This window comes from Lactuca sativa, chromosome 4 (genome assembly GCF_002870075.4).
Source record: "Lactuca sativa cultivar Salinas chromosome 4, Lsat_Salinas_v11, whole genome shotgun sequence".
NCBI classification, from domain to species: domain Eukaryota; kingdom Viridiplantae; phylum Streptophyta; class Magnoliopsida; order Asterales; family Asteraceae; genus Lactuca; species Lactuca sativa.
This window is the reverse complement of record NC_056626.2, coordinates 28,007,107-28,151,285: the sequence shown is the minus strand read 5'-3', so window position 1 is coordinate 28,151,285 and position 144,179 is coordinate 28,007,107. Positions and strand designations below refer to the sequence as shown.

General features: G+C 37.4%; 3 protein-coding genes, 1 long non-coding RNA gene and 2 other non-coding genes across 6 annotated transcripts; 3 read left to right on the top strand and 3 right to left on the bottom strand.

Annotated features, from left to right (window-relative positions):
- Positions 1-51,449: 51,449 nt before the first annotated feature.
- On the top strand, positions 51,450-51,556 carry LOC111894507 (small nucleolar RNA R71). The gene has a single exon (XR_002851259.1). It is a non-coding gene; the product is annotated as a small nucleolar RNA R71 (small nucleolar RNA).
- Positions 51,557-52,039: 483 nt separating this feature from the next.
- On the bottom strand, positions 52,040-86,910 carry LOC128133395 (zinc finger BED domain-containing protein RICESLEEPER 2-like). The gene is made up of 9 exons (XM_052770799.1): positions 86,692-86,910; positions 56,052-56,112; positions 54,232-55,998; positions 53,813-54,136; positions 53,702-53,739; positions 53,446-53,498; positions 53,285-53,347; positions 52,335-52,344; positions 52,040-52,249 (listed from the first exon to the last, which is right to left on the bottom strand). Exons 1-9 carry the CDS (start codon positions 86,908-86,910, stop codon positions 52,040-52,042), a joined length of 2,745 nt encoding a protein of 914 aa, XP_052626759.1.
- Positions 86,911-88,873: 1,963 nt separating this feature from the next.
- Positions 88,874-89,410, bottom strand: LOC128133394 (uncharacterized). The gene has a single exon (XM_052770798.1). It carries the CDS (start codon positions 89,408-89,410, stop codon positions 88,874-88,876), a length of 537 nt encoding a protein of 178 aa, XP_052626758.1.
- Positions 89,411-90,467: 1,057 nt separating this feature from the next.
- On the top strand, positions 90,468-90,574 carry LOC111894506 (small nucleolar RNA R71). Its single transcript, XR_002851258.1, has one exon. It is a non-coding gene; the product is annotated as a small nucleolar RNA R71 (small nucleolar RNA).
- Positions 90,575-104,485: 13,911 nt separating this feature from the next.
- On the top strand, positions 104,486-106,816 carry LOC111894473 (ethylene-responsive transcription factor ERF118). The gene is made up of 3 exons (XM_023890547.3): positions 104,486-104,655; positions 104,993-105,204; positions 105,293-106,816. Exon 3 carries the CDS (start codon positions 105,483-105,485, stop codon positions 106,524-106,526), a length of 1,044 nt encoding a protein of 347 aa, XP_023746315.1. The 5' UTR covers positions 104,486-104,655; positions 104,993-105,204; positions 105,293-105,482; the 3' UTR covers positions 106,527-106,816.
- A 16,124-nt stretch (positions 106,817-122,940) lies between these two features.
- LOC111894481 (uncharacterized) lies at positions 122,941-124,802 on the bottom strand. The gene is made up of 2 exons (XR_002851238.3): positions 123,640-124,802; positions 122,941-123,410 (listed from the first exon to the last, which is right to left on the bottom strand). It is a non-coding gene; the product is annotated as an uncharacterized LOC111894481 (long non-coding RNA).
- Positions 124,803-144,179: the final 19,377 nt, after the last annotated feature.

Sequence of the window (144,179 nt, the reverse complement as noted above, 5' to 3'; positions counted from 1 at the left end):
AGGATACTTATACTTTATTTCAAATCTAAAAGTTTAGATAGAAGTATTAATCAAACTTAGTCATGGATATATGAATACCATGTTAAAATATTTCAACATTGGAAATTCTATATATGGAAATTGATGGGTTTTAGTATACTACAACATCCTATGGTGCACATACAACCTTAAATGCTTTGGATCTATGTTTTCTCTAATTATACATGCAATATTGTTTTCAAAGAATTAAGCCTACAACTATCATGCAAAATGATATAAACAACATAAAATTGAGTTATGGAGTTACCTATTGGTTGTGGCTTGTAGAACTTGTTGTGTTTGGCCTTTATGAACTTAGTGCCCCAAGTGTTGCACCTCAAATGGAATCGCAACACACCTTTAGACAAATGATGAATTTTGAGAAATATTCTTGCAACCAGAATCGGCTCATGGAACTCCAAGGATCACTAGTGTCTCCTTTTGGATGTTAAAGGGCTTCTTATATAGTGTGGCTAGGGTTAGGGTCACACCATGTAAACCCTAATGTGTATGACCTTCCACATTCCTTAGGCTCCATGGATTTAAACCCCCATGGATCATCCATGGGTTGTAACATTGGTTTAGCCCAACCTAAAGAATCATGGATCATTGGCCCACACCATAAGAATGAATAATGTACCAAATCAATCCCCATATATTTAATTAGTCTCTTTTGATCACAAAATTAATTTTTGATCAATACTAATTAAATCATATGATTTCATATTAATATATTAGAGCCTACAATATATTAACAAATCATAAATAACCTCTTCTCAAAAGTCCATCCTATCAAATTGTCCTGGTGATATGCAAACCAAATAGACCATGCTACTCTCGGGTCAAGTACATACTAATTATAGCTATGGGCTTAGACACCTAATCCAATAGAAATATTATAGCAAAAGACTGGTCATGTATCATGTCTTTATGTAAGACATTATGAATCGTGTCCCATATGCTTCAGATATAGGATCGATTGCATATGCAATAATATTTACGTGTTCTAATTTTCCAAATGCCTAGGGCATTAAGAGGGAAAAAGGAATGGAATCGGATATGACTAAAGTGGTTAAACAACTTTCAAGGACAATCTAAGGTTCATTAAGGATTGGTTGCTTAAGGACAGTTTGAATTTGAGACTTCACTTCCTTGGAATTGCTTTGTTATCAATCTCCAAAGGAATACTTTATAATATCGTTGGCATTGTCGCTGTGAGTTTTGTACCTCGCCATTACAAAAGGATCATTGCATGATAGTGGTAAGAATTAGGTATTTTTATACTAAGGATTTGGAATTGTGAAATGAGCATCATTGAAGTGTTTTCAACTAATCTATTTCACAAAGTAAGGACCATAGGTAAACATAGTGTGTATGCTAGGAGCATGGGATTACTATTGTTTTATTTCAAGTATTAAGTTGATTAATCGAAACATTATACAATGAATAAAGTGTAATCAATATGGTGATTAAATAAAAGGTGTTTTATTTATATTCAAAAGTTTTGAGACCATATTGGATTCGATTATTCTTGTGTTTCAATTCGCATCTTTTGAATTCTCGAATAATAAGATTATTTAAACCATCCACAGTCGATCACACTTTGGAAGTAAGTATTGAGGCGAGAATTTCATGAATCTGACTGTAGATTGTCTAAAGTGTTTAGACATAGCACAAGTTTGATGTAGTGTTCATGAGTACTCCTGTAATAAGATTTTAGTATTGGATTAAACCCACGCTCATCTGAATCACTTCATGGATTTTATCTCGAGTGATTAGTGAGACGATAATATCTTGTATTCTTGAAACGGAGACATATAGTTGCAGTTTACAAGTCGGTTGCACATTGATGATATTTAAACGCATCAGGAACTTGGTGTTATAAAATGTATTGTTTTGTGTGATTTGATGAGTAAATAGAGCAAGCATATGAGTCATAGTTTATCCGTTCCTTTTACCCAAAGAGGGATAAAAGCGATATATGTGGGCCCCTCGATGATTTAATGATGACAACCCTAAGTGTTTGGCCAAGCCTAGACTGATTTGATTTGTTCAATTAGTAAGTCGTCATAAATCGGAAATTGGGAAACAACACATGGACAGAGAGAATGATTATAATCCATGTCTCATGTCCATACGATATCTTGAATGGACGAATATATGATCCCTTCTCTAAAGGATGCGTTGCTGATAAGATTAGAGTTCAAGAACGACTTTTGAGAGCTACAATTGCTAATTGGATTTTGGAGTCGTACTTGCAATAATAGTTATTAGACTTATCCAAGTGGGAGACTATTGGATTAAGTGTCTAAGCCCATAACTATAATTGGTATGTACTTGACCCAATAATAGCATGGTCCTTTTGGGTTGCATTCACCAGGGCAATTTGATAGGATGGATATTTGAGAAAGAGATTATTTGCGATTTATTAATATATTATAAGTATAATATATCAATTGAGAAATAATATTATTTAATTATTATTGATCAAGATTTAATTTGGAATTAATTTAGTGATCAAAAGAGACTAATTAAATTAACGGGGACTGATTAAGTAAATTAGTGATACTTATAGTTTGGGCTAATGACCCATGTTGATTATGTGGACTAAATGTTTGTGGGGTCCATGAAGATTTAGTCCAAAGGGCTTATCATATGGATTACTGGATTAAAGGCCTAAGGAAGTGGATTAGGGTTTACAACTTTAAACTCTAGGAATTCTACACTATAAGAGAAACCCCTTAGCTCCAAAATTGGCACCCAAGAGTTCCAAGTAGAACCCTAGCCGATTTTGGCGTGTTCATGACCTCTATCTCATTATCATCCATTTGTTCATGGTGTGTTGTGATTCCATTAGAGGCATCACACTTGAGGTGCTAAGCTCTTGAAAGGCCAAATTCTAGAAGCTACAATAAAAGGTATTCTTCTAACTAGTATTATGATTCAAATATCAAATTGTATGCTAGTTGTAGGCTTCATGCTTTGGATAATTTTTATTGCATGTATAACTAGAGAAAACTTCGATCCAAAGCATTAGGGTTGTATGTGCACCATAGGAGTGTTATATTACTTAAAACCTAACATATATATCAAGCTTATGTGAACTTAAGTATATTCTAACTAAGATACACTATCACCTAGATTCTTCTTAAGATGACCAGAAAGATCAAAATAACTAACAAATGACTTTTCATTATTGTGTCCAAACTTCTTTAATATACTTTCAATATAATGGGATTGTGTAAGAGAATTAATGGGTTTTATACAAAAGAACATCCTATGTGCTCATGCAAACCCTAAATCTTGGATCTAGGTTTCTCTATTGTACATGCAATTCATCCAAGACTTGTGAACCCTATATCTAGCATACATATTTCGAAATTATCATATAAAATCATATCTAGATGATTACATCTTCAAGAATGGGTTGAATCTTCTTCCCTTGGAGCTTAGAGTCACAAATGTCACTCTTCTAATGGCTTACCGACACCACAAGCAAGAGGATGATATTGGAGAGAGGGGAGGAGGCACAATTTCGGCTATGAACTCTTCTCGGGTTTCCAATGGCCGAAAACCGATGCCCTAGGGGTCTATTTATACTTGTGTTGCTAGGGTTTTAGTCAAAACCCTAATGAACAGCTTAGGCCTTAAGCAGTCCTAGGAACCTTTTGGAATAAGGCCTCCTTGGACGAATTCAAGATGGGCTTCATCTTAATTTCGTCCATCACTTAGTCCATAAGGATTCTCAGCCCAAAACTCAATTATCTTATAATTGCAGCCCAGTCCCCTATAATCAATCTCTTTTAGCCACCAAATTAATTCTTAATTAATTCATGACTAATATTAATTAAATAATATGATTTCTCTTTTAATATATTATTCTCATAATATATTAATAAACCATAATATCCTCTCTCTCCATAAATCACCCTGTCAAGTTGCTTTGGTGAAGGCAACCCAAAAGGACCATGCTCAACCGGGTCAAGTACATAACAAATATAGTTATGGACTTAGACACTAATCCAACAAGAATATCCATATGGACTTATTCGAACTCTTGCACCAAGAATTGCGTCTTCTATTCCCATGTCCTTCATGGAAAAGGAGGAGTGACCATGGTATAGTACATTTTTATTTTAATTCAAACCATGTATCGTACATGTAATGAACCGAATTTTCCTAAACTAATACTTCAGGGATTTATCAAATTTTTCTATAAACATGCAGAATTTTAACGTCAATAAAACATTGTTAGATACCAGGATATCATCAAGTTTACAATATATCATAACCATAATTCAAAGCAACAAGGAAGTACCAAATATAAAAAGATACAACTAGTGCAAGTCCTTTGTGCTACTATCTCTTCTCATACAACGACTTCTACTTGAACCTACAACATCATACCATAGGTCTGGTGAGTTATATCGTACTTTGTTTTCATTTCATTATACTCTACTTCTATTCTTTCTTCCTTTGTGTACTCTAACATTTTGTTCTCTTCTTCTCATACTCTAATCTTCAATTATACTCTTTCCATACTCTTCTACTCTATTGTCATATACTATTTTTTTTATCACTTCTCGTACTCTTATTCTATCTTATCACATTCCTTCCGATCTCTTCTCATACTCATCTTATAGTCTACCTTCACCCCTTCTCATACTCTTCTCATCTCATCTCTTTACTCTTATTATATTATTCTCTCTTTTACTCTATCCTCATCTCATCTCATCTCATTATTTTCTCATCGACTATTTTCATTTTTTTCTCTTTACCCTTCTCATACTCTTCTCAATATCATCTATTTACTTTTCTAATCCCCCTCTCTCATCTCATCTCTTTATCGTTCTCATACTCTTCTCATCTGCTCTCAAACTCTACCTCTCCATTCTCATCTTCTCATGCTTTGTCATTTTATTCTCATTTAGATAGGTCTAATCCCATAACATACTACATATTCATATAGGGGGACAACATAACTCTTTCTTACTAGAGTACATTCATCTGACTTAGTTCCTACACTTTGATCATTCATGGATCCTTTGTTAGCATCTCTTTTCATGCATCTCTCTTGGATTACATTGATCCCTTACAGACCCTCTACACTTAATCCCTCATAGATTATATATCAAGCTTCTATAAAAGAACTCTCTTACTTTGTTCCATTCATGGAACCCCTTTCTCAACCTTTTCTAATAATACATAATATTATTCCTATAGGAATCATCTATCTACACTCCCAAAGGAATCATAATCTCATTCATGTAGGAATCATAATGTCATTCCTGAAGGAGTCATAATCTCATTCTCAAACGAATCATAATCTCATTCTCGAAAGAATCAAAATCTTGTTCCCGTAGGAATCATAATCTCATTCCTGACCATCTTTCTACATTCTCATAATCTTTCATGTGAATGTTATGGTCTACCCATAATCCTACACATCTCTTTTCACATTACATTTTATGACATTATTTTCTTTATAAATCTTCTACTATCAATCTAGTACTTAACTCATTAAGCACTTCGTTTAAATTTTCATCTAATTACATGTAGGTATACAACATAATACCATTAACATTTAACCATGCATACATACTCATTCCATATATTATAATTCATATAATCATACTTTATCTTCATCTAACATCTTTTAAGTATTTAACATAATACAATTTTCATCTAATATTGCATTCATGGTCTGTCTTTGTCTAATGTTTTATTGGTATTTAACACAATCCAACTAATATTAAAACCTACACACATATTAATACATAAGATTATAATACATATAATCATAATCTAGTGTGTGTGTGAGAGAGAAATAAAGAGAGAGAGAGAGAGAGAGAGAGAGAGTTAAAACTCACATTTTTATATAGAGAAAACTAACTACCCTTGGCTTCAAATCTTCAATTGATGCAACTTGTGAAGGATCCTTATTCCCAAGAGTCATTATAGAATGGTATTTGCTAATGGCATATGATCTTATATGGTCACACCTTATAGCAAGTTACTACTAACTGATTATTTATTAGAGTAATTTTGATTATTAATAAATATAAACACTTGTATTTTATTGGAAAAACATTATTTTATGAATATAATATTTTACCAACATATTGAGAATTATTATTTCAAGGAAATAATAATAACGAGAACAAAAACTAGTAAATATCATATGGTACGTATATAAATGTTATGTATAACATTTTAGGCACTTAGAGTATCCACTTGGTTGGAACATAACTAGCTAGTTATGAAATTGTGTGAAAGATACTTCTTCGTTTTAACTTTGAAGTCCAAAATCATAGACACACACAAGTGAATTGAGATTTCTTATGGTCTTTCATTTAAATCCGACACAAGTCATAAGATGAAGCCATACTTTCCTTTAATGTTTCCCTCTACTTTTTAAATAAGTGTATGTATAAAATGAGGGCATTACTAGTAATAATGGTTGGTTCTTTTGATTGTTTTTCTCCCATTTTGGGAATGCCAAAATCCGATTTTATAAGCCTCCCTGCTTATCTTCTTTCTTGCAATTTGGTGCTTGATTTCAAGGCTCATAAGTTAGTTATCCTTAAGGTTTATTTGTATAATTCTTAATTGATTAACAACAACTTAATAAAAGTGAACATTATCATATTGAAGTGGTTTATACTTGTTTGGTGGATACTTCTAGAGAAGCTCTTTTTTGAGTCTTATGACATCTTCATCAACTTCCAACCTCTCGAGAGGAATCAAAGTTTTCAAAGGTCGTATCACTTTTTCCTTGTATGGTTGTTCTTAATCTTTCCAAGCTTTGCAAAATGATCATTGGTGGGTTAAAAAGAGTTTTAAGTTTATTATAATATTAAAGGTTTTGTTGCAGTTATTAGCGTTTTTGGGAAAAGGATTTTGAATAAAACCTAACAACTTGATCCATATTCTTTGCTCAAGGCCTATTCATACAACATGTTAAGATATTTAGAACTTGTCTTAGCCCATTAAGAGCTTAATCAATCTCAATATCAAAATGATCACTTAGTTGATCATAATTCTAACATTTCTTTTTCTACCTCTAAATATATTATACCGTAATGAATTAAGCGTACCATACTACCTAATTCTTTACAATCTTAACTCTATTGCATCAATTCATCATCCTCACTATTTAGGTCTTAAAACCCTAACTTATACATATATGGATTTCACCTTGGAAATCACATACAATGCTTGTTCAAAGCTTCTAAACACTCTCAGTAACATATGGATCGAGCTACAAGTCTATTAAATCAAACAATATAACAATTACATTATTGAAGCTCAAAGCTTAACAAAAGGAAGAAATCACTCCCTTAAGAGGGAAATGATGTAAATCCTTACAATTCTCTATCTCTAGCTCATATTGTCTCCTTCTTGGCCTTAAAATCTCCCTATGATCCTGAGAAGAGGCTAAGAGAGAGTAAGAAATGAGAAGAAAACATTAGTGGAAAATGGAGTATGATAATTGAAGAAGAGAATGCTAAAGCGTGAGAAGAGATATAAGAAAATAGATAGATGATATGAGAAATAAAGAAGATAAGAGATGAGAAAAGATAAGATATGAGGAGAAGTAAAAAAGAAAAAGAGTAAAATAGATAGATGTGATGAAATGAGAAAGAATAGCAGTGTATGATTTGAAAGAAAGAGATTAGATTGTAGAGTAAGAGAAAGAAGAAAAAAGAAAGAAAGAATATATGAAACATGTAAATATAATAAAATATAACTCGCCAGACATGTGGTCTGATGTAGTAGATATGTTTCATGTTTTGCACGTCCAGGTAGCAACTGTGGTATGGAGAAGACCGGAGCACAAGGACTTAGTATAAAAGAATAAATTTATTTCCTTGTAATTTCCTTCTTGCTCTATTTAGGTAATAGATTTTATTGTAAATCGATGATTAACTCTAGGATGCAAAGTGTTTTAATTTTAGCAGAATTATGCATTTTGTAGATAAAACTTTAATAATTCCCATAGATATTATGTTAGAAAATCAGGGTCGTTACATACATGCATATATTTACAATTCAAGAATGTAATTTTCACATCCATTGGGTGAAATTCCAAATTGTAAATGGTTGTTACCGCTATTAAATGTTGTTATTGATTTTTTTCTTGTTACAAGTGAGTGGGTGTTAAAGAAGTCTTGACGCTCCTTTTGATGATACCCTTTAACAACTAAACAAGTTTTATACTTCTCAAAAGTAAAATTATGTTTGAATTTATTTTTGAATACCATTTGTGCCAAAAAAACATTCTGACTATGAGGAAAATCTATCAGTTCACCTTTGATTGTGTAACGTCCCAAAAACCATGATAAAATTTTTCATTTTTATGAAGCATTTTCACAAAAACAACAAGATAGTTAGGTACCTTTTTTTCAAGTCAGATCCATAGAATCAGAGTAACAAATAGTCTCTAAAAATGGAAATCAGCAGGAGGATGTGTACGATCATGCATTTGCCATGCCACGATCATATGATGTACCAAAAAACATTGAAATCAAAAACTATAAGCCAAAGCTTAGTGAGTCCCCCAAAATACCCCACACAACAGTATATATACAATACATTCATGTCGGGCCTACAACATAAGGCTAGATTGCCCATGAGCCCACATCATTAGATTGGAATGCCTTCCCAGCCCTCTTCTTATGACTATATTACTCTTGAGTCCACAATATAAGACTTGAATGCCCTCTTGTTCCTCAGCTTATGACAAGATTGCTCCCGAGCCCACAACATAAGACTGGAATGCCCTCCCGGCGCTCAACTTATGATTGGATTGCTCCAGGGTTTGTTGGCTTACAATGCAGAGTAGTATTACCTTAACCCAACCGCACTATGTCAACATATGCAAACAAATAAACAATAACCAACAATACATGTAGCCATATAGATCTACAAATCTAACATACCAATATAGCATAGAAACATCCTATAGACAAGGATACATAGCATAAACTAATGGGCCGACATTGGTGCCTTCATCTTACGAGTATAGTAAGAAACTGACCTCAACCCTAAAGACAAGATAAACCACCCATTCAAGCTGACGATATCAAGTCTCCTCTTGCTAAACATATACATAATAAAACCCTAATTAACAATTAAGGCAATAACTACCTCACGAAAGGTCTAGGCTCACAATTAAACCGCATTTGGGCAATATAAAATTTTTCCCTTCCAATCCTAAGTCCCAACATGGTTGACCAAATGTAAAACCGGTCAAAACGTCAATGGCCAACCCTCAGTTGACTTACACTCAATGTAGCATAACCTATGCCCAACGTACAGCTACGATTAGCGTACATAAATCTACGCCCAACGTACAGCTACACCCATCGTACAGAGGCTGCGCCTAGCAAAGTACCCATGTTTCCCAATACTTCTATTAAGCTCTTAATCCAGCAAGCCAAAATCTTAAACACCCAGATATGATCTAAATGAACGTCTTAATGGATCAAACCTCTAACTTTATCCTTTTTCATGGTCTCAAAGAGCACAAAACCAAAACCTAGGTCCATTAATTTATCTATTGCTCAAGAAATCATGCGTGGATGGATGAGAGTGACCAATCTCTCATTTTTATGACTTAAAAACCTCAAAAACGTCTGGTAATGATACTCAAATTAGGGGTTAGCATGGTGCGGTTTTCAGCCAAAAGCGAACCGAAAACCGCAACTTCATTTTTTTGAAGTTTAGAAACCGAACCGTTGAGTTTTTATGTGGTTCGGTTTTTGCGGTTTTCTATCGGGTTGTTTTTGTTTTCATTTTGGCTTTTTACTAAAACTCAGGTAACTCAACGAGTTACTTTGACTTGGATGAGGAGTGTTAATCTTTTCTTGAAAAACTTTATATAGAGATTAGGAGCTCAAGATTTTTCATCCCTAACAATGTAAGACTCCTCAAGAATGTGGGTTAAAATCCATAGACTTAACTCACTTATATAAAAGGTGAGAGTGGTGAAGCTTTTATCTGAAAGGAGATGTAGGATGCTCTTATAAAGCAGGCAAAATTAAAACCCAAATGATATTTTGGAGATGAATCGATACCGCCACCTCTTGGTTTCAAATCAAATGACATAACCACTCATCCAACATACTTCTAATGTTTGAATATAATATGAATTAAATATAGTAGTTTTTTCATAGATACATATGATAATATCAATTAATGTATTCATAAAAATTATACTATCATCACTGGTACTCTTCATATTTAAATGTTAAAAAATGTCATAACCGTTATTTGTTTTTGTAAATATCACGGAATGTATGCTTAAAAATATACAATCATCCTTTGATAAGACAAATATTTATATTTATAAATAATTCAACTATCACAGGTTCTTCATTCTTACAAATATCAACACTTAATATATATATATATATATATATATATATATATATATATATGTGTGTGTGTGTGTGTGTGTATGCGGTGTCGTTCGTTTTTTTCCAGTTTATAGCAAGATTAAAAACCGCAACGCACCGAACATTTTCGGTTTTTGAAAAACTAAAAACCACTGGTTTTTATTTCAGTTTCGGTTTTTTGGTTTCCGTTTATGGGTTTTTTCGGTTTGTAGTTCAGTGTTTACTCACCCCTAACTTAAGTGGTATGGAGTATCTCATACTTAGAGAGACCAAGGTTATAGGTACAAAAGCATAAAACTCACAACCATGCTAAATCTAACGTGTACAAGCATCAAGATGAAACCTTTATACCTTCCAGAGATAGATGTTGGTTTGCAAATCCTAGATATACACACCTTGAAGCTTCCTACTTGGTCCTACAAATACCTTCTTCCTTCAAAGAGCACACAAAACTATCTAAAAGCTCTAAAACACACAAATAGTGGCTAGGGCTTCAAAGGAATGATATGAGGTGATGGAGGTTGGTCATGGGAAGGATTCCAAGAAGTTAGAGACCTTAAATATGGCTCAAACCTTAGGGTTAGGGTTTTGGTTTGCAGAGGTTACACCCTGCATAGTATAACCTATGGCCAACGTATGTTATCAAATTCACGTCCATAATTTAGCACCTACACCTATCGTAGGGCAAAATTCCAATTTACAATTCAACTTCAAATAGCCATAACTTCTTCGTTTTAAATCCGTTTTTGGCATTCTTTATATACATGGAAAGGTATTGATGAGCCCACAATATTATATCTTTTGAATAAAAACATATCGAACTAAAATCCTTAATTCATGCAAGAAGCTCAATATATCACCTTTCCAATTTCACCCTTTTGCTTCAAGGCAAAAATCATTGGCTTTAATCACTTAATAGAACATTATCAACTCCTAAAGGGTTTAAACTCTATTCCTTTGAAGCCCAAAACCATTACTTGATCAAATTTTGTCCTGACATCCTGAAATTAGAACATCACTAAAACTAGGTGTTACAGATTGCCACTTTATAGTAAGGAGTTTCAGATAAATTCATGGCATCCTTATATATTTATGCTTCATTATTGATTATAAAGGTAGTATATTTAGGTCCAAATTCTTGGCAATTTTTCCCTGTTTGCATCTTTCTCACAACTAGGAATTCTATACCATGTAACAACAACAAGGATAACATTTGTGAACCAAAAATGTGAAAGCATGTATTATGCTTATTCAATAACAACAAATGGTCCATCAAACACTTTATACAAGCACTGCAAATAGTCAACAAAGAACTGGAAACCCTAGAAACCCCGGTTTAAGTCCATTATGGACTAGGATTTCCTTATTGGGCCTAATGGGCCAATAAGCTTCCAATTTGACTATTCTGGGCTTAGAAATCTTATATGGGCTCTAATTGGACCCACTTTCATTTATTTTAACATTTTGGGCCATAATGGGCCTAGAATGAAATAAAATATCCTAATGGACCTTATTGGGCCATAAAATTTTTAATTAGCCCTAAAGGGGCCATAAAACTCATACCTTGATTGTTTTGGGCCGTGAGCCATCTCCTAAGGCCAATTGGGCTAAAAATCATTTAAATGGGCCATATTATGGACTTAAGCACAAAAAGGCCCAACTTCTCTTCTTCCTTCTACCTCTCTCAGCCCAACTACAAAGCATAGGAAGGGAAGAGTTGACTTTTGCTTGCCACCTCACATTTATACATGGGATATCCATGCACTCTTCCCATTTCTCCATGCATGTCAACTCAATTATCTCTCTTCTCCCTCTCCTTTCTACTCTCGGCCAAAGACACCCACACACACACCCATTTCCTTCATCTTTTGCAAACAAAACTCTCTCTAGAAAAGTTCTTTCTTCTTCATCAAAAATTTCAAGATTTAGGAGCTTTCAAGTGGGATTTTCCCTAAGAGTCATCATCTAAGGTAAGTTGATGCTTAAATCTATGATCTAACTACTTCATTTCATCAAAAATCTCCTCTTAATCTATTCAAATTCGCGATCTTGCCTCTTAGAACTCATCTAAGCCAAAGATCCTCCAAGAAGCTTAGTAGGCCAAGAATAGCATCAAACTTCTTCCATTTTTCTTCAAAACCGTGATCAACTAGAAAAGGTGAGTTCATACCCCTCTCTTTTCAGTTTTTACAAGTTTTATGGGGGAGAATACAAGTAAAATGTGTAGATCTATGTGTATGTGTATGCTATGTATGATTTCATGTATGTATGTATGAATTTATGTGCTTATGTGTTGAATATGTAATAAAAAAAGGAAAGAAATATCGAGATCTATGACATAGGAAGGAAAAAAAAACATGATCTAAGGTATACTACACTAAAAAAGTCAAGAAAAATACCCTCTAAATTAAAATCAACATATTGTAACACAAAACCAATTTTTGGACTTAAATTGTCAAATAAACAAAAGTTGGGTTAAAACTGCCATTCACGGTTTTTCTTAAGAACCAAAAGAGTCAAAACAGTTACAATAAATGTTTTTATGAACATTATGCTCTTCAAAGGACTTGAAATGTAAATTGTAGCTTACAGGGCCAATTTTTGGGCTTTTCAGCCCACTAAGCCGAAAATTGCGAAAAACATGATTTTCATGGGGCTGAAATGATAAATTTCTCAAAAAAGGGGATAAAAAGTTAAACAAGACTATTTCAAGGGTTAAAATGCTTTTCTTTTCCAAAAAGGATAAAAAATGTAAAGTTTTTGGATTTTGGGCCAAAATTGTAAAAGTTGCAAAAGTTTGAGCTTTAATAGAAAAACACTTTTGTGGAAGGACTGAAACTGCCAAAGAATAAGTTTTGAGCTAAAAATATCAATTGAGTAAGTCTATAGGTCAAATGTGCCAAGAAAATGATTTAAGGGATTAAAATGTCTTTTTTTTGTATAAAGGACTAAAATTGTTATTTTTATTAAAGAAGGGCTAAAAAGGGGTCAAACCAACATTTTGAACCAATTATTTTATTTTTAAGATATTTGAGTCAAAAATACCAAAAGTTACAACTCATAAAAATAGAGAGATGAACATACGTATAATCCAAATATCGTTATAAACAAATCGACCGGTCTCGTGTCGATACAAAAATAACAATCGTCCAATCAAACCTTCCAACAATTATACAATTCCTAAAACAAGTAAACAATCAAAACTTTGGGCTTGAAAGTCCAATCATGCGTGTTGGGCCTTTGTGACCCATTAACATGATTTTGGGCCCAAGGAATAATAATAAATGTTATTGGGCTTCTATGACCCAATTTCATATTTAAGGGACCCTGGCTTTTAAGTGCTATTGGGCCTTAGTGGCCCATTAGTCCTGCTAGTAAGGTCCAAGTAAACAAATACATGTCGATAATCAATAGTAATCAAAGTCAATTAGGATTTAGTGAGTAATAACGGGTGGCACCAACGTGTGTCGGTCGTAGTCTGTAGTTATAATCAAAGTCTCCTGGAGGGAGAGCGAGAGTTTGTGTATAGATCTATACGGGGGTGACTCCCTCACACTGCAGCCGTTCGCTACAGTTAGACTCGGCCAGTCTAGGGTGACAAAATCTTAAGATCAATTCCGGCGTTCACCAGAGTGCTAAGACAGACGAACTAGTCATTATCATGCATGGTTATAACGACTCATATAAATAAATCCAATATAAATCAAGTAATCAAGGTACGTCAAAATCATTCACGTGATGGGATAACAATTCGAACCGTTATATGATATTTGTATTTTCAGAAAACATCAGGTTTTCCGGGGAAGTTCAACATTTTTCACTGGTACTTTTAATACAAAGTTTTTCAATTATACGTGTTTTGAAATCATCATGCATATATTTACGGATCTTCACACTTTCTATAAACAATGGTCTTTTCAGAAAATATCGGATTTTCTGGGTTGTTTTCGTTCAAACTACACAAAACATGTTCATATCAAACCTGCTTATAATCTCACCAACATTCCATAGGTTGACCGTTTTCAAAATAACTTGTATTCTCAGGTAACATGTAAGCTGAGGAGCAGTACCAAGTATGTTAGTGTGTTGTGCTTTTGAAAACTATCAAACATTTTATGTATGGATTTGTAATGTTAAAACAATGTACTTGATGTGAACAACGTCAGTTGTAATATATTGATGCATGGTGATGTTTATGTTATGATTCATGTATATTCATTGTGATGATATTCAATTTAAGTCACGTGAGCCCACGGAAGTTTCCTCCGTCTGGTTTGGGGTGTGACAATCTTCCACGATTATGTTTTCTTATTAAACCATTGAATACGTCTCTCCATTTAATGTTAAACTATTTTCAATAATGTTTTCATTTTGTCCCTCATCCAAATGTTTTTCCTTGAGTAGGATACATTTTTCCCTTTATTCTTATAAGGAAATATGTTTTCATAGAACTCAAGTTTTATTGATTCAATTATGGTCTTATTATAGATATCATCAACATGTGATTTATATATTAAGAACCTATCGAATGCATTATTGATGGTAGGACCAAGATTGATGTAATTTATGTTTTTGGTCTAAGTTTAGTCGTATTAGGAAGTGGTAGTTTTACCATAGCAAGGCAACCCTGCATTTTCATCCTTTTGTAAGAGGGTAATCCCCTTTTCCACATACGACGAGTTGATTTATCACTCTCTTCATGATGAGTTCTATTAAGTATTGCATTTATAGTAAGACATGCTTTTCCCCCAAAAATTATATGGCGCTCCGTAAGTGATCAACATTAAATTAATCATTTTTTCATTGTTCATTTTTTCCTTTAATCCACTCCATTATGTTGAGGAGTGTATGGATCAGTTATTTGATGTATAATAATACCATGTTAAGAGAAAATTTAGCAAAGTCTTTGATCTCTTATTCTCCTCCTCAGTACGACCTTGAAATTTTGATCTTCTTTTTTCAAGTTGGTTTTCAACTTGAACCTTATAACTCTTAAAAAAACCAAGGCTTCATCTTTGGTATGTAACAAATAAATATTGCAATACTTAATGCAATCATCGATAAAAGATATATAATATTTCTTTCATCCTCTTGTAGGTATTGCTCTAAAATCACATAAATAATAGTAGATTATACCTAAATTTTCATTAGTTTTTTTCTACGGATTTGTTAGTATGTTGAGAGAATTTTGATTCTACAGAAACGTCACATTTTTTTTAGTTTTATCTAATGAAAATGTTGGTGTCATGCTAAGTTTTATCATTCTTTGAATAGAATGAAAATTGACATGCCCCAATCGAGAATTTCACAAAAAGGCTCAAGCATGTATATAATAGCAATGCTAGTGCCCAGTATTGCATCATCATTATTTGGTGTTCCAACACCATAGTTTAAAGGTAAGACACTAACATTGAATATCCTCTCACTAAGATAACCCTATATTGATGGGGTTTGAGCATTACAACAATTCTTATGTGTGCATGCAATCCTAATACTTTGGATCTAAGTTTTCTTTTAATTGAACATGCAAACTTGAACACAAAAGGAGAAACCTTAGGTAGTGTCTATAATTTTCGAAATTCATATGAAACTAGGGTTAGGTTACATACCTTGATTTTTATATTGTAATAAAAATGATTCTCTTGTAGATCTTGAAGCTTGAGAGCTTAGTGTAACAAGTGTAACACCTCTAATGACTCACAAACACACAATGCAAGAGAATGATATGAGAAAAGAGGAATGTATCGAAATTTCGGTTATGGCTTCTTCCAAAGAGTGGCTGATAATCAAAGGGTTAGAGAGCCTATTTATAGTGCACCAAGGATGTTATGGATAACCCAAATCTCAATAAAATATCATTATCTCAAATATGGTAATTATCCACATCCTTTGATTATCCATATATGATAAGATATTCTAGAAACTCTAGAATAATCTTATATATACCCATCAATTTTCGTCCACCACCTTCCCTAGGAAGGTTATGGACTCTTTTGCTCAACTATTGAATAATCGCAGTTTTAGTCCGTACTCTTTCAATTAATTCATTTAATCCCAAAATTAAATCCAAATTAATTTCTAATTAAATATTAATTAACAATATGATTACTAACTAATATATTATTTCCATAACATATTAATAAATCACTTATTTTGATTTCTAATTAATTTATTAACCAAGTAATAAATTAATAAATCATCCATTCCAATTTATTAATAAAATTAATAAATTATTCCTTTTCCTCAATAATCATCCTATCTAGTTGCACGTGTGAAGGCAACCCAAAAGGACCATGTGACTGTCAATTGAAGTACAAAGCAATTATAGTTATGGACTTAGACACCTAATCCAACATTTATAAGATAGACCCCATCCTAGGTGATAAAAAATTTATCATACTCAAATACAAGTTTCAATCCCTTATTACTAAATATTGGACTAGAAATTAGATTCTTAATAATTTTGGAAACATTCGATGCATCACTAAGTATAAGTTCTTTATCGAAATTCAGTTAATTTCACCTTTACTTTTCCATTTCCTTCGATTTTGCGTAGCATCGTTCCCCATTTACATTGGTTCAACATCATATATTTTTTGGTATGTAGAGAACATGGATCAAAAGTCACAAATATGTCTTATTGCTCCTGTATTAATCTACCAATCCATACAATTGTTAACAATGTTGGTTTGAATCTATACAACAAACTGATTTCATGATTCGACAACATTGTCTTTACTAGAATTTCCTCAACCATGTCCTCATTGACCCTTCTTGTGCCTATAATTCTTGGCTTTCTGTCCAGTTTTGCCACAAACGTAGCAAACACCATTTTTTTATTTTGAAGTTTTTCTTGTTTGGGCCTTGGTTTTTGCCATCCTTTGAAGAGTTTTTGGAGACTCCATGCTTCCCTTACTTGTTGTTCTACATTGAATCTGATGTACTCGCTTCACCAACAAAGTTGTACTCGGTTATAAGGAGTTTGTATCAGCCGTCTAATTCAATACGTTGTCTTCTTTAACTCGGTTTCTCGATACAAGTTTCTCAAAACTTATATCGTTAATCAAGTGTTTAAGATACAACTTGAAATTTTTCAAGGAAGTAAGAAGTTTTTTCAATAAATTAACCAACAAAGAAAGTTAGAGTTTATTCTCACACCTTAAACTTCAGGATCATGAGAGATTATTTAAAGTTTCTCCTCTTTTTTAATGACAACTTCAGTTTTTACTATTTTGAAATTCAGAAATTTGTCAACCATAAATTTCTTGGAACATGTCATATTTGTCTTGTAGTTCTTTTCGAGTGATTATCCTATCTCTCTTGTAGTAGAAAAAATATATATCATAGAGGGAATAATCTAAGGCATTTTAATAAAAGTACTTCAATTACATTCATTCAATTTTGAATATTCCACAACTCTATTATGTCCAGTCATTTAAACAACAATTGGTGGATTATGTCCTCCGAATTTCATCAATGAGTATATTGGAAACATGAACAATTGTTAGATAGAAAAACATTTTTATTGCCATCTCTAAAAGTTCAAACCTTTGAATTTCATAGGTTTTGCCACATGTGATTTTATGATGAATTGTTGATCCATTTTTCACTTTTTGATCTATGTCTTATATTGTTATTACGTATGTATACAATCAATGAAAAACTAAAAAAAAAAACAAAAACAAACAAAATTGAAATTTGTATTACAATAATCAATTTACAAGAAAATGTAATTGGAATCAGGTTACACTCATGAATTGTGTACAGACAGAGGCATGTGGTTATCTTGAATCTAACAAAATTTTCCTTGCTCTCAGGTATGTGAATGACGGATTGTATGATTATAGGCCTTGAAATCTTGTCATTATGCATCTATATATAACATTATGCTGGAGGTTATCAACCCATAACTAAATTAAATGTTGAAAAACTACCAAACAGTTGATTCCATAATTAACACAATTTAGTAATTAAAAGTTCAAATTTTGGATTGACAATAAAATTATATTAGTTAGTCAAGAAAAACCCAAAATGATTGTGATTATAGTGTGCTAAGACAATTAATATATATTAAATCCAAGTCTCATTCTAACTCTAGATGACTAGTCCTATACTATAATTCAAACTCAAATTGTTTGATTTTATCCATTTAATAACTTTAACAGGGAAGACCTTATAAGATAGGGAAATATATTTCTCTTTCTTATGTGGGAAGAGTCCCACATTCTATATTCTCATAATACACTTCCAACAAGTTATAATAAAACATGGTGAGTATAATATTTTTTCTATGTATCATTGTTTGATGTTGTCATAAGCATAAACATCATATTTATATAGTATTTGGGGAAGCTTAAGAAAGAGTTTTTTTTTTCTTTTATAATTTATTATCGGTTTTATACCGTTATAAGTTAAAAGATATATATGGATAAATATCTTTTAAAAATGGCTTATAGGTGTCTTACACTTCTAATAATCATTTTTCATAAGTTATTCGTCCATAATTTATCAAAAATTAGTTATAAATTTTTAGTTGTCCCACACTTTTAGAAATATTTTTTTTTGTTATTTTGCTAAATGCTAAAAACTTTTTATTAACTTATAACGTTTTTACACGGTCTAAGCTAATTCTAACATTTTATTAAAAACTTTGTGTTATATATAAACTAATAAAATAATAAGTTAAAAAAACGCTTATCTTTTAAATAAACATTCCCAAACACCTTCTTAGTTTGACAAATCATGTTTGTTCAAAACCACTTGGGTTGTGGTGACTTGGTAAGGCATGTGGAAGATATGGCGGATAACCTATTGACCCATGTTCAAATCCTGGCACCACTCAGCCCTTGTGGCCATGGAGGTTCGCCTGCAGTGACTCCAGGGCATGAGGCAAAGCCTCATGTTTGCAGTAGAGGACTACTCGGTGCGCGAAAGCTGGCCCAGAAACCTTCGTTAGGGAAGTTCCCTTTCCAAAAAAATCATGCTTATTCAATGAATTAATTGATAAAATGTTAAAAATATATGTGTTAAATTTGCCCAAGTATTTGTTTTTCTATATAATGCTTTTGTAAATTTTTTATACATGTTATGTTATTATAAAGAGAAGCTTATTACATGTAATTTCAACAATTATCTTTACTCACAACGGGAAACATGTGTGAAAACTTTATAAAATAGGATAACAACTTAATAAGAATCGTAAGGAGGCAATTTTAGTTTTTTTTTTTTTTTTTTTTTTTTTTTTTTTTTTTTTTTCTAAAATAATAATTTCTATTGTAATGGTGTGTAATGCAAAAGCCTCTAAACACCATAAAAATAAAAATTCTGAGCATTTATTGTTTTAATAGAGAAAAAGATAAAATAATATTAAAACGGGAGGTTATGATGTATAAAACGATAACGCCATAACGGTTGTGGTGTGTGGAATTTGGCGACTCACTAGTAGCTTCTGAGATGGGTTTTCCCATTCCAAAGGAGAAATGAGAAATCCTGATCAACCTTTCTCACATCTGTAAATTGACTTTCAATAAGTGGACTTTCGATTATATTTTTATAACTGTAGATATGAATGAAAAAACAAATAAAAAGACTTTAGAGAAAATTATAAAATATTAGTATGAAAAAAGAGAAACAACACTAAACATTTGAATTTAAAAGATTAAGAATGACATAATGTTTGAAAATTTTGTAAAAAATAAGTTTAATTATATTGCTCATCTAAAATGAAGAGCATCTTTATTATTATTATTTTTACTTTTTAAAACAAGAACATTTCGAGCTTTCTACATCATGCATATGACCGTGTAAATAAACCAAGTTTCAACTTCTTAAATTTCGTTCTCAACCCATTACAAGGCTGTATCGGATCTATTTCACATCCACATATATATAATAAACATGCATAGAGGCATACAACACATAAAACATGAGTCACAAAGACTAAAAGCACATACAATTCCTAGTGTCCTACAGTATAGTAGTTGGGGTATACTTGTAGAGTTTCGTCTGACTGATGACTCGCCATTGTTGGTAGCTGACGGAAAGCCTCCTTTAAGTGGGTGGGTGGGTGTGGGTGGGTGTGTGTGTGTGTGGGGGGGGGGGGGGATAAGAGGCCCGACCACTGGGGGTTCCTATTACAACACCATTGCCTAGCTACTCCAAAATTTTGAATTCTATTCATGACTTTATAATTTTTTTGAGATTCAATCTTGTAAAGCTCCGAAAAAACGTCTTTTAAAGATGTATTCTCATACCAAACATCCTTCTAGAAGTATGAATTATCTCATGACCCTATATTTATTTCAAAAAGATTATCAATCAAAATCCAAGCTAATTTTAGAAATTTGTTACCATGTTGTGGGAAACCCATATTTCGCTAAAGGCTTGCTATCAATGCAGGAAATATGATGCAAAGTTATAATACAAGACGACCAAAAACATTTAGCTTCACATTCTAAACGTCGCAACCATTTAGCAAGAATTGTCACATTCATTGTCTTAGGTCGCCAAATACGAATGACATCTTTGTCTTTAGGCCGAACCAAACTTCTCTAAGGAATCCCATGAATTTTTTTATTATTGTCTTTACCTCCTCAGAGAAGTAGAAAATAATGATACTAACTAAGATGTATTTGAGAAATGTAAGTCTCCCTTGAAATGAAAGAGTGCTTGTTTTCCAATTGGATACTTTGAATTTGAAATTGTCGAGAATAGTTATCTAGTTTTTAGTTAATTTCATGTTGGCTCTGTAACATCCCAAAAAATTTAAGGTAATGATTTCATTTTTAATTCAACCATAAAATCCATTTAATTATTTTAATCATTCAAAAGTATATAAGAGTAAAAATAGTTATCAGGGTACAATTCCAAAATCAAAAAGTGCGGAAACATGGGTGGATGCGTTGCAATCAAGTCGCGCTCTTCCCTTTCGAACCGGAAGTATCTGAAAACATTTTAAACATAAACTATAAGCTCAAAGCTTAATGAGTTTGTGACATCCCCAATTTCACGGCCAGAAAAGACCGATTTGTTTATGCTTTGTTTTTAAAATCAGAGTAATCTTTTAAAGAAAACAGTTGCAAAATTTGTTCCCAAAACAGAATATGATAAAAATTATCAAAGCATTTCTTTAAAGAAATGTATTTTCACTTTATAACAAAATCTCGGGATGTCATGTTCAATACAGACCAAAAGCATAAACAGAACAAAATAGACCTTACAACAGTTATTCATAACTACTGGCCTATAATCCAAAATCTCTCGTTAAGTCCACCAACTTATATTCTTGTGCCATTACCTGTAATGCAAAGAAAACTGAGTGGGTCAGGCTTGGGAGCCTGGTAAGCATATAGGATTTTCAACCCACAATAATATAATTGTTATATTTAATTATCAAACAACCAATCCAATTACCCACCCCCATTATCTTCCTCTATTTCATAAAGATTTACCCTAAGAACCAATTACCCTTCTCCTATATATTCCTAAGAATTGCCCTAAGGAACTGGCACAAAGTCTAGTGCTGCCATGGTTCTTAGATTACCTCTGGTGAACACGCGGTTCAAAATAATTAATAAACATCTAGTTCAAGAACACCCATTGAACACACTCCGTTCAATAATACCTAATGAATACCTAGTTCAAAACACCTAATGAACACTTAGTTCCAATATCCCTGGTGAACTCAATCACCTAAGGAACACAGAGTACGAAAACTCTTAGTTTAAACCACGTGATAATAATATATATCTCGATCCTACGAAACCACTAATATTATTAATACATATTAATCATATTTCTAAAACAATCTATCCCATCCCGTCAATCCCCACATACTGACCCTATACAATGATCTTACGAGATCTAGCCTAAGGAAATCGATATGAGCAACAACTGACGAAGCTGCTTCGGAAATTCCCTAGCAGCAAACGAGGATCAATAAAGACATCGAATGAGGGGAATGGAATAAGTTTCACCACAAGACATTTTAAGTCAGGAGTAGTTATCAATGCCTAGGCTGTGGTCTGAATATCGTGAGGTATATAACCCCCGACGCACCCTATCCGGCAATGGAAACACTGACTAATGCCTAGGCTGTGGTCTGAACCCCCAGACTCACCCTATCCGGCATTGGAAACGCTGACTAATGCCTAGGCTATGGTCTGAACCCCCAGACTCACCCTATCCAGCATTGGAAACGCTGACTAATGCCTAGGCTATGGTCTGAACCCCCAGACTCACCCTATCCAGCATTGGAAATGGAAACACCGACTAATGCCTAGGCTATGGTCTGAATACATGAGGTATTTCACCTCCAAACGCACCCTATCCAGCAATATAACACCAGACATACCTAGCAGTGGTCTATTACCGACACACTTTATTAGGCAGTCTACGAAGTTCCCTTAATTACTTCGTGAAAGAAAACGCTGACATATGAAGCTCGGTCGATCACTTCATAAAAGAAACACTGACTCCAAAGCTCTCTCAAAATAGAAGTATGGGGAAATACTACTAGAGTACTCGTGTACGCTCCCGTAACCGACACAAAAATCTGTCAAAAAAGATTTTGTACATGATAGTACTTCTGGCACATTATAGTACTCTGGTATGCGAAAGACTCGTACCCGAGAACATAATAGTACCCTAGCACAAGCAGCACCCAAGACACAGAGCTTTGAAAAATACTTCGTACATAAAATGTACTTCTGTACGTAGGACGTACTCCACCGATCATCAATCTCACAACACACGTACTCTTAATATGAGGCTACCCAATGTCCAAACTTAATGGAACTAAACATCCCTATTTAAGTCTTAACCCATCACTAGGCAATCCTACAATACTTATAATTAATTTCCGATACTATCTCCGTTTAGGAAAAAGCTAACTAATGTATACTTAACACAAAGTTTTAAGTAATAATATCATATATATACATCTTAACACATATTGAACCATATCCGATTCGCACGTTGTATATCATCAAATATATCTAACACGTATTTCGGTCAATAACAAATACTTCACATACATATGTATATTTCATACTTTAATCAATTCTTGTATTAAAATCACATTCCTAAAAGGGACTATACACATGATACCTTATCGAATGAACACGTAATTCAAAAATACATAATCCGTACTCCCGGATCTAAAATTAACCTCTTGATCTGATCCCTACTCTCGGATCTAAAACTAATCTCTTGATCTGATCCATACTCTCGGATCTAAAACTAATCTCTTGATCTGATCCATACTCTCGGATCTAAAACTAACCTCCTGATCTGATCCATACATCCAGATCTAAAACAAGTTTATCTCTTTTTCCTTTTATCTCATGGTCCAACCCATATTTTATCACCTCCATCAACCTCATCTACTCATGTTCTACCCAACATATTTTTAGATACAAATTACATATATAGTTTAACTCATTAAAACTTATATAATTCATCTATTCCACAATCATCTCAAATAAACAACAATATATTATACACATAGCACGTATTTCATTGCAAATACTTAGTATTTATGTGTTAGAAGAAAGTGACCACACACTCACACATATAAACAACAATATACTTAATACATTCAAACAATACTTGTATTATTATCGTGTTTATGAAAGGGACTATACACTCACTTGATCAGAAGATGATTAGACAGCACTATGGCTTGTAGAAGTAGTATGTCTCCGCAGATCTGGAAGATCTTCACAAAAATCGAACTTCTCGCGGGCAGAGCATCGGCTCGGAAATCACGCTCTTCGGGATTCTCGGGGCTTCGGATCTTTCTTCGGAACTCGGGAATGATACCGGGGCTTCGGGGTACTTCGGGCACGCAAATCGAGGTAAAACGGGAGAGAGAAGAGAGAAAATAGCAACCCTAAACGGCTGGCCCTTCAAATCTATTTATAGGGCAAATTTGGCCCTTGCCACGTCGTGATAACCTTTTTCCATGTCGTGGGCTTGGTCGTCACTGCATGCGTCATCCCTAGTTGCATCTGGGGTCCTCCCGGAGGTGTCAGGAGACTTGCCACGTCGTGGTCTCTGACAGTTTTGGGGTTTCGCGCTCCAAACTTCAGAAATTCATAACTTTCGCATACGAACTCCGTTTTCTACGTTCTTTATATCGACGCGAAGGTGAGATTATGCTCTACAACTCTCGTTTAGACTCCATTGACTAATTTTGACTTTATTTTTAATATATTATAATTATATTACTTATATATTATTTTTAGTATGCCGGGACAGGAAAACTCCGTTATAAACTCATAACTCCTTCATCTGAACTCTGTTTTCGTCTGTCTTTTTATCGTTGGACTACTATCGATGAGATATTAAATTCTCATTTAGATTGTTTTTGATAAATATCGCTCTAACGTAAATTCACTATTTACGTCACGTTGTGTCGCGCCGGTTTTGTTGCGAAACTTCGACATGTCATAACTTCTTCGTTATAACTCGGATTTTGGCGTTCTTTATATGCACGGAAACCTTGTGAAATATACTACAACTTGGTTAAGATTAATCCTTCTAAATAATCTTCCATAAAAAAGTCATTTTTGATGCTTATCGTCTCTAAATTGACTAGCCCGGATCTACGGGCGTTACAGAGTTTCCCAAAATACCGCATACCAAACATATATGCCAAATCAAGGCTATGTCGGATCTATTTCACCCTCGGGTCTATTTCACCCCCGAGTCTATTTCACCTCATATTCCAGCTCAAGGTTATGTCGGATCTATTTCACCCCCGAGTGTATTTCAACTCCTATCTTAGCACAGGGTTGTATCGGGTCTATTTCACACCCACATACATATAGCAAACATGCATACATGCATGCAACACATAAAACAGGAGTCACAAAGACTAAAAGCACATACAATCCCTAGTGTCCTACAATATAGTAATTGGGGTATACTTGTAGAGTTTCTCTTGGCAGAGGACTCGCCATTGTTAGTAGCTGACGGAGAGCCTCCTTTAGGCGTTGGAGGGCCGTGTCAGCCTATTTTGTCCATTTGAAGTAGTTTTTTTTTCAACACTGTAACATCCCGAAATTTCAAGTAAGCTCTAAAACCCTTAGTCTTTTCCAAGATGTCGCATTTAGCCCTTAAAAGGAATAATGTAGCAAATGAGTATGTTGGGCGTACTGAAGAGTACGCTGCATGTACTCATGCACCTTATTTGTATGCGAACTTGATCGAGTACGCTGGGCGTATAGTGGACTACGCTGGGCATAATCGGCCCAAACTCAAAACCCGAATTAATTGTTGTGCACTATAAATGGGATGCTATAGTCTTATCCTCAGCCTCCATTGTCACAGAGAGAAACCCTAAGAGAGTGTTCCTACGTCCTAAAGCTTGTGAGTGTGTGATTTGAGCTATCTTGCTTTTGTGTGTTAGAGAAGAAGAAGGAGAAGTGCTTGTGGAGATCAAGGCTTGGAATCAGGACTTGGATCTGAGATCTACAGAGAGAGGAGTTTCATTTAAAGGTAGAATGATCAAAAATTTCCCTTGATAATTGATTTGGTGTTAATGAGTCATTTCTAGGGTTTAAGTCCCAAAGGTGGAGACTTTATGAGCAAAAAGGGTTCCAAGGACCTAGATCTGTCCCATTTCAGTATTTTGAGGTAGTTGATCCATAAAAATCCTATCTTGGTCGTTACTTTGGAGTCATGCTAGAAGTAGGAGCCCAAAAGTGTTGTTTATGGAATGGTTTGGGTGATGGTAACTCTTTCAGCCATGTAAAGTCTTAAAGTCAACAACTTTATGCATTAAGAGACTTAGAAGTGGTCAGATCTATGATTTGGACGTGTGGGTTAACCAATTAAGACCAGATTGTAAAGGAGGAGAAAGCTGGGAGTTATACTGGGCGTACTCCCAGTACGAGCGACATAAGGGACCGCGTACCCCGATTCTGTGAAGCCACCGGGTACGCTCAGCGTACAGATCTGGTACACGCCGCGTACCCCAGAAGGTTGACTTTTGTTGACTTTTAGGGTTTAAGTCAAAGTTTGGACCTTTGGGCCATTGGGGGGGGGTAAAATGGTCTTTTACCCTCCTAAGAGATCTTGGGAAGAGATTTATGCTGATTTTAGAAGTTGTACTGATTAGAGAAACCACCTTATATGATTAGGAGGAGGTTAGAGCAGGATTCCTGAGTTCGAGATTTATCGAGATATCCGAGGTGAGTCTTCTCACTATAATGTACCCGGAAACGTACCTATGTGTGACCGAAAGGTCCTGTATGCTATGAGATGTATGTATTGTATGCTATGTGTTGCATGTTCTGTATGCGTTATGTATGTTATGTATGATATGGGCCAGAAGGCATTATGATGTGGACCGGAAGGTCAGGGAGTCATGGACCGGAAGGTCGATATGAGTAGGACCGGAAGGTCTACTGGGACTGGGACGGAAGTCCCCTGAGACACTTGGACCAGAAGGTCATGTAGAGTATGGCCTGGAAAGGCGTATGTGTGTAAGTGGTATATTGGGGAACTCACTAAGCTTTTATGCTTAAAGTGTTATGTGTAATGTGTTTCAGGTACTAGTGACGATCGCGGGAAGGCGCCGGCTTGACTCGTACACACACCGATGGATTTGGATATGATTTGATCTTGGGATTTGATTCATTTGTTATGACGATATTGATACATTGGATTTATGTTTTTATTTACGGATGAAAGTACATTTTTGAAATGAAAAAAAATGTTTTGAAAATTTACGTTGTTACAAACACACCCTTTCAGGGTATGGAAAAGTGGTAGGGCCTGTTTAGTTGATCTGGCTATAAATTTGCCTAGGATTGTCAGCCTTCCGTTGATTTCTTGGACCCCTTTTATGTTGTGTGGGGCCCTAGAGTCGAGAAATTTCTGGATCTTGGCCTAGTTTGGTGCAGTCCCCTCTTTGGTTATCTGGTAACCCAGGAACTGGCCCTTCTCCACCCCGAAAGTACATTTTCTCAGGCTGAGTTTCATATGTGCCTACGCTAGGTTCTGGAGGGTCTCCTCGATGTCTTGGAGCAACTTTGTTTCATTGTGGCTTTTAATGACCATGTCATCGACATAGACCTCCATATTTTTCTCAATCTGTTCAGTGAAGACTTTGTCCATCAGGCGTTGGTATGTCGCACCAACATTTTTAAGGCCGAATGGCATTTTCTGGTAACAGATCATGCCCCGAACGATGTGGAAAGTTGTATTTTCCTCGTCTTCCCGGCGCATCCGGACTTGACGATAGCCTTTGTAGGTGTCAAGGAAACATTTAAGTTGGAAGCCTTTCAAGGATTCGACCTTCTGGTCTATCTTCAGGAGGGGATGGTGGTCTTTTGGGCATGCATTGTTCAGATTGGAATAGTCGATGCACATTCGCAACGAGCCATCGTGTTTCTTTACCATTGCCCGGTTTTCTATCCATGTAGGGAATATTGATTTCCAAAGGATGCCCGCGTCCACGTGCTTTGCAACCTCGTCATTAATTTCCTTGTTTGTATCGCTTGCCTGCCCCCTATTCTTTTGCTTTATCGGGACACTACCTGGTATTATGTTTAGATTGTGCTCGATGATCTTTCGGTCCACTCTAGTCATATCTGCTGCCTGTCACGCGAAAACCCCGGAGAATCGTGTTAGGAGTGCAACCGAGTACACACTTCTAATCTTCTTAGATCCTCCTTCTAGGATTTCTCTTTCGAAAAAACTCACACCAGCGCGTTCCAACATTCCTCCTAGGCTTTCCTAGGGTTCCCTTCACACCAATCTTCGCCATCAGCTGCAGAAGAGACTCCCTCTAATACCTTCTAACTATCTTCCAAATACAATTGCATGCCACATACACTAGATAATTCTTCGACTGCATGGTCTCACAATATAATGGTTAGACTCAAGCAAGAGTTATGCAATAAAGTTAAACCTAACCTTCTAAAACTATCTATACCCTAGAACATGTAACCTAATGTATTCACTTAATAGTTAGCTGATATTAATGGAGGTCTTTGAAAGCACAAAGCAAGCAACATTCGAGCATCGAGTTATCCAAACTAGAGCATAACCTAATTAGGCAATTCTATCCAATATCTGAATCCATACTAACATGTTGTTCCAAAAGCTCAATCAATAGGTGTATAAAGCATCTCTCCTAGAAGACTATCTTGAAATTCTGAGTAGACCCTTAGCCTAATCTAGCATGCATTTCTCATATACTCACATCGAACATCAAACATAAAAAATGTATGGGTATTTTAGGAAATACTTACTTGAGCTCGACTGATTGCACGCACCACCCCTTTCTTTTATTAGAAAATTAAAAAAAACATTTCCTTTTTATAAACAAAAAATCTACCTAACCCTCAGCTTGAGTTCATACACACCCAAGAGTATGCTTGAATCCCTCAAACCAAGGCTCTGATACCAAATTGTAACGTCCCAAAAATTTTAAGATAAAGATTTCATTTTTAATTCAACCATAAACACCATTAAATCATTTCAATCATTCAAAAGTATACCATAGTAAAAATAGTTATCAGAGTACAATTGCAAAATCATAAAGTGTGGAAACATGGGTGGATGCATTGTGATCAAGCCAGACCCTTCCCTCTTGAACCGGAAGTACCAGAAAACATTTTAAACATAAATCGTAAGCACAAAGCTTAGTGAGTTCCCCAAAATACCGCATACCATACATATATGCCATCTCAAGGCTGTGTTGGGTCTATTTCACCTCGGGTCTATTTTGCCTCCGAGTCTATTTCAACTCATATGCCATCTCAAGGCTGTACCAGAACTATTTCACCCTCGAGTCTATTTCAACTCATATGTCATCACAAGGTTGTACCCGATCTATTTCACACCTGGGTATATTTCACCCCACATACATATAGCAAACAGGAATTCAGGCAAACAACACATAAAACAGAAGTGTAACATCCCATTTAAAATAGAATAATTAAATAATTAACCGGAAGCTAAATGGCGATGTTTGATTCTCTGCGGGCTTAAAATAAAAGAAATTATGGAAATAGGGGTTAAAAAGTAAATATCAGATTTATTTTGTAAGGATTTTAGGAGACAGGGTGGGAATGGTAATTTCTAGATTGAAAAAAATGGACAAGGAGGGACTAAATGCGTCAATATGGGATAATATTTAAATGAAGTCGGTATTTAACGTCCACCACTCTGTAACCCTAACCCTAACCGGACACACCAGCCGCCATCTTCACCTCATCTCTCTCTAGTCGCCGCCACCTCCATCGTAGAGGTCGGGAACCACCAAGCCGCTGCAACCTCTGCCGACATCGCATACACCGAAGACCACAAAAGCCATCACCGTGGCGGATAGCAGCAGCCGACAAAGACGATCACTGCAAGCTGGCGTCGTTCCGCTGCCATTGGAGATGTGAGTCACCGCCCATGTTTCCTCCATCTGTCGCTGTTCCTGTTGTGTTTGGGATCGAAGGCCACCGTGAGGGCGTCATTTTATATTGGATGTAGCCATTCATGCCGCCGCTGCTGTTGCTCGCGAGCCGCCCGCTGCCTTGCCCTGAAGTGCCAACCCTAGCCGTCGGTGACAATGTCAGCGATCGGAAGAGACGCAATGATCGATGCCAAGGACGTTGTCAAGGCCGTGTGCCGCCATTCTACTCCTACTCTTCTCCGACTGCCATCTTAGAGCCTCAAAGTGCCGCTGCCTCCGTCGAGACCATTTCTGTCGCCGCCGTGAGCCACCTGGTGGGTGGTTGGGGTGTTTTCTACAAATCTGATGAGTGTGTGTGTTTGTCTTGTCCGAAATCGCAAAAGGTCCATCACCACCACCATGAGGTGGTGGCTGCCGCCATGAGCAACCATTGTGTGTGTATGTGTTTAGCCTAGTGTGTGTGTGTGTGTGGTTTGGTTATTTCATTGTAATTTTGTATTAATTGGAATAGTGAAGAAAATTCGTCACCACCACCGTTAGGTGGTGGTTGCCGCCGTGTCGGGTGGCGGTGTGCTTGCCTCGTTGAGTTCGATTCGTTTAGGGTGCTTGAAACCCTAATGGAGCTTGTAAGCCCTAATGGACCCTAATGGACCCAATAAAACCCTAATGGGCTTAAGGATATTCTAGTGGGCCTAATAAATCCCTAAATGACCTAAAAACCCAACAAATCGATAAATAGGCTAGTATTTGGGTTGGAAACCCTAATTAGGGTTTGGAAAACCCTAATGCCAATAAAACCCTAATTTTGAGAATTTATCGGGACATACACGGGAATTATTTAATAACTTAATATATTAAATAATAATCATCGGCAAAGATTAATCTAAGCAATATTTGACTTAATGGATTAAGTCCTTAGAGGATTAAGTCTTTAATACTTAACCTAATTGTCATTTTATGTGAAACCCTAATTTCACTTGGGTTTATTGTTGGGCCTTTCTATTAAGCCTTGATGATTGGGTTATTAATGGGCCAACCAAATTCAAGCAATTGGATTAGAATAATTTAATGGGCCTAGGGTAAGGCCCATGTAAGGGGTTTGGGCACAATTTGGAAAATTGGGTCGTAGATGGACCACAATTTGGCCCTTAATGATTATATGATGGTGGGCTTTGATTCCAAATTGACTTTAGTCCTATGGATTGGGCCTTGGGCTTGAATAAGCCAAACTTGGGGTAATGTAGTAATTATCCAAAGAAAGCACTTATGGTTATGTAGTGAACCCAATTATTAATTGGGTGTTATTTGGTGTTGATAGCTCGGGAATCTATCATCCAACAGTGTGGGATTGAGTTTGCGGGACTTTAGCAGTGTGGGATTGTGTCTGCGTGACTTCAGCAGTTCCAAGTGAGTTCTCCTCACTTTACCAATAGGGTTTACGACACTAGGCCGGTCCCTTGGGATTTTATCCTAGAGTTAGTATGTGTTTCATATTCGTGATCAGTTAGATTGGTACCCTGGTACCTAGGGTGTTATGCGGTTATGATCTGTTAGATTGGTACCTTGATAAATAGAATGGTGCTATGCTTAGCAGTTAGTATGATCTGTACTTATTGCTTGACTATGTTTTATTTATATATCGACATACATGGATGGGTTGGGTTGAGGCGGTGTCCTGCTTTGTGCGGTTGAAGCCAACATACCTGGGGCGGTCCGGATAGGCTGTAGGCCCGTTAGAGGCGGTCTAGTCATGTTCAAGTCCCGACGAGCGGTCTGGATAGGCTGTAGGCCCGTAGGAGGTGGTCCAGTCATGCCGAAGGCTCGGGAGCGGTCCAGATAAGCTGTAGGCCCGTAGGAGGCGGTCCAGTCATACTGAAGGCTCATTATGCATGTTGTTTTGTATTTGTATTGATATGATATTTGTTCTGGTTAGTATGGGTTGGTATTTTGGGGGTAACTCACTAAGCCTTTGATGTGCACGAAAGTACCCACTAATTTTAATATTTATAACCTAACAAACTTAGACTATCTATGCACTTATAGGCAGTGTACCTAGTCAGATTACAGTATAGCTTAGGTAAGTCGGGTGTCGATCACAGGGAACGGTGGATTAATTTAATATATTTGGTTATAGGTTATATGTCACACGAAAAGAATAAAGAAATAAATATCAAACAATTAATTAACTAATCTCAATAAACTGACAGGAAAGCAAATCTCTTCAGGTACTTTGGTTTAGACAAATTACACCTTAAAAACATAGACAATCGCATACACAAATTCATTTATTCATGTTCACCGATTCCTAAAATGATTAGATTCACGTTCACTATAACTAATCCTTTAGCAAACAAGTCAATTCAAACAGTGATCAATTGATTAAACTAACATGCTTCCTAGTGTTCAGTTCGTATCAAGCAAGACTTGTAAATATAGTTAATCAATGTAGACATTTAATTAACCTCTTGTTGATGGTCATCAAACAAGGCTCACACATTAACTTACTTATTTTCGAATTAATCCTAGTTTCACATTCGTTATTCCTAGTCTTATAATCTTGATGGTCATCAAAAATCATAAGAGACAAGCAATCGAGCAGATGTTCAAGCAACTCAATTCACTTAACAATTAACAGAAAATAATCATCATTAACACATGAGGATCTTTAAACAAGCTTGGCCAGATAAATTAAACACAAATAAACTATTTATTATAGCAATTAGTCTAACAATCAAAGCTTCATTCAATCATAAACACAAAGTAAAAGGTTTTTACACCTAAATCAGAAACTAAATACAGAAAAGTACCACAATGGAATGCTAAACAGGGTCACGTCAGCAATCCATATGATAACCGACATGTATCCGCTCTCCAATCCTTCCGATCTCCGCTCCCGTTAGCTTAACGGCCTTCCGGCCGCCTTCTAGACCCTCAAAACGGCTTAACAGAAGTTAATTGTCGACTAAATTAGGTTAGAAGTCGAATCCTCCCTCCTGGTTAGCTAAAAATCGACATTTATAATCTTTGTAGCCGACCTAAGTACGCTGGGCGTACTTAGGATTACGCAGCGCGTACATAGGATTTACTCGCGATCAAGTCTATCCGGTGCAAAGGTGTACGCGGGGCGTAACCTTAAGGTACGCGGGGCGTACTCGCTACCTCAGCATTCTTTTCTTTCTTTTAGCTTCTAAGCCTGGTTTCCGCTTCAGTCTTTTCTTTTGTGCTTTATCGACAACAAATAGCTGCAAAACATAATTCAAAGTATTATGAGTACTTTTTAGTTCTAAAATAGAATAAATAAGGCCAAAATATTAAGATAAAGTGCATAAAAATATATATAAAAATACACATATCAAAATACCCCACACTTAGCCTTTGCTTGCCCCCAAGCAAATTTACTTTTATTTTACCAATATCGCACTAAACAATCCATTTAAAACTCAGCCATTATGCTAAGACCTCAACGCGTACATTTATGTCTAATATTTTCCTAAAGTACCCCCACCCCCATATTTTAAATACTCACAATCTTCATAAACACTCGCCCACTTTTTCCGAACAATGCTCATTTTATGCAACCCTCCGAATCCATCCGCAGAAAACCTCCTAACCTCAAGGTATTTTTAGTTGAGCAACCTAAGCATACATAATCTAGAATTACAATTTTCCGATACCACTATGGAGCTTTATTTGAATTCTTCATTTCTTTGACATTTTGATCTTTGATTCCTTTGAATTCACCACCTTATTTGATTTGATTTCTGGTATCTTCAAATTTTTGGATTTCTTCAGAATTTTGATCTTTTGATCTTCACTTTATTTGCTCCAAAATTCTTCAAACTTTTTTTTCGTAATACTCTCTCTCTCTCTCTCTCTCTCTCTCTCTCTCTCTCTCTCTTTTTCACATGTAACTCACTTTTTTTTTCACTCAAATCCCTACATGCTTAAGTAGAGGCGCTCAACCTCAACCTTTATTGGTTAATGATAATAATTTTCCTGGATACATTTCAGGTTTAGGCTGCTAAACATATTGCATCCCTCAAACCAAGCGGGGTTGTGTTTTTGTTCCATGATTTCACTAAAATAAGGGAGGCCACAAATGCACTATAACGTGTATTGGCTCAACTAAACATTTGAGTTCTCATCGGATCATTCCATACAATATTAGCAAAATTTAAATTATAACTAGATTTTCTAAATTAAACTATTATTTCAAGTTTTTTTTTTCAACTATTATTTCATTTTTATAATTTACTTTTACCGACCCCCTACCCCACACTTATTTCATACAATGCCCTCATTGTATGCTAAAACAAATTAAGAACATAAAAAAGGAGAAAAAGGAACAGACTCCCCTGGGTAGTTGTGGTGAGATCGAATGGGGCTGCTACAGGTTGCTTCAAATATTGCTGAAAAACTGGAAACTGGAACTGCTGCTTCTGAATTTGCCGAAAAAAAAATAAAATCAAGACCGCCATCTTCAAAAATGTGGTGCAAAATATTGCAAATAAATGCAATGTATAGCAACCATGACGTGGGAAAGTGTCGACCACGTCGTCTCGTCGAGAATGACATCCTCTACTTGCGATGAAAAATCCCCCAAAACATAGGAAAGTGTCAACCATGTCGTGGCAGCCGGGACGATACTTCTTCCTCGCGTCGAAATAAAACTCTATGGTATTTATATTTATAACCTAACAAACTTAGACTATCTATGCACTTATAGGCAGTGTACCTAGTCAGATTACAGTATAGCTTAGGTAAGTCGGGTGTCGATCACAGGGAACGGTGAATTAATTTAATATATTTGGTTATAGGTTATATGTCACACGAAAAGAATAAAGAAATAAATATCAAACAATTAATTAACTATTCTCAATAAACTGACAGGAAAGCAAATCTCTTCAGGTACTTTGGTTTAGACAAATTACACCTTAAAAACATAGACAATCGCATACACAAATTCATTTATTCATGTTCACCGATTCCTAAAATGATTAGATTCACGTTCACTATAACTAATCCTTTAGCAAACAAGTCAATTCAAACAATGATCAGTTGATTAAACTAACATGCTTCCTAGTGTTTAGTTCGTATCAAGCAAGACTTGTAAATATAGTTAATCAATGTAGACATTTAATTAACCTCTTGTTGATGGTCATCAAACAAGGCTCACACATTAACTTACTTATTTTCGAATTAATCCTAGTTTCACATTCGTTATTCCTAGTCTTATAATCTTGATGGTCATCAAAAATCATAAGAAACAAGCAATCGAGCAGATGTTCAAGCAACTCAATTCACTTAACAATTAACAGAAAATAATCATCATTAACACATGAGGATCTTTAAACAAGCTTGGCCAGATAAATTAAACACAAATAAACTATTTATTATAGCAATTAGTCTAACAATCAAAGCTTCATTCAATCATAAACACAAAGTAAAAGGTTTTTACACCTAAATCAGAAACTAAATACAGAAAAGTACCACAATGGAATGCTAAACATGGTCACGTCAGCAATCCATATGATAACTGACATGTATCCGCTCTCCAATCCTTCCGATCTCCGCTCCCGTTAGCTTAACGGCCTTCCGGCCGCCTTCTAGACCCTCAAAACGGCTTAAAAGAAGTTAATTGTCGACTAAATTAGGTTAGAAGTCGAATCCTCCCTCCTGGTTAGCTAAAAATCGACATTTATAATCTTTGTAGCCGACCTAAGTACGCTGGGCGTACTTAGGATTACGCAGCGCGTACATAGGATTTACTCGCGATCAAGTCTATCCGGTGCAAAGGTGTACGCGGGGCGTAACCTTAAGGTACGCGGGGCGTACTCGCTACCTCAGCATTCTTTTCTTTCTTTTAGCTTCTAAGCCCGGTTTCCGCTTCAGTCTTTTCTTTTGTGCTTTATCGACAACAAATAGCTGCAAAACATAATTCAAAGTATTATGAGTACTTTTTAGTTCTAAAATAGAATAAATAAGGCCAAAATATTAAGATAAAGTGCATAAAAATATATATAAAAATACACATATCAGCCTTCGAGCTTACATTTATCGAATATTGTTTCAGGTACTTCTGATGATCGCGGAAGGCAAAGGCGTGATCGTACAGCTCCTCATATTTCATGGTTTTATGATTTGATTCTGGGGATACTCTGATGTTTAAACTATTTTGAAAACAAACTGTAATCATTTAATGGTTTTTAAATGTATTAAAAAAGTTTTAAATTGGCTTGAATTTTACGGGTGTTACAAGAAGCACGAAGACTACAAGCACATATAATGCCTAGTGTCCTACAGTATAGTAAGCAAAATCACCTCAGTCTATTGTCAATCCAACAGATGGTCGAGCTGCTGAATTAGAGAATCCCCGTGCTAACCAATCAAATAAAACCCCAATTAATAATTGGTCCATAAACCGTAACCTGGAATCTAGTTTATTTTTCCAACACCCATAGCAAAAGACCATTTTACCCTTCCCATATCTGACCCAACAACTCATGGCCTAAGTCCCAAAAGACTCGGGACCCAAAAGGACCAAAAGAGGGTTTCACAAGTACGTTCCGCGTACTACACACTGATGCCAAACGTATAATCCGCGAGAGCATGAGATCTGGGAAAATATGCATTACAATGAGCGTACACATATGTACGCCTAGTGTACACCCTTGGTGACCATTTTCTCATTTTATGACTTAATGCTTAAGACCAAAACGTCCAAACTCAGATCTAATATCATAACATCGACTTAATTCATAAAGTTTCCACCTTTATGACTTCCCATGGTTAGAAAAGGTCCAAAAGCTAAAACACTAACTTATTTATCCATTAAGACATCTTAACTCTTATATGGAAGGGATAAGAGGTCCAAGATCACATTTTTATGGTTGTTAATAACTCCATAATGGATAAAGTTTCCAATTTTATCCATTAGAATGGTCTAAACAACCAAGATCTAGTCTTTCAGTCTCCAAGGGACCAAAAGTGCATCTTTTTCAACATAATCCATTAAGTCCAAGTCTCCAACCGTCAGATCTGGATCAAAATGACGTTTAGATGGATAAAGTTTCCAACTTTATCCATAAAAAGGTCACAAACTTTCAAGATCTAAACTTTATGCACTAAAGTGAACAAAATCTCAAAACACCCAAAACTAGCTAGATCTAACAAATGCATCATCAAGATTCAAGCTTTATACCTCTGGAAGAAAGATCAAGGTGAACATAGTCTGGATCTACAAGCTCCAATGTGAACAACACTTCTCCAATGAGCTCCTTCTTCTCTAAGATGCAACAAGAACACTCCAAAGCACTTAAAAAAAACCTTCTTTTTTCTCACAAGGCTCAAACTAGGGTTAATTTTTTAATGGAGGGTGTTGCAGATGTGGAGGCTGAGAATGGAATGAGTTTGGGGAAGTTAAGGAGCTTAAATAGGGATCAAACCACAAAAATAGGGTTTGGGCACTGATCGCGTACACCCAACATACTTATGGTACACCCAACGTACTCAGGGATACCCTAGTATGCCTAGCGTACCTCCTCATACGCCCAACATACGGTGCTTAACCCAAAACCATCCTAACTTCAAACGGTCATAAATTCTTCGTTTTAACTCCAATTTCGACGATCTTTATATCCACATAAAGGTAATGAGAATCTCTACAATCCTATCAAATCTCCTTTTCCTTATCACCTTCCGAACTTAAATCCTAAACTCATAAAAGAAGTCTGAAACATCACTTTTCTCTTTTTACCCTTTGACTCCTAAATGTAATCAAGGGCTTGGATCGCACAACCAATACTATCACCATCCAATAATGTCTAAACGTTATTCCGTTGAAGCCCAATGCCTTTACTTGATCCATTTTATCGACCATAATCCCGAAATAAGAAACTTTTCGAAACAAGATGTTACAAATCTTCGCCACTTAAATTAGATTTCGTCCTCAAAATCATTCATTGCAACTTCCTCTCTCATGTTAGTCGATCCTGCCCGAATTTCCTGAATTCTGATTAAGACTGAAGATTCATCCTATACCGGCGACCGTCCTCCAATCTTGCCGTCCAAACTTCATTTTAGCATGAAACACTTATCCCTCCAAAAGAATGAACCTTAACACTCTGCCCTTAGCAAATGAAAGAAACACAATTGTTCTGCTTGAGAACAGAAACAACTACCTTACTCTTCCTAATTGGAAGACCTCAAATCACGTCACCCACTCAAAGCAGGAACTTCTTGAAAGATGAAACCCATCAATTTAAAACCCCAGAAATTATTCCATAAGATGTACCCGTCCCTAATTCCTGGCTAGGAACACCACTCAACCATGTAGAAGGAATACTTAGAATATATCGATCATGAATTTCAACCAACCCAAAATATAGAAATTGTGCCCAAAAAATTAAATATACACTTGACTTCCTGACAAGTCATCACCAACCCACTGCTCCCACATGCTTAATGATGGTCAATCCAAGAATCTCACATTGCATCCGAATTCCGCATCAACTCAGGTGTACATCCACCTGATAACTAATTCGAGACTTTTACCCCGAACTTCATGACCCGAAGTTCAGAACCAATACCTAACATTGGTATCCAAATTTCCTAATAAATAGCCCACCAATAAACGGGGTTCATAATACAACCACTTAGCAAGAGGCTTATGTTGCACCACTAATACCCCCAACAAGCTCTTACTGTCCATATGATCCAAACCAGTTGGTCACCGAGTCTCCCAACTCTCAAAAATGTACTAACACAACCATGCCAACAACACTAACGATATGATACCTAAGAGTCTCAATCAAATGACTACCAGGTTCCACCCATGTGAGTCATGCAACCCCTGGTTCGCAATACACCGTGACACCATCTAACTACTAGAATGATAAGCTCACAGTACCAATCTGATCTTATCATCATTCCACCATTGTCTCGAAGACTCACGACCAGCACCATAGGGGCGTAAAGGTACTCAACTATCAACCCAACAACCACCACCACAGGTTCCACCCATGTGAGTCATGCAACCCCTGGTTCGCAATACATCGTGACACCATCTAACTACTAGAATGATAATCTCATGATACCAATCTGATCTTGCCGTCATTCCACCATTGTCCCGAAGACTCACAACCAGCACCATAGGGGGATAAAGGTACTCAAGCATCAACCCAACGACTTGCGAGAGCCCAATAAACACCCCTCTCAATAACTATCTAAACACATTACGAGCCAAACCCTTCTATAACACACAATTCCTTGCACAACATAGGTTGCTACCAACGCAACATCAGACGAAAACATGGTTGCACCCAACCAATGAATGAGATAGGCGGTTGTACTCTTGCTCCAACTCAAGGGCTACAAACCAATTAAGAATTGTACTAATGAGACTAGGTGCTCTCATGTTATTTTACTCAGTCCATATACATCTCCTCATGACCATATTTATCCACAAAGGGGAACACATAACCATTCCTAGATCTACTGCATTCCTTCTGCCTCACAACATTAACCAAAGGGTGAAATGTCATTAGATCTAATGAAATGTTGATCCTCAAGTGTTATAAGAAACTTCCTTATTAATGACTGAAAGCAGATCCCACACCATGATTGAAACTGAACAGATTCCACCGATACGTAACTATCTTAAGAAAACTTCCAAGGTGATCTAGAAATGCTGCCAATGAGGGGATTATGGAGATTATGGAAGAACGTTTGGGCATCTTTTGCGTTGAGATTATGGTTATTGTTGGAGATCGCACTCTTTCCTTCCGCGAGTTTTGTGCTTGTGGAGCTCCCAAGTTCTTTGGGAAGAAGGACCCCATTGCTATAATAAGGTGGTTGGCGGACATGGTGAATGCTTTCTGGATGAGTTTTTGTCCCGAGAGGTCGAGGGTCAGATGTGCATCTTGTCTTCTGAAAGACAGAGCTCGTAAGTGGTCGGAGAAGCTAGATTTCGCTTTGGGAGGCGAGGTCGTTTTGACAATTTCGTGGGATGAGTTCGTGACCCGGTTCAGGACAGAGTTTACACCAGCTATTAAGGTGAAAAGGTTGGCTAGAGAGATTTAGAACCTTTGCCACACGACTAATACGGTGGCAGAGATCACCACCAAATTTGGGGAGAGGGCCTTATTGGTTCTGCATTACACTGCGGATAAGGAGATGAAGAAGACAAGGTACCATGATATGTTAGGAGATGATATCAGGGAGTTTTTAAGCTTTTCAGCTTGTCAGACTTTGGAGGAGATGATAGCTAGAGCCCGAGAGTGGGATATTGATTTGGAGCACATCGAGAAGAGGAAGAGAGATCAGGTTCAAACAGTTGGGGGTTCTACGAAGAGACCCAAGACTTCTAATCAGCGGGTGAAAGGCCAGCAGGGTTGAGGTCAGTGCAACATGTGTGGGAAACAACATGATGTGGTATGTCAATCTAGGGGGTACATGTTGATATAAGTCTGGTAGGATTGGTCATGTCCCCAGGGAACGAGTCTGTTGTGTTTCCAATGCAACCAAGTGGACCACAAGAAGGCTGATTGTCCATGATTGTTAGGTGGAGCAATGAGGGGACCTGCTCCAGCCACCCTAAGGAATACTCATGGTTGTGAGGGTAGAGTAGAGGCTCATGTGGTGAGGAGTCGAGCATTGCAGTATCAGGCAGAGGAGGTCCGAGCTCCATCAGTGGACACCGCAGGTATGTGCTGTATTCATTTCCTTCATGCTCTTATTATTATTTGTGCTTATGATTGTATAATTTTGTGTGAGAAGCTGTGTTTGGTTTATCAAAGTCACCACCTAGAAATCATAATTTTCCTCATAATGGTCTAGGCATTATATTTTGAGAATCTTCTTATGCCATTTTTATACCAAGATCCATGCTTAGAGGATTTTTGGGTGAGTCGATTTTACGAATTCGATGTGGGAGACATTGACCAATGACAGAACAAGCCTTTAGCGGAGGAAAACCAGCAGCCGGTTTGATTTTGGTAGTTTCAACAAGGAATCCAAGGAATCCACAAAGTAGGCATGCTGGATTTGAATGCAGGATCCATATGGATCTTTCTTAGTTGCGAGGGTGTTGTGAATCTATGATTTTCCTCGTACCTTTCTCAAGGTAAGATTATGCTATAGCAGGAATGGTTGTGAGACTGTGGTAGGACCACAGCATCCATGGGATTGAGGAAGGTTGTTGGCTGATTTGGGTCCCGTTGTGACGTAAGACTACAGTTGGGCGGGTATCCTTCACTAAGATCAAAGTGGGCTATTTTTCATCCTGTGATGGTTGGTTATGGTGTCCCTGGTTGGGGCAGGAGGGTTGTTGGAGCCTTATATGCAAGCAAGCTAGGGTAGCTTTTTCAAGATAGACTCTTTGATAAAGTATTATGGTATATTTGTGTGAGTGGAACTCAAGAGCACTCGGTTAGACCGAAAATGGTAGAATAGTTCGGAAATCAAGAGCTCTCAGGTAGACCGAAAATGTGTATGTTTAGTTAGCAGTATGTGATTGTGTGTTGGTTTGGAACCAATGATTGAGACTCGTGTTGTGAGTCGCCTTTTTGTTTTCGGGTGCGAGGTTATAGGCATCGAGGAATGCTCAAGGTTTTTTCTCCGGTATCAGTGGGATAATTCAGGGTCAGACGGGTTTTGTTCAGTTTTTTGTTGCAAAGTTGAGGCGTATTGACTATGTTTCAGAGTGGTTTTGTATGTCAGGAAGTTAGACAAGGTATTGGATTTTTGGATTTTGGGCAGAGAAGTAATGGTTATTATTTATTAGTTAAGTTAGCGAGGAAAGGATTTGTTCGTCGTCAGGGTATGTGAGTCCTGCTAAGGTTGGGTTCGTTTGTAGTATTGGAAGTCCGTCGTATGTATGGGTCGACTTTTAATTCGAATCAGGGTTCTGGAAATATTGTCTGAATCGTCTAGAGTGCCTGGAATGTAGTAATAGGTGATTTCGAGGATGAAATCTAAATTAAGTGAAGGAGAGTTGTAACACCTACGTTCCAGATTGGTTAAGCTTACTTATATCAGGGACTAAAGATGAAGTTTTGGATGAAATTTCGTGCCATGACATGGTGCAAGGATGCTGACAACGTGATAATTTTTTAATGGATTGTCTGTTTTATTGGACCGACACAGAGTAGCTAGGGAAGGCTACGGCGTGGTAGCTGTTATGGCCCAAGCCCATGTCTTTTTTAGGGTTCCCTTTGTATTTAAAGCCATCTAAGTCATTTTTAGGGTTCCTTATCACCCTCCATCACCCTCAAGTTTTAGAAACCCTAACCCTAATTCCTTCTTGTGAGTTATGAGTCCATTTTGGTGACTTTGGTTGCTTGTGAAGAAAGCAAAGGCATTGGAAAGGATTGTGGTGCTTCTTGGCTGAAGTGAACATCTCTCTTGGGCATCTCTAGACCTTTGTAAGTGTCCAAGTTCCTTGCTTTTTGGCTTAAAGTCGTTAAATCTTGAATATTGTCCCATGTTCTTCATGTTTGAGCAAGTTTAGAAGGAAGGAACTCATAAAGTTGGCAACTTTATTACTCCCCTGAGTCCCAAGTGCATCATATGTAGTAGATCTAGTCATTGGTAGAAGTTCTTGTCATTTGCTTGAGTTTTGGTCTTTATATCTCATTTTGACCTAAAATGTATTCTAGACGTGTATTAGACATACATGTTAATAAAGTTTCCATCTTTATGATGGATCTAGTATCATAAAACCCTTATGGAGTGGTTGGGATAAGGAATTTTTAGATTAAGGGCTTAATGGTTAAGATATGGTGGTATTTGGCTTTATTTGGACGTAGTATTAGAGATCTTGATATCCTTGGGTGTCTAAATGTATAAAGTTGGAAACTCTATCCATTTAGACCATAGAATGGACCAGATCTGAGCTTTGGAGCTCTTGAAATCGAGGAAAGTGGCTTAATCCATTAAGTTGCTAGAAACCCCGTGCCTACTGCCTGGCAACTGGGAATTTCCTATATGTTTGGATGTATGAAGGCCACGACGTGGCGTTTGACTAAAGTCAAATGTAACATCCATAAAAATCACCAAAAATTTAAACTTTTAAAATCAACCTAATTCTTAAATTGTTTACAAATCATAGATTTCAAAACATTTCTCCAACATCAGAGTCTCCCAAAATCATAATGTAACACCTGTTCTAGATATCATTTAATTATTTAATTTTAGGGTTTTGTGCTTGAACTCGGCGAGTTGGGGAACTCCAACTCGTCGAGTAGAGATCATTTATGAGGATGCGAGATCCAGATCCTACTCGATGAGTCGGAAGTCCCCGACTCGACGAGTAGGAGTTGTAAAGAAAAACCTAATTTTTAGGGTTTGCACCCTATTTAATAGACTTAATCCGCCTCTTGTGGCTTCCCTTACCACTTCACTACCCATAGAAGAAACCCTAAGCCATTCTTTGCTGTTTCCTAGTGTTTGTGAGGCTAAGAGAGCATTTTTGGTGCATTAGTTGAAGGAGTTTGAATATTGAGGAGCTTAGAGCGGGAAGGAGATTGTAGATCCTACATTTACAACGTTTGGACACCCATTTGAAGGTAAGAAGTTGTTACCTTGATCATTCTAGCATTAGATCCTCTTCTTCTTGAGTTTTAGGTTATTTCCAGTGCATTTGTGAAGCATTTCGGGTGTTGCGTAAGATCTGGAGTTGAAACTTCAGATCTGGACTCCTCTAGGTCCTTAGAGTTATAAAGTTACTGAATTTAGCAAGCTTGGTCCTTCTCTTTGGCTAAAACCCCTCCCTTGACTTGGTGCTGGCAACCAAGGGCTTGCATGCACGTAAAGTTTGCAATTTTACGTGGAAGCCATGCCTTAGGAAGCTAGATCTGCAATTCGGAGCTTTGGAGTAGCTTAAAAATGTCTGAACACAAAAAGGAAAGAAGGAACTCATCGATCCCCTTAGCTAACTCGACGAGTCGAGTAGGGTTTACCCGTTTTTGAGATTTCGAGTGATTTATGTGAAGGATGGGGGTTTTCGGTTTGCATGGGTTTTTGGTCTTCTGTAAATTTGGGAACTCGACGAGTTACACAGGTGACTCATCGAGTTGAAGAGTTATTTGGGAAACTCGACGAGTTGTTGGATGTACTCGAAGAATTGAGGTAAACATGGACTGGTAACCTTGACTGTTGACCTTGACTTTGACTAGAGTTAATCAGGGTTGACTTTGAGGATATTCATGGTTGGGAGCTTCATATAGAGGTATAAAGCTCCAAGATTTCTCACTCTTTTGATTTATGCATTGATGTGCATGGAAGTACCCACTAACTTTAATATTTATAACCTAACAAACTTAGACTAATTATGCACTTGTAGGCAGTGTACCTAGTCATATTACGATATAGCTTAGGTAAGTCGGGTGTCGGTCACAGGGAACTATTAATAAGCTAAAAAGGGGTTTTATCTGATTTTGCAAGATCAGACTAACTTAATTCTTTAACAAAAACTAAATCAATAAACAATACACTTCTGTTAGTTCGAATCCGCATTCACTCAATGGTCATACATTAGCTAGGACTATTACTTTTGGTTACCAATTAAAGAAGTATTAGCAATTTAGTTATAAATCTACTAATTATTAATCAATTCATGTAAATCTATGTATGGTCACACAAAAGTTAACAAAGAATCAATTATTAAATAAGATTGTAGCCATGAAAGATTGATTAATCAAAACACAATTACAGTCATAATATGAGTTGTCTAACACGGCTTAATTCAATGATTCAATTACTTATCTAAGATTGGTTTGATCTTAGCTCTAATAAACTAGTGTTCACTATATTATCAGGTATTCAAATTCATGCAGATTTTTGTTCACTAACTACACAGAACAAGAATTTAAAGCAATCAAATAATTAATAAAAGCATGCTATGTAAAATCAATCAACACAAGTGTATCACCAACAAGTAAAGTCAAATCTAATGCATTAAAACCATGAGTTCCAGCTTCATCTAGCTAACATAAGCAACTAGATTTAGCTGGACATACTAACAGCGAAACAAACAAAAACTATAATCAAATACATATTTAAGTGTACCAATCTATAAACCAAATTATGAACTTCTTCTTCCTTGGTGTTAAAACCAGCTTCCAGATCTTCTTTTCTTCTGAATTTCGTCTCCAGGAACCCTCCTAAGCCAGCCAAAAGTCCTTCCAATCGTTATGGGAAAAGATACTTATATTCTCTTCAAATTCACCGTTCACGTCGTGAGAATTTAAAACTCACGTCGTGAACTCAAGGTAATCGTGATGGGCAAGGATTCCTTCACCCGGATGCTTATCTTTTATCTCTCTTTACTCACGTCGTGAACCATCACCTGTTCACGTCGTGAGTACGTCTTTTTTGGGTGTTTTTCTTGTCTTTCAAGCCTTCAACCTCCAAAGTTCCATTCTTTAACGCTTTTAGTCCCTTTTCTTCAAAATGTCTTCTTTTTGGCTGCAAAATATAATTTAACCTCATAAGTACCATTATTCTATGCAAATGACCAAAATATATAAAAATGTACTTAAATATTGCCTAAAAGTATGTATAAATGTGGCAATATCAAAATACCCCACACTTAGGCATTGCTTTTCCTCAAGCAAATCTACTTATTTAAACTCAAAGCTTCATCACTAGCATTACATAGAACAATCCAATTCCAGCTCTGCCATTATGCAAAGATCTCAACGCATGCATTTGTGTCTAAACTTTTTTTCCTAAATGACCCCCCATACTTTAAATACTCACAATCTTCATAAATAATTACCCACTTCTTTCGAACAATGCTCATTTTTTGCAACCCTCCGAATCCATCCTCAAAAAGCTTTCTAACCTCAAGATATTTTTGTAAAGCTACCCAAGCATACATAAACTAGAGAATTACAACTTTTTAGAAAATACCACAATGGAGCTCTCTTGGAATTCTTCACTTCTTTCATGATTTTTGGCATCTCAAATTTAGATTCCTTAGAACTTTGATCTTTGATCTCCATAATTTGATAGCTCCAAAATTCTTCAAGAATTTTTTCGGTAATTTCTCTTTTTTTTTTCATGTATAACTCACTTTTTTTTCACTCAAACCTACATGCTTAAGCAGGGGCGCTTAACTTCAACCTTTATTGGTTAAGACATATCTTTCCTGGATACATTTCAGGTTCAGACTGCTAAACATTTTGCATTCCTCAAATTAAGCAGGGTCATGTTTTTGTTCCATGATTTTACTAAAATAAGGGAGGCCACAAATGCACTATAACGTGTATCGGCTCAACTAAACATTTGAGCTCTTATCGGATCATCCCATATAACACTAGCAACTACAGTTCAAATTATTATTACTAGATTTGATTATTAAAAATTTCACAATTTACCAAATTATCTAGCAATTTACTTTTTGTACCCTTACCCCACGCTTATTTCATACAATACCCTCATTGTATGCCTAAATTAATATAAAAATTAAGAGAAAGGAGAAAAAAGGAATAAACTCCCCTGGGATAGTGGCGTGATTATCTCCAAAAGTGCAGATAGAATGTGTATCTTGAATACAGACTTTGAGAAATAGAAACTTGGATCTTGAACACGCGAGATAAGTAATGTAACGACAAAATATGGAATCGAGTCTTCAATCTTCAACAAATGTGGTGCTGAAAAATGTGCAAAATGGACAGAACAATGTGGGAAAGCATACGCCACATTGCATGGTAGAGAAAATGATCCATGATTATCTTCATAATAATCCCAAAAAGAATGGTGGTGAACCACATAATGAATATGAAAAAATAAGACTCCTTTTGTGAAAAATACAAAGTCACGACGTGAGTGTATTAAGATTCACGACGTGAATTCGATGTGGAGCGGGTTCTAGAAAGTCACCATATACTGACTCACGAGGTGAATAACAAAAGAGTCACGATGTGAAAACTGGAATCCCAGAAATATATTTCTTCCATCCTTTCTTTCAATTCTTATATTCAACCACATGTCTAAATGGATTAAGACTCTTCTAACCCTATTAATTTCGACTCTTCTCTCTAACTTTCTTCTCGCTTGACTCACCCCACACTTAATTTAAATTATGGGTCTCGACTCTCGACTTTAAACACTCCCGGCTAAACACATATGCACTCATATCTCGACATCCTTTGTATGCGCTCCTAGCGATTCTGAAAAATAACTACCAAAGAAGAGAAAAGTAACATAATATCCTAATAGTTTTACAATCCCAAACATATAAAAAAACAAAATAAAACCAAACCAAACAAAACTAAAATAAACGATCAATCATCCTCATCATCCTCGTTCACCCCGCTAGTGCCCGCTCCGTCTCCTCCATGTCCTCGATACTCCATCCACCTCGGGCAAATTGGGTAATGATACCCCAAATGAGGCGGCTGCTCCATCCCAAGGTGTCGAACCACGTTCTCCATGGTACCCCCAACCCAATTGACACTCAAAGATAACTGGTCAAAATAACCAGCCATATCACCCCCCCCCCCCCAAAGGTGCTCCTACCATGGATGTGGGTGGATGCATTGGTTGCCCTCTTTCTCCTCTTCCTCTCACGTTTTTGCGCCTCGGCCTCGGTTGTGGTTCAGGTTGGTCAGTCGTTTGCTCATCACCATCATCATTATCATCAAGAATCCCTCAATGTGTTCCATAATTCTTGACCACCTTCATTGTCTCTAAATTCCCCATAGTAAACTTGTTCCCCTCCATGCATGTCAAAGAATGAGTGATGCCAGGAACAATGAGGCCATAAGACCGGGCCAAACGCGTAACAAAGTGCCCTCCACAAATAGGGCTCCCGGGACGGGCACTCGTTACATACTTCGCCAAGTAGCGGGCCAAGAAATACGGAATGTTACAGCACACGCCCGGCTGTAAAATGCACCACAAAAAGAACAAATTAACTTTAGTAACCTTATCACCATGGCATTTGTGGTGAATAGAAAATGTGATAAGGCGATGGATAAGGCGATGTATTGGTGATTTGATGCTGCTTTCAGGGGATACACCGGAATTGAACACACCGGCCGCAATATTGCTCCAAAACTCCGGTCCTGAGACCCCATTCGCATAACCACGTGTGGCCTCCCTCAAAAATAAAATAAACTCGTGAGTTATGGTCTCATAAGCCTCGTACAACCCCATTCTTCATGAAAACACCACCAAACTGTACTCCCTATATTCCCCTCCTAGACGAAAAACCAAAGCTTGCGGGAAAGTAGGATCTTGGACATTCTCATGGAATGTCACCATTGAAAAGAATTCCACGCATAGCTCTTTATAGACCTGCTCTTGGATTCCAAACAAATTGTACCACCCCTTGCATGTGAACGAAAATCCATTCCCGAAAAATATCTTAGTAAGATATTAGGACATCTGATCCACCAGCCCAACCTCCCTCAACCATGCCCACTGAATAGTGGGGGCAATAGCAAACTCCCGGTTGTAAAGCCATCCCAACCGATTGTTCCATCACGTATATATATATATATATATATATATATATATATATATATATATATATATATATATATATATATATATATATATATATCATGGGGCGTAGTTGTTGGAAAGTTGTAAAATGGATGTAAACCCGCTACTCCAGTTGGAATCTCTCTTCTAGGAGGCATTTCTGCAAAAACAAACAACAAACATAAAAGAAACAACCCAACAAATTAGAAATTAACAGAACTGAAGTTGTCCAGTCCCAGTATTCACGTCGTGAGTCCTTTAGGATTCACGTCGTGAGTTCGTAACGCAGCAACAAGAATCGCTAAGATCAGGATGCAAATCAGGTCACAATGTTAATGGGGTTTACTCCTATACTAATCCCAAGCGCAAAGCATAAACATTCCAAGGCTATTACGAGAGTTTTAAGAAATAAATTCTACATTTCATCTAACTAACAAACCCTAACCCTAAGTTCAACTATTAAAAAGAATTAAACTTAATAATTAAGAATCATTACCTTATATTGAAGTATTAGGTAAGCAAAAACGAAATTGGAGTGTTTGTCGGCCAAAATCGAAGCAAGGGGGACCAGATCTCTTGTTTCACTTCGTGAGGAATAAACAAAGGGAGTCAAACTGATTCTTTATCCTTTAATCTGTGGTCCCGAGAAGTTTACTGCTCACGTCGTGAGTCCTGTCTGGGCTTAATGTTGGGCCATGCATTCCTCATCAAAAATGGATTAGTCTTGGGCCAATTAGTTTAATAGAAAATGGGCTGATATGCATCAATGATATATTATCCGGTTTATTCAGAACTCACGTCGTGAGTCATCAACTGTTCACGTCGTGAATTCTGCATTTTTTATTAAGTCAAGTTTGTCTTTTAACTAAATTCTTAATTATCACCACTTCATGTTTAGGGACCCCACAATCAGTGTTTAATTATGAATAAAGCGATTTGGATGATATGATCTATGTTTCTAAGACTAAAATGCAAAAACTAAAAAGAAAATAAAAAATTGCAAACCAAACTCGGGTTGCCTCCCGAGAAACGCTTCTTTTTCTTGGAGTCATGAGCCGGACTCCGTGCCTCCTACGTCGACTCTTCATAAGAATCCACCACTAGGATCTTTCGTTCCTTGAAACGCCTCTTGTAAGCTTGAACTCGACGAATATATGCCTTTTTAGAATTCTCCTTTTTAGCTTTGCCCTCGTCTCCATCAAGCTTGTGTTTGGTTCCTTTAGTCTCTACATTACACTCCATAGCATCCTTCTCTTCTTTCACCACTGGATTTGTTACTTTCGAAGTAACCTCCTCTTCATCAGTCGTCATCTCATTATCTTCCTTGCTCACCCAAGAAGTTGGACTCGTGTAGGCAATGACTTCAACTAAAAATAGAACAGATGCTCTTGGTTTTGTTCTTTTAACTTCTTGAATTGTTTTGATTTCTTCTTCCATGAGCTTCTCTAATTCTTCAAGTTCATTGTTTTCATCAATGTTGAAAACCACTTCTTGAGCATGATTCCCTTGAAAGCCATCTTCTATCCCAAAAATTTCCTTTTCATTACCAACCCTCAAGGTGAGCTTTCTCGAATATCAACAAGATCTCCAGCAGTGTTTAGTAGCGGGCGACCAAGAATAATTGGTACATTGAGATCTTCTTTCATATCCAGTACCACAAAGTCTATTGGAAAAACAAATTTCCTAATTTTTACTAAAATATCTTCCACAATGCCCCAGGGCTGTGTCACTGAACGGTTCGCCATGTGAATAGTCATATTTATAGCCGTCAACTTCTGAATATTTAATTTTCCATAGAACGAGTAAGGCATCAAATTTATGCTAGCCCCAGAATCGGCTAAAGCATAAACCTTCGTGTTATTCCCAAACTCACATGGAAGAGTGAGTCGTCTAGGATCCCCCATCTTCTTAGGTATTTCCCCCAACACAGCCTTTGAGCTTTGCTCACTTAGGATCACTTTCGAATTCTCCTTTAATTGCTGACGAGTGTCTAATAAATCTTGTAAGAACTTAGCATATTCTGGAACTTTTGCAAGTGAATCAATAAAAGGAGTATTAATAGGAATACCCTTCAACTGCTTGATAAAGTCCAAATGTTCTCTCTCCAGTGGACTGAGATTAGCTCTAGACGGGAATGGCAAAGGTGGTTCATAAGGTGGAACAAATACGGAATTCTTCTGTTCGGACTGAGCCCCGACGCGAGCATAGCGGGCTCACGACATGAAGTGGGTGTTCCAGCAGCTTCTTCATTTACGAGCTTTGGCTTCTTTGGCTTTGGATCGGGCTGTTGTGGCTCCACTTCTAAGGCTTTTAGGAACTCAGAAATTTCCTCTTCTTCAATATATATGGCCATCACATGAGATTGAGTTTTGTTTTCAGGATTTTTTGGGAACATCTTCTCATTAACCAAAGTGGTAAGTTGACCAAGTTGTACTTCAAGATTATTGATGGAGGCTTGCTGATTCTTTATTAATGTTTGTTGATCTATCATCATTGGATGATGATTCTTCATTATACTTCTTTGTTCTTCCATTCCAGTGTCAGTAGCATCATGTCTTTTTTCTGAATCTTCCATGAATTTCATCAACATGGTCTTTAATTCTGATTTCTTCTCAAATGGTGGTTGCTCTCTTTGGTAGAAGCCCCGACCAGTTTGCCTAAATTTCTCTTCTTTTTGCTTCTTGTATTCTTCATAAGGCAGCCACTCCTTCTTTGGTTTTTGCCAGTCTTCTTCATACTTGTCCCCACTTGAGTAGCATACTTGAGCCTTCATGTTTCCATATTCATCCATATTGCAATCTTTTGTCAAGTGTGGGCCACTACATCTCTCGCAACCAACTCGAATTGCATGAATTGATTGGTCCAATTAAGTCAATCTCCTATCCATAGTGCTAAGGATTGTCATCACAACAGCCATCTCTTCAGCTTGTGTACCTCCACCGCCTTTTATTCCATCACGCCCTGGGTTGTGATACTCACGATAGTGCCTTGAAAACTCTTTAATCGGCTCCTTGGCCTGATTTGGGTTCTTCTTCATTAGTGGTCCTTGCGAATCAAGGAGTTGTCTAGTCATGACATTCACCCCATCATAGAATATCGACATCTCCTGCTGAATATTGAGGTCATGTTGAGGACATTTCCTTAACAACCCCTTGTAACATTCCTAGGCCTCGTATAATGACTCCCCCGGATTTTGCTCAAAGTTGGCAATTGCCTTCTTGAGTTTAGAGATTTTGGAGGGTGGACAAAACTGATCTAGGAATCTCTCATGCAACTGGGCCCATGTGGTGATCGTACCAGGTGGGAGTGCCTTTAACCAGTCTTTTGTTGTTCCCTTGAAAGTGACTGGAAGCATGCTTAGCAAAGCTGTCTCCCTTGGGATATTGGGAGTATTAAAATAATCCTCAATATCATTCACATCGTCTAAGTATTTGAAAGCATCTTCGTGATCTTTCCCGTAAAATGGGATATCCTTAAGTGCAATAAGGATATGTCCCTTCAACTCGAACGTGGAATTGGCAGGAATTGTAGGATGTACTAAACCCGACCCCACATCATCTCGAATGCGCTTCTTGTAGTCCCCCATGGCCATCTCATCAATGTTTGCCATCTCGTTCTCCAGCTCGTTCTCGGGCTCACTAGTATGTAATTCAAATTCAGGCTCAGTATCGTACTCGGACTCGGCTTGGACTGGTATTTGATCTAAGTGTTAAAGCTTGCTCTTGTTCTTTGAAGATGAAACTGACTCCTCCGTTTTCTTCCTTGACTTCCTTGAAAAGGCTGACTTTAGTTCTTGTAAGGGTGTCTTCTTTGGTGTTTGGTCTTCTTTCACGCTCTTATCCATCTTTTTGTGAAGTGTAGACTCGGGATCTTCAAGTGGTGGTACCAAAGGTGTGTTAGAACCTCTGGTCATGAACTCCTGAAATGAGACAAAGAAATAAAACGTAAAACTGAACTAAGAAAAACAAACTTAAATAAACAAAACTAAGGATTGCAGTTCTCACGTCGTGAGTCCTGGATGTAAAGAAAAAAATTAAAAATAAAAATAAATAGAAAAATAACTTTTTGCAGGTTTTAACCTATGATATTGCCATGTTTATACTTATTTTTAGGCAATATTTAAGTACATTGGTAATTTGTTTAGAATAATGGTACTTATGAGCTTAAATGTTATTTACAGCCAAAAAGAAGACATTTTGAAGAAAAGGGGACTGAAAGTGTTAAAGAAAGAAACTTTGGGAATTAAAAGATTAAAAGTGAAGTAAATCTGAAAAAAGGTTATTCACGACGTGAATCGTTGGTTCTAGAAGATATCAGTGTTGCAAAACTCGGCCTACTCGGCCGATTACTCGGAATAGGCCCTCCATCGAGGCGAGTAATGTCAACTCGGCCAAAAAACTCGGATTTAGTCAAAATCGGTCAAACTCGGTCAAAGGGTCAAAATTGTCATAAAAAGAGAAAAAAATCAAGAATTTCAAGATTAATACGTATAATGCACTTAATGATTTATTATTTAACACAAACATGTGATTATTAGTACATATATATCTTAAATTTTCAGTAATTATCCACGTAGTGAGACAATTATGTGTATTTCAGTTTTTATGTATTCACATGTATCTAGGGGTGTTCACGGGGCGGTTCGGCTCGGATAGTAATGAAATTATGAACCATGATCACGGGGCGGGTACCTTACTTGCACTAACCGAAACCGAACCGCATTATACAAAAACCCGAACCGAACCGAACCGTGTGAAGGCGGGTAACCACGGTTCGGTTCACGGTTACCCAGTAAATAAGTAAGTGTAAAAAAAACAAAATTAATAAAAAAAAAAACTACATTCAAGTGAATTGTAAAATATCCAATATCCATTCAAAAAAAAGTCATCCAAAATAATATAATTCAACAAGAGATTTTAAAAGTGTTTAACACTAGTTTGATAACACACAAAACATCCATAATCCCTTCAACAAAACAAAAAAACAGGAGCAAATCATCTCAAAATCAACACCAAACCTGCAAAAGAAAAAAAAAACAACATTTAGTACAAATAGCAAAAAAAGAACATCACAAAGACTGCACAAAACAGCACCAAAATCTGCACAAAACAACACCAAAAAACTGCATAAAACAACATTGAAAAACTATACAAAACTGCATCAAAAAACTGCACAAAACAACATTAAAAAACAACACAAAAAAACTGCACAAATTAGCTTAAAAACCACACAAAACAGCTAACAAATGTGTAGAAAGCAACAATAAAATACGTTAAAAAAACTGCACAAAAAATGCATATAAACAACACTTTAAAGCACAAAAAAACAATTAACTACAAAAGTTTACCATCTTAAAACTTTAATCATCCACAGTAAGGGCGGATATAGCTTGAGGCAAGTCTTTCACTTCTGAAACAATGAAAATTATACATTAGATTTAATAAAACATGAAACTACAAAACTTAAAAGAACAAAGTCATACCGGCTTCATAGTTTTCAAGAGCTTCAAAACTTTCCTCAATATCAATAGGAACGTTTTTGGACCTAAGCCAATTTTGACAATATATCAATGCTTCCACCGTTTTGGGGGTCAATGAGCTACGAAATGCATCAAGAACGCGTCCCCCGGTACTAAATGAAGATTCTGAAGCTACAGTTGAGGCGGGAATTGCCAAAACATCCCTAGCAATTGCCGCGATGACCGGAAACCTTACTTGATTTTTCTTCCACCAACTAAGTATATCGAACTTGTTATCCAAAGACTCACATTGCTCGCCCAAATACCAATCCAACTCACATTTTGCAGCTATAGTAAATTAATTATCAAAAAATATTACAATAAATAAATCAATTATATAAGTATAAATAACAAAAATAAAAGAATGACAACTTGTAAATTACCTGTACCACTTGAGTTCTCTTCCAACAATCTTTTATATTGGTTGTTCAAGAAAGTTGTCGGATCATCATCAACATCAATAACAATCTCTTCATCAACTTTTTCGGAACTACTTGTCGAATTTTCATTAATAACTCCAACTTCATGCGAGTAATGAGCATACAAATCTCGCAATACTTTCTCTACTTGATCACACAAATTTTTGGCTTTTTCTTCATCATAAGTTTGGCTAATAATGAAGGAAACATAACCTAACTTGTATCGTGGATCAAGAATTGGAGCAATAAATAAAAGCACATTTATGTTTGATGAATTGCTCCAATACTTATCATATTTCTCCTTCATTTTAGTAGCCATCTTTTTAAAACCATCATCACTTGTTATCATCTTTTTTTTAATCATTGCTCCAATGCCAAAGACTTCATGAAAGTAATTGTTGCTAGTTACATACAAGGAGCCAGAAATACGCAAAGTAGATGTATAAAAACCTCTCAAGAAAGGTAACATACACCTAACATGCTCCCAATCTTCTTCATTGGGCAACCCCTTCAATGATAAAAGCTCGGACCTATACTTACTATCTTGCTCCTCCAATAAATCAAAAGCATCTTGAAACTTGATAGCACTTTCTAGCATCAAGTATGTTGAATTCCACCTTGTTTCAACATCAAGAGAAACAAGGCTTTTACTCTCAATTTTCATTTTCTCAACACATCCCTTAAAGCGTTGAAGCCTAGCCGGAGAAGACCTCACATATTTCACAGCTGATCGAATTCGGGCAATACTTGTGTCTACATCTTTTAAACCTTCTTTGACAACAAGACTTAAGATGTGGGCACAACATCTCATATGCAAATGTTGACTATCCAACACACTATGCTTCCATGCATTCAATCTTCTTTTTAGGTATCGAATACAAAGATCATTTGAACTAGCGTTGTCAACTGTAACTGTGAAAACCTTGTCTAGTCCCCAATCAAGTAAGTTCTTCTCCACATATTTTCCAATTATCTCACCAGAATGACCAGAAACAGGACAAAAGTTTATTATTCTTTTGTGAATGGTCCAGTCTTTATCGATAAAATGAGCTGTCAAACACATGTAACTAAGATTTTGCCTAGAAGTCCACAGATCGGTTGTTAAAGAAACGCGTTGTCTGTTCTTAGCAAAATACTTCTTCAACTTTTCCGCTTCTGACTTATATATCTCCAAACAATCATTGGTAATAGCGGTTCTTGAAGGGATTTGAAATTGTGGTTGCAACATGTTCAATAGGTCACGAAACCCTTCATGTTCGACAGTCTTGAATGGTAATTCGTCAATAATGATCATTCTAGCACACAGATATCTACACTTGGCTTGGTCAAATTTCCAAGGGACAAATGTAGAAACACTTTCTCTGTTTTCTTGTTTAGAAGCTTGGTTTTGAAACATCAACAATTTTTGTTTTTTGTCGATGTTATCAGGGTTTTTAGTGCAACGTGCTGTATGATTCCGCATAGAACTAGTTCCATTATTACTAGGACAATGCAGTCGTCTGGTACAATGATTACAAACGGAGTAATTAGGATCATCAGGATCTCTAGTAAAATGTTGCCATGCTTCAGAAGTATCCGCCTTTTGCTTTCTTTTTTCGGTCTTTTTCCCTTCATCCACTTTCTTAGAGTTAGAAGTTTCTGTTGTATGTGAAGGATTTACACTTGTATTTGAACTTCCAGATTGTTGTGTTGGTAAAGAATCACCATCAACCTCCATTTCAACCATTCTTTCTAAAAAAACATATAAAAAAGTAAGAAAGTTTAATATTGAAGAAAAAAATCACCATGAAACTTAAGTGAAGATAATAAGTTACTTAACAGGTTATTAACAAGCATTTGTTCAGCCTATTTTACAACATTCAGAACCAAAAGTTTTCCTTTCTGTCAATGTGACATCCCCAAAATCTCGGCCAGAAAAGACCGATTTTTTTCATTTATGCTTTTAAATATTTTCAGAGTAAATCCTTTTGATTTGAAAGAGTTGCGGAATTTGTTCCCAAAACAAAACATGATAAAATAATATTTATCAAAGCATTTCATCAAGAGATGCATTTCATTATATAATAAAAACTCGGGATGTCATGTTCCGATACAGACCATAAAGCATAAACGATAACATTACAAGTCATTCAACAAATATATACATATACAGACTTGTAAACAAAACAACAAGATGATCCATCCATCTTACGCCCTTGTGCCACTTCCTGTAATACAAATAAAACTGAGTGGGTCAGGCTTGGGAGCCTGGTGAGCATATAGGGTTTTCAACCCACAATAAATAAGTTATATTTAATTTCACCAACCAATCACTATCCCGATTACCCATTCCCGTTATCCTCACTTTACGTCCCTAAAACAACTATCTCAAGGGACCTAATCTAGGATTTTCATCGGGACGGACATCACTGCGAAGGGGTTTCCTCAACAATAGATATCCTAAAGGCAACCATGAGGGGGATAGAGTACACCGGTGAACACATCGTTCACAACACCTACAGGTTATGAACCTGCTAGCGTTCCACTGGACTGTATAGAAAGAGTCCGTGGTCGTTATCCATACTCCGCTGAATAACTAGATCAACAACAACAACAACAACATCGAGGCCTCTCATCTGTTTATTACACACCAACTATCTACCCATGTTCTACCCAACATATTAGTAGATAAAATATATATTTTCATACGTAGTTTAAAGAAAACCTGTATAGCATGCTTTAATCAACACATATATCACATAACAAATGAGGCACACACACACACATAACACATATCTCATAAAGAAATAAGCAGATCTATAAGATAGAAGAGAGTGAATACTCATTCACACATAACACAACCAAATATATACACATAGCACGTATTTTTATATAAAATACTTCGTATTATGGTATTAGAAGAAATAACTACACACTCACACATATAAACAACAATATACTTAATACACTCAAACCATACTTGTATTATTATCGTGTTTATGAAAGGTAGTATACACTCACTTGATCAGAAGACGATCCGACAGCACTACGGCTTATAGAAGTAGTATTCCTCAGCAGATCTGGAAGATCTCCTCGAAAATCGAACTTCTCGTGGGCAGAGCTTCGACTCGGGAACCGCGCTTCTCGGGATCTTCGGGGTCTCGGGACTTGCCTCGGGGCTAGAGTATGATACCGGGACTTCGGGGTAGCTTCGGCACGAAAAACGATGCAAAAGACTAGAGAGAAGAGAAGAAATTGAACAACAAAGAAGGCTGTCTTCGGATCCTTTATATAGAGGCTGGAAGCCTCAAGTACGCGGGGCGTACAGCAGTACGCAGCGCGTACTGCTCCAATGTTCGTAAGCGCATGCGTCATCCGAAGCCACTAGCTGCGATGTCGACACCCTCGGAGTACGCGGGGCGTACTCGAGTACGCGGCGCGTACCTCGGATCATATCGATGACTCGCTTCGGATAATGCTTCCGAATTTTGATTTAAATATAAATACAAAATGATTAATAAACTTCGGAAATTCATATCTTCTTCATACGAACTCCGTTTTCGACGTTCTTTATATCCACGCGAAGGTGAGACTACGCTCTACGACTTTCGTTTAGACTCCGTCGGCTAATTTTGACTTTATTTTTATTAATTATTTTTAATAGGCCGGGACAGAAACTTTCGTTATAAATTCATAACTTCTTCGTTTGACGTCCGTTCTCGCCTAACTTTTTTCTCGTTTCGATACCAACAATGAGATCTTCGATTCTCATTTAGATTGCTTCGGCTAAAAACCGCTCGATCTCAAATCGAGTATAACAGGCTGTATACCGCTAAGCCGGAACTTCGATAAATCATAACTTCCTCATACGAAGTCAGATTTGGGCGTTCTATATAAATTCGGAAACCTCGTTTCGACTACTACAACATTAACCAAAGATATTAAGTTTATTTTACACTTAAACTTTGACGCTTATTTTTATTCTTAATTAATCAGACCACATAATTAAGCAATTAAGCACAAAACACATAATACTCAAATAATACATTCTTATTATTTCAAAACGGGTTACAAAGGTTAAACTAGACTATTATATTGCTAAATATGGCAAGCCCGGAAACACAGGCGTTACAATTCTCTCCACCTTAGAATGATTCCGTCCCCGGAATCACACATCAACAAACAAATGCGGATAGCGACCCATCATGTCACTCTCCGTCTCCCAGGTGAGATTCGGCCCATTCGTGTGTTTCCATCGGACAAGCACTAACCCAACCATCTTGCGTCGCAATTTCTTAGTCTTTCGGTCAACAATTGCCTCTGGTTCTTCAACCAACCTTTTGTTCTCATCAATCCTCAATTCAGAAATTGGAATTATATCGGGAACTTCTCCCGTGAACTTCCTCAAATAACACACATGAAAAGTGTTATGAATTCCATTCAGTTCTTCGGGTAATTCGAGCTTGTAAGCTTGGTTCCCAATCCTCTGAAGAACTTTAAACGGTCCAATAAACCTTGGACTCAACTTTCCCCTTTTACCAAATCTTATAAGTCCCTTCCACGGCGAGACTTTAAGCAAAACCGAATCCCCAACCTCAAAAGTTATCGGTCTTCGCTTCTTGTCAGCATAGCTCTTTTGACGATCCTGAGCTGCTAACATTCTTTCCCTAATTATTTTCAACTTTTCAGCAGTTTGATGAACCAACTCCGGTCCCATAAACTGCTTTTCCCCAGCCTCAAGCCAACAAGACGGCGTACGACACTTCTGTCCATACAAAGCTTGGTAAGGTGCCATCTTAATGCTCGAGTGGAAACTATTATTATAGGAAAATTCTACCAACGGTAAATGTTCATCCCAATTACCTAGGAATTCCAGAGTACATGCTCTCAGCATATCTTCAAGTGTTTGTATCGTTCGTTCGCTCTGACCATCAGTCTGCGGATGGTAAGCTGTACTTAAACACAACTTGGTACCCAATTCCTCTTGTAGACTTTTCCAAAACCTCGAGGTGAAACGGCTATCACGATCCGACACAATCGTCAATGGAACACCGTGAAGCCTCACAATTTCCTTCACGTAAGAATTCGCAAGCTTCTCCATAGACCATTTCTCCCTGGCCGCTATGAAATGCGCACTCTTAGTGAATCGATCAACGACCACCCAAATCATGTCGTGACCATTCTTTGTTCTGGGCAGTTTAGTGACAAAATCCATAGCAATGTCTTCCCACTTGCCCATAGGCACAGGCAAAGGTTCTAAACTCCCGTACGGTTTCTGATGTTGTGTCTTGACTCTCGTACAAGTCACACACTCGGCCACATACTTTGCAACATCAAGCTTCATCGTCGGCCACCAGTAGTAGGGTTTCAGGTCCCTGTACATTTTAGTGCTACCCGGATGAATCGAGTACATGGTCTTGTGAGCTTCTTCCATCAGAAGATCTCTGACTCCTCCTGTCTTAGGTATCCAAATCCGATCTTGGAACACCTTCAGTCCATGACTGTTTACACCGAACACCAACGTTTTGCCCAAACGTTCCTCCTTTCTGTCATTCTTCTCAGAAGCTTCGCTCTGAGCTTTCTTTATACTTTCCAAAATAGTCGAGACAACTTCAATTCTCAACGCTCTTGGCCTTTTCCTTTCAAGATTGACTTTCCGACAGCAACAACATTAGCTTTACCGGGGTGGTAAAGTATCTCGCAGTCATAGTCTTTAAGTAATTCTAGCCAGCGTCGTTGCCTCATATTCAATTCCTTCTGATTAAAGAGGTATTGGAGACTCTTATGATCAGTGAAAAGTTTGCACTTCGTGCCATAGAGGTAATGCCTCCATATTTTCAGAGCGAAAACTACCGCTGCCAACTCCAAATCATGAGTCGGGTAGTTCTTTTCATGCTCTTTCAGCTGCCGAGACGCATATGCTATCACCTTTTCTCTTTGGGTCAAAACACAACCCAATCCAACCCCAGACGCATCGCTATAGACAGCGAAGTCTTCAACTCCATCGGGTAGAGAAAGTATCGGTGCCTCGCATAGCTTCTCCTTTAGCTTCTCAAATGCTTCCTTATGCTTCTCACCCCAAGCATAAGTAGCTCCTTTGTGGGTCAAAGCTGACAATGGACTAGCGATCGAAGAAAAGCCTTGGATAAACCTTCGGTAATATCCGGCTAATCCTAAAAAGCTTCGAATCTCCGTGGGACTTTTCGGTTGTTCCCACTTCGTCACAGCTTCGATCTTCGCTGGATCAACCATTATCCCTTCTTGGTTGACCGCGTGACCCAAGAATTGGACTTCACGAATCCAAAAATCACATTTGGAGAACTTTGCATACAGCTTCTCCTTCTTCAAGACTTCTAACACTTCTCGCAAGTGTCTGCCATGCTCCTCTTGGCTTTTCGAGTAAATCAGAATGTCGTCTATGAACACTATCACGGATTTATCAAGGAAAGGATTACAAACCCTATTCATCAAATCCATGAACGCTGCCGGAGCATTGGTTAGTCCAAACGACATAACCAAGAACTCGTAGTGTCCATATCTTGTTCTGAATGCAGTCTTCTCGATATCTTGCTCTCTTACTTTCAGCTGATGATATCCTGACCTAAGATCGATCTTCGAGAAATAGCTCGAACCTTGCAATTGATCGAACAGGTCATCAATCCTCGGCAACGGATATCTATTCTTTATTGTTGCCTTGTTCAGCTCTCTGTAATCGATGCACATTCTCATACTTCCATCTTTCTTCTTTACAAATAACACCGGAGCTCCCCAGGGTGATGAACTAGGTCTAATGAAACCGTTGTCCAATAACTCCTGAAGTTGCATCATTAGCTCCTTCATCTCCGTCGGTGCTAATCGATAAGGTGCTTTTGCAATTGGCGTCGTTCCTGGCAACAAGTCAATACAGAATTCCACTTGTCGATCAGGCGGTAATCCAGGAAGATCTTCGGGAAATACTTCCGGATAATCAGACACCACTGGAATATTCTGCATCACCTTCTTTTCCTTCTTAGCATCAATCACGAATGCTAAATAAGATGTACACCCCTTGGTCAAACATTTTATGGCTTTCATCAATGAAATGATTCCAGAATTCACTCTGCGTTTATCTCCATACACCATAAACGAATCTTTCCCAGGCGGGTTTACTTTGACTATTTTCTTCTTGCATAAAATTTCGGCGTCGTTGGCGCTAAGCCAATCCATTCCCAATACGATGTCGAAACCATTAAGTTCGATAGGCAATAATTCCTCGTGGAACTTATTCCCATTCAGATCAATTAAGATGTTTTTCATGCGATAGCTGACAGGTACAAACTTGCCACTAGCAACTTCGACTAATAAAGCATTATCTAGTCTAACAACAGGCAAAGCTAGCTTTCTACCAAATTCATGCGATATAAAGGAGTAGTTGGCTCCAGAATCAAACAAAATTTGGGCAGGCAATTCGTTAACGAGAAAGGTACCTGAAGCGACATCAGCTTCATCTTTAGCAGCTTCCAGTGTCATCTGGAATGCTCTCGCCTTTGGCTTTGGCGGAATGTTGGGTCTAGCTGCCTCCTTCTTCTTCGGGCAGTCCCTCGACATATGACCCTCCTCACCACAACCATAGCAAACTTTCTTTGTGAGGTTACACTCATTGGCATAGTGCCCTGGCTTTCCACACTTGTAGCATGTGTTCGCCACCTCACATCTTCCATGATGCTTCTTCTTACATTTGTCGCACCATTTCGCTTCACCTCCACCTCCCCTCGAACCAGACTTCGAGAACCTGTTTTTCTTGTTGGACCCTGAAGTTCCATCGAACTTCCTCTTTTCTCCAACATCTATTCTTTCCAGACCCCTTTCCTTCTGCTGGGCCTCCACATTCTTAGCTGCACGAACAGCCGTTTTCAGAGTGGTTGCCATCTTGACTGTCGGACCAAAGTCAGCAGGCAGTCCGTTAGCAAACCTCTCAATCTTGGAGAGTTCCGTTGGCACTAGGTACGGAAACAACTTCATCTTCTCAGTAAATGCAGTAGCATAGTCATCTATGCTCATCTTCCCTTTCTTCAAGTTTTGGAACTCATTGTTCAGATCAATCAGATCTATCTCTGAACAATACTGCACCCTCAGCTGTTCCAAGAACTCCTCCCATGACATTTTCAGGGCTTCTCCTCGTGGCACAGTATCTGCCAACAACTTCCACCAACTCAAGACCCCAGTCTTCAGTTGTCTAACCGCAAAGACGGTCTTCTGTTTGTTGCTACAGTCGCAACTTTCAAATACCATCTCCATTTCGGAGATCCAATCCATTATCTCAACAGGCTTTGGGCTCCCAGAAAGACTTGGCGGTTTGGCGCCCAAAAAATTCTTGTACATACGCCCATCCTTGTTGTTTCTCCTTTCTGGATCGTTCCTTCGTTCCTCTTGAGTCCCAACTTGACTCACCATGCGACTATTGTTCCCTTCCTCCGATTGCTCGGGAATCAATTCAGGTTCCTCAATAGGTATGACAGGTTCATCCCTATTATTATGCAACATTTGTCGCATCTCCTCCCTTTGTTCGGCTAGCATAGCCCGAATCATGGCTTGCACCGCGGCCATTGTTATTGGTTCTGGTGCTGCTGCTACAACAGGTATCTGCTCAATCACTGGTGGTTGATTCCTGTTTTCATCCGCGTTTCCAACGCCACTCCTTGTTCTCACCATTTTGATCTACACACCGAATAAGGTGAAATTAGATCCTCATTCACGATAGATATTCAAATCATCCTTATCACTCCGAAACATTTACATGCTAGTTCTAATGACGTAGACGCACGCTTAGAATCCTAAGCACATAAACCTTCAGATCCGGTTGGCAACAAACCGTAGATCCGAACAAATAATATCATATATGGCAACATATAACATTTAGCACATAAAGCATTTTAGGCAACTTCCTAAAATAAACTAGTGCTCGTGTCTAAAATCCAACAGACACACATCTCATCATTCCATTTAGCATTCTAAGTTTAAGTCTAGAAATCCTACAAATTCCTAGTTCGCTTAAACTAATGCTCTGATACCAACTGTGACATCCCCAAAATCTCGGCCAGAAAAGACCGATTTTTTTTCATTTATGCTTTTAAATATTTTCAGAGTAAATCCTTTTGATTTGAAAGAGTTACGGAATTTGTTCCCAAAACAAAACATGATAAAATAATATTTATCAAAGCATTTCATCAAGAGATGCATTTCATTATATAATCAAAACTCGGGATGTCATGTTCCGATACAGACCATAAAGCATAAACGATAACATTACAAGTCATTCAACAAATATATACATATACAGACTTGTAAACAAAACAACAAGATGATCCATCCATCTTACGCCCTTGTGCCACTTCCTGTAATACAAATAAAACTGAGTGGGTCAGGCTTGGGAGCCTGGTGAGCATATAGGGTTTTCAACCCACAATAAATAAGTTATATTTAATTTCACCAACCAATCACTATCCCGATTACCCATTCCCGTTATCCTCACTTTACGTCCCTAAAACAACTATCTCAAGGGACCTAATCTAGGATTTTCATCGGGACGGACATCACTGCGAAGGGGTTTCCTCAACAATAGATATCCTAAAGGCAACCATGAGGGGGATAGAGTACACCGGTGAACACATCGTTCACAACACCTACAGGTTATGAACCTGCTAGCGTTCCACTGGACTGTATAGAAAGAGTCCGTGGTCGTTATCCATACTCCGCTGAATAACTAGATCAACAACAACAACAACAACATCGAGGCCTCTCATCTGTTTATTACACACCAACTATCTACCCATGTTCTACCCAACATATTAGTAGATAAAATATGTATTTTCATACGTAGTTTAAAGAAAACCTGTATAGCATGCTTTAATCAACACATATATCACATAACAAATGAGGCACACACACACACATAACACATATCTCATAAAGAAATAAGCAGATCTATAAGATAGAAGAGAGTGAATACTCATTCACACATAACACAACCAAATATATACACATAGCACGTATTTTTATATAAAATACTTCGTATTATGGTATTAGAAGAAATAACTACACACTCACACATATAAACAACAATATACTTAATACACTCAAACCATACTTGTATTATTATCGTGTTTATGAAAGGTAGTATACACTCACTTGATCAGAAGACGATCCGACAGCACTACGGCTTATAGAAGTAGTATTCCTCAGCAGATCTGGAAGATCTCCTCGAAAATCGAACTTCTCGTGGGCAGAGCTTCGACTCGGGAACCGCGCTTCTCGGGATCTTCGGGGTCTCGGGACTTGCCTCGGGGCTAGAGTATGATACCGGGACTTCGGGGTAGCTTCGGCACGAAAAACGATGCAAAAGACTAGAGAGAAGAGAAGAAATTGAACAACAAAGAAGGCTGTCTTCGGATCCTTTATATAGAGGCTGGAAGCCTCAAGTACGCGGGGCGTACAGCAGTACGCAGCGCGTACTGCTCCAATGTTCGTAAGCGCATGCGTCATCCGAAGCCACTAGCTGCGATGTCGACACCCTCGGAGTACGCGGGGCGTACTCGAGTACGCGGCGCGTACCTCGGATCATATCGATGACTCGCTTCGGATAATGCTTCCGAATTTTGATTTAAATATAAATACAAAATGATTAATAAACTTCGGAAATTCATATCTTCTTCATACGAACTCCGTTTTCGACGTTCTTTATATCCACGCGAAGGTGAGACTACGCTCTACGACTTTCGTTTAGACTCCGTCGGCTAATTTTGACTTTATTTTTATTAATTATTTTTAATAGGCCGGGACAGAAACTTTCGTTATAAATTCATAACTTCTTCGTTTGACGTCCGTTCTCGCCTAACTTTTTTCTCGTTTCGATACCAACAATGAGATCTTCGATTCTCATTTAGATTGCTTCGGCTAAAAACCGCTCGATCTCAAATCGAGTATAACAGGCTGTATACCGCTAAGCCGGAACTTCGATAAATCATAACTTCCTCATACGAAGTCAGATTTGGGCGTTCTATATAAATTCGGAAACCTCGTTTCGACTACTACAACATTAACCAAAGATATTAAGTTTATTTTACACTTAAACTTTGACGCTTATTTTTATTCTTAATTAATCAGACCACATAATTAAGCAATTAAGCACAAAACACATAATACTCAAATAATACATTCTTATTATTTCAAAACGGGTTACAAAGGTTAAACTAGACTATTATATTGCTAAATATGGCAAGCCCGGAAACACAGGCGTTACAATTCTCTCCACCTTAGAATGATTCCGTCCCCGGAATCACACATCAACAAACAAATGCGGATAGCGACCCATCATGTCACTCTCCGTCACCCAGGTGAGATTCGGCCCATTCGTGTGTTTCCATCGGACAAGCACTAACCCAACCATCTTGCGTCGCAATTTCTTAGTCTTTCGGTCAACAATTGCCTCTGGTTCTTCAACCAACCTTTTGTTCTCATCAATCCTCAATTCAGAAATTGGAATTATATCGGGAACTTCTCCCGTGAACTTCCTCAAATAACACACATGAAAAGTGTTACGAATTCCATTCAGTTCTTCGGGTAATTCGAGCTTGTAAGCTTGGTTCCCAATCCTCTGAAGAACTTTAAACGGTCCAATAAACCTTGGACTCAACTTTCCCCTTTTACCAAATCTTATAAGTCCCTTCCACGGCGAGACTTTAAGCAAAACCGAATCCCCAACCTCAAAAGTTATCGGTCTTCGCTTCTTGTCAGCATAGCTCTTTTGACGATCCTGAGCTGCTAACATTCTTTCCCTAATTATTTTCAACTTTTCAGCAGTTTGATGAACCAACTCCGGTCCCATAAACTGCTTTTCCCCAGCCTCAAGCCAACAAGACGGCGTACGACACTTCTGTCCATACAAAGCTTGGTAAGGTGCCATCTTAATGCTCGAGTGGAAACTATTATTATAGGAAAATTCTACCAACGGTAAATGTTCATCCCAATTACCTAGGAATTCCAGAGTACATGCTCTCAGCATATCTTCAAGTGTTTGTATCGTTCGTTCGCTCTGACCATCAGTCTGCGGATGGTAAGCTGTACTTAAACACAACTTGGTACCCAATTCCTCTTGTAGACTTTTCCAAAACCTCGAGGTGAAACGGCTATCACGATCCGACACAATCGTCAATGGAACACCGTGAAGCCTCACAATTTCCTTCACGTAAGAATTCGCAAGCTTCTCCATAGACCATTTCTCCCTGGCCGCTATGAAATGCGCACTCTTAGTGAATCGATCAACGACCACCCAAATCATGTCGTGACCATTCTTTGTTCTGGGCAGTTTAGTGACAAAATCCATAGCAATGTCTTCCCACTTGCCCATAGGCACAGGCAAAGGTTCTAAACTCCCGTACGGTTTCTGATGTTGTGTCTTGACTCTCGTACAAGTCACACACTCGGCCACATACTTTGCAACATCAAGCTTCATCGTCGGCCACCAGTAGTAGGGTTTCAGGTCCCTGTACATTTTAGTGCTACCCGGATGAATCGAGTACATGGTCTTGTGAGCTTCTTCCATCAGAAGATCTCTGACTCCTCCTGTCTTAGGTATCCAAATCCGATCTTGGAACACCTTCAGTCCATGACTGTTTACACCGAACACCAACGTTTTGCCCAAACGTTCCTCCTTTCTGTCATTCTTCTCAGAAGCTTCGCTCTGAGCTTTCTTTATACTTTCCAAAATAGTCGAGACAACTTCAATTCTCAACGCTCTTGGCCTTTTCCTTTCAAGATTGACTTTCCGACAGCAACAACATTAGCTTTACCGGGGTGGTAAAGTATCTCGCAGTCATAGTCTTTAAGTAATTCTAGCCAGCGTCGTTGCCTCATATTCAATTCCTTCTGATTAAAGAGGTATTGGAGACTCTTATGATCAGTGAAAAGTTTGCACTTCGTGCCATAGAGGTAATGCCTCCATATTTTCAGAGCGAAAACTACCGCTGCCAACTCCAAATCATGAGTCGGGTAGTTCTTTTCATGCTCTTTCAGCTGCCGAGACGCATATGCTATCACCTTTTCTCTTTGGGTCAAAACACAACCCAATCCAACCCCAGACGCATCGCTATAGACAGCGAAGTCTTCAACTCCATCGGGTAGAGAAAGTATCGGTGCCTCGCATAGCTTCTCCTTTAGCTTCTCAAATGCTTCCTTATGCTTCTCACCCCAAGCATAAGTAGCTCCTTTGTGGGTCAAAGCTGACAATGGACTAGCGATCGAAGAAAAGCCTTGGATAAACCTTCGGTAATATCCGGCTAATCCTAAAAAGCTTCGAATCTCCGTGGGACTTTTCGGTTGTTCCCACTTCGTCACAGCTTCGATCTTCGCTGGATCAACCATTATCCCTTCTTGGTTGACCGCGTGACCCAAGAATTGGACTTCACGAATCCAAAAATCACATTTGGAGAACTTTGCATACAGCTTCTCCTTCTTCAAGACTTCTAACACTTCTCGCAAGTGTCTGCCATGCTCCTCTTGGCTTTTCGAGTAAATCAGAATGTCGTCTATGAACACTATCACGGATTTATCAAGGAAAGGATTACAAACCCTATTCATCAAATCCATGAACGCTGCCGGAGCATTGGTTAGTCCAAACGACATAACCAAGAACTCGTAGTGTCCATATCTTGTTCTGAATGCAGTCTTCTCGATATCTTGCTCTCTTACTTTCAGCTGATGATATCCTGACCTAAGATCGATCTTCGAGAAATAGCTCGAACCTTGCAATTGATCGAACAGGTCATCAATCCTCGGCAACGGATATCTATTCTTTATTGTTGCCTTGTTCAGCTCTCTGTAATCGATGCACATTCTCATACTTCCATCTTTCTTCTTTACAAATAACACCGGAGCTCCCCAGGGTGATGAACTAGGTCTAATGAAACCGTTGTCCAATAACTCCTGAAGTTGCATCATTAGCTCCTTCATCTCCGTCGGTGCTAATCGATAAGGTGCTTTTGCAATTGGCGTCGTTCCTGGCAACAAGTCAATACAGAATTCCACTTGTCGATCAGGCGGTAATCCAGGAAGATCTTCGGGAAATACTTCCGGATAATCAGACACCACTGGAATATTCTGCATCACCTTCTTTTCCTTCTTAGCATCAATCACGAATGCTAAATAAGATGTACACCCCTTGGTCAAACATTTTATGGCTTTCATCAATGAAATGATTCCAGAATTCACTCTGCGTTTATCTCCATACACCATAAACGAATCTTTCCCAGGCGGGTTTACTTTGACTATTTTCTTCTTGCATAAAATTTCGGCGTCGTTGGCGCTAAGCCAATCCATTCCCAATACGATGTCGAAACCATTAAGTTCGATAGGCAATAATTCCTCGTGGAACTTATTCCCATTCAGATCAATTAAGATGTTTTTCATGCGATAGCTGACAGGTACAAACTTGCCACTAGCAACTTCGACTAATAAAGCATTATCTAGTCTAACAACAGGCAAAGCTAGCTTTCTACCAAATTCATGCGATATAAAGGAGTAGTTGGCTCCAGAATCAAACAAAATTTGGGCAGGCAATTCGTTAACGAGAAAGGTACCTGAAGCGACATCAGCTTCATCTTTAGCAGCTTCCAGTGTCATCTGGAATGCTCTCGCCTTTGGCTTTGGCGGAATGTTGGGTCTAGCTGCCTCCTTCTTCTTCGGGCAGTCCCTCGACATATGACCCTCCTCACCACAACCATAGCAAACTTTCTTTGTGAGGTTACACTCATTGGCATAGTGCCCTGGCTTTCCACACTTGTAGCATGTGTTCGCCACCTCACATCTTCCATGATGCTTCTTCTTACATTTGTCGCACCATTTCGCTTCACCTCCACCTCCCCTCGAACCAGACTTCGAGAACCTGTTTTTCTTGTTGGACCCTGAAGTTCCATCGAACTTCCTCTTTTCTCCAACATCTATTCTTTCCAGACCCCTTTCCTTCTGCTGGGCCTCCACATTCTTAGCTGCACGAACAGCCGTTTTCAGAGTGGTTGCCATCTTGACTGTCGGACCAAAGTCAGCAGGCAGTCCGTTAGCAAACCTCTCAATCTTGGAGAGTTCCGTTGGCACTAGGTACGGAAACAACTTCATCTTCTCAGTAAATGCAGTAGCATAGTCATCTATGCTCATCTTCCCTTTCTTCAAGTTTTGGAACTCATTGTTCAGATCAATCAGATCTATCTCTGAACAATACTGCACCCTCAGCTGTTCCAAGAACTCCTCCCATGACATTTTCAGGGCTTCTCCTCGTGGCACAGTATCTGCCAACAACTTCCACCAACTCAAGACCCCAGTCTTCAGTTGTCTAACCGCAAAGACGGTCTTCTGTTTGTTGCTACAGTCGCAACTTTCAAATACCATCTCCATTTCGGAGATCCAATCCATTATCTCAACAGGCTTTGGGCTCCCAGAAAGACTTGGCGGTTTGGCGCCCAAAAAATTCTTGTACATACGCCCATCCTTGTTGTTTCTCCTTTCTGGATCGTTCCTTCGTTCCTCTTGAGTCCCAACTTGACTCACCATGCGACTATTGTTCCCTTCCTCCGATTGCTCGGGAATCAATTCAGGTTCCTCAATAGGTATGACAGGTTCATCCCTATTATTATGCAACATTTGTCGCATCTCCTCCCTTTGTTCGGCTAGCATAGCCCGAATCATGGCTTGCACCGCGGCCATTGTTATTGGTTCTGGTGCTGCTGCTACAACAGGTATCTGCTCAATCATTGGCGGTTGATTCCTGTTTTCATCCGCGTTTCCAACGCCACTCCTTGTTCTCACCATTTTGATCTACACACCGAATAAGGTGAAATTAGATCCTCATTCACGATAGATATTCAAATCATCCTTATCACTCCGAAACGTTTACATGCTAGTTCTAATGACGTAGACGCACGCTTAGAATCCTAAGCACATAAACCTTCAGATCCGGTTGGCAACAAACCCTAGATCCGAACAAATAATATCATATATGGCAACATATAACATTTAGCACATAAAGCATTTTAGGCAACTTCCTAAAATAAACTAGTGCTCGTGTCTAAAATCCAACAGACACACATCTCATCATTCCATTTAGCATTCTAAGTTTAAGTCTAGAAATCCTACAAATTCCTAGTTCGCTTAAACTAATGCTCTGATACCAACTGTGACATCCCCAAAATCTCGGCCAGAAAAGACCGATTTTTTTTCATTTATGCTTTTAAATATTTTCAGAGTAAATCCTTTTGATTTGAAAGAGTTGCGGAATTTGTTCCCAAAACAAAACATGATTAAATAATATTTATCAAAGCATTTCATCAAGAGATGCATTTCATTATATAATCAAAACTCGGGATGTCATGTTCCGATACAGACCATAAAGCATAAACGATAACATTACAAGTCATTCAACAAATATATACATATACAGACTTGTAAACAAAACAACAAGATGATCCATCCATCTTACGCCCTTGTGCCACTTCCTGTAATACAAATAAAACTGAGTGGGTCAGGCTTGGGAGCCTGGTGAGCATATAGGGTTTTCAACCCACAATAAATAAGTTATATTTAATTTCACCAACCAATCACTATCCCGATTACCCATTCCCGTTATCCTCACTTTACGTCCCTAAAACAACTATCTCAAGGGACCTAATCTAGGATTTTCATCGGGACGGACATCACTGCGAAGGGGTTTCCTCAACAATAGATATCCTAAAGGCAACCATGAGGGGGATAGAGTACACCGGTGAACACATCGTTCACAACACCTACAGGTTATGAACCTGCTAGCGTTCCACTAGACTGTATAGAAAGAGTCCGTGGTCATTATCCATACTCCGCTGAATAACTAGATCAACAACAACAACAACAACATCGAGGCCTCTCATCTGTTTATTACACACCAACTATCTACCCATGTTCTACCCAACATATTAGTAGATAAAATATATATTTTCATACGTAGTTTAAAGAAAACCTGTATAGCATGCTTTAATCAACACATATATCACATAACAGATGAGGCACACACACACATAACACATATCTCATAAAGAAATAAGCAGATCTATAAGATAGAAGAGAGTGAATACTCATTCACACATAACACAACCAAATATATACACATAGCACGTATTTTTATATAAAATACTTCGTATTATGGTATTAGAAGAAATAACTACACACTCACACATATAAACAACAATATACTTAATACACTCAAACCATACTTGTATTATTATCGTGTTTATGAAAGGTAGTATACACTCACTTGATCAGAAGACGATCCGACAGCACTACGGCTTATAGAAGTAGTATTCCTCAGCAGATCTGGAAGATCTCCTCGAAAATCGAACTTCTCGTGGGCAGAGCTTCGACTCGGGAACCGCGCTTCTCGGGATCTTCGGGGTCTCGGGACTTGCCTCGGGGCTAGAGTATGATACCGGGACTTCGGGGTAGCTTCGGCACGAAAAACGATGCAAAAGACTAGAGAGAAGAGAAGAAATTGAACAACAAAGAAGGCTGTCTTCGGATCCTTTATATAGAGGCTGGAAGCCTCAAGTACGCGGGGCGTACAGCAGTACGCAGCGCGTACTGCTCCAATGTTCGTAAGCGCATGCGTCATCCGAAGCCACTAGCTGCGATGTCGACACCCTCGGAGTATGCGGGGCGTACTCGAGTACGCGGCGCGTACCTCGGATCATATCGATGACTCGCTTCGGATAATGCTTCCGAATTTTGATTTAAATATAAATACAAAATGATTAATAAACTTCGGAAATTCATATCTTCTTCATACGAACTCCGTTTTCGACGTTCTTTATATCCACGCGAAGGTGAGACTACGCTCTACGACTTTCGTTTAGATTCCGTCGGCTAATTTTGACTTTATTTTTATTAATTATTTTTAATAGGCCGGGACAGAAACTTTCGTTATAAATTCATAACTTCTTCGTTTGACGTCCGTTCTCGCCTAACTTTTTTCTCGTTTCGATACCAACAATGAGATCTTCGATTCTCATTTAGATTGCTTCGGCTAAAAACCGCTCGATCTCAAATCGAGTATAACAGGCTGTATACCGCTAAGCCGGAACTTCGATAAATCATAACTTCCTCATACGAAGTCAGATTTGGGCGTTCTATATAAATTCGGAAACCTCGTTTCGACTACTACAACATTAACCAAAGATATTAAGTTTATTTTACACTTAAACTTTGACGCTTATTTTTATTCTTAATTAATCAGACCACATAATTAAGCAATTAAGCACAAAACACATAATACTCAAATAATACATTCTTATTATTTCAAAACGGGTTACAAAGGTTAAACTAGACTATTATATTGCTAAATATGCCAAGCCCGGAAACACAGGCGTTACAGTCAACAACACATTGATTTGAATAAAGAATTCAAAGTATATATTCAATATTCATAACTAATTCATCAAGAAAAACCTTCATACTTCATTACGTGAGTTGATATTGATATAAATATACAATCTAAAGTTGTAATCAGATAGATAGATACCAAGTACCATACTGTGAGTCTATGACTACTGTACATACATCCATACAGGCATGCCATAAATTGATAATTTGATATAAACACAGTACACATTGAACAGATGACATACATACATTGGTATAAGCACATTTAACAGATATCCTATATCACATTGAACAGATGACATACATTGTGAAAGAAAAAAAAACATTAGAATTTAGAAGGAGAAAGTCGACATTGCTAAGAAGGAGAATAATCAAATTACCGAGTTGGTGAGTTGCGACTATACAGACTATAGAGAATCGGGGAAAGGAGATACCAAATTAGTGAATTACCGAGTAAAGAGAATCAGAGAACGGTGAAGTAGACGTTGCTGCCCTTCCTGTAAGATGAACGACGTTGCTGCATTCCAAATTTCCAATGGCGAGAACGATGGGTCGATGGTTGGCGGAATTCCGGTGAGCGGCGAGCGGCGAGCGGTGAGCGGGTGTGAGTCTGTGTCTCTGTGAGTCGGACGATCGATGATGGCTGTCGTAGTGTCATTGTTTGAAGTTTGACCTAAACCCCTAACTCTCGGACTCTCGGTAACTCCTAAGGGCTAAGCCTGAGAAATCAAAGAATGAGTAAACCATTTGGGCCTTTTGTCATTTGGGCTGTAAAAAATATTTGTCTATAACAAAAATATGTGAATTGGATTGTACGCTGGAGCCTATAATATTTACATTACATAATAAAAATAATATAATACGGTTCGGTTCGGGTATCCGCGGGTATTTGAATATCCAAACCGTAACCGACCCGCATGTACCCGGTTTTTTTCGGTTTCGGTTTTTTTCGGTTTCGGTTTTTTCGGTTATGGATCGACCGGATCGGCTCGGTTTTTCGGTTTCACGGTTATTTTGCACAACCCTACATGTATCTAATTTTGGTTATATATTTCAATCAAATTATGATTTTAACTTATGATTTTGACATAAATAATTTTCCAAAAAATATTTCTATATGAATTACCGAATCCGAGCACTCCCCGAGTACTCGTTACTCCCCACTCGGCCGAGCAGGTACCGAGTAGCGAGTTATACAACCTTGGAAGATATGTATGCGGGTGAAGGAATCCTTGACGGGCACGGTTATCTATAACTCACGACGTGAATTGCTTACTATTCACGACGTGAATTTATGGATATCAGCAACTATATAAATCCTTGACAATTACGAATAGAAGAAGCTTTTGGCAGAAGAAAGGAATTCCAGAAGACGATTTAGAACGAAAGAAAGGTTATGGAAGAGATTTTTCAACACCAAAAGAAGTAAAGGCTTATATATTAGAACATGTCTTTCATTAGTTTTAGTTGTTTTGATTTAGTTGCTATGATGAGCAGCTGAATCTAGCTACTCTTGTTTAGCTAGATGAAGCTTTGAACTTATGAATAGTATTATACTTATGGATTAAGTTTAGTTGGTAAAAATTGCTTGTGTTTGATTTGTTTAACCTAGCATGTTATTATTTGTTTATCTAATTGCTTGATTGCATGTTCTGTGTAGCTTAGTGACCATTAAACTGCATGAACCTGTTTACCTAATGATTTAGTGAACATTGAATTGTTAGAGCTAGGATTGACCAATCTTAGTTAGTAATTAGAATAAATAAGCTTAGTTGTGCTAGAGAACGTGTACTGTGACCATAATTGCATTTATACAACAAATCTTACATAGCATATTTACATTCATAATTAGTTCTGTGTTTAATTATGTGTGAACATACATGGTTTGACATGAATTAGTTAATTATTGGTAATATAGAACTAAATTACTAATACAACTAAAAACCAGCTTAATAATCCGTAATCATTAGCTAGTCATAAGGGAGAAGTGGATTCGAACTAAACAAGAGTGTGTGTTTTTAAATATTGAATTTGAATTTAAGTTCATCTGATCTTGTAAAATCAGATAAAACCCTTTTAAACTTGTTAAAAATTAGGTTAATTTAATAGTAAGTAAATTAATTAGTAACGCCGTTCCCTGTGATCGACACCCGACTTACCCAAGCTATATACTGTAATCTGACTAGGTACACTGCCTATAAGTGCATAGTTAGTTAAGTTTGTTAGGTTATAAATATTAAAATTAGTGAGTACTTTTGTGCACATCAACCTACAAAAAGGATCGATTAATTTAAAGCAAACTAACTAACAAACTAACAAATCCGTTCCCCGACAACGATGCCAAAAACTTGATGTGCACGGAAGTACCCACTAATTTTAATATTTATAACCTAACAAACTTAGACTAACTATGCACTTGTAGGCAGTGTACCTAGTCAGATTACAGTATAGCTTAGGTAAGTCGGGTGTCGGTCATAGGAACGGTGTTATTAATTAATATATTCACTACTAAATTAATCTAACTATTAATAAGCTAAAAAGGGGGTTTTATCTGATTTTGCAAAATCAGACTAACTTAATTCCTTAACAAAAGCTAAATCGATAAACAAAACACTTCTGTTAGTTCGAATCCGCTTTCACTCAATGGTTAGACATTAGCTAGGACTATTACTGTTGGTTACCAATTAAAGAAGAATTAGCAATTTAGTTCTAAATCTACTAATTATTAATCAGTTCTTGTAAATCTATGTATGGTTACACAATAGTTAACACATAATCAATTATTAAATAAGATTGGAGCCATGAAAGATTGATTAATCAAAACACAATTACAGTCATAATATGAGTTCTCTAACACAGCTTAATTCAATGATTCAATTACTTATCTAATATTATTAGGTATTCAAATTCATGCAGATTTGTGTTCACTAACTACACATAACAAGAATTTAAAGCAATTAAATAATTAATTAAAGCATGCTAGGTAAAATCAATCAACACAAAAGCGTATCACCAACAAGTAAAGTCAAATCTAATGCATTAAAACCATGAGTTCCAGCTTCATCTAGCTAACAGAAGCAACTAGATTTAGCTGGACATACTAACAGCTAAACAAACAAAAACTATAATCAAAGACATGTTTAAGTGTACCAATCTATAAACCAAATTATGAACTTCTTCTTCCTTGGTGTTAAAACCAGCTTCCAGATCTTCTTTTCTTCTGAATTTCGTCTCTAGGAACCCTCCTAAGCCAGCCAAAAGTCCTTCCAATCGTAATGGGCAAAAATACTTATATTCTCTTCTAATTCACCGTTCACGTCGTAAGAATTTAAAACTCACGTCGTGAACTCAAGGTAATCGTGATCGGCAAGGATTCCTTCACCCGGATGCTAATCTTCTATCTCTCTTTACTCACGTCGCGAACCATCACCTTTTCACGTCGTGAGTACGTCTTTTTTTGGGTGTTTTTCTTGTCTTTCAAGCCTTAAACCTCCAAAGTTCCATTCTTTAACGCTTTTAGTCGCTTTTCTTTAAAATGTCTTCTTTTTGGCTGCAAAATATAATTTAACCTCATAAGTACCATTATTCTATGCAAATGACCAAAATATATAAAAATGTACTTAAATATTGCCTAAAAATATGTATAAATATGGCAATATCATGCATCATAGTAGAGTATTTTAGGGTTTTGTCCCAAAACTTGGAGACTTTATGAGATATTGAGCTCTAGAGACTATAATCAACCCCCATTCGAGTGTATTAAGTGGTGTAGTGTCATCAAAATCAAGACTTGGACGTTGGAATCAAGCTATGCATGAGTTATGAGCATTTTGAGTTAAGAGAGTAAGAGTTTTATGTGTTTGTGACCTTATCAGCGATGCAAAGTCTTAAAGTCACAAGCTTTATGGAGTAAGAGCCATTAGGGTGTCCAGGTTTGGGATTTAAGTTAATGTCTTAACGGGTTAAGACCAAAGGAGTAGGAAAAGTGAATTTGGGAAGTACTTTGAGCGTAATCCCAGTACGCCCCACGTACTAATCAAGTGTCCCCGATGGCCAATCTGGATTCGTGAGTACGATGAGCGTACTAAGGGAGGTACGCCCCGCGTAACCTCACTGTGGACTTTTGGGCTAAGTCTCATTTTGGGCCTTGAATGTTGGGCTTGTTGCATTAGATTTTTGTACCAGAGGAATATATTCATCTGCTTTGGGCCCTTGGGTTGGGCTTGCCATGTTAGACTTGAGAGTTGGGCCTCGGCAAAGCATGTTTGTTATTAGGCCTAGGTGGGCCCAATGGGTTTTGGTTATGGATGGGCTGGTTAGTTGACTACCTTTAGACCTAATGTGTGAGAGTTTGGACTGAGTTCCTAATTGAGCTAATTGTGGGTTTGGCTCAGAGATAGAGACCGGTGCACAACAACAACGTTTATAGGGGTTGTTCATCATCCGAGGTGAGTCTTTTCACTATACTTACCATGAGTGGTATCTATGAGTGACCGGAGGGACTTTTGTGCTTATTTGAGTTACAACATACTATGTATTTTGTCTGTCTGATATATATGTTATATTCTGTGTTTTACTAAGATAGGATCGGGGGGTCCAAACCGAGTTGTGGGACTGGAGGGTTCCACTGAGACAGGACCAGAGGGTCCAACCCGAGCTGTGAGACCGGAGGGTCCTCACTGAGACACATGACCAGAGGGTCTAAACCGAGCCATGAGACCGAAGGATCGACACCGAGTCGCGTGAGACTGGAGGGTCCATGCCGAGTTATAGCCATGAGAGGCTTATTATTTGTGTATGTGGTATTTTGGGGACCTCACTAAACGTCGTGCTTACCATGTTATGTGTTATGTATTTTAGGTTTTTCTCAGGATCACGGGAAGGCACCGACTTGATTGTACACACCGGAGAAAGAGTTATGTTTCAAGGATCCTGGATTATGAATCAAACAAATATGGAGTTGTGTTTTGAGGGATTCGGATGCACCTTCGGGTATATCTAGACTCAAAACAGGATTTGAGAAAAAATTCGAAAGAAATGATTTTTCCAAAAACGAGCAAGAATTTCTAAGAGAAAAACGAGAAGGAGCAGTCTGTACAATTAGCCAGAGCCCAAACGGTGATTTCTAAAAATACCCTTACTTATTTGTGTTATGAGTTATTATTGAGATATTAGTGATGCATGCTAAAAGATAGGCTAGGTGTTTCATATTTTAGGGCTAGAGTTGCCTGATTTGTGATGCCTTAGCCTAGGAATGTTGTTATCTGTGATATGCTTTGAGTATGTGTGGAGTAAGAGTATCCAGCAGGAATCTTTTAAAGACAGACCTTTGAGTAGAAGAGTAATCTAGGAAAGATACCTAGATGAGCATTGGAGGAGCCTATTGAGAGAGTAGTTAGATACCCACGAAAGGTAAAGTTGCTTGAGTTCGGTGATACCTTTTGAGTGTGAGTAGAGCAGGTGGAGTTGTAACCTAGAGTGGCTTTACATGTTGGTAGAGATTATTTGATGCTCGAACGATGCTTGCTTCGTGCTTTGTGGAGCTCTTGATGATGGGAGTCAGCTACTAAGTGAATATTACGATATTCAGGAGGTAGATGGTTGGCATCATAAGGAGTTCTTCAACAGCTCATCGAAGAGAAGTGTGAGAACCTAGGAAGAGCCTAGGGAGTGACCTTAGTCAGATGAGTATGCTGATAGAGGAGAGTATTCACTGGGGGTGACCAGGTTTAACGGGATTGGTGATTAAGAAGGTTGAGCAGCTGCTTAGGAAATCTGTGACGATCTGTGTGGAAAGTATGGGTAGATGTGGCAGGTAGTATGGGCCCGTACTACTGAAAGCAAAGGAATCAGAATCAAAACATGGAGAATTCCAGAGGTTCTAAGTAGCATATTGAGAGGAGATAACATGGTTCGGGTACCATGATTCGTAGCAGATCGAGAGGTGATCACATGGTTCGAGTACCATGATTTGTGGTGATTAGTGATTCTGGTTTTACCAGTTATTCCGTTGTGATTGATTAGACTGAGATCAGATGTGATAGAGTGTGGGGCCATAGGGCCATGTTGAACAAGTTTCAATGGAGCATACCTTGAGAGGGAAATCGAGTTAGTTTTTGAGAGATTTTTGGTTAGATGCCAGTTGGAGTCGCAAGACTTAGGGATGAGTAAAGATGATGATTATTGGAAGATCGCGGTTTGAGTTGAGTAATCGAATGATAGATGAGGCGTTAGTTTCTGTGGCAAGAGTTGCGTTGTCCCAGTTTCCTGGGAAATGTAAAATGAGACGACGTGCTTTTGGTTTCAGAGTTTGGAGGTAATCCCTGTGGGGTAGAATAGGGTTGCAACCTTTTCACCAAAGTATTTGGGCAGTATGTTTGCTATGAGGTATTTCTTATACCATGAGAGAGTCATTTGTGGGAGTAAGATTGAAAAGAACAATGAGGTACCTTATTGAGGGAGGCATACTTTTAGCGGCAGTTTCAGGTGGTTAAGAGGAGTACATCGGGTTAGTGGCCCTCATTTTCTACGTTGTGTATTGACTGTGAGAGTGAGGTCTCTTTATTTTATGATGATTCCCGCGATGGTACCCTGGTTGAGGAGTCAGATACGAAGTGCGTGACAGTGCATTATTTTCAGACTGAGAGTCAAGACTAATTCGGAACAGTTGGGGTATCTGGCTTTATAACGGTTTGAGGCTTCGAGATGACTAGAGGCAGTCACGTTGGGAGGATGCTGAGATTTTCGTTTGAGTTATGGGATATTTGCAGTTGCTTGGTTTCCATTGGGAAGATCATTGAGTGATTGCGTGGTACGTTCCAAGAGTAAAGTGTGGTGTAACTTGTGAAACAGAATGTAGAGTAGATTGTTGGTATGCCAATTGGTGATGGTTCGAACCCTGACTAGGGGAGAACTGGGTATTCTATTGAGGGGATCTGCGATCCATTCAAGTGCGGTTAGGGAACTAGTTTTGGAGATCTGTGGTATGGATACATAAGACCTGGGTTATTGGTGGATGAGGCGAGGTGCAAGGCAGGATGATGTATGAGTATGTGCTTATGAAAGGATGAGTGAATCAACGGCGGGTGGTCGTTGGTCAAAGAATTTATTGTGGCTAAGGATTTTTTCGGGTTTGCAAATGTTGAGTTTGAGGCGATTGGGTATCCAAGTTCAGGGTGCAATAGCAGAGATTTGTAGGTATTGGTATAGATTGTGATCTATACTCTAGGAGGGGCAACAGTTCATTTGTCAACCAATTTCAGAGTCGGTATGAGTAGTCCGTATGGGTGGTGATGAGTAGAGGGTTGACCTTCGGATTTTCGTCAATGTGTTTTTAGTCGTTGATGATTCCTCCGTGTTTCAATTTGTGAGATAGGAATATTTTGAGGTTTCGAGTTGTGTAAGTGGAAGATCAGTGGTTGAGGCAAGACATCTTTAGATGTTGTGATGGTGTACCATGGTACCCGGGTGATTTTTGTTCTAGTGGGAACCCATCAGTCAATTGTCGCCGAGTGGGACTGTCTAAGGGTGTATCTGTGCTGAGACTAGTGCCTTGCATACGAGAACCTTCATCAGGAGTGGTGGTGCATAAGTTGGGTGGGTGTGAGCACCAATCTATGTTGAGCTGTGCAGCATGAGTTGGTGAACTGAGTGTAGTGATGACTTAATGATGAGATTAAGGGGGATAAGAGGGCAAGTGAATCCGAGTAGGGAGTAATCGCTTGGGATTATCAGGAAAAACCATGGAGTGACCCCATGGTGAGCCAGTGAATGAGAGAGTGTTGTAAGACTATGGGGAGCTGTAACATCCATGAGTCAGTGGGAGAGAGTGTCGTGGTACTGCAGGGAGCCGTAGTATTCGTTATTAGCGAGAGAGTGTCATGATTCTACGGGGGGCATAGTATTCACTGGATAGCAGGAGAGTAGTATGTTTATGGGGAGCCGTAACATACATGAGTCAGAGAGCGAGTTGTATGTATACGGGGAGTCGTAACGTATGTGAGTAAAAGAGAGGGAGTATCGTAAGACTGTGGGGAGCCGCAGCCTTACTAGTCAGGATGTGACATAAACCGGCTTTTAGGCCTGGTGGCCGAACCACGGACGAGACTGGGGTCTCGGCAGTGGTCGGAACATGTGGTGTTTTGAGTTAGAGAGGGGACGTCGTGAATCAGACGGATCGAGGTGTAATGCATGAGTATAAACGTGGAGCATGGGTCATGAGTTGAGCGCTAGATTGGGACGACTGGTTCCAATTTTGTGTCAGACCAGACTCTTATGGGTGAGTTTGGCTCTATCTGTGTGGAGGACGAGCAGGTTGGGATTTCGAGTGGATCTCATTTCTGAGAGGTATGTGTTTTCGCCTGGTGTTTTAGACATGAGTAGCCTTTAGAGGTTCAACTATTGGGTCGGGAGTTGACCTGGTGCCCAATGTTAGAAGGGACTTGCGAGAAGAGTTGGGGCTTATGATTGTGGGTGTCAGAGGATCGTTCCGAGCTGACATGATCGTTTTCTTATGTCTGAGGACAGAGTTTTAAGGATCATTCCTTCAGGAGAGTTCTGATAGCTGCTCAGGCAGTGGGTCCTTAGTGGGATATGATCTTTCCGTTCCTTTGGTGTTTGACCGGGATCGATTAAAGAATTAGAGATGGTTGGGGGTTCTTAGAGTCTTTTATTCGATGAGCGATTAACATGATGATATTTTGCGAGGGTGGTCAGGAAGGGAGATAGACCACTAGGGTTTTCGAGTTATGGAGAGTCAGATCGAGTACCGCAGCGGTAGAAGGGTATGTCCTTCTTCGGGGTCGGAGGTGATTGGGTTTAGGTGTCTTTGAGAGAGATTGTTATGTGATATGAGGTCCTTTCGGTGGTGCTTCTCGGGTTATTGGGTTCGATCTATGTGTTGATAAGGAGTGATTTCGAGAGCGAAATCTAATTAAGGTGGGGTAGAATTGTAACATCCTGTTTCAGATCGTCCGGGATTAGGCTTCGTGGGCTGCAACTTGGGTATGAGGAAGCCTTGGGGTTGCGACGAGTTGTTAGAAGCGTAAGGCATCTCGACACCTTTTCATGGGTATGAGGTTCATTGGAATTGGAGTTATATCGAGGAAGCTATGGAAGTTTGAATTTTTGGTAAGATAAGTCCCTTATTTGAGAAATGTGGCAGCTGAGTACGTTGGGCGTACGTGTGTGTACGCTTAGCGTACTCATGTGCGTGGTTTTTAAGTGGATCCACCTAGTACGTTGGGCGTACTAGGCACATAATAGATAACCCTAGTTGAGGGGTGTCCCTAGATAAAGAACGAGATGGCCTCATTCCTGGCCACCATCCTCAGTCAATAAACCCTCTCAATCCCTAATCCTCGTTCTTGAGCTTGTGTGTGTCCATTTGAGAGCTTTTAAGTGATTTTATGTGTTCTTGGAGTGAAGAAGAAGCTTTGAAGAAAAAGGAGTGGGATTTCAGGCAGTGGATCTGAGCATATCTGAGTTGGGAGCTTCATATAGAGGTATAAAGCTCCAAGCTTTCTCACTCTTTTGATTTATGCATCATAGTAGAGTATTTTAGGGTTTATCCCAAAACATGGAGACTTTATGAGATATTGAGCTCCAGAGACTATAATCAACCCCCCTTTGAGTGTATTCAGTGGTGTAGTGTCATAAAAATCAAGACATGGACGTGGAATCAAGCCATGCATGAGTTATGAGCATTTTGAGTTAAGATAGTAAGAGTTTTATGTGTTTGTGACCTTATCAGCCATGTAAAGGCTTAAAGTCATAAGCTTTATGGAGTAAGAGCCATTAGGGAGTCCAGATCTGGGATTTGAGTTAATGTCTTAACAAGTTAAGACCAAAGGAGTAGAAAAAGTGAATCTGGGAAGCACGTCCCGCGTACTGACCAAGTGTCCCCGATGGCCAATCTGGATTCGTGAGTACGATGAGCGTACCAAGGGAGGTATGCCCCGTGTAACCTCACTGTGGACTTTTGGGCTAAGTCTCATTTTGGGCCTTGAGTGTTGGGCCTGGAGTTTGGGCTTGTTGCAACATAGTTTTGGACCAGAGGAATATATTTATGTGCTTTAAGCCCTTGGGTTGGGCTTTCCATGTTAGACTTGAGAGTCGGGCCTCGAGAGAGCCCATTTGTTATTAGGCCTTGGTGGGCCCAATGGGTTTTTGGTTATGGATGGGTTGATTAGTGGACTACCATTAGACCTAATGAGTGAGAGGTTAGACTGAATTCCTAATTGAGTTAATTGTGGGTTTGGCTCAAAGATAGAGACCGGTGCGTAGCAGCAACGTTTATAGGGGTTGTTCATCATCCGAGGTGAGTCTTCTCACTATACTTACCATGAGTGATATCTATGAGTGACCAGAGAGTATTTTGTGCTTATTTGAGTTTCATCATATTATGTATTTTGTCTGTGTAATATATAAGTTATATCATGTGTTTTACTAAGATAGGACTGGAGGATCCAAACCGACTTGTGGGACTGGACGGTTCCACTGAGACGGGACTGGAGGGTCCAACCCGAGCTGTGAGACTGGAGGGTCCTCACTGAAACACATGACTGAAGGGTCTACACTGAGCCGTGAGACCCAAGGGTCCACACCGAGACGCATGATACTAGAGGGTCCATGCTGAGTTATAGACATGAGAGGCTTACTATTTGTGTATGTGGTATTTTTGGAAACTCACTAAGCTTCGTGCTTACCGTGTTATGTGTTATGTGTTTTAGGTTTTTCTTAGGATCACGGGAAGGCACCGACTTGATTGTACACACCGGAGAAAGTGTTATGTTTCGAGGATCCTGGATTATTAATCAAACAAATATGGAGTTGTGTTTTATAAATTGAATAAATGAGATTTTTATAAAACGTGTTTTGAGAATTATGTGATTTAAAAACGAATAATTTGTTAAAAATTTACGGTGTTACAAGTTGGTATCGGAGCCTTGGTTTGAGGGATTCGGATGCACCTTCGGGTATATCTGGACTCAAACTCAGGATTTGTGAAAAAATTTCAAAAGAACTGATTTTTCTAAAACGAGCAAGAGTTTCTAAGAGAAAAACGAGAAGGAGTAGTGTGTACAATTAGCTAGAGCCCGAATGGTGATTTCCCAAAATACCCTTACTTATTTGTGTTATGAGTTATTATTGAGATATTAGTGATGCATGCTAGAAGATAGGCTAGGCGTTTAATATTTTAGGCCTAGAGTTGTCTGATTTGTGACGCCTTAGCCTAGAAATGTTGCTATCTATGATGTGCTTTGAGTATGTGCGGAGTAAGAGTATCCAGCAAGAATCAATTAAAGAGAGACCTTTTAGTAGAGGAGTAATCTAGGAGAGATACCTAGATGAGCATTGGAGGAGCCTATTGAGAGAGTAGTTAGATACCCACGTGGGGTAGAGTTGCTTGAGTTCAGTGATACCTTTTGATTGTGAGTAGAGCAAGTGGAGTTGTAACCTAGAGTGGTTTTACGTGTTGGTAGATATTATTCGATGCCCGAATGATGCTTGCTTCATGCTTTGTGGAACTCTTGACGATGGGAGTCAGCTACTAAAAGAAAATGACGATATTCAGGAGGTAGATGGGTGGCGTCATAAGGAGTTTTTTAGCAGCTGATGGCAGAGAAGTGTGAGAACCTACGAAGAGCCTAGGGAGTGACCTTAGTCAGATGAGTACGCTGATAAAGGAGAGTATTAGCTGGGGGGTGACCAGGTTTAACGGGATTGGTGATCGTTAAGGTTGAGCACTTGCTTAGGAAATCTGGAACGATATGTGTGGAAAGTATGGGTAGATGTGGCAGGTAGTATGGGCCCGTACTACTAAAAGAAGAGGACATGTACTCGAGACAGGGAGAATTCCATAGGTTCTAAGTAGCAGATTGAGAGGCGATAACATGGTTTGGGTACCATGATTCGTAGCAGATCGAAAGGTGATCACATGGTTTGAGTACCATGATTCGTGGCAATTAGTGCTTCTAGTTTTACCAGTTATCCTGTTGTGATTAATTAGACTGAGATCAGATGTGATAGAGTATGGGGCCAGAGGGCCATGTTGAACAAGTTTCAATGGAACATACCTTGAGAGGGAAATCGAGTTAGTTTCCGAGAGATTTTTGGTGAGATGCCAGTTGGAGTCGCAAGACTCAAGGATGAGTATAGATGATGCTTGTTGGAAGATCGTGGTTTGATTTGAGCAATCGATTGATAGATGAGGTGTCACTTTCTGTGGAAAGAGTTGCGTTGTCCCAGTTTCCTAGGAGATGCAAAAATAGATGGCGAGCTTTCGGTTTCAGAGTTTGGAGGTAAACCCCGTGGGGTAGCATAGGGTTGCAACCTTTTCACCTGAGTATTTGGGCAGTATGTTTGCAACGAGGTATTTCTAATACCTTGAGAGAGTCATTTGTGGGAGTAAAACGGAAGAGAACAATGAGGTGCCTTATTGAGGGAGACATACTTTTAGCGGCAATTTTAGGTGGTTAATATGAGTATATTGGAGTTGTGGCCCTTATTGATCTTCAAACTTTGATAGCTCCAAAAATTCTTTCAAACTTTTTGGTAATTTCTCTCTTTCTTTTACATATATATCTCATGTTTTTTTTTCACTCAATTCCTACATGCTTAAGCAAAGGAGCCTAACTTCAACCCTTATTGGTTAAAGGCATTAGTCTAAGTGCAATGACTACACAAGCTCTCATGGATAGATTTCAGGTTTAGGCTGCAAAACATATTGTGCCATATAAACTACCAGATTACCTTTCATATCTCATGGCTTTTCACTAAAACTTGGGAAGCCACAAATATACTATAACATATGTTGGCTCAGCTAAACGTTTGAGCTCTCACTGGATCATCCCACATAACACTAGCAACTTAAGTTCAAACTATTACTAGATTCAACTATGATATTATTATTTCAAATCTATTAAAAAAAATTAAATTTATTAATTTTCTAGTAATTTACTTTTCTAACCCCCTACCCCACACTTATTACATACAATGCCCTCATTGTATGCATGGAAATAACTTGAAAGCAATAAAACGGACAAAAAGGAATAGACTCCCCTGGGATAGTAGTGTCGTGATCGAACTCCAAATGTATGGATAACTTGAACATCTCGAATATGGACATCTTCAAATATGAAACCTGGATCTTCAATAATTGAGATATGTAAATGTGCTGACGAAAATTTTGGAATCGAGACTTCAATCGTCAACATATGTGGTGCAAAAAAAATCTTTAAAGCATAATGGAACAACGTGGGAAAGCATACGCCACATTGCATGGTTAAGAAAATGAGCCATAATTATCTTCATAATATCTCCAAGAAGAATGGTGGTGACCCATGTAACAAATATGAAAAAAAGGTCTTCTATATCAGTGAAATTATGGACTCACGATGTGATGTATAGGGATTCACGACGTGAGGTCGCATGAAAGCGAATTCTGAAAACCATCATTAACAGGCTCACGATGTGAGTAATAAGAGCTCACGTCGTGAGAACTAGGCGCATAGAAAGCAACTTCGCCAATTCTTCTCTCAGTTTGTGTACTTCAACCATTTGTCTTAATGAATTAAGACTCTTCTTAACTCTATTAGACATGACTCTTTTCTCTAACTCGCTTCTCTCTCGATTAACCCCACACTTATTTTTGATTGTGGGTCTCAACTCTCGACTCTAAATGACACGGCTAAACGTGTATACTCTCATATCTCTATCATCCCTTCCTGCGTTTTCTCTAATGACTTCTGAAAATAACAACCAAAGGAAGTAAACAAGAAACATAGCAACTTCAAAGTTTTACAGTCCAAATAAACTAAAATCAAACAAACAAACTAAAAGGAAATAAAATGATAGAATAAACTAATCATCATCTTTATCTTCATTTGCTCCACTAGTCCTGGCTCCATCTCCACCACGGTTTTGATATTCACTCCATATTGGATAAATCGGATAGTGATTTCCCAAGTGATGTGGTTGCTCCACATTCAAATGTCAAACCAAATTTTCTACCGTTCCTCTGATCCAGTTTACACTCAAAGATAACTGATCAAAGTACCCTGACATATCTCCTCCATGAGTTGTTCCTCCCATGGTTGCATTATGGTGCACCGGTTGTCCTCGGTCTCCTCTTCCTGTTACATTTATTCTCCCTCTTGGCCTTGGTTGATGTTTGGGTTGCTTGCGGCGTTCCACATCATCATCTACCGGTATGCTCCAATGCGACCCCATGTTTACTACCACACGCATAGACTCCAAATAACCCATAGAAAGATCATCTCTAGGTTTACGTGTCAAAGTCCTGGTCAAGCGTGGAGTAAGAAGACCATACGATTTTGCAAGGCTGGTAATGAAATGGCCCCCATTAATGGGGTACTGGCTCGTGAAATAGTGGCTTTTCTTCCCAAATAGTTATCCAAATGATATGGGATATTGCAGAAAACTCCCGGTGTGACAATGCTCCATAGGAAAAAAGAGATTTAAGTTTGTTACTTTGTCCACATGCCTCTTATGGTTGATTGAAAAAGTGATCAACCGGCGAAGTAGTCGGTGGACCGGGGATCTAATATGGCTCTCCTATGAAACACTCGAGTGGAAAGCTCCATTTGCAATTGACCCCCAAAAATCATGTCCAGATGCATCCGACAAATATTCTAGAGCTGCTGATCTCAAGAAAAGCTCAAAAACCGGTAACTGTGTTTCATGTTCCTCATATATACCCATCCGCCATCCAAATTCGGCGAGGATGCATTCCCTGAACTCGCCACCGAGGCGGAAAACAAAAGCCCTTGATTAAGAAGGATCGACAGTATCCCCTTCAAAAGAAACAGAGGTGAAGAACTCAACACAAAACTCTTAATAGACCAACTCACTGATAGCGAACAAATTACTCCACCCGTTACATGTGAAAGAAAGATCTCCCATAGAAAAATGTTTTGTCAAGAATGGATCCATCCTCTCCATTAATCCAATCTCCCGAAACCGTACCCAATCAATCTTTGGGGAAATGGCAAATTCTCTGTTGTGCAGCCACCCCAACTTATTTGTGAAATTAGTGACCACATTAGTAGGCATGTCCACAACAAGTCGGTACAATTACTGGCGGGAAGACACATGCCCTTGAAATTGTTCATAAGAACTCCTAGAAGCCATGTTTCTTAAGTTGAAGATTACGTAAGCAAAAAGGTTGTTTGTGGTGGATATGGACGAAATCGGGTGTGGGGGACCAAAGAAGGTTGTCGGCCGTTCGTGAGATTAGAAAAATGGGAGACAAATTGTGTTCTGATTTCTTTAATCTATGGTCCCGATGTTGAAATGCTCATGTCGTGAGAATTAAAACCTCACGTCATGACTTCGTATGTGGGTTAAAAAAATGGGCCAAATAAAAATACCACAAGGTGGGCTCTTGGGCCACAAGGTGGTGTCGATTTTTTTCAAAAAAATTGTTCATTTTCTAATAAAAACTCTAATTTATTTTACCACTTAATTTTTAAGGACCCCATACTTGATTTTTACCATATTTAAAATAATTAAGATGATTAGATGACTAATTATCCTAAAAACCTACTAAAAATGCAAAAACTAAATTAAATACAAAAACAAAAATAAATTCAAACCGAGCCTGGGTTGCCTCCCGAGATATGCTTCTTTTTGTGAAGTCACGAGCCGGACTCTGGGCCGCCTCACGTTGAATCTTTCGGAGTGTCCATCACCAATTGCACCTTTTGCATTTTCCATCTTCTTTTGTATGATTGAAATCGTCGAATATATGTCTTTTTAGAGTTTTCTTTTTTAATTTTCACCTCATTTTCTTCAAGCTTTCTTTTAACCCCTTTATTTTCTTGAAGTTTATTTTCCACTCTTTCCTCATTCGTTAGCTCTATGGGAACTATCTTTTCAGCCATAGTTGAACTCTTTTCCTTGGAAGTAACCTTATCCTCGTCACTTGATAAGTCTTCACTTTCCTCGTCACTTACCCAGGAAGTTAGATTTTTATAAGCAATCACTTGAAACACATGTGGAACTGATGCCCTCGGTTTTGTGGGTTATCTTGTTGAATCGTCTTAAGTTCTTCTTCCATTAGCTTCTCCAACTCTTCAAGTTCATCTTCTTCATCCATGTTGAAGACTTCTCCTTGAACATTATTCCCTTGAAAACCATCTTCTACTCCAAAAGTAGTTTCATCATCTCCAACTCACAAAGCTAACTTGGACTTGCGAATGTCAACCAAAGCTCGAGCAGTATTTAGTAGATGGCAGCCAAGAATAATTGGGACATTGTTGTCTTCTTTCATATCCATAACGACAAAATCAATTGAAAAAATAAATTTTCCAATTTTTACCAAGATGTCTTCCGCAATGCCTCTAGGATGTGTCACTGAACGGTTAGCCATGTGAATTGTCATTCTTGTAGCCTTTAAATCCGGAACATTAAGCTTTTGAGAAAACGAGAAAGGCATAAAATTGATGCTAGCTCCAGAATTAGCTAAGTCATAAGTCTTTGTATTATTTCCAAACTCACATGGAAGAGTGAGGCATCTAGGATCTCCCATCTTCTTTGGTAACTCTCCCAAGACAACCTTGGAACTTTGCTCACTAAGAATCACCTTGGAATTTTTCTTTAATTGATGGTGAGTATCTATTAAGTCTCGTAAGAACTTCACATATTCAAAAACTTTAGACAACGACTCAATGAAATGAGTGTTTATTGGAATACCCTTCACTTGCTTCATATATTTCAAGTGCTCTTGTTCTAGTGGATCAATATTAGCTCAAGACGGAAACGGTAAAGGAGGACGATAAGTTTTCAAATTGGCTGAAATTTTCTGTTCAAGCTGTTCCTACATTGTGATCTTTGAAGGCTCACATCGTGAGCCCGATGTTTCAGCAGAATTTTTCTCGTCGAGTTTCGAATTTTTCGGCTTTGGTTCGGACTGCTGCGGCTTCACTTCTAAAGCTTCTAAAGACTCATAAATAGCATCTTCTTCAGTTTCAACCACCATGACATGTGATTGAGTCTTCTTGTCAGGAAATTATGGAGATAATCTTTCATTCACCAAAGTTGTTAGTTGACCAAGTTGGGCTTCGAGATTTTGGATCGATGCTTGATGATTTCTTAATAATGCTTGTTGGTCAATTATCATAGCCTATTGATCTTTCATCATGGTTCGTTGATCCTTCATCATAATTCTTTGATCTTTTATAGTTGCATCTGTCTCATCATGTCTCTTTTCTGAAGCCTCTATAAAACGAGCTAACATGGTTTCTAAGTCAACTGTCTTTTCAGCTGGTGGTTGTTCCTTTTGGTAGAAGCCTCGGTCAGTCTGCCTATATATTTCTTCTTTCTGCTTCTTGTACTCTTCATATGGAAACCACTCCTTCCTTGGTTTTCTCCAATCTTCATCATATTTATCCCCACTTGAGTAAAAAATTTGAGCCTTTTTGTTCCCATTATCATCTAAGGAGCAGTCTTTGGTCAAGTACGGGCCATTTCATTTTTCGCATCCAAATCTAATAACATGAATTGACTGGTCCATTTTCGTCATTCTTCTGCCCATACTATTAAGCATGGCTAGCACAGCAGCCATGTCTTCAGAATTTCCTCCCCTAATGCCTTTAACTCCACCATTCCTTGGATTGTGGTACTCACGAGAATGTTTTGCGAATTCTTCAATTAACTCCTTGATTTCACCCGGATTTTTCTTTGTAAGTGGTCCTTGAGAATCAAGGAGTTTCCTTGTCATGACATTTACCGCGTCATAAAAGATGGACACTTCTTGTTGTATATTGAGGTCATTTTGAGGGCAATTTCTTAGTAACCCTTTATATCGTTCCCATGCCTCATAGAACGACTCCCCTGGTTGTTGCTCAAAGTTGGCTATTGCCTTATTGAGTTTAGCTATCTTGGATGGTGGGCAGAATTGTTCTAGAAATTTCTCGTGCATCTGTGCCCACGTAGTAATTGCACCAGGTGGAGGTGCTTTCAACCATTCCTTTGCAACTCCTTTAAAAGTGACCGGTAGCATCCTTAACAAGACTGTCTCCCTAGGAACATTTGGGACAATGAAATAGTCTACAATCTCATTGACCTCATCTAAATGCTTGTAAGCATCCTCATGATCCTTCCCAGAAAATGATACATCCTTAAGCGCATTAAGAATGTGTCCTTTCAGTTCGAATGTGGCAGTTGCAGGAATTACAGGTTGTACTAAACCAGGACCAACATCATCTCTTATTCGCTTCTTGTAGGCTCCCGTGGAAATATCCGCAATATTCACCATCTCGTTTTTTGGCTCGTCATCGGGTTCGCTCTTTTCTAGTTCGAACTCGGGTTCTAATTCATATTCGGATTCTTTTGGACAAGGCATTAGATCAAATCCTTCAACCTTGTTTTTGTTCTTCGAAAATGTACTTGACTCCCTACGTTCTTCCCTTTCTTCTTTCCAAAAACTAATTTTAGATCTTTAAAAGGAGACTTCTTAGGTGTTTGGTTTACTCCTTCGTCCTTGTTTGTCTTTTTGTGAAGGGCTGACTCAGGATCTTCAAGTGGTGGTACCAATGATGTAATGGATCCTCGGGTCATGAACTGCAATAAAAACAAAAAAAAACATAAAACTGAACAAAAGGTAAGTAAAAATTCCCTACTAACTGGTCACCACGACATGGTAAAGATTACCACCTCGTGTTGTCGCATAAAATCTAAACAGAAAAGAAAAACGAAAAAAAACGAAAATTACTAAACTCACATCGTGAGCCTAAGGCTCACGTCGTGAGTTTACTACTGAAGCAAAAACTAAGTTGAAAACTTAACTTTTTGCAGCTTTTATCCCACAAAAAGGATCGATTAACCTAAAGCAAATAAATTAACAACTAAAATAGTCGTTCCCCAGCAACGGCGCCAAAAACTTGATGCGTGCAAATTATACCTACTAGTTTTAAATTTATAATCTAACTAACTTAACTAAATAATATGCACCTAGGCAGTGTACCTAGTCGGATTGTAGTGTAGTAAAGTAAGTTGGGGTCAAGCACAGGGAACATATTTAATTAGCTAAAATAATTACTCTAAATTAATCTAAAATCAAACAATAATTAAAAAGGTTTTTATCTAATTTTTCATGTTTAGATAAACTTAATTCCTTAACACAATTCAATTGATTAACAAAAACACTTATGTTAGTTCGAATGCACATTCCCTCAATGGTTTAATTATTAATTATGACAATTCCCATTGGTTACCAATTAAAATACTATTAGCAATTCAATTCCAAATTTACTAATATTAAACTAATTCATGTAGAGTTATGTATGGTCATACATAATTTAACACATAATCAATTATTAGATAGGGTTGGAGCTATGTAAGATTGAGTTAACAAACACAATTATGTTCACAATATGAGTTCTCTAGCACAAGCAACTTCAATAATTTAATTACTTATCTAAGATTGGTTCGATCTTAGCTCTAATAATCTAATGTTCACTAAATTACTAGGTAATCAAATTCATGTAGATTAATAGTCACTAACTACACATAATAAGAATTTAAAGCAATCTAGTATCAAATTAAGCATGCTAGGTATAATCAATCAAACACAAGACATTAAGCAACAAGAAAAGTCTAAGTCATTATAAACAAACCATGAGTTCCAGTTTTATCTAGCTAATAGAAGTAGCTAGATTTAGCTACTCATACTAGCAATTGAACTAAAACAAGTCATATTCAAAAGCATGTTAAAGTACCAAACTAGAAAGTAGATTATGATCTTCTCCTTCTTCCTTGGTATTAAAACCAAATTTCTAGCCTTCTAAACCTGAAATCGCCTTCTGGAAACTCTTCTCTCAACCAGCCAACCTCCCAAATTTGTAAGGATCAAGGATATATATATATATATATATATATATATATATATATATATATATATATATATATATATATCGAAATAACCCTACTCACGTCGTGAGCATAGGAGTCTCACATCGCGAATTTAGTAATAATTTGTATCTAACACGGACTCTTGCTTCACGATGTCTATCTTCTAGAATGTCCATGCTCACGTCGTGAGCCTTAACTCCTCACATCGTAAGGACGCATTTTGTTGGATTTTTCATCTTTTAGGCCTTTAACATCCAAAGTTCCAATCTTTAACGCTTTCAGTCATTTTTCTTCAAGATGTCTTCTTTTGGCTGCAAAATATATTTTAACCTAATAAGTATCATTTATCTACGAAAATAAACAAAATATTAATCAAAATGTAATTAGATATTGCCTAAAAATATGTATATATGTGGCAATATCAGTGAGTATCCTCTCCATACCAATGGGTCTAAGGTACCAAGGCCGGCCCATTTTGTGATATGCGATACACTCATTGTTGTAGAGATATGTGGTATGATAGTTAGTTATGCTTTGTGTTATGACAGATATATATGTGATACTTGTAGGGAACACCATGGGGGAGCTCATGACACTTGCATGTAAGACCATGTGGGGGAGCCCATGGCTTTTCAAGTAAAGACCATGGGAGGAGCCCATGACACTTGGATGTAAGATCATCTGGGGAGCCCATTACTTTCCAGCTAAAGACCATGGGGGAGCCCATGGCACTTAGGTTTTAGACCATGTGGGGGAGCCCATGACATCCTTGAGTAAGACCTTGGGAGGAGCCCACGACATCCTTATATGTTTGTATGCATGGCTTGTGTGGTATATGTAGTTGTTGTAGCTATATGATATGTGTTTATGTGCATTGTATGTGGGGTATGTTCTGGGGAACTCACTAAGCATTAGCTTACAGTTTGTTGATTTGTTTCAGGTACTTCTGAGCCTAAGGGCAAGGGCAAGGCTTGATGGCGCGGCGTGCACTCTCCGACATTTGTTTTGATGGGACACTCTGATGTTTTAAATAAAATGTTAATGTTATGAATTTTGAAAACAGTGGTTAATGTTCCATCATATTTTATGGGAATGTTTGGCTAAATAAAAATGAAAAACTTATTTGAAAATTTTGGGTAGTTACAAGTTGGTATCAGAGCCTTGGTTTGACGGATTCAGGCATACTATCGGGTGTGTCAGGACTCAAACTAAGGAAATGATAAAAATTGTTTTCAAAAAAATAAAAGTTAAAAACTTCTTAAAGTGGAAAAGAGGAGAGTGCAATGTGCGTGATCGGCCGAGCCAAGTAAGTAGTTCCCCAATATGTTTGCCATGTTATACTGATATGTGAGTTATGATAAGCGTACGAACCTTACTATGTGTATGCTTTCAAAATTGTATACAGTTAGAGTCTTATAGCCTTAGAATGATTGATTTGGCCTTATTTCATGTTCCTTGTCTGGTGGTGGTCTTAGGGTAGAGTCTATTATTTGAAAGTCTATTTGATCCTGTTTTGTGTACAATTTGCATGCATAAGGTAACCTGTTATGATTAAGTTCTGGTTTGATATGGATGGAGGAAATCTTAGGTTAGCCTAGGATTTGAGCTATGTGATAGTTGTGAGATATGATTTGTTTTGGGACTAATTAGAGTTATTTGGTAGGACCTTAGGGAAGGTACATGTAGGTGTGGAAGGTAGTATTGGGCCCATACTACTGAAAGCACATGATCTGTACCCGAACCAATGTTAGGCTTGGAAGCTCTAAGGAGGATCGGTGTGGGAGGACCCCCTCTATAGACATCCTGATCATTATGTTTTATGGTATTGCAATATAGTATGGTGATGACACGACACGGAGCTGGGGGATCAGGATCGGGATCTGGATCTGGTTCGGGCGATGGTACCAAGCCCATTGACGAGAGGATGTGTGAGCTCATCGCAGCCGAGGTTACGAGGGACATCCTTGATGCTAACCCAATTATATTTGGGACGGTTAAGGAGGGTATGATGGAGATCATGGAGGAGAGGCTCAGGGAATTCAGAGCCAAGATTGGTGCGGGATAGTTCGAGGCCCGAACTCCCTCGTTCCAGGAGTTCAAGGTGTGCGGGGCGTCAGAGTTTTTCAGGGTCAGGGACCCAATTGTTAGTCGACGCTAGGTGGTGGACATAGAAAACGCCCAACGCACGAGTTCATGACCTGATGCAGTGAAGGTGGGGTTTGCTTCATGTATGCTGAGGGATCAGGCTCGGGATTGGTGGGGAGAGGTGACTAGCCAGGTGGGAGCTGCCGGTGTGGCTGAGATGATGTGGGCTGAGTTTGTTAGGAGATTTGATTTGGATTATGCACCACTTATTGAGGTGCAACGGCTGGTGAGGGAGTTTCATGAGCTTCAACAGACTACCAAGACTATGGCGGGGATCACTGCCAAGTTTTGGGAACGGGCATTGTTGATTCCACAGTATGTGTCTGATGATGACATGAGGAGGACGAGGTATCATTCCATGATGAGGGATGATATCCGCGATTTTGTGATTTTTACAGGATGCAAACTCCTGAATAAGATGGTGGAGAAGGCTCGTGAGCGAGAGATGGAGTTGGACTTCCGCACAAAGCAGAAGCAGGAGCAGGCACAGACAGTAGTAGGTCAGGCTAAAAAGCCGAAGACCTCAGATTGTTCTAGTTGGGCCAGCAGGGCCATGGACGGTGTGCCAAGTGCAGTAAATCGCACCGTGGGGCTTGTCGGATAGCAGGCTCGGGATGTTATGCATGTAGCCAGTCGGGTCACTTGAGCAGGGATTGCCGCAAGAAGGGATTGATTTGTTTTCACTGCTACCAGACTGGCCACAAACGGGCCGATTGTCTGAGGTTGCAGGTAGTGGGAGGAGCAGTGGCGCCACCTGCACCCGCCACGATGAGTATCACTGACGGCCGCCCCGCTAAGGCGGATATCTAGTGATGAAGAGCCACGCGTTTCAGTTGACCACCGAGGATGCTCGGGCAGCGCCAGACGTTGTGGCTGGTACGTATTTTATCATCATATTCTATACTTATTGCATTTATTATGTGTATATTGTGCTTATGTATAAGGACCTTTTTGGTTAATGGTATGGCTGCCCACGTTTTGTTCGATTCGGGAGCTACCCAATTCTTTTGTATCTCTTGCGCTTAACAAGAAGTTTCCGGATGCACCAGGGACTCTGGATTCCCTGCTTGAGGTCGATATTGTGGATGACCACACTGTGAGTGGTTCGAGGGTGTACCGGGATCATGTTCTGAATGTGTTTGGGTAGAGGTTTCGTGTTGATCTAGTCCCAATACCGTTGCGAGGGTTGAAGGTGATCGACAAGATGGACTGGTTAGGAGCCAACAGGGTCATGATAGATTGCGAGTGCTAGTTGGTGAGGGTTCAAACCCCAAGTGGGGGAGAACTGGTTATTCATGTAGAGAGGGCCTCACGGGGGCCGACCCTCTGTTCAACTACGAGGGCCAGAAGATTTTTGTAGCAACGTTGTACACGATTTTTGGCATATATCACGGATACGAGGGTGGAGACCCCGAGGGATTTGGATAGTGTATCGATTGTATGGGAGTTTCGGGATGTCTTACCCGAGGAGTTACATGGAGTACCTCCGGAGAGGCAGGTAGAGTTTCACCTTGATTTGGTACTAGGTGCCACTCCAATAGCCAAGGCACCATACCGGCTAGCTCCGCCTGAGATGTAGGAGTTATCTATACAGCTTCTAAAGCTACTAGATCGGAGGTTTATCCGTCCGATCAGTTCCTCGTGGGGATCTCCGATCTTGTTTGTGAAAAAGAAGGACGGGGCACACAGGATGTGCATCGATTATCGAGGGCTGAACAAACTAATGGTGAAAAACCGTTATCCGCTACCAAGGATCAAGGATTTTTTCGGTCAGTTGCAAAGTGCGTCCAAGTTTTCCATGATTGATCTTCGGTCGAGGTACAATTAGATGAAGATTCGAGATGAGGATATACCGAACACAGCTTTCAGGACTCGGTATGGGCACTATGAGTTTGTGGTGATGCCATTTGGGCTCACCAATGCCCCAACAACGTTCATGGATCTCATGAACAAAGTATGTAGACCGATGCTGGATTGGTCGGTGATCGTTTTATTGATGATATCCTTCTCTATTCTAAGACCAAGGAGCAGCATGAGTTGTGCATCTGAGGGATGTATTGGAGACACTGAGAACGGAAAGGCTTTATGCCATGTTCTCAAAGTGTGATTTTTGGCTGCGTGAGGTGCAGTTTTTGGGGCACATCGGCAATCAGGAGGGTATTTCGATTGATCCGGCCAAGGTTGAGGCTGTGATGTGGTAGGAAGTATCGAAGAACGCGTCTAAGATTCGTAGCTTCTTGGGTTTAGCAGGGTACTACCGAAGATTCATTCAGGATTTCTCCAAGATCGTTGTGCCTTTGACCTATTTGACCAAGAAGAATGTGACATTTCGATGGGGCACGGATCAACATATGGCTTTTGAGACCCTGAGACAGAGGTTATGCGAGGCTCCGCTTCTAGTACTACCTGAGGGGTTGGATGATTTGTTAGTGTATTGTGATGCATTGATCTCAAGGTTAGGCGCCGTACTAATGCGGAGAGGGCATGTAAGCGTGTACGCTTCGAGGCAGTTGAAGCCTCACGAGGCGAACTATCCCACTCACGACCTGAAATTAGGGGCAGTGGTGTTTGCCCTCAAGATTTGGAGGCACTACTTGTATGGAGTGCGGTGCACTATCTATACTGATCATAAGAGTTTGAAGTATTTGATGGATCAGCAGAACCTCAATATACGACATAGGAGATGGTTGGATGTGCTGAAAGATTATGACTATGAGATCTTATACCACCAGGGGAAGTCCAACGTGGGGGTCGATGCTTTGAGCCGCAAGACGGCGGGTTGTCCGATTGGGAATGTTTGTCTGAGGATGACTGTGGTCTCTCCACTGCTAGACATGATCACGAAGGCTCAAGTGGAGGGTTTAAAGAAAGAAATCTGGAAGATAGAGTGTATTCGGGGGCAAATTCCCTTGTTTGTCCGGGATGGTCAGGGGCTCTTAACACAGGGTGGTCGGGTCTGGGTACCGGTCACCGGGGGAGCGAGATAGAATATATTAGAGGATGCGCATACGTCCATGTTCTCTATACATCCGGGAGCTACAAAAATGTATAGGGACTTGAGACTGAGTTATCGGTGGCCTTGCATGAAGCGGGAGATCGCCTGGTTTGTGGAGCGGTGCCTGACTTACCGGAAGGTCAAGGACGAACACTAGCGGTCGTATGGTAAGGTCCTGCCGTTACCCATTCCTATATGGAAGTGGGAGGAGATCACCATGGACTTCATCACAAAGTTACCATGGACAGCGATGGGTGTAGATGCCATATGGGTGATTGTAGACCAGTTGACGAAGAGTGCACACTTTATTCCAATCACTGAGAGCATCTCTGCTGAGAAAATGGCGGATATTTATGTGCGAGAGGTGGTGGGTAGACACGGAGTTCCAGTGTCAATAGTCTTTGACAGAGATGTTCGATTTACATCTAGATTCTGGAAGAAGTTCCATGAGGAACTGAGTACTCAATTACATTTTAGTACGACATACCACCCCTAAACATATGGTCAAAGTGAGAGGATGATCCATACCCTCGAGTATATGCTTCGAGTATCCGTGTTGGATTTTGGAGGTAATTAGGATACATACCTCCCATTGGTAGAGTTTTCATACAACAATAGTTACCATGCCAGTATCGATCGACCTCCGTTTGAGATGCTATATGGTAGGAGATGTAGGACCCTGGTTTATTGGGGTGTGGTAGGACATCGGGTCATGGGGGAGCACCGAAGTGGTGCTCAAGACTACTGAGTTGATTCATCAGGTGCATGACAGGCTATGAGTCGCACAGAGCTGTCAGAAAATCTATGTTGACCGATGTGATCGGATCTTGAGTTCCAGGTGGGGGACTTTGTGTTACTAAAGGTGTCGCCATGGAAGGGGGTCATCAGGTTTCGTAAGAGAGGCAAGTTGGGGTCGCGATATATTGGCCCGTATAGGATTTCGGCCCAAGTGGTCAAGGTGGCTTACCGCTTGGACTTGTCGGATGAGCTTAGCCATATACACAACACCTTCCATGTGTCGCAACTTCAAAAGTGTGCTACCGACGAGGCCACGTTCGTTTCACTGGACGACATTCAGGTGGACAAGAGTCGGAACTATATCGAGAGGCCTATTGCAATTTTGGATAGGAAGACCAAGGTTCTTCGAAACAAGGAAGTGAAGCTAGTAAAGGTGCAATGGCAGCACTGAAGGGGCTCTGAATGGACATGGGAACCAGATGATGAGAGGAGGGATCACTATCCGGACTAATTCATGTCAGCAGACTTCGAGGACGAATTCTAGTTCAAGTGGGGGAGATTTGTAACACATGTTCCAGGTATCATTTAATTTATTTAATTTTAGGGTTTTGTGCTTGAAATCGGCAAGTTAGGGAGCTCCAACTCGTCGAGTAGAGATCATTTATGAGGACGCGGGATCCAGATCCTACTCGACGAGTCGGAAGTCCCCGACTTGATGAGTACGTGCTGTAAAGAAAAACCTAATTTTTAGGGTTTGCACCCTATTTAATGGACTTAATCCGCCACTTGTGGCCTCCCTTACCACTTCACTACCCAGAGAAGAAACCCTAAGTCGTTCTTTGTTGTTTCCTTGCGATTGAGAGGCTAAAAGAGAGTTTTTGATGCTTTAGTTGAAGGATTTTGAATATTGAGGAGCTTGGAGAGGGAAGGAGACTTTAGATCCATCATTTACAACGTTTGGACACCGTTTGAAGGTAACAAGATGTTACCTTGATAATTCTAGCATTATATCCTTTTTTTTCTTGCTTTTTAGGCCATTTCTAATGCATTTGTGAAGCATTTCGGGTGTTGAGTAAGATCTGGAGTTACAACTTCAGATCTGGACTATTCTAGGTCGTTAGATTTATAAAGTTGTTGAATTTATCAAGTTTGGTCCTTCTCTTTGGCTAAAATCCCTCCCTTAACTTGTTGTTGGCAACTAAGAGCTTGCATGCACGTAAAGTTTGCAACTTTACATGGAAACCATGACTTAGGAGGCTAGATCTGCAATCTGGAGCTTTGGAGTAGCTTAAAAATATATGAAAATAAAAAGGACTGAAGAAACTCATCGAGTCCTTTAGCCAACTCGACGAGTCGAGTAGGATTTACCCGTTTTTGAGATTTCGAGTGATTTCTGTGAAGGATGGGGGTTTTCGGTCTGCATGGGTTTTTGGTCTTCTGGACATTTGGGAACTTGACGAGTTACACAGGTAACTCGGCGAGTTGAATAGTTATTCGGGAAACTCGATGAGTTGTTGGATGCACTCGAAGAGTTGAGGTCAACATGGACTGTTGACCTTGACTTTGACTAGGGTTGATCGGGGTTGACTTTGAGGATATTCATGGTAATTCGGGATTGTGACAAGTTAACCACATGATGATTATAGGCAATTGAGTTGGAGCAGCATGTGGGATTTAACTGATCTTAGGTTGTCAGTTCAGCATTCACGAGAGGCGAGTCTCCTCGCCATACCAATGGGTCTCAGGCACCAAGGTTGTCCCATTTAATGATATGTGGTACACTTATTGTTGTAGAGATATGTGGTATGATAGTTAGTTATGCTTTGTGTTATGCTAGCTATATACGTGATACTTGCAGGGAAGACCATGGGGGGAGCCCATGTCACTTAGATGTAAGACCATGTGGGGGAGCCCATGGCTTTTCAAGTAAAGATCATGGGAGGAGCCCATGCACTTGGATGTACGACCACATGGGGGAGCCCATGACTTTCCAGCTAAAGACCATAGGGGAGCCCATGGTAAGACTATGTGGGGGAGCCCATGGCATCCTGGAGTAAGACCTTGGGAGGAGCCCACAACATCCTTATATGTTTGTATGCATGGATTATGTGGTATATGTAGTTGTTGTAGCTATTATGATATGTGTTTATGTGGATTGTATGCGGGGTATGCTCTGGGGAACTCACTAAGCATTAGCTTACAGTTTGTTGATTTGTTTAAGGTACTTCTGAGCCTAAGGGCAAGGGCAAGGCTTGATGGCGCAACGTGCACTCTCCGACATTTGTTTTGATGGGGCACTTTGATGTTTTAAATAAAATGTTAATGTTATGAATTTTGAAAATAGTGTTTAATGTTACTTCATATTTTATGGGAATGTTTGGCTAAATAAAAATGAAAATTTTATTTGAAAATTTTGGGTTGTTACACATAAGTCATAAGTAAGAGGATGTGTATGGTCACTCCTTTGCCTTCCCTCGATCATCCGAAGTACCTTAAACCACAATGAAAAAAATAAGCCAAAGCTTAGTGAGTTCCCCCAAAGTACCAACACATAAGCATATAACATATACAATAACAACATGTACTGGGTCCACAGCTAAATGACTGGATTACCCCTGAGCCCACAACATAAGTCCGACTTGCCCTTAGGCCCACAACTCATGTCTGGCTTGCTCCCTGACCAAATCAGTCGTTAGACTGAAGTATCATCAAGCCCTTAGTACGATTCTGGCATACCACCCGATCCTTAGCTCGTATCTGGAATGCTCCTAAGCCCTTGGTATGAGTCTGGCATGCCCTACCCGACCCTCAACTCATATCTAGAATGCTCCAGGGTTTGTTGGCTACCGCACGAAGCAGTACAACATCAACCCACCACAATATGTCGACATATAACAGATGACAAACATATACAAATAATTGTGCAGACAGAAACAAAAGTAGCCATACAGATCTACCAGACTAGCATATCGGCAACTAGCATAAGCATACATATCTATTCCATACTCAACATATCCGCGTATAGCTGCATATCAAACCAATGGGCCGGACTTGGTGCCTTCGACCTGTAAGTACAGTGAGAAAAACTCACCTCACAACTGGACAAAAGCTGATGATGTCTCGACTCCGAATCTCAGCTCCTACCGACACCTATCCATCCAAGTGACTAATCACAATCAAAATCCCAAAATACTAAAAAATACTTATAAGGTCAAACTTGGACAAAGTCAAGGTCAATCTTGTCAAAATCTATAAATCAACTGAGTCAACCCAGCCGAGTCAACTCAACAAGTGTACGTGAGGCGTGAGGTGTACTCTGGAGGTACGCTGGGCGTACTCCTCCGTTGACCATATCGGGGGTCGTTGAGTGCGTACGTTGGGTGTAACCTAGGTACGCTCAGTGTAACCTCACACTTCTTCTTTTTCCCATTAAGTGCTTAATATGACGTCTTAACATGTCTAAATGCAGATCCAAGGTCAAAATGTCATTAAGAGTCATAAAGTTTCCAACTTTATGACCTGGGGACTCTCCATAACATGCATGGGACAAAACTAACCATAGGGACTCCATTTTTATGACTTAAGACCCCTCCTAGGGTATGAAAGGACAACTTAATGGGTCAAGAACATGCCATGCTTAAGATCAATCATTTTGGGACCAAAAATCATCATTAAAACACTTATTTCTAGATCTATATGATGGAGGGACAAAGTTTCAAGATTTATACCTTAAAAAGGTTGCCAATGCGGTACAAATCCTACATCCAAAGTGCTTCACTCCTCCTAGGTGAGCTTTACTCCCTTACTTATTCTTTAAAGCACAAAACAAACATTATTTAGCTTGGAATGGCTCCACAAGGCAAATTAGGGTTGCAAGAACGATCTAAGGGAAAGGTGAATGATGAGGTGAGGGAAAATGAGGCTATAATGAGGTTTAAATACGAGCTAAACCCTAAAATTAGGGTTTCCATATTTGGCAAGTATGTCGAGTGTACTAGGGCTCCCTAGTACGCTCTGCGTACACGCGTATGCATGACGTACTCCCCTAAGGCTTATTTATGAAAATGCCACCAATGCTCTTTATGCACACTTTATTGAACTTATGGATCAAAATGCAACATAATTAAATTATAGGATTAAAATTAGAAGTACATTATCATCGAGATGTTACATCAACTTTGGTTGTTGACGTTTGGAATGGGTTAACTTTTCGTCAAATTTCTATTTTTAGAATATAGAGTTAGGGTTTGCCTTGTGTGGATTTTATGGAGGTGTTTAACATTAATCTTTTGGCTGTGTGAGCTGTTAGCTGTGGTCGACACGACATTGAGCTGAGTTTTAGTCGACTTTGTGTTTCATGTGAGTCTTCTCACTATACTTGTGGGTGGAAGGCACCAATGCCAACCCACTGGATTATGTTATGTAGAAAGACCAGGTGGTGGTACATGACAATTGCATGAAAGACGTGGACATGAATCCCATCAAATTATATGTAAGACCAGGGTTTGGACCTTAGTAGTTATATGTAGTATGCACGTTGTCTTTGTAATACTTGCATGGAAGACCAGAAAAGTGGCTCTTGGCACTTGTTTGTAAGACCGAGTTTTGGCCCCCGACCTAGCAAGGAAAGACCATGAAACAGTTCATGGCATAATGGCAATTGTAAGACTATGAATAACACATAATAATCTCTATTGTATGTATGTTATGTGGTATTTTTAGGAATTCACTAAGCTTTGTGCTTACAGTTTTATGGTTATGGTTTCAGGTACCTCTAGTTCTAAAGGGAAGTGTCTGACATGACTGCACTGCATTTCCTAGAGTTTCCGTATTGGCTACTTGTGATTTTTACTCTGATGTTTACATGATGTAATCACTTTTATTGGTTTTGGAACAACTTATTTGTATGATTTATTGTTTTTAAAAATGAAAATTTTACACTAAATTTTTGGGACGTTACAACTTGATTTTACACACTGGTCCTAAGCCCGATAGTGCGCCGATATGACTGCTGTCAGAGATAGGTAGATCGTCTAAACCGTTCGGGCTCTCGGTAGGGATCGCCCGTGTCACCTTTATGTCGTGGTCGGACTTGGGAAGCCTTCCGGATTCCACATATGTTATCAATGTTCAAAATATAATGTAACATTCTTTAGAGCAGAGCAAAATCATATTCGAGGTTTTGAATAAACTAAATGAATTAAGTTGAGTCTTGACAATCACACTATAATTTTTTTTAGTTAACTAATACCATCCAAGTATTTGATTACATGTGAACCGACATATTTGAGTAGCCGAATGTAACTTTAAAATATTTTAAATATATAGTTCCTTGTAAAAGCTATATTATATCCAAAATTTGACAAGTATATATTTATGATTTAACATGTTCTAAGAATAAACAAAATCATTTCATTAATGGTATGGAATTTAATACTCCAACTAAGATATGATAAATCTTAGCTAATAATTAACTAAAAATTACGAAAAAAAGCAAGAAATTCATTCCCCACTATAATAAATGGAAAATGTTATCAGAAACAAAATTCCTCCCTAAAAAGAACAATTTCCTTTTTAACGAGGGTAGTTTTGGTAGCCAAGATATTTCGTGGCATTCTCGTAATATCAAACACATATGGAACCTAAAACCGACACAATATTATATTAGCTGTCATCGACGTCTCCGGTTCGCTGCGTTACCTCTAACCTCCTTAACAAAAAACAAAATAAAACGCTCAGTCCATTTACCCAACTTCACACTCCGCGCGTGCATACCAAGCCAAAATTGTAGTCAAAGGATTCCTCGATTTTGTCGCCAAACTGGAGACCAAACAGCGCGTGTACCACACGTTTACGACTTTACGCGTTTACTCGATAATATCTGGGTCTAATGGCGGCCAAAATGTGGCATGATATGCATGACTATGGATGGTGTAAATCATGCATGATGTATGGCCATGACAGCTCATCATACATTCATACCCCAAATAGAATTACTAATAAATCTAACAAATATTTCAAAAGTATTCGAAACATTATTTACTTTCCATTATTTTTCATTTAATTCAAAATAAATAAAAAGGCATCCATATATACCCACCCAACATTTGCGTTTTGACTGCTTGAAATACGGAGTCAGTAACAGTGAAAGAAGAAGTCCATTCAGAAAGAAGAAGAAATCATCACAATTTGGGGGTAGGAATTCGGGAGTGAGGACTGAAAAGGTAAACCATTTAAGTTCATCTTTCTTCTCGTTTTGATTTAGGGTTCTTCAATTTTTGTTTCAATTTTAAGTTTTTAAGTCGGTTGTTGAGTTTTTTCTAGACTTTTAGTCGTGTTGAATGTTTTTCCATTGTTGTAATTAAGTCGGAGTTTCTTGAATTTCTTCAAAGCAAACGTTTTTTTTTTACATTTTGGATTCCGAATCATCTTTAGAGGGAAATTTTTTCCATGGATTCATGGTCGTTTCTCTTTCTACAGGATTCGGAGAAGAGAATTTTTGATTTAATTAGGCTTTTTTATATGAATCATGTATCTGATCTGATATTTACTATTTTGTAGTTGAAATCGGGTTATAAAGAGTTGTTTAGTAGAGAAAAATTGGGAAAAATAGCAGATTTTATGTCGGCAAGTTTATTGGCTGGGATTGGGGCTCCGGTGAAGCTCTGGGTTGATACTTTTGCTCTGTTAATCTGTTTTACTCTCTGCTGTATAATTCAGCAGAGTTTTCACATCTGTTTTTCAATAGTTTCGATGCGTTTGAGGCCAAAAAGGTACACACAATCCTTTAATTCGGATTTACAATTCCTCTACTTTTATGTTTTTGTCTGACAGATTTTGATATTTGTGTCTTTTTTGCAGGACCTGTTCTGGTGTAGAGTGTTTTGGTTGTTTTCATATACAGAGGAGAGCCTTTAGTCTTTTCCTGTACCTGAGACGGCCTGTTTACACAATCAAAAACCAAATTTTTTGTTAAAATTTCAAAAGAGAATTTTCGTTTTTTTTTTCTTTTGCTTTTTTATTATTTTTGGGAGATTTTTCTGAAGAAAAAATGGTGGAAATGGCGGATAGTAGAAAGCAAGAGAATGTTTGCAACAAGAAACCCAGAAAGAAAGGAAAGATAATCGAACAAAATAACAACAATCCGATGAGAACTATTCGGATCATATGTCACGATCCTTACATGACTGAGTCTTCCGATGATGAAGAAGACGAGCCTAACAAAAAACTCTACGGGTCTAAAGCTATTGTTCGGGAAATCAAGATTCCGGTGGCTGTAACTGCTGTTGGTGAAATGAAATCTCCGGTGACTGAAGGATCTTGTCATGGTAGCAACAACAACAGCAATGGTGAAGGAAAAGGGAAAAGGGTTTTGACCAAAACCCCAAGTCAACCCCAGATCACTTCCGGTTTGAAATACAGAGGTGTCCGGCAACGGAAATGGGGGAAATGGGCGGCGGAGATCCGGGATCCGTTCAAGGGCCGGCGAGTCTGGCTTGGTACTTACAATACTGCAGAAGAAGCTTCAAAAGCTTATGAAATCAAAAAGCTCGAGTTTGAAACAATGGCAGAAGCTTTAAAGATCCAAAATCAAAACAACAATGAAAAAAACAAGAAACCATTGATTGTCATCCCTTCCGATCATCAAAAACAGTCTGTTTCAGAAGATTCCGGTGGTGCTACACCACATGCATCACCTTCTTCTGTTCTTGAAGTCGAATCTTCCTCTCCTTCCAAACCCATTAAAAACAATGTTAAAGAGATTGAAACGTTGGCCACCACTACCACCACCACCACCACCACCATTGATGAAGATCATTTCAATGTCAAGCCAATGGAGATGGAGATGGAGATGTTTACTGAACCATTTGATGAAGCTATGTTATTGGCTGACATCGGAAAAGATTTGGATATCGAGGCACATTTTCTTGGAGAAATCCTTACACCAACACCAATTGATTGTTTTGAAGATATTCCTATTTATGGGTATGATGATATAGATTCTACAACTTTACCATGTGATTATTTTGATGACTTGAACATTGAAGAACATTGGATGAACACATACAACATCGACGACCCGTTGACCGGATAGTAGAAGCGTTGACTATAATTTTTGCAGCTAGTAATCAATTTAGCTTAATTTATTATTCCAGAGATAGTTTTTGGAGAGTTTTAAAATTAAAAAGAAATATGGATTTCATAAGTTAATATTTTATTTGTTTGGTTCGATTCGAAGTTTTTTATTGTAATGAGAGAGAGAATAATTAGTCCTTCGGGTTTTGTTTCTTGTTGCTCAGTTTCGATTAGTAAGCTCATTGTACATCTCGTAATGCGTAAGGTACATTTGATGGAAAACATATTTTATTGAGAAGTTGCTAGGAATCCCAACTGTCTTTTCAAAGTAAATGTATTATAAATTCCATTCCTAGTGCATTTAAGTGGTGTTTCTGGCACTCTCTGGTCAACAACATATAGATGCCTACTACTCACTTTTCATTGTCAAAACATGACATCACAAAAACATCATTAATACAAATTCGTATGAGAAATTTTGTTTTCATCGTATGATATAAAGATTTGTATCTTGAATGAGTGTTTAGAATACAATAAATATCTTTTTATTTTTTGTTTTTATTCAGTTTTCTATTTATTAGATAAAAACAAGTTTCAAAAGAGATTATTTTATAAATATACACATCTTGATTATAATTTAAACATTGGTCAGTTGTTTAATTCTTTTTATTAGTTGAAATTTTATAATTTTATGAAAAATTAGACATAAGTAGTTTAATCATATGTTGAATTCTGATAAAAAGTGTTCATGAGGTGTCTATTTATCAACATTCAATTGAGATAAACATTTAAAAAAGCACTGTTAAATTAACACCATGTGGTTTGCCACCTCGCCTGCTAGGAAAATCGCCCCTACCCTGCGGTTTCGAGTGCTGTTTGGCTGTGCATGGCTAATTCTTGCCGCACATGTGGCGCCGACGTGACAGAAGAGGAAATATGGTTCTTGTGTCATCATATCTTTCAGCCTTAGACAACCCATTAACATCTTTATCAAAAGTCGGTGTATAACTACTTATAACTAGTTTTTTTTCGAAAACAATGCAATTTCAACTAGTATAAATATTTCAAAAATCAAATAGGCTGTCTGTGTTAAAATTGAGTGTCTTTTTAGTCAATCTCGTTTAAAGAAAAGAATTAATGTATCCAATGTCATTATTTTACGAATAAAAAATTAAATATTAACAAAAAGTGAAAATATATTTTATTTTTCTTAAAATATACAAAACTAGAAAACCTAATTCAAAAATAAACAACCCATATTGATTTTCTAAGTTAACTAAATTGGTTATTTACTTTTTTCATAGAGTTTTGGTTAACAAAATCGTTAATATATATTGGTTAACCAAAACCTGGTAAGATATATTTGGTTTTTTATAGTTAGACAATATATGTAAAAATTTAAGTTAATAGTAGATTATTATGCATTTGGAATTATCAATTTCAATAGTTAGTTTTAATTAATAAATACTATTCTTAATTTATTATTGATTATAATTTCTTATTTTTAAATATATATTAAGTTATTTTTTATTAAGAAATAAAAATTGTCACTATTTGTTTAAATTCACAATTTATCGATTCATTTTAAAATTTTATTTAAACAAATGATCCAATTAAAAAAATTAAATATCAATCATGATGAATTGATTATCATTATGTCGAAAAACTAACATATCAAGTTTCCTGTTAGCCTTCTGAAATCCATGAAGGCTCCTGATCAATTATAATAATTTCTATTAGAGGTAAATAATTTGTATCTACACTAAAACAATAGATATAGAATCTAATGGGTCATACATAATAATTTTATGACCGTGTAAGTTTGCCTATCATCTCGATTGTAAAAGTTCGTAAAAAAAGGTTTGTTAGTTGTTAATAATAAAACATTGGTTTATTGAATAAATTCTTCAATATATGTGGTTGTTTCAATATATGTGGTTGTGAGTTTAAGATATTTATAATAATAATAATAGTTATCATGTAAACTTAGATTTATATCAATCGAGTGTATTTATACATGTGAATTTGTGGGTAGACAGAAAGGGATGTATGGAAATGGAGGCCCCTCGGGTGTGATATCTACCAAGAATATATGTGAAAACTGATGCAATATCTGCAAAGCCTACAATGTATCACATGGTTAATGATGTTTCTCAATCTCAGATGTATTTGGTGGCCCTTAATGTCTCCATTATATAAACTTCTATTAAGTTTATTTTTTTTGAATCATCGTTGAGTTAAAATTTCGTTACACGTAACAAATAACGACAAAAAAAAAAAAAAAGAAAGAAAAAAAAAACTGTATACGTAAGATTAATTTTATCAATATTGGCTTGAGCATAAAAATGAAAGGGTTATTAATGAACTTTACCGTTGTCGGCTTCTTTGTCGCTATGATGTTATGCTTCTTTAGGCAATAGGAAAAACAATCGTGATGACACCTTCAATCCAAAGGGATGAGATGACCCTGGTAGACGAGGGTAACCTCTTATCATTCACTTGCCTTCTTTTTTATGTGCTAGGTTTGAATTTATATTAGACAGCCGAAAAGGAATCTTAAGAAAGAAAGATTGGGAACAAGACATTCCGAAGGAAAACATAAAGACAAATCGATTTATCAGGTAATTACTTTTTGTTTTGTTTATATTTGGGTATGTTTTTTTGTATACATAGTAAACAACAAATTTGTTGGAAGTGTTCATATATGACTATTAGTACCGGCTATAACAAGTTATAGTTTACGTGACGTATACATGACATATATGTAGCAAATATAATTATCCAGGAGGATAATGAACTATTAGTTTTGTTCACATTTAGACATTTTTGTTGTTCACATCTAGGCAATTTCTTTTTTTGTTCACATTCGACCATCAAACTTGTTGAAGTTGTTCATATAATATCATTGTTTCAGAAATTCAAATCGGTAGTTAAAGTCGTTCATCTAACCTGTTAAATTTGTTCACATAATACAATGACTTATGAAATCGAGACACATGGTTCGATTTGACACAAGACCATTATTTGTTGTTTAAGGCGGGGTTCAAACCGGACGATTAAACTTCTGTTTTACGATTAGTATCCTAATGGAAGCTTGAGCTTGCTCCTCCATGGTGCAGGGACTGGAAAATGAGGAGCAAAGTGGGAAACTAGGTACATGGTTATACTAGGTATAGCTCATGCTCTCGCGTATTTACATCATAACTGTGTGCTCGTAATTTTCCATGGAGACATGAAAGCCATGAATGTGTTATTAGGTCCGAACCTACAACCCTACCTTGGTGATTTTAGGCCGGCTAGATTTGTTACAAAAGACCAAAACTAGAAACCTCAGTTGGCTTTTAGTCCTAACAAAATGGATAATAATCGTAAAACAAAAGTTTAATCGTCTTGTTCGAACCCCACTCTAAAAAACAAATGGTGTTCTTGTGTCAGATCGAACCAAGTGTCTCGATTTCAGAAAATAATGGTATTATGTGAACAAATTCAACAAGTTGGACGAACGACTTCAACTACTGATTTAAATTTCCGAAATAATGGTCTTATGTGAACAACTTCAACAAGTTGGATGGTTGAATATGAACAAAAAAATGCGTAGATGTGAACAAAAACAATAGTTCATTACCCTCTTGGGTAATTATCGTTGGCACATATATGCCACGTAAGTTGTTACTTGATACAACTGGTCATAATGGTCATATGTGAACACTTCTAACAAGTTCGTTACTTAGATGTGTACCAAAAAGTTGCCCAAATATGAACAAAATGAAAAGATAATTATCCGGATAAGTTAATTACCCAACATCAAATGGGGAGATAATTTAGAGGTCACATGAGAGTAAAAGGAAATCATCAACTCGTCCAATAAGTTGTTTGATGGAGTTTTCATGATGAAATTCGTCATCTCAAACTTTAACCTTATGTGTTGGTTGTACATTGACAAGATGAGTTGTACTCTAGCCTCTAGTCATATTAAGTTCAAAAACTAGATGTGATGAGAAGATTGTTGATCCTTGTGGCGATTCCATTGTTTGAGGAAATAACTGTGAAGAAATTAGTGATTCCATTTGAAACTCTCTATTGGAATGGAGTAAAATGTATTTAGATTAATGATTTTGACAAAGTCTTTTGTAAATAATTGAAAATAATAAATAATAACAAAACATGAAGTATTTGAAATCTTCAAAGTGATTTGATGACTTCAAAGAATTCATAAAGGTTTTATAAGAAAGGAATCTCCACAACTTCATAATTTGAATGGGAATCATGTATTAAGGATGAAATCACAAAATCCAAACTTTGGATACTTGTGTTATTAATTCATTCGGATGATCATTAAGTATTTGAAAGTTCACTAAGAACTTCTTAGTTGGTTGGAGTAGATAGGAACCAAGGTAGAAGCTATCAATAGCTTTTAATCCAAAATTAATGTTTGATGCTTACATAAGTTTCTTTATAGCTCTTGTAGCATTAAGTTGAGTTAATCATTAAGTCATGGTAATTATAGGAATTAATTGAGATAAAATAATGTTATTTGAACTTATTTAAGTCATATATGAAATCTAGATGCACTAGTTACAAAATAGGATGTCTAAAAATGAAAATTGTGGGTGTTTTTTGCTTGATGGGCGGGACATGAGCCATATGATAAAAACCGACAAGATCCATGTTTAGGTATGTATTTATGTCGCAAAAAACTTGTTTTGCTCATAACTTCTTTTACCCGTACTCGAAATCGCCTACAATTTTCCCGCATGTTCTTCTTTTAACACGAGGACGGTTTTTAAGCAATAAAAGTTAAGTTTTGGAATTAAGAAATTAATAAGTTACTTAATGGACCACTTATGGGTTTTGAAAATAATAAACTATATACATGTAGGAAGGAGTAGCCGGATAATCTTTGTGAACTTGAGGTGTACGGGAAATTTCTACATGACACTAGTAGTGTTTGAGATGCTTAGAATTGAGGAAGAATTATGTTGCTTGCTTAGCATTGGACCAAGGTGAGTACATAATCCAAAGTACATGTACCCTACTACTTGTTTGAAATATTTAAAAAGCATTACTTATAGTCTTATACTTGAATGACTTGTTAGCTCTGTGGTCTTATGGTATATGTGTGTATGACATGAAAATGAATTTAGGACATGCTTTGTCTTGGAAAATGTTTTATGGTTTTGAAAAAGTGATATTGGACCATCCTTACTTGTGAATTGCATGTGGGATGGGTTAAGAGAGTCCATGTGATTTATATTACATGTAAAAGGTGAAAATCCATGTAGAAGCATCCAATATCCTGGTTTAAAGCAAAAACTTCACGATGGGCTTAGCAACCCCATTCCATGGAAGACATAAAACATGTTTAGATGCCAAACACAAACACAACATGTATTTAATCTGTGTAAAACGCAATACGAAAAGAATACAACACATTTTTAACCATGTTACACGAAAACACAAATTTATATTTAACCATTCTACACAAATTAATATATTGTTATAAAATTCCTTAAACAAAAATTACAATAGAAATATATTTTCTTGTAAAAGTAATTTAAACAAACTATAATCAAATCAACACCTTAATCCATAACCAAATATGAAAATAAGTTAGAAGTATTACAAAAAAAATATCATATTAGTGTTTTGACTTTTGAATGACTAAGATGCCCAATCAAAACATGGATAGAGTATGACTACTTCATCATGTTATTGTTTCAACTTTTAAGTGATCACTAATTGCCAAATCAAACACAATCCTTCCTATAAAACGTATTCATAAAAATATTTTAGATATAACATATTTAATTATCCCGAAAAATAAAGTAGATCAGAATCATACATATGTCCCAATTCCTATGTCTTTCTCATGATTATTTATGTAAATTAAGCCACACACTATAATGCCTATACAATATTACCTTTTGAGCTAAGAAAAATGATTCTCATAAAAACAAAATATAAACTTTCTCTTAGTTTTAACATTTTTAGAGGCTTTGAGGGCGAGATTTTTCTGGGGAGTGGATTTGGATGAGCGAAACATGCATTAGGTTAGATGGGATAGAGTTTTAGAAGCTAAGGAGGAAGGAGGTTTGGGCGCAGGGAGTCTTTTTTCCTTTAATAGGGCTATGATGTTACGTTGGTAGTGGAGATTTTATCACTGTCCAAATCTTTTGTGGGTTCATGTTATAAAATCTTTGTATGGTCCTGACGGAGGGTGTGGGTTGGTGATATTGAGAAGAGTTGGCACAGGTACTTAGAATGGAGTCATTCGTATGATCACCCAACTTAAAGATAGAGGTATATATATTCAGTATTTATGTCCTATTAGGATTGGGGATGGGTGTTACACATCTTTTTAGCGGGATCGATGGATGGGTGACGAGCCGTTGGCGACTACCTTTCATAGATTTCATGTTTTCGATACCTTTAGACATTTGAATGTTAGTGATTGGATGTCTAAGGGTTAGGAGTTGTCTACTCTAAAACGTATTCCTAGAGGTGGAGTTGAGCAGGAGCAGTGGGATGGTTTACTTCTGATTATACAAAATATACAGATGCAATCGGTTCCTGGTAGATTGGGTTGGATTGTTGACATTACCGACACCTTTTCTATCTCTTCTGCTCGTGGCTATATTGATGGTAGTATGCTCTTCACAGGAGGTGAGTTGACCTGATGGAATAACTGGGTTCCTATTAAGATTAATAATACTATATGGAGAATTCAAGTACTTAGTATTCCCAATAGAGAAAGATTGTCTCATAGGGGATTTTGGTAGATTTGATTCTTTGTCCCGTGTATACTGGTTGTGTGGAGACCGTTGAGCATCTATTTGCTGGGTACACTAATCTGATCGACATTTGGACACGTATAGCTATCTGGTGGGGCATTTAGGTTCCGAGACAAATTTTTGTTAATTATCTCATGTCATGGTCTTCGTTGATTTATATAAATAGAGGGTAGCATCAAGCGTTCGATGTTGTAGTTATGACTACATTTTGGTGCATTTGGAATTTTCGTAATTCATATATTTTTGGAGCGGTCATCCAAAAAAAATCTATGCTTTTTGATGATGTAGTTCATAGGGATTTCTTTTGGATCTATAATAGATGTAGGAGAGCCAAGATTAATTGGAATTTTTGGCTTCGTTATCGTATTTCTGCTAGTATTTTGATGTAATGTTTCCTTTTTAGCTTCTTGCTACTTTAATAAATCTTTTTCCGTTAAAAAAAAACTTTCATCATACTTAACGTCGAATGTTGTTCATTAATTTTCAGATTAATATTAAACAAAATTCAAAAAATCTAGAGATTCTTCATCTTTACACATGTTTCCATTTAACCGAAGGGAAGTAGCTAGTATGCAAAATCGAACAAAATATCTAATTTAACAAGGAGTCAAGCAGGATACCAAATGTCATCGTACCAATCCATGACATATGTGATAAATCTGAGATGGTTATACTTGTGTTTCTTTAACATACAACAAAATATAGCTAGAGAAATTAATGCAAACCTCAAGATATTGTACAAAATTAATGAGCTAAAAATGCATGACATATATGAAAGTTATAAATAAAAGTTCTTAAAAAAATGTCGTTTATGTCCCCCAAATGTCAAAAGAGCTTCAAAATTTCAACATATGAGAAATTAATGCAAACCTCAAGATATTGTACATAATTAATGAGCTAAAAATGCAAGACATATATGAAAGTTTTAAATAAAAATTCTTAAAAAATGTAGTACATGTGCCCTAAATGTCAAAAGAGCTTCAAAATCTCAACATATGTGTAAGGTCCACTGGCTGATCTATGTAGGTGCCCGGGTAGCCCATGTTATCCCTCAAATTTCCAGGCACGATGAAATTTTTTTGATAATTTTTTTGGTGTAATGCAATTTTTTCTGTGTGCTACCCCAAACATTTACATGTGCTATATTTGACGTTTTGTTCTGGCTCCGCCACTGGTAAGGTCGAAGACATTTAATCAAAGAAATCATTTTTAGTTTACTCATAGAAGAATAAAACATTAATGCAGTATATAAGAAGAGGTGGAGATGAAGAACATACCTGAAACTGTATGTACAGTGACACCGGTGAGCATGAGTTGATTAGATTCTAATGGCATGCATGAGCTGGAGAAGCAAAGAGGATGACAAGTCGTAGGAGGGAAAATCCAAAAAACTGGAGTTGGGAAATGTTTTGGCCTTGGTTGCATGACCTAATGAGTTTTTAGGTTTTCTGTATTAAAAATGATAATATAAGAAAACAATACAAATTTTTACCATGTTTATGCGCATAGTATATGTATTTCATGTCACACACAAATTCTATTTGTTTCTTATACGTGTTTAAACTGATAAATTTGTGTTTGGCCTATAGACACAAACACGAATTACGAATTTCAAATTTGTGTTGACATGTAGGGGTGTTCGTTTGGATGGATCGGTTCGATCTGATATGATCAAGTGATCCAAATTAATCGGTTCAATAACATAAATAAACACAAAACCAAAATTTCCCGAACCCTTACCCAAAAAACATGTCTCATGTCTTGAATTGTCGAGTCTAGATTTCAAGATTGATAAGAGTATGGGATGAAGATGCGCCTGCGGAAGTAAGAATCCATGATGAAGATGAAGAGATGGTTATGAGTTTATTATCTTCGTAACCTTGTACTTAAAACCTTGGTTGGGTTTTGAATTGAATGTTATATATATATATATATATATATATATATATATATATATATATATATATATATATATATATATATATATATATATATATATATATATATATATATATATATATATATATATAGGTCTACTAAATTAGGTCTACTAATTTAGCAACCTTGAATTTAATGGATTATATAAAGGAGTAGAAAAATAAAAACTAATTGGGTCTCTTGGTCGAAAAACACTATATTAAGCTGAACGTTGTATACGTTTTTGCTAATTTAGTAGACCTATATATATATATATATATATATATATATATATATATATATATATATATATATATATATATATATATATATATATATAGGTCTACTAAATTAGCAAAAACGTATACAACGTTCAGCTTAATATAGTGTTTTTCGACCAAGAGATCCAATTAGTTTTTATTTTTCTACTCCTTTATATAATCCATTAAATTCAAGGTTGCTAATAACTAGACCTTATCTAAGACCATTTGACTTTTTGCAAGACCGTGATTTGGATCGAAAGAGGCTACTAAAGTGAACTACTTTTAAATTATGAAGAAAACATAAAGAGTAGAAAAAGAAACAAGATAATTGTGATAATATACAACTAAAGACACACGGTCTTCAAGAGAATAACATGAGTGTCATGATGCTCTGCGTAATTTAAGAGGAATGAATTAAATGATGTTAATCAATGAGACTTTTTGCTTATTGCAACATGCGATGTTCAATTTCAAGTTGTATGAATGAACTATTGAAGCTTGACTATATAATACAGACTAAAGATGAAAGGTCAAATCAGGATTAAGATCATAAGATTCCAATATAGATCTTGCTTCAGATAGATTCGACTACGATTGATCTCGTTTTTTGGCTTATGGATTCATAAAATCATAAGATATTGAGATGAGGATTGATATTTTAACAACTATAAATCTAATAGTTTATGTTTGGTTGGTATTTTGTGTTTTATCATTGTATCAAAATGCTCACTTTGAATCCAATACACAATTACTTTTTCATTAATGATCAGGGATTTTAGGTCAGATTTGTTTATCTATTTCGTTTATTCCCTTTTTAGGGATTGAAGAAAAAGACACCCCATTTGCTACTTAGACAACCTAGCTAAAAAACACATCATTTAATAATTACATGATGATTTCTTTCTATTTTTAAATAATTATTATATAATAATTATTTAGACAAACTAGCTAACCCTTTGATTATATATAAAAACCGATAAAAATAGATTATTTTATAGAAAATTAATGTAAATAAAATATGATTTTATGTAGTTAACAACTTTTTTAAAAAACAAATATGTTAGCCATTTTTTAAAAACAAATATGCTAGACCATTTTTAAGCACAACCCACCATTCCACTCTTTGATTAAATACTTCAAAATCCTAATTTTTTATTAGGCTCCTAGAACACACATCTGGACTCTTTTAAGCACTCAATCTTCACCGGTCACACTCATTGGATGTCTCATTTCGATCATGGTTGTTCCAATCATCGACGTCGAACTGCTCAACGGAATGTCAATCATCTTGACTAAAATTTTTGTCATCTTCGCCCACTAATTAAAGTGCCGCAATCAGAATATCGTCATTAAACCACTGCCATCAGACCATTTAAACAACATACAAGAGGCAAATATATATATATATATATATATATATATATATATATATATATATATATATATATATATATATATATATATATATATATATATATATATATATATATATATATATATATATATATATATATATATATATATATATATATATATATAGTTCTTTATCTCTCTCTTTCCCTTTCTATCCCTCTCACTCTTGATTTATCATCCCAGAGGCAACTGTGGTGATGGTGTAGCGGTTGTTGATGGGCGGTAGTAGGTTTCTCTCTTTATCTGTCATCGTTTGAGATACCGTGCATGCGGTGGTAGGTCTTTAAAGGTTTTCGACATATGAACCGGTAGAATGGTGGTGATAACAAGAGTAGTTGTATTAATATGGATTAAGAAGATCGAGTTTTAATGTAAATAATTTATTATCATATTTTATAAAAGAAATTCAATGTTATTGATACTAAAAGCTATAGAAACGTATTAATATCGCATGAGTGTTGTTATAATGTTCTCTATAAATATGTTTTATGAAACAAAGTTCCTTCTGCAAAAGTTACAAAAGCTCGAAAAGACATAAATTTTAATGTTAGAAATTGTTTGACTTTCGGGTGTCCAAAAAGTGTCTAATACACTAGGACTATTATTTGTTTGCTATTTTTTATTTTATCCATTAGGCGTGAAACTATGCGTGTGGGTTTTGATTTATTTAAAAGAAAAATTAAATATGAAATTCTAACCATTTGAAGTTTGAATTTATAAAAAAAATAAACAAAAGAAATTGAATTATTAAAACTAGATTGTTACTTTTTCTTTAAAATTAAAAAAAAAATAATTTAGATAAAAAAAACTAATGAGACTTTAATTTAGTGATTTTAAAATTAGAAGGAAAGTTCATTAATGAAATTAATATGCATTTATTATTACATTTAAATATTATATGAAATTTAATAAAATAGAAAAACCATAAAATGACATGTGAAAAATAATGAAAATAATAAGAAAAGTAATGTAGCATAATATATTAAAAGAAGACAAGTGACAAAATTATTTTTATTTATTAGGAAGGACGCAAAATTATATTTTATATATCTTATTTTACTAATTTCTTAATAACATTAATAATAATAATAATTATTATTTCAAAATAAATAATTTGAACCAGAAAGGATTCCCCGGCGTTGCCGGGGTTGGAAGGTATTGCTTTGTAAAGTAAAGTAGCATGTTGAATTGAATTGAGATAATCCAGTAAAGGAAGATAAACAATGTCATCTAATTACATAAGTAAAGAAATCTAAATAATTATTTCTTACAATAAATGAGGAAAATAAAGAAATGACGTCACAAATTGAACTTTATTGCCATATTTGGCAGCGGCCGGAAAACCAATCCGAAAAATATAGACCGTAGTTTTTTTTTTCCCGTTAATGTGAGGGTAATTTGGTCTTTTCAGGTAGTAGAGACTGAATTTGTGACAACGGGTAAACCATATAGACCATTTATGTAATTTTTGCGGTGGTGGTGGTGGTGATGGCAGATGGTGGGTGGCTTTATGGTATTGGGCGGGTATTTTCTAATAAATAAAACATTAATTTAAAACGAAAAAGAAAAATATAGATTAATAAAAAAAATCGGATTACGATTAAAAGAGTAATTTTGGTTTCCATCGTTATCCTCAATGTGTTAAATCTGGTAAACCATGAGGACCAAAAAAGACAAAAAGGAAGCAACGTTAAAATGACCCAAATATAGTTGAGAGACCATTTTTCAAATCAAAGTGAAAGAGTTGTTTGTGAACAAAAGCATAAAAGTGAAGGGTCAATGTTGTAAGTAGAAATACTAATAATAAGTGATAAAAGGCGAAAGTTATGAAAAATTCAAACCAAAGTTAAAGGGTTTTTGTGAACAAAAGCATAAATATGAAGGGTCAATGTTGTAAATAGTGGATGATCAAAAGAGAACAAAAATGTGCCAATTTAATATTAAAATTTTCCATTAAAATTTTCCAAAACTTTAATATATATATATATATATATATATATATATATATATATAATAATAATAATAATAATAATAATAATAATAATAATAATAATAATATTTTGAATAATAGTAAATATAATAATATAACATGAAAACGTCATTTTAAAAGAATTTAACGCTAATTATTAATAGAATTATTATAAGGGAACTAAATTTGAAACAATTAATATAAATACAGATAAAAAGTTACAACTAAAATCATTTTTTTTAACAAATGACGATCTCTATAATTTACTATGTACTAAGAGAGTTGATAAGGTTTGAACCGAATGGAACGAGAAGATGGCGTGGGGAGGGGAACCACACCCCATAACACAATACCGAAGGTGCGGTTTGTGTGATGCGGTTTCCGAGTGAAGGGAGGCTCTCCCGCCTCTTTCATTTGATTCGTCTGTTTTTTTTTTCTAACACTAATTTTAACGGTTATTTTAAAAAATTACTTTTTTCTTTTATATATATATATATATATATATATATATATATATATATATATATATATATATATATATATATATATATATATATATATATATATATAGTTAGTTAGTTAGTTAGGATCGTATATAACCATCAAATATTGTATGAATGTATGACCAATTCTAAACGAATCATTATATAAGTAAATAATAATAACTTTAACAATAAATAATTATGGTGAATAAATGAATCAATTAATAAGCCATTAAAATAGACATACTTTGATGAAACGTTACAAAAAAATAGATAATAAATAAATATGTAGTGTATAAGGGAAATAGTCAAAGATATACAAATTCTTATGAAAACATATAACCATTTTGAACTATAAGTTGGCCACACAGGACAAACATACAAATTTATAACAAAACAATAATATATATTTAAAATCATATATAGATGTAATTGTGTTTACTGAGTAAAATACAAAGCAATAATATGTAGCTTTCAACTTACCAAATTAACTTTTATGTCTTCATTTATACTAATTTTTTAGAATGTTCAATCCTAAATATCTTCATACCTTAAAAAAAAAAAAAAAAAAAAAAAAAAAAAAAAAAAGTTGAGTTTAAGTATGCTCAATCTTTTAGAATTTTCGTTATTTCATAATGACAAGTCCAGATTTGTGAAGTGTATCATCGGAAATGAAATTTTATTCTGTTGTTTTTTTTAATATAAACTTTTTTTCTAATTAAAAATATATAATCTTGGTACCAAATATTGTAACTCTTCTCTTTCTTCTTTATAGATGGAAAATAAAAAATTTTAATTAAATGATTTATTGGTTAACGTGAAATGCTAAAGATAAAGACATGCAAAAACCATAAAAAACAAATAAAAATTTTTCAAGAACAATTACAGATTTTTAAAGAATAGTATTATATAGTATAAATTTTGTGTGTAGTCTTTAAAAATGATTATAGATTATTAAAGAATATTAGTTAATATTATAAATTGTGCATATTCGTTAAGAATGGTTACATATTCATAAAGAATACAATAAATAAGTTGGTGTATATTTCTAAAAAATGTCGTAATATTCTTGTTTTATGTTATAAAAAATGTTCTTTTATGTTATAAGAATAATACTATATATATATATATATATATATATATATATATATATATATATATATATATATATATATATATATATATATATATATATATATATATATATATATATTCTTAAAGAATTTTAATTGTAAAAAAATATATTTTAATGAAATCGTATTCTATAAGAATGAAAGATTGAAAATATATGTTCATATATGTTTCATTACGTCGTATCTTAAAAATATCTTTTATTTAAATTTATTAAATAAAATATAATATTTGATTTGATTTTTATTAATTAATTTGACATAATTAGTTGCCTAATATATAAGTAATTTTCATTTCTCTCTCTTCATAAAATTTAATATTTGCCTTTATAATTAATTATGTGTAATTATTGAGTAATTGCTAGTCCATGTTAGTAGCATGTATGTTAATATATTATCCTTTTTTTTTTTTTTAATCTAAAGGCTAGAACTTAGTCATACATTCACACAATACTTGTGATTCATATTTAATCCTAACCCTATATATATATATATATATATATATATATATATATATATATATATATATATATATATATATATATGTGTGTGTGTGTGTGTGTGTGTGTGTATGTATTACCATTTACACATCTATAAATACCTCATTACTTTCACCTTCAAATTCACACATTCTTCTATCAAATTATCTCTAGTTTCTACAAAAAATGAATCCCAACAATCCAACCGAAAATTCCGATAGAAGAAAAAAACCAATGTTTCGAGTTCAAGTACCCCAACTCGAAACATTTTCGCCATCAATTCAACCCAAGGGGTTTACCGTCCCTAACTTGATTCCCCCATTCAATCTCCTCCGCAATTCCAATACCAAAATGTTAGGAAATAATCCTCCATGCAAGTGTTAAATGGTACTCCAAATATATTCACCAACTTTGTCATTTTTTCCGATCAACTTTCACCAAATCAACCCCAAAACAAAACCCTGCTCTATCAATCTCAAACCCAAAGCCAAATACCACCCTTTCACTCTCAACCACAGTATTGAAGCCTCAATAAGTCGGAGGAGGAAATTGTACGGGAAACTCAACACACCCCACCCACCCACGCCGTAAAGGAAAACAACCTGTGCGGAGAGGCTACAAAGTAGAGGCCGACAGCGTTGTGGCATTCCTAATTTTACGGTCAGAAAAGACATTTTTATTTATGCTTATTTTAAAAATAGAGTTTAATTATATAGCAGAATTTGTTCTGTAAAAGTATTTCCAAATAAATGTTTCTTATTTATTATTGAAACCTGGGAATGTCATAACTGATATAAGAAACATAAGCATAAACGTAATCATTATTAGCCTTACACCATCTAATGGCCTAGATTTCCTCGAATCTTTCATCAAATGCAAACATCAAATACCTTCGTATTGTATTGATAGTGGATAAGGTTGGTAAACTTGGGAGTACATAGGGTTTTCAACCCACAATAATATAGTTTATATGTTTAGTTATCAAACAATTAACCTGATTACCCTTCCTTATTTTCTTCTATTTTTATTCTTAAGGACCTGCCCTAAGGATCATCATAATCATTGTTGCTGAAAATAGTGTCTCAGAGATTTCCTTATAATACATATCAGTAGATTTTCTATTTATATTCATTCCTAAAGATTTATTCTAAAGTTCATCAAAATTATCATCGTTGACAATATCGTTTCATGGATTTCTCCACAATACATATCAGTAGGAAGTAGATTACATCAAATAGACACATAGTTCATTGCTTACAAGTTATAAAATTGCCTATGTTCCACGAGATATTCATCAATAGTCTGGTGGTTGTCATTTATACTCTGTTAGATGACTATATCGCTTAGTACAGTAGTACTAGTAGGTTAAGACCTTTTGTTATTATATTCATCTCTCACCATCCATCTCCCTCGTTATTCTATTCATCCTTCATTACCCATCACTACCCAATATATTATAGATATGAAAATACATATATGGTAAATTATATAAAAATCATCATATAATATTTCATCTAACACATAACATTTTAATCATAGATAATATGCACATATAGCATTCAATTTATCTAAATACTTCATATATATATATATATATATATATATATATATATATATATATATATATATATATATATATATATATGTGTGTGTGTGTGTGTGTGTGTGTAAGAGAGAGAGAGATGGAAGTAACTATGCACTCACTTGTTAAAAGTGGATGACTAAAAAGTTAGGCAATGCTTTGCTTCAACACTTAGCTTTTCCTGTGATGTGACTTAGGTTCGTATCACTAAATCTTAGTCTTATATTCTTGGCGACTAATGATAGTCTAGATTCCTCACTAATTCCAATGGCTACATCGATATATATCAAGTATGGAGCAACTAGGTAGGATCATATCGGAGATAGGGTTCGTTTGATATACAAAGTATACCGTTTGGAATTCCCACTTTAAACACCTCAGTAAATTCAACCTAGGCATCATTCCCGTAAGAAGATCAATTAGTATAATGACTTAAAATCACTGATAAATCTTATTTATAAGTTCATAATAACGACTATGAACATAAATATATGTTACACTTGAAACATAATAAGCGTAGTTTAACTTAAAGAGGTTTCTGACAAGAGTCCGAGTAGTTCGCAGACAGAACTTCGACCCAAACACTCTATCTCTTCGACGACTCAGGTGTTCGCTAAAATCATCTAAAATCTAGGGGAAAATTGGGCTAAAATCTCAGAGAATCGTAGAGAGAAGTTGGAAAAATGTGATGAATGGAATGAGGGGTTGCTACCCTTTTATAAGCAGATTTTGACCATGTGCATTGCACCTTTCTAGGTGTGCATCACACACTTAAGGCTACGTCTCCCCTTCCGTTTAGTTTCATGTGTCGGCTTCTCTGTGGTCTGCGTTGCCACCTTCTAGAAGTGTGTGCCCTGCTCTCGGCGTGCTTAGCGCTCTGTGCAAAAATACAGATTTGTAAATTATGTAACTTCTTCATAAAAGCTCTACTTTCGATTTTCTTTATATCCACGCTGTAACGTCCCAAAATTTAATACCAAAAATTTCAATTTTATATTAATAAAATCATTATCTAAAACAATATCATAAAACCATAATGAACTCAGAGTATGTCAATAAACTTCCACAAGTTGTCTGGAACACTACTGAAGATAAGTTCGGCTTACCATCCTCAAACCGACGGCCAGTTAGATGTTGTCAATCGTTGCCTTGAGCAGTACCTTCGATGCTTCGTTCACCAGCAACCCCGCAAGTGGCACTCTTTTCTTTCTTGGGCTGAGTTTTGGTATAATACTACGTACCATATCTCGACCGGGATGACTCCATTTGAAACTTTCTATGGTCGAACCCCTCCCGTGATTCCGCACTACCAGGACGGTAAATGCCAGTACATGAAGTTGACAAAATTTTAGCCTCCAGGGATGCTATATTGCGACATCTTAAAGAAAATTTACTGGCCTCAGTCAACCGAATGAAACAGCAGGCTGACTCGCACAGGAGGGACATTGAATTCCATGTGGGAGATTTGGTGTTTCTGAAACTTCAACCCTACCGTCAACAGTCGGTCTTCAAGAGAGCATACCAGAAGCTTGCAAGCAGGTTTTATGGGCCCTATCCTATAGAAGAGAAAATCAGCAAAGTGGCTTATAAGCTTAAGCTACTGTCTACTTCACGAATTCACCCGGTCTTTCATGTGTCTCTCCTCAAGAAAAAAAATTGGTGATGATACTACTGTTTGCACTGAGTTACCACATGTAGCAGATGAGGGGAACTTACTACTGGAACCTGAGGCAATTTTAGACCACCGTTGGATCCACCAAGGTTCAAAATTGATGGAGGAGAGCTTGATTAAGTGAAAAGGGCTACCTGCTGATGATGCGACATGGGAAAATACCAAGGAACTACAGGAGAAATTCGTTAATCTTCACCTTGAGGACAAGGTTCCAGTCTCAGGGGTGGGTGATGATAGGATAAGAAAATCTTAAAGGGTACCCAAAAGGAATCCAAAATATTTGGATTAGCACGTGACTAATAGAGCAGTTCACAACTGTCGAGTTTTACTTTTTCATTTAGTAATTGTTTTTTTAATTTTTCCTAAGACAAAAGTAGGAGCAGTTTTTTTATCTCTTGTATTTTTGATCAGTTTAAACGGAGAAGAAGGTGGCAAATTTCTTAGTAACTTCCTATGGGAATTTCTTTGTAACTTCCTGTGGTTTGTTCTCACCCAAGGTAAAACTTGCTTAATCATCGTAAGCTTTGACTGAGACCTAACATATGGGCTCAACTACCTCCAATTTTTCGGCGATAACGATGATAATACAAACTAGAAGATTTTTATATCTGTTAGTATATTGATTGATTGCATTTTCATTTTTTGTATCTATTAGTATATTGATTAATTGTATTTTCATGGGCGGAGAAATGTATAGTAGTAGGTGTATCCAGAAAAAAAAAATCCGATCAAATATAATAACGTATATTGATTTTATGGGTGTGTGTTTACAACTTATTGAAGGAACGACAACGAGAAATATATATATTTTTATCGGCAAAAAAGCAATGTTTCACAAATTTGAAATCGCTGATTGTGTTGCTTAAAATGAAAGAAATAAATGAAACTATCGAGTGAGACTCTTAAACACATTCGCACATAGGTCCCTCCTTGTGTATTTTGGGTTGTATTTACTTCATGTATCCGATCCATATTATATAGTCTGACCTATTGTATTCATGCATGTATTTTGCCTTCATATTTTCTATAAATAAAAGAGGATCATTATGAAAAAATATTCAACTATCATGGTATTAGAGTAAAAGATACATAATTATCTCTTAACACATCTCTTTTCTTCTTCCCCATCTTCCTTTCCGAGTTGCCTTAGTTGCCTGCCACACCTTTTATCTTTCTTTTTCTTCATTCTCATTGCACCGAAAAACCTCATGGAATTACCAACTACAAACATCAAATTGTATACATATTCCACTTATTATGATGCATAGAAAGAGTTTTATGAAAACCAATGCAACGAGTTTACACTTTACAACATTACCATTGAGGATTTGACTGTTACCGATTATTGCACCCACATACCCAACCAGCAGCCCAATCCAATCCATACCCTTTTTGGCCTTTCATCTCCTCATCAAGCCTGTTGCCCACGTCCGAGTCCACCCAGCTCTCTGTTGGGCCTCAATAGCCCAATCACAACCAACTATTTTATTTATTAGATCAATAATCATGATGCATGCTATATATAAAATCATAAACTGAGAAGTAAATTTTATTTGAAAACTAAAACTTAATTATAATAATATTAGTTTCATCTTTATAAAACTAAAATTCAATTGTTGATAAATGAAGTTTGACAAGGTCTTGGTCTCATTTTGAAGCTAATAATTAGTTCTTTTTAATGGCGTAATCTTTTAAATATTGTATTTAGTTCAACAGGAGTTTGGACTCTATAAATGGACTCTGTGTAGAGGTTGTTTATATAGACCACTTCTTATAAAATATAAACCTAGTTTACAAAAGACAATACTATTATTTTCCCTTATTTTTTTTTTGAAAATTGCCTTATTTAAATGCATACCTTATATAAAATAGGAAAAACTGCAATAAAATCCTTATATATTGGCTTCATAATCGATTTAGCCCTTATATATTTTTTTTATTCAATTAAGTCCCAAATACCGGTAATCGTATTCAATTTAACCATTTGACCCGGTTAACAGGTCATCCAATTTTCAAAAATTACATTTTTGGCCCAGATTTCAAATTTTATTACAAATTTGGTCCAAAATTTACACTTTTGGCCCAAATGTTAATTTTTTTTACAAATTTAGTACAAAATTTACCCTTTTTGCCAAAATTTTAGAATTTTATTATGAATTCATCCTAAATTTAGTTTTTCTTACAACTTTTTTTTCTCAAAAATTTGTTTCTAATATGTTTTTTTCTTTATAAACTCATATTTATACCAAAAAAACATATTTTCACATAAAAATCTTATGATTTCTATATAAAAACTTTTTTTAAAAAGTTTTTGTATATGAAATATCTACTTATAAAAATAGGATTTGATTTTTTGTGTGATTTCTTTTAAAAAATCAATTAAGATATTAAATGTAACCCTAAATTATACTATCAAATTATAGTTTGTCAAAAACTAGTTACACTCATTTTAATATTTTTTATTTATTCTTTAATCACATTTATAGGACAAATAATGTCAGTTCTTAATTGTTGTTCATAGAAAAAAAACATTTTATTAAAAAATTTCGACATCATGTTTTTTAGTAGGTTGTGATACTTTCTTGTGAAGCTCAATTCAAACATGTTTCCGGTGTTTGAGTAATTTTTTTAACCAAACTCATGTGTAAATTCTTTAGAACTTTAGTTAAAGTATTCTATTGTGTTATTGATAGTTATAATATTTTATATATTTATGTTGCTATTGTATTTTTGGTCATTTCTCATTCCCCTAAAAACATATTTATCGATAATAAATTGCAAACGGTATTCCATATAACAAACATTAAAAATATAGGAAATACAAGATTATAAATAATCCAAGTAAGAAAAGGTTGATTGACAATAAAAAAATCACAACCTAGATCAGACACGTACCATGAATGGATATGTTTTATTTAGATAATATATTTATTAAAAAGTTATAAAAACATATATCAAAGTTATGATTTTAACTTTTTTCTTAAAAAAATTCTTATGAATAAAATATAATATTATTATATAATATATATATTTTAAACTTTCATATATAATGTAACTAGTTTAAACTTTCATATAAATGTGATTAAAGAACAAATAATCCAAACATGTTTTTATAATTTAGGGTTACTTTTAATTTCTTAATTGATTTTTTAAGAGATATCATACAAATAATCCAAACCTATTTTTATAACTAGATATTTTATATACAAAAAAACTTTTTAAAAAAAGTTTTTATATAGAAAAAATAAGAATTTATGTGATAATATGTTTTTTTGTATAAATATGAGTTTATAAAGAAAAAACATACTAGAAACAAATTTTTGAGAAAAAAAAGTTGTAAAAAAACTAAAGTTAGAATGAATTCTTAATAAAATTCTAAAATTTGGGCAAAAGGGGTAAATTTTGGACCAAATTTGTATAAAAATTTAAAATCTGAGCCAAAACTGTAAATCTTGGACCAAATTTGTAATAACTTTTGAAATCTGGGCCAAAAATATAATTTTTGAAAGTTGGATGACCTGTTGACCGGGTCAAAGGGTTAAATTGAATACGATTACCGGTATTTGGGACTTAATTGAATAAAAAAATATATAAGGACTAAATCGATTATGAGGCCAATATGTAGGGACTTTATTGTAGTTTTCCTTATAAAATACTAGAAAATATAAATAGTTCATGTATGACTATTCCCATGCCATATCTGTAAAATAATCCACAATGTAAATGTGAAAAATATATTTATGGATAATTGAGAAAACTGGATAAGACATGTGAAAGTCGAATATCCAGTTTTAGGGGTAGGTATTATATAACTCCATAAAATAGGGATAGTATTGTGTGATTTGCAATTCGAGGGATGTTTTCTGCAATTTCCGAAGTATTGAGTACGCAAATTTGACCTAAGAGTCTCCTTATATATTTCATTTCACTTCTCCGATTCTTCCATGCAATCGAAAGAAAACAAAAACGAAATAAAAACAATGGCAAAGAGGACTTTAACAGAGGAGTCTTGTTATGATTTCAGAGACAAGAAAACGATTCTGATATCTCCTATTGAGATTACGTCTGATGGGTTCAACGACTTCTGTTTTTCCGGCAATGATGACGATGAACACGAACAAGAAGATTGTGATAGTTCAATGGGGTCTAATCATCCGGTTCTTGATGTCATACTTCTCTCTGACAATGAAGACGATGAAGTTGAATCTTCATCCTCTAAGATTGATACTTCCAGCCATGAAGATATCACCGGCGATGAACTACAAGAAACCAAAACAGGAATCACACTATTCTGGTGCCCGACGGTTCTTGAGAACCAGTGTGGTGAAATCGAATTAACAGAGAAGAAATCGAAAGAAGGTGAAGAAGAAGAAGAAGAAGAGTGGAATTGTTGGGTGGAATTCGGCTCGATGATTTTGATAATAATGGCTTTCTTTTAGGTGAATACATACGATTGGATGAAGAGCTTTACATCAACATAACTGCAGATTCTTAAATGATTTTGTGTTCGATGTTTGTTATGTAAATATTTGAATATATTATGATGGGATTTTCTCATAGATGCATGCCTCATTTTTTTTTCAAAGAGCTGTTTGGTAAGTATTTGATCAAAAGGTAGGAGTATTTCAGAGAATGTTTATATTTTGATACTAGAATCTGTTGATGAAATTCAGCATTAGTGGAGTCATCAAAGATACAATATAGTATTTTTAGTATTTCAGAGAATGTTTATATCGAATCCACTCCGTGCATTGTCTGAGGCAACTTTGTAATGAAATCCATGGTAATATCTTTCCATTTCCAAACGGGAATGTCTAACGACTACATCCTGTCATGAGGTCGCTGATGTTCCGCCTTGACATTCCTGTAAGTCAATCACCTCTCCACATACCAAGCTACATCCCGCTTCATACAGGGCCACTAGTAATCAGGACGGATATCTCTATACATCTTTGTCCAATGGCGAAGCTAGTAGGGTGTAATGCAGGTGCTTGCCCCCCTCCCCCCCCCCCCCCAACTTGTCTACCTGTAAAATATTCTTATATATGTATGTTATTCAAACCAAGCATTACATATTCTTTGACTGTTAAATAATTTATAATTCTTTCAAACTAAACACATTCCTCAAATAAAAAGAAGTTTAAACTCTTTGAAAAAAAAATTAAACCACATTCACAGGGATATTGTGTGCTTCTTCAAGCTCTCTGCCCCTCTCGTCTCCAATCTCACCTTCTTCTCCATCTATTGACCTTCGTTAAAGTGCATTAATGGCTGTTATAACTCTGTGTCTCCACTTATCAAACACAATGTCAACTAAAACTGGTCGTCGGTCGCCTCTATGGCTTTCCCTCTCAGCTCTCGCTCAATGATGTGGATTCGTTGTATTGTATGTCTCTATCACGTATTTTTCTATTCAAGGTTTCTTTACCTATGCATAACTAGGAGATAGAGTAATTGAGTTTTGACTTGATAAAGTAAAAGATAAGGAAACCGACCCAATCAGTACCTATCATTACCCCTTCTTAACTTTTTTAATCGGACATATTTATCTCATAAATTTACTGTAAGTTATCGATTTTTTTCATGTTAATAACTTCATGTGTTAGTTTCCTATGATTCTTGATCATTTTTATTTTTAGGTAAAGGAAAAATACAATTGATCCTTTGTTTATATATATATATATATATATATATATATATATATATATATATATATATATATATATATATATATATATATATATATAAGCCCCATCCATTCAAAATTTCTGGCTCCGCCCCTGTCTTTGTCGCTCCCTGATGGATAAAGAACATCAACTTGTGTGCCTCCTTGATGCACACCACCCTAATAAGGAACCCACACTCTCCGATGGATAGTCAATAACCCCTGTCTATCATAATCGAAGGAAGCCACATGACCCACTATGCGCTCACTCTTTCGGTACTCTTCCTTAACCTGAGCCTCTTGAATATGCTCCATTAGTGGAGTAATCAATATCATTCTCATACAGATATCCCTGATTGTAGTCCCGACCGCCTTGCGGCTGCGAGCATCGGCCACCACATTGGCCTTCCCCGAATGGTAAAGGATCTCACAATCATAATCCTTCCAACATCGAACCACCTACGCTGCCTCATTTTCAAATTCGACTGATCCATCAGATACCTCAGGCTCTTGTTATTCATGTAAATAGTACAGTAGACCCCATAGAGGTAATGTCGCCAAATCTTGAGGGTGAACACCACAACCCCCAGCTCTAAATGATGTGTAAGATAGTTCGCCTCATGAGGCTTCAGCTGCCTCGTAGCGTAAGGAATAACGCGACCCTTCTGCATCAGAACTGCACCCAAACCTATGATCAACACATCACAATAAACTACAAAATCCTTAACACCCTCCGGCAGGGTCAGGCTCGGCGACTCACATAGTCCCTGTCTCAGGGTCTCAAAAGCTGCCTGATGCTCAGGACCTCATTGTAAAGTGAAAGTCTTCTTCGTCAACCAAGTAAGAAGAACCGCTATCTTGGAAAATCCTAAATGAACCTCTGATAGTAACCTGCCAACCTAAGGAAACTCCAAATCTCAGAGGGATACCTCAGAACCTCCCATCTCATCATGGCCTCGACCTTGACCGAATCGACTAGAATATCGTTCTGTTTGACAAGGTGCCCCAAAAACTGTACCTCGCGCAACCAGAAATCACATTTGGAGAACTTCACATACAGTCTCTCCATCCTCAAGGTCTCTAATACCTCTTTCAGATACTCCTCATACAGCTCCTGGATCTTAGAATAGACCATGATATCATCGATAAACACAATCACATACTAATCCAACATCGGCCTGCATATGCGGTTCATGAGGTCCATGAATGCGGCTGTAGCATTGGTGAGCCCAAAGGGCATCACCACAAACTCGCAGTGACCATAACTAGTCCGGAAGGCCGTATTCTGCATATCATCCTCTCTAACTCTCATCTGATGATAACACAAACACAAATCAATCTTGGAAAACCAAGATGCACCCTGAAGCAGGTCAAACAATCATCAATCCTTGGAAGCAGATAACGTTTCTTCACCGTTATCTTATTCAGCTCCTGGTAGTCAATACACTTCCGATGCGACCCATCCTTCTTCTTCACAACAAGGATCGACGCTCCCCGTGGTGAACTACTTGGTCGAATGAATCCCTTGTCTAACAGCTCCTGTAGCCGTGTAGACAACTCTTGTATCTTTGGATGAGCTAACCGATACGGTGCTTTGGCTATCGGAGTCGCAATAGGAACCAAGTCATTCCAAAACTCCACCTGCCTCTCCGGAGGCACTCCAGGCAAAGTCCTCTAGGTATTCTCGAACAATCGGTACATCATCCACAGTCGCCTACCCTTTTCCTGGGTATCAATAAAATAGGCAACATATCCGGAACAACCCTGCTGAAGATAACGTTTGGCTTTAGCTGTTGAACATAGAATCGGCCCACGCTGAGCACTCTTTCCTTGAACCACTAACTCTCCCTCACTTGGGGTCTGAATACGTACCATCTGATGCTCGCAGTCAATCATTGCCCCGTTGGGGCTCAACAAGTTCATCCATATAATAACCTTATTCCCGCGTAAAGGAATAAGAACTAAATCAACCGGATACTGCTCGTTGAACATCTCTAAAAAACAACCCAGATGAACGCTCGATACCCGAGCATATCAGTCATCTATAATCTTAACCTCTAATGGACAATCCAACTCCCCCATAGCACTAACAAACCTCTTGTTATGCTCAAGAGATACAAAAGACTGGGTAGCCCCCGAATCAAACAATACCAATGTAGAGATACCATTCACAAGGAACGATCCTAAAATAAAACACACAAATATAAGCAGAAAAATCAATATAAATAAAGAGATAAGGAGAGGATACATACCCGTCACCATATCAGACGCTGCACGATCCTCCTAGGCTATCAGTTGGACATCCATGCTCCTCACAACAGGTGCATCCGCCTTGGCTTGGCGGCTGTCCATAATCCAAAGAGTCGTTGGACCGGGTGCTACTGTTGGATAAGGTGTCTAAGTCCATAACTATTTCTGGTATGTACTTGACCCGACCCGGCATGGTCCATTTGGGTTGCATGGCACCATGTAATTGGATAGACTAAATGAGAGAAATAACACTTGTGGTTATTAATATATTATAAGTTTTAATATATTAATAATATTATTTAATTAGTTTGATCAAGAATTAATTTTTGAATTAATTAAGTGATCAAAAGATAACTAATTAAATATATGGGTTGATTATGTAAATCATCCATAACTTATATAGTAGGCTAAGAGGCTCCATGGATAATCAAGTTGGGTTAAACCCATTGGATGGTCCATGGAGGCTCCATGGGAGTTACAAACCCATGGGTCATGGAAATGAAGAGTCATGACACATTAGGGTTTACATGGTGTAACCCTAGATGTGTCAACACTATATAAAGCTCATGTGTTCTCCCAAAATCGGTTAGACAAGAAACAAGAGGGCTAGAGCCGATTTTTAGAGTGTTATGCTTTCTCTCCAAGTTTACTCCATAGCATTTGGTGTTGTGTGAAGCATTTGAGGCATCACACTTGGGGTGCTAGGCTCACAAGGTTTCAAGGAACATTTACAACAACAAGGTATGTAGTTCTATCTATTATTTAAGTTAAAATTGTTCCCCATGTATGCTAGATAGGATCATAGCCTTGGAAATCAACTTTGCATGATAATTAGACAAACATAGATCCAAGGTTATTATGGTTGCATGTACACTTAGGAAGTGTTAGAATGCTCAAAACCCATCAGTGGTATCAGAGCCTAGGCTTGTTTGTTTGTTATTTGTGCTAAAAAGTTGAAAAAAGTCGAAAAACTTGCTGTCTTCCTGATGAACTCGCCGAGTCCATGGGGGGACTCGCCGAGTTCACGTGTATCTTCAACCTACTCGCCGAGCAGGTTCATGCACTCGGCGAGTAGGAGCGACAGAGTGCAGATTTTCGACTTTTGATGCTAGAAATGGACTAGAAACATTACCCTAAATTGTTTTGGTGTTATAAAACTTATTTTAGATGGATTAATGTTTGTTCTAATCCATTTACAATGGCTAATATCAAATTTTCATGATTATACGTGTTCATATGATCTTGAAACTTTGATATGAATATTCATGTTCTTGATCTTATGAATTTAAATGATCATAGGAATTACTTGTAACCTACTTGGTAGTTTAATACTTGATCATAATGTGTTTTAATGGAGTCCATAACTTGTCCTTAAGTTATGGAAAACCAAGAGTCACATTTGAATTAAAACCATTAAAAGAACACAAGAGTTAAAAAAATGAAGAGTCTTCATTTTTATTACTCTATTTGACTCATAAGTTACAAGAAATGAAAAGTTTTGAAAGTTTACAAAACTTGCCCTCAAGTTTTGGAACAAGTAAAGTCTTGATTAAAACTTTAGTTCCAACCCTTATACTTTTAAAAGTTAAAATTCTACCCTTATATTTATAATATTATAAAGTTATTAATAATATATATATATATATATATATATATATATATATATATATATATATATATATATATATATATATATATATATATATATATATATATATATATATGTATAAGATCAAAGTCGTCTTACCGCTAGTACGCCTCATTCACGAAGCCGGTCTATAAGGTGGGTATAAGGTTGTTGCTTATAAAATGGCAACTTAATGGGTGTCCACTCTCACCCACCGCTTGCTTGACTGGTGGAGGGTCGTTAGCCGAACGGGTAAGACAAGGGCTTATAAATTCTCATTAAAAGTATAATGATTATTATAAAGTAATTAAATGTTTTATAAATTCCCAATCTTAGTTACTTTAGGAAAATGTGAATAAGGTGCTAATCCATGAAATTACACTTTTCACCTTCTCTAAGTTGTTGGTGGAGCGTGTGTGGTTTACCGGCACACTAACTTGGACTTAACAAGGATGGCAAAGGGTGACTTAAGTTTTCATGAGGTCGGAAGGAGCGCGTGTGGTTTACCGGCACTATGATTAAGTGAAAAACATTAAGGGTACCAAGTAATTTGCATGGTTACTTCACACCTTGTTTTGTGATCCTCGGTATCCCAGTCACAAAACATGAAGGGCACACTCGAGATTGAACCATGCCATTGAAAAGTTCAATGAATCTCAAAAAATCTAGGAATTTCTAAAAGCCAAATAAAACCTAATAATTAATATTTTGTTTTCATGGTGGAAATTGGTGAATCGTCATTCACCTACCTTTCAAATATGTTATAACTTGGATTATAACATCCCTCTTCTAGGTTATAATATATTGTGATTGGATCCTAGCCTTAATTCTACATTTGGGTGTTTTATTAAGGACTATCCCAATATCTAAACTAAAACTTTTCCTTCTTTTCAGATGTCTTCCAACAATGCTACTCCTGGATCAAACCCTATAGGCTTCTTCTCTCTCATGAACCTTTGTGGGAGAGTCATCTTTGATGGATCTAACTTTACTGATTGGATCAGAAACATCAGGATGGTCACTCGTTACGAGAACAAGGAATATGTTCTTGACAAGGAGCTCAAGGTGCCTGAGCCAACTGCTACTCCTGAGGAGTTTGCTGAATATGAGGCACATGAAAGAGATGCTACCAAAGTGGCATGTATCATGATGGCCACCATGACAACCGAGCTCCAAAAGTCCTATGAGGACTACTATCCTTTTGAGATGCACAAGGATTTGATGGACCGCTACCATCAAAGTGCTCGTCAAGAGCGATATGAAATCATCTCCTCTATGATCACAACCCGAATGAAAGATGGCGAACCCATCACAAGCCACATGCAGAAAATGCAAAGGTATGTGGATCGATTGATGAAGTTGAATGTGAACTTCCCTAAGGAGTTAGCAATAGATATTATTTTGCACTCCTTACCTTCGTGCTATGATCAATTCCGCATGACATACCACATGAATAAGGGGGAAGTTACACTTAGCAAACTTTAGGGACTCCTAAAGACCGCAGAATCAGGTCTTAAAGGTAAGTCGGTTGTGACCACTCCTGCTACTACTCCAAACTCAGCACCTGTCCTGGCAATCGGGAAAGGTAGAGGGAAGAAGAGAAAGAAACCTTCGAAGGGTACCAAGGGTAAGACCCTTGATGGCTCCTCTTCTAGCAGAACCAAGAAAGGTTTCGTTACACCTTCTTCTGATCCCAAAGAGGCTGAATGCTTCTATTGCCACGAAAAGGCGCACTGGAAGCGTAATTGCCCAAAGTACCAGCAAGATTTGAAGGATGGGAAAGTCAAACCCAACCATGCAGGTATTTACACTATCTCATCTAATAATTCACTCTATTCTAACTCTTGGGTCCTTGATACCGGTTGCGGTATTCATATTTGTTCTGAAATGCAGGGACTAAGAAGAAGTGAGAATGTGGAGCATGGAAAGATAAACTTAATCATGGGGAATAGGAAAGTTTCACCTGTCACCAATATTGGAGTTTATACTTTGTTGCTTAGTAGTGGATTTACTTTAGATTTGAATAAATGTTGTTATTCGCCAGAAATGGCAAGAAATGTTATTTCCCTTCATGCTTTGTATAAACAAGGTTTTACCTTTTCTTTTGATAATGAAACTGGTGGAATAAATGCTTTCTTTAATAATGTGTTTTATTTTAAAGCATTACCTTGTGATGGTGTGTATGAAGCTGTGTCTGTTGTAGATAACTTAGGAAATAATGTATTGTGTATTGATTCTTCTAATAGTAATAACTTGGATAAAGCATCATTATGGCATTGTCGTCTTGGGCATATAAGCAAGAAACGTATAGGCCAACTCCAAAAGGATGGAGTCTTGGAGTCATTTGACCTAAAGTCAGATGATAGTTGCGAATCATGCTTGCTTGGAAAAATGACAAAGTCACCCTTCACTGGTTCGTGTGAGAGGGGTGAAGGTTTGTTGGATCTTGTACACACGGATGTGTGTAGACCCTTCAAACATGCCACAAGGGATGCTAATCGTTATTACGTGACTTTTACGGATGATTATTGTAGATATGGATATGTCTACTTAATCAAGCATAAGTCAGAGACTTTCGAAAACTTTAAGGAATTTAAACACGAAGTCGAGAATCAATTGGGCAGGAACATTAAGATGCTTCGATCCGATCGAGGTGGTGAGTATCTTAGTTCAGAGTTGCTCGACTATCTTAGGGAATGTGGGATTGTCTCACAATTGACACCCCCCAGGACACCACAGTTGAATGGTGTAGCTAAGAGGCGTAATCGAACCTTGTTGGACATGGTTCGTTCCATGATGAGTCGAGCTACGCTACCAATCTCATTTTGGGGGTATGCCTTAGAGACTGCCACCCATATCCTTAATCTGGTCCCTACAAAGAAGGTTGCCAAAACACCTCACGGGATGTGGACTGGAAAAGTTCCTAGTCTAGCCCACATCAAAGTTTGGGGTTGCGAAGCTTTCGTGAGACGCGAGACTCATGACAAGCTCGAACCTCGAAGCGAGAAGTGTATTTTCATCGGCTACCCACAAAAATCCTTTGGTTACCTCTTCTACAGACCTAGTGAGAATGTGGTCTTTGTAGCAAGAAGGGCTGTCTTTCGAGAGAGAGAGTTCATAAGCCAAGGAGACAGTGGGAGCCTAATTGACCTTGAATAACTTCAAGAGTCAAGTGGTAAAGGAACCTCAAACCCTAGCAGTCAACTTGAGGAGGAATCTCATGTTGATCCAATTATACCTCCAGTTGTACCTATGAGGAGTTCCACAAGGGTTAGGAATGTACCTGAGCATTACTATGGTTTCCATATTACTGCGGAAGGTGAGACACTTATTAGTGATGAGACACTAGTAGGTCTGGATGAACCTAACAGCTATGCGGAAGCCATGGCAGGCCCTGAGTCTGCTAAATGGAAAGAGGCAATGGATAGCGAGATACAATCCATGTATGCCAATCAGGTCTGGGACTTGGTTGAGAATGTACCAGGTCGTAAGACTGTAGGGTGCAAATGGATCTTCTAGAAGAAGACCGACATGGATGGTAATGTACACACTTATAAGGCACGACTGGTTGCAAAGGGCTTTTCTCAAACTCCAGGAGTTGATTATGATGAGAACTTTTCACCAGTAGCCAATATTAAGTCTATTAGGGTATTGTTAGCCATACTTGCATTTCATGACTATGAAATATGGCAAATGGATGTCAAAACCGCTTTCCTTAACAGAAAGTTGGCTGAGGATGTTTAACATGAATCAGCCAGAGGGTTTTGTCAGCACAGAGTACCCTAATAGAGTGTGTAAGCTTGAGAAATCCATCTATGGATTAAAGCAAGCACCTTGCAGATGGAACCTTTGCTTCGATGAGAAGGTCAAAGAGTTTGGCTTTTCTAGGAGTGAAGATGAATCTTGTGTATATGTCAAGGCTAGTGGGAGTATAGTTAGCTTTTTGGTTTTGTATGTGGATAACATACTACTCATAGGAAATGACATTCCAAATCTGTAGGAAGTTAATTCATGGCTTGGGAAGTGTTTTGCTATGAAGGACCTAGGAGAAGCTGCCTATATTCTAGGGATAAGGATCTTGAGAAACCGGAGTAAAAGACTAATTGGACTTAGTCAGAGTACATACTTGGATAAAGTGCTGAAGAGATTCAACACGCAAGATTTCAAGAAAGGAGAGTTACCCATCCAGAGTAACACTAGACTGAGTAAGACTCAGAGCACGAGTGCTGAGGATGAGATAGCAGAAATGAGTCGGATACCTTATGCTTTGGTAGTAGGGTTCGATCATGTATGCTATGACCTGTACTCGTCCTGATGTAGCCTTTGCTTTAAGCATGGTTAGCAGGTATCAGGGGAATCCTGGTAAGGCTCACTGGACAGCGGTAAAGAACATTCTCAAGTACCTGCGGAGGACTAAGGATTGGGTCCTTACCCTCGGTGGGAGTGATGACTTGAGAGTTGTAGGGTATAGTGATGCTAGCTTCCAGACTGATAGGGATAATTTCCGCTCTCAGTCGGGCTGGGTCTTTACCTTAAACGGAGGAGCAATCTCTTGGAAAAGTTCCAAGCAGGAGACAGTGGCTGATTCAACTTGCGAATTAGAGTATATAGCGGCAAGCGAAGCGGCAAAAGAGGCTATGTGGCTAAAGAACTTCATTGGAGACCTTGGAGTTGTACCAGCTATATCGAAGCCTATAGAGATTTTCTGTGACAGTGAGAGTGCAGTTGCCTTAGCAAAGGAACCAAGGGATCACGGGAGATCCAGACACATTGACAGAAAATATCATTTCATCAGAGATCGTATAGAAGAAGGACTTCTCGTGGCAAAGAGGGTATCATCGGATGAGAACCCGGCAGATCCCTTCACGAAGGGACTGGGTAGGGTTAAGCATCTCCAGCATGCTAGGAGCATAGGGCTGAAGGATGATATTAGTCTTAGTAGTTAGATAATTTTGAAATTTGTAAAATGTAATTGACATTTGATGATGAATAAAAGTTGTGTTTATTTATGAGTAAAGTGTTACTATCTTTTGTCAATCGTTTACTATTATTTCTTTTGCATGTTTTGACTTCCGGAATATTTATGTTGTTTTACATATTATTCAAATTTCCATAGTCAGTCATATGTTGGAAGTAGATATGAAGTAAGACTGTCATGAGTTGGTTGTAGAGGTCTAAGATGTTGGACATGGCCTCAACACTCATGAGTGCTCATAAGTTCTGAGTATTGGATTCAACCCACGCTCGCTGGTATCACTTCATGGAATTTATCTCGAGTGATCGTGAGATGGTAATATCATATAAGTCTTCAAACCTAGAGATATGACTTGTTAACTATGAGTTAGTTATGCATTGAACGTACGAAACCGCATTGGTAACTCGATGTTATAAAACGTGCGTTTGTGTGTAATTTAACAAGTAGTAGAACAAGCATATGATTCGAATTTTATCTGTTCCTTCTTAGATTAGAAGCTGACATCTGGGCCCCTCGATGATTTTGTTTTGACCCACGTACCGGGCCCGGTCAGAACTAAGTTGATGTGTTCAATTAAGTTCTATGTCAAACAAATCAGAAATCGGGAAACAAACTGCTGGGTAATAAGCAAGACTATGTTCCATGTATTTGTCCGGCTGATATCTAGAACAGAGGATTATATGATCCCTTATCTGAAATGGCGTACCATCATCTTCTCAGTTCCGAGAAACCTTGAAAAGAGCTACGATTGTCGATCGGTTCATGAAGTCATACTTGCAGTTATAGTTATTAGACTTATCCAAGTGGGAGACTGTTGGATAAGGTGTCTAAGTCCATAACTATTTCTGGTATGTACTTGACCCGACCCGGCATGGTCCATTTGGGTTGCATGGCACCATGCAATTGGATAGACTAAATGAGAGAAATAACACTTGTGGTTATTAATATATTATAAGTTTTAATATATTAATAATATTATTTAATTAGTTTGATCAAGAATTAATTTTTGAATTAATTAAGTGATCAAAAGATAACTAATTAAATATATGGGTTGATTATGTAAATCATCCATAACTTATATAGTGGGCTAAGAGGCTCCATGGATAATCAAGTTGGGTTAAACCCATTGGATGGTCCATGGAGGCTCCATGGGAGTTACAAACCCATGGGTCATGGAAATGAAGAGTCATGACACATTAGGGTTTACATGGTGTAACCATAGATGTGTCAACACTATATAAAGCTCATGTGTTCTCCCAAAATCGGTTAGACAAGAAACAAGAGGGCTAGAGCCGATTTTTAGAGTGTTATACTTTCTCTCCAAGTTTACTCCATAGCATTTGGTGTTGTGTGAAGCATTTGAGGCATCACACTTGGGGTGCTAGGCTCACAAAGTTTCAAGGAACATTTACAACAACAAGGTATGTAGTTCTATCTATTATTTAAGTTAAAATTGTTCCCCATGTATGCTAGATAGGATCATAGCCTTGGAAATCAACTTTGCATGATAATTAGACAAACATAGATCCAAGGTTATTAGGGTTGCATGTACACTTTGGAAGTGTTAGAATGCTCAAAACCCATCAGCTACCACTGGTCCCGCTGGTGCCAAACTCAAGAAATTGGTCTTCTTATGGCCCCTTTGGTTGCAATGGAAGCAAATCAGGTCAGATGTCTGGATGGTGGGGGTAGTAGCAGTGCGATACCTGCTAATATGACCCGCTTTTCCGTGCTTGAAGCAACCAAAACCACCCACTCCGCATGCCCTATGATGCGTCTTGCCGCACTTGCCACAACGGCTCCGGCCCTGTTGGCCTCTTGATCTCGAATCAAATACCTTGGGCCTTTTGACTGAACCCTCTAAACCCAGAACCTGATCTGGATTCCTCTTCCTCTCCATCGCTAAATCAATCTCTTTCTCTCTCTCTCAATCATATCATCCAATGTCTTGCAACTGGATCAGCTTACAAACTGTCAGATATCACTTCCAACATCTCATGGCATCTCGCCTTTTTCATCTCCTCATCTGCCACATATTACAGAACTAGAAACGCCTTCTCGCGGTACATAGCAGTGATCTCAGCCACCGTCCCAGTAGTTTGGTGGAGATCTTGAAACTCTACCGCAAACTGTTGGACCTCAATCACATGTGCGAACTCGGCACAAAATCTCATCACAAAATTCTCCCAAGTCGTGGACTGAATCGCCTCGCCTCCCCAGGCATGTCCTACCTCCTCCCACCAGTCTCGAGATCTGTCTTTCAGAAGACAGGAAGCAAGTCTGACCTTTGCCCCCATCGGGACAATTGCTAGTGCGGAATGCATTAGCGACATCCATTAACCAACGTCTGCTCACGATCGGGTCCTTCTTCCCAAAGAACTTTGGGGCTACATATGCCTGGAACTCACGTAAATTCAAAGTGCGAGCTCCCATCATTGCTACTATCTCAGAACGGAATGAGCCCAAACGCTCCTCTAAAACCTCCACGATACCCTCCTTGATCGTACCAAAGATCATACGAGTCTGCTCGAGTATTGTAACGCCTGTGTTTCTGTGCTTGTCATTAATGTTGATGTAATAGTCTAGGTTAACCTTTGTAACCCGTTTTGAAATAATAGAAGTGTATTATTTGAGTATTATGTGTTTTGTGCTTAACTGTGTGACTTAATTGAATCAAGTATGAAAATAAGCGTCAAAATGAAATGTTAGATAAAGCCGATATCTATGGATAATGTTGTAGTAGTTGAAACGAGGTTTCCAAATATATAAAGAATGCCGAAATCCGAGTTATAACGAAGAAGTTATGATCTGTCGAAGTTTCGCGACAGAACCGGCACGACACTGAATGACGTAAAAAGTGAATTTACGTTAGAGCGATATTTAGCCTTAGTGATCTAAACAAAAATCGTAGAGTTTCTTAAACCGAGAGCGTGCATAAAAAGAATGCCCAAATCTGACTTCGTATGAGTAAGTTATGATTTTTCTAAGTCTCAGCTTAGCAGTATGCAGCCCGAAGTTCGATGACGAGATCGAGTGATTTCTAGCCGAAGCAATCTAAATGAGAATCAAAGATCTCATTATTAGTAGTGCAACGATCAAAAGACAGACGAAAACGGACGTCAAATGAAGAAGTTATGAATTTATAACGGAGTTTTCCTGTCCCGGCCTACTAAAAATAATACTATAATAAAAATAAATTCAAAATCAGCCGACGGAGTCTAAACAAAGGTTTTAGAGCTTAGTCTCACCTACGCGTCGATATATAAAGAACGTCGAAAACGGAGTTCGTATGAGGAAGATATGAAATTATGAAGTTTTTAAATAATTAATATTTATTTATTTAATCTTTAATTCGGATAGATATCCGAAGGAGTCGTTGATCTAATCCGAACTACGCCCATCGTAGTTGAGTACGCCTAGCATACCCCGGTGCATGAACAGCCTCAGACTCGAGTGCTCCGATGATGTAAGCAATGACGAATTCGAGCTATGCCTCGCGTAGCTGAGCATTACGCCCAATGTAATGCGAGGGTGCAGGCCCTATATAAAGGGTGCGAGGGCAGCCAACCTTCTTGCTCATTTTCTCTTCTCTCTCTCTCTCTCTCTCTCTCTCTCTCTCTCTCTCTCTCTCCCGTTTTGCATCGTTTTTCATGCAAGAAATATCCCGAAGCCCCGAAGCAAGTCCCGAACCCCTGAGGATCCCGAGAAGTAAGATTCCCGAGCCGAAGCTCTGCCCGCGTGAAGCCTGGTTTTGGAGGAAAACATCTTGGTTTCGTCTTCATCGCAAAAGATTATTTCAAGAGGCGTAGCGCTGTCCGATCATCTTCTAATCAAGTGAGTGTGTAGTTACTTTCTTCTAACACATAATTTCAAGTATTTGATACGAAATACATGTTATGTGTATATGTTGTTGTTTATATGTGAGAATGTATATTCATTTTCTTCTAACTCATGGATATGATTTATTCTCTATGAAATATGTGTTATGTGTATGTGTCTCATCTGTTATCTGGAATATGTATTGAATGAGCATGCTATACAGGTTTTAAACTATGTATAAAAATATATATTTTATCTACTAATATGTTGGGTAGAACATGGGTGGATAGTTGATGTGTGATAAACAGATGAGAGGCCTCGATGTTATTGTTGATCTAGTCATCTAGCGGAGTATGGATGACGACCACAGACTCTTTCTAGACAGTCCAATGGAACGCTGGCAGGTTCATAATCTGTAGGTGTTATGAACGATGTGTTCACCGGTGTACTCTATCCCCCTCATGGTTTCCTTAGGACTTTTATTGCTTAGGAAACCCCTCGCGGTAAAGTCCATCCCGATGAAATTCCTAGATTAGGTCCCTGGTAATAGATGTTGCTTTAGGGACGTAAAGTGAAGATAACGGGAATGGGTAATCGGGTTATTGTTGGTTGGTGAAATTAAATATAATTATTTATTGTGGGTTGAAAACCTTATATGCTCACCAGGCTCCCAAGCCTGACCTACTCAGTTTTGTTGTATTACAGGTACTGGCGCAAGAGCATAAGTTGGATGACTTATCAAGATCTTTTGATATTAGACCAGTTGTTATATGTAACTGTTGTATGGTCTCTCTTTTGTTGTTTATGCTTTTGGTCTGTTTATCAAAACATGACATCCCGAATATTGTTATATAATGAAATTGCATCTCTTGATGAAATGCTTTGATAAACTTTATTTTATCATATTTTGTTTTGGAAACAAATTCCGCAACTCTTTTAAATCAATGGATTTACTCTGAAACTATTTTAAAAGCATAAATGAAACCGGTCTTTTCTGGCCGTGATTTTGGGGATGTCACAAGTATGTTGCGGGTAATCTCAGACGAAAGGAACTCCTGCATCTGATCATCCAACTGTCCAGCTCTAGAACTCGAACCTAAACCCTCACCAGTATCATAACCACTATCCGGTCTTCCTCGAAGGGTCACCATACTGAAAATAGACCATTCAAACCATCAGAACACGCATAAATATATATATCGAGGAGTCTCATACTCTACAAGCTTCCTAGTATCATCGCACGTTCCCTTGACTCGAGTAGGGATCCTTTGCTTCCAGTAATATGGGCTCATAAAACCTTTCACATCTATCTGTACTTTCTTCAAGGATCGATTGGAATCCTCCAAGTCAATCCTTATCCATACATATAAGCCTCAACTAGACTAGGCTCCCAGCACTAAATATTTTCCTAGGTTTTCCTAGGGCAAACACCACACTACTCTCCGTCATCAGCTACAGAAAGAACACCCTTAACACTCTCTAATTAGCTCTCGAATACAATTACATATCACCGACACCATATAATTCTTCGAATGAAAGGTCTCACACTACAACGGTTGGACTCAAACAAGAGCTGAACAATAGAGTCAAAACCTAACCTTCTAAAATTATTTAGTATCAATAATATGTAACTTAGCA

What these genes read in the sequence shown, in the direction of transcription:
- LOC128133394 (XM_052770798.1), bottom strand. Translation starts at nt 89,410, where the DNA reads ATGAAGCAAGTGAAGGGTATTCCAATAAACACTCATTTCATTGAGTCG.
- LOC128133395 (XM_052770799.1), bottom strand. Translation starts at nt 86,910, where the DNA reads ATGGGGTCGCATTGGAGCATACCGGTAGATGATGATGTGGAACGCCGC. An exon ending in AGAGAACTCAAGTGGTACAG is followed by an intron (nt 54,137 to 54,231) that starts GTAATTTACAAG and finishes AATTTACTATAG; the next exon opens with CTGCAAAATGTGAGTTGGAT. An exon ending in TCTTGAAAACTATGAAGCCG is followed by an intron (nt 53,740 to 53,812) that starts GTATGACTTTGT and finishes TCATTGTTTCAG; the next exon opens with AAGTGAAAGACTTGCCTCAA.
- LOC111894473 (XM_023890547.3), top strand. Translation starts at nt 105,483, where the DNA reads ATGGTGGAAATGGCGGATAGTAGAAAGCAAGAGAATGTTTGCAACAAG.